Genomic DNA, 144,179 nt, shown 5'->3' with positions numbered 1-144,179 from the left:
GGTCGGTGACAAACTCCAGATGCGTATCTCCGGCCACGTTCAGCTGCACGTGGCTGGAGGCTGCGTCGCTGTTGAGCGACGCCGACGCCTGGATGACGGCCGCACCGCTGTAGTGGAACCGGCGCAACAAATGTTTAAACAACACAGGCAGTGTAGGCATTGAACTACGGGTAATGGCAATCGAACGCAGGCAACCGGCAGGCGTAAATCAAGGGGAGATTATCGTGCATTCTTGATCTTGTTCACCTATTAACTGGAGCTCACAACCAATGTGAAGGATTGACGGAGAATGGAGTGGTTTTATGAATCTACAGAAAACTTGGGAACGGCAAATTTTATAAAATAGGAAATTTACAAAATTCCAGCAGAAGTTTTGGTGCACGATAAAACGTATTCAAGATGCATTCCTTTATTTTAAATATCAGAATTAAATAGATCCGAATTTTTATGTACACTTCTGTATACCAAGGGGAATAAAAATTGCTTAACTATAGTGAACCGATTGGTTTTATTACAACATTTCAGCACAGCCAAGCCTAGATATTGCAGAACTCAATGAAGGCTCCAAAAAATAAAACGGCAGGCACAGTTGACCCTTGCGACGCGCTGTTTTAACACAAAAAACACACGAAAACCACAGATAGAAATACAAGCTTTCGCCCTAGTGTTGTATTCTACCTGGGAATTTTGCGACTCTTTCATTGTGCTAAAATAGCGCGCCGCAAGTTTCAATTACGTATAACCAGCTAGCCCATACTATGGCCCTTCTGGCAGGCACAGATGCGATAAATGTTTTGGTGGGGCTGTCAATGTGTTATACTGTTGTCAAATAAGTCCATATCTGCTCTTCTTCCGCGAAGAGAGAGTGCTGACAAAGTAAAGCGCACAAGAATCCTCGAGCATTCGCCTATGGCTGACCAAAGGCGAAAAAAGCCACCGCCATCATCGCCATCATCAACACCATACAAGGCTTTGCACCACACTAGAACGCAGTTTTCTCACGGTTCTTATTTCTGTGTAATTTTCTGTGTCGCGGAAAAACTACCCTCCACCACACAGAGAACTAAGCAGACTTGAGGCTCTCACACTCAGGCTTCTTCAGGTCAGAGCGTACCCTAATCCCGCCCCATCACACAAGATATATTCCGAAATATAGCCATATAATACATGCTTCTTCGGCGCTGATATGGCTAACACTTTAAACACATGCTCTGGCCATGCCCTATGCTGTGGTGAAGTCAGCACGCCGTCCAAATGGGGGGGGGGGGGGGGTGCTCTTACTAGCTTTGTACTCGCACAACAGTTTATTCATTTATTTATTTTCCCCTCAGGGTACACAGTACATTTCAGAGGGGAAGGGCATGCACAACGTGAAAAAACAAGGAATACAAAGCAAATGGTATAAAAATATTGTCACTAATTAGGGTACAAAGATGAATTCTCCTAACAACTCACATCATAATAAAACAACAGTTGTGGGCAGTTCAACTGGCCCACGACACTGAACAGAGATCTGGTCTTTTTGTTTCGACGTGGGAACGGCCCGCAACGTGCTAAAGCGTGTTCCGAAGGACCCAATAAAGTTCATCAATCCATCCACGCATCCTTTTTACGAACAATTTATACCCGGCATTTTTGTTCTAACAAATTGTGTAAGGCAAAGTACGAGCCAAAGACTCAGTCAAGCTAATCTTGCATATTAATGACCGCGGTTAAGCTCTCACACCGTGCGCGACGTCCCTCACACCATAGAATGTAAAAACAAGGCTGACATTCTTTCTTCTTGTAATGCATGCATAATCTATTAAAATAAATTTTACAAAATATGCGTGCAATCTTTCTGCTAGACGCATCAAAGTGATTGGCCGCACCTCGTCTTGACCACGGAGTGCGAGTTCCTGTTCCACAGGGATATTTGTATGGAACCAGTCATGTCCAACGAAATCACCCCCTGGAGTTTCAGCTCCAAGACAAGGCCATTGAGCAGGGCCACGAACTGGTGATGGTCCATCATCATGAGGTTGCCCTGCAAGATGGTTGACATTTCCTGTGAGTATAAATCATTGCCCTCTCTCGTGTGTTAGAAACTGGGGCGAAAAGGTTTTTGGAAACATTACAAACATGCATACGAACAAAATAATGCGGCCGGTAGAAAAAAAAAATATGCGTTTCGGAACAATCGCGATGCTTTTTGTTCTCAATCAACATAACGACAACCGCAGTTATTTTTACCCTGTTCATTATAAAATAGTCATTGGGCTTCAAAATGTCAATAAGCCCTTTTTATTGATATGATATATAAGGAGATGTTAGCGCACGAGCACGGCGCCGGCTACTTCGCCATTGAGTGAAAGTTGAACACATATCTTAAAGAAAAACATAAATATTAACGCATGGAAAATAGAACACCCCAGAACACATATATATGCAAAAACACACTCATGTGCACATATCAAACAACATCAACACAACGATAACGAAACGTTTGAAAGTAAACGAATGTATAGTCTCCGATAACGTCCAATAAACCATTTTTTTTTTCTTGAAGCCAGTGAGGCACGCATTGATTACTTGTATCTGACGCAACTAGAAGATGGTTAGTGAAACCCACGATTAAATGTGCACATTCGTAGTTCTGCTGATGTCTTGTTGGTTATACTGCTTTTTTCAAGGCTGGCCAACGGTAAAACGACCGGATAATGTCCAATTGGCACCTGCCCTGAAACCAACTTGAGCACGCGTGAGGCTAGTTTCTCACTCTGGAAAACAAAATTCCAGCCACGAGCTGCGAGTCAGGCATACTTTACGCAGGAGGAAATTGTTGGTCGCGTTCTGTGCACGAACGCCAACGAAGCTAATGTGTCGCCGGCAAGCGTTCAACCATATAACGCCGCCACATTCCTCGAAGCTTTTTCATCGCGGTTCGCCTTTCGCCAGCGCAGCGGCAGCTGACGCGACTACCGCAAAGACGTGGCCGCAAAAAAAAAGAAGAAAAAAAAAGTAATGTTGGTCAGCACAGCACGCTAGTTTCGGCTTTCAGCGATGCGAGCGCATAACTCACGTGGGTCGCATTCGTGGAACGTTTCGTTGATCTATTACTTTGCTCCATAAAACGGCGAGAGGCAAAAAACACATATCAATTACGTTTAAGACGAAGGTATGCTGAGGCCCGAGAACGGCATATAGGGACTAAAATAGGCGAGATAATTTGACCGATTTTAATTAGAAGCGCCAATTACAGTAGCGTGAGATGAAAAATTCGCCCACACACATTTTACGAAGATCGTTCGTTTAGGACGTCCCACGCGTGGCTGAAAAACATTGATTCTTTTGGTTGTGATCCTAGCTGTCAACGAACGTGGCATGAAATCAGCCGTGTCGATTATCCAAGGATGCGTACCTGCAGCGCCGGCGTGGGCTCACTGCCAGTGCCGGACCAAACGTGACTCATGAGCTCAGAGGTGCCCACGAAGAAGACGTACGGCCGCAACTCATAACCGAGCAGGCTGAGTCGCATGCCAGCCATGGCCTCTTCCTCGTCCGAGCCGCCGGACTCGTCGCCTCCGCCAGCAACACTGTCCAGGCCGCCCGCGAACAGGCCAACCTGCAAGAACATCCGTGTGCAATCCATTCAACGGTCTATACCTTTAACATTTAAGATACCTTTAGGAGACCTACGACAAAAAATTTCCCGTGAGTGAAAGCGCACCAGAGGAGTGCATAAGAAACCACGAGTCAGTTCCAGCTGCAAAACATAGTTTTTTTTTTTTTTTGCTACGTTTGTTACGGCGACCTCGGTGCATGATATTCTTGCACTTCACGTGAGGGACATTTGTCAATAGCTCACTTTTTCTTTAGTAACCTATTTGGCACAGTGCATGTAGATATTTAAAAAAAATGTACATGCAGTATGTGAAACGCGGGTTAAAGCACGGAATGTTTCTTGTGAAATAAGAGCGTCACTTATATATGCCCAGTGAACGACATTGATATGTTCCACGCCGGAATGCGCCGGGAAACGAGCCATGCTCGCAGTTGTTGCGTGTCAGTTCAGTTACTCTTTTACGTACCCAAGTATTTGCGCAGTGCATCCCTTGTTTCGTAGGATGTCTTCTGACAAAAAAAAAATTTCTTTCATTATCCTCAGCAGCTGGCTTGACAAATATATGCAAAAAAATTTTTACGTGTGTGAAACGTAAAAGCGTTCAAAACTAGATCTCCGGAATTGATACGGAGTTATAGTGCTGTTTAGCATAGCCCACGAGTTGTTTTGGGACGTTACATGCCGCAATTTAAACACAGAAAAGAAGAATAATGAATTTCTATTACGTTTGCGAAAAGACTCGCTCTCGATGGCCGAGGCGCTGACGAGTGCAGAATATCAGACCCGTTCTGCCTGAATACGAGTTTCGTATTTTCACAGAGTAACGACAGAGCTTGTAAATAGTCTCGCTTCACGCATGCTTACAGAGATTAAGTTGAGTGTTTTGTCTTCAGTTTCAAGGTTGAAGTCTAAAGAGCTCTCCTTGAGCAGTCCACCAGGTATGAGCTCCATGTTGACTGCATAGGTGGAGTTCAGGTCTTCGCCTTCTACAAGAGACAGAGGGAAAACGTGAACACTGTTTAGAAATAACGATCAGACAACAAGGCAGGCTGCAAGTGCATGAAGATCCGAAACTTACTGGTCAGATATTTGGTAAATGTGGCAGACGAACCAGAATGCGCCAGATTGTAATAATTTCCGAAGGTACTATTGCTGAGCACCTTGCCGGCAAATGACCTGCGGGAGTAAGAAAAAAATATTGGGAAGCTGCTTTCAGACCATAACTTCGAGTTTACAGCGCAAGGACTCGGACGCTGTGGGCAATTTTGCAAATAAAGATAGGCACGAGGAAATTGAGGGCTGGCTTAGCAGACGAAGATGACGACCAATGGCTAAATGATGACTGCGGTAGTGCGACAAAAATTAAATTGTAAGAAAAATCTTGGGGCACTAGAAATATTTCAAGTACATTACAAATTAAGCTGCATAGCTGGGACTGCAAAATGACTTTAAAAATTATGCAGTGTAAAATAGCGATGACGAGAGCGCGAAGAGAAACGTGCAACTTCAGGCGCTCCTGACGCCACATCTCCAATTATAATTCGTGGGGTTCTCCATGCCGAAATTATGATTAGATTACGATACAACGTAGTGAAGGGACCCGGATGATTTCAATTACCTGGGGTTCTTTTACAGTGCACCTAAATCTAAGTACATGGGCCTCAATCTCCGAATCGAAATGCCACCGCCACGGACGAGATCGAACTCACGACTTCCGGGTCTGCAGTTGAGTACCGTAACCACAGAGCCACCACGGCGATGGTGAAGCCACGTCAAATCTATTAATTACTTCAAGCAAGCAAAGCTTTCATCTTTCATTTCTTTTATTTAGAGATATACTCGCAAATTATAATGGGCCTGCATACAAGGCAAAGAAAAGTTTTTTTCCAATTTCGTCGGAAATGATTTAACGACTGTACATATCTGTGGCACGTGAGTTATGAAAAGTGCGGTAGTGGACGTAAGATCGATTTTGACCTCCTTAGGTTATTATAGTGTTCCCAAAAATCCTATAGGACTTTAAGTGAACGACTTTCAAGTCGGTAAATAACGTCAATAAATTGGAAAAATCCTAAGCGGCCTAGCAGACGAATATAAATAGAAGCATAATGTCTATTTTGGATAGCTTAAAAAGTAAGGAAATCTGAACAATCTAACTATTTGTGAACGGACAGCGAGCGACGAAAACCAACCCCTTCGCGGGTAACGCACACGAGCGCTGGCTTGTTACAGTTGCGTGTTTACGAAAAAAAAAATAATACATGCTTCAATGGAGATTAGCAGATATCGCAGTATGTTCGGGGAGCTATCAATAATTTGGATGCCCCTCAGGCATGATTACACATGCTTTTTTATTGAAAAAAAACAGCGAATGTACCATCTCCCCGAAGGGAACCCTGATGGGATGCGATGCGAAGCAGCAGTGTTGCACACGGGTGGCGTCACGGGTTGAACGGCGTTCACGCGGGTGCTTCGGTGAGCGCTGGAAAATTCGCATGAAGCGATACCTGGCGTAGGTCTTGTAGTTGACATGTACAGACATGTTTCAACGCGTACGTTAAGCACGCGTCAGGTTTATAGCGCGTGAACCGATAAGTCGGCGCTGTAGCGCTCGGTGGTCGCTGAAAGTGTTAGGACCATTCCATGCGCTAGCCCCACAGCCGCAACGGCGTGCCGGCACACCTGCCGCACCCAAGCGGAGAAGGAAAGAACGTCCCCAATTGGCTTATTTGTACCCCGCTTGCGTGCGGCAGGGGTACTGGCACATGCGCTGCAGCTGTGCGGGTAGCACGTGGAACAGCCCTTAGGGCCGTTCCATGTAACAGTCGCACAGCCGTGCTGGCACGTGCTGCGCACATCTGCCGCTTCTTAATGGAGGGCGAAAGAGCATCGCCAATTGGCTTATTTGTCCCCTGCTTGCGTGTGGCAGGGGTACCGGCGCGTGCGCTACGGCTGTGCGGGTAGCAAGTGTAAAGGCTCTTACGGGCGAATGGACGAGGCGGCAGCTGTGGGCGCCGCGGCGAGCGCGTGGCAGGCGAAGGAGAGAGTGTCGTCTGTGCGCAGTGCAAGGGGAGCGTGACGTCAACGCGCAGCAGCGGTGTGACCTACTAGGCAGCGCACCAACACCTCCAGTGGGCGGCGAGTTTTACAGGGGGACAGCGTTACACAGACTAGTTAAAGAGCTGCTTCGCATCTAATAAAGCGGAACTTCACGGGCATCGTGTCTAATTTCTGGAGGGCCGCTGGGTTAAGCCAATGAAATATTTTGCCACTCTTTGCCACATTGGCCCGCACAGCACTTTGTGGCACTTTCTGCTTCTCTTTTTACACTCACATGCCAATTGAATCAAACGCTGGCTCCGCAAAATGTATGCTAAATTTTTGCATGTTTTATATGATTACCATGGCGACTGGTTCAATCATATAAATGCACGCCGTGGTCGGTTTTGTCCCGCATTATACAGTAGTTCTCATTGGCACAGCACATTGCGTAACTGTTATTTACTCGTGCCTTAGAGGACAAAGACTGTCAAAGCGAGACAAAAAGTCTTTATCGAGGAAATTTGTCCGTATATATATATATATATATATATATATATATATATATATATATATATATATATATATATATATATATAACTAATGCAAGTGAACTCACGAAACAGCAATTTTTTTAAAGGGACACTAAAGGCAAATAATAACTCAATGATAATTGCTGAAATAGCGGTCGAGAAACCTGGTAGTGCTACTTTTGTGCCAAGGAAGTGCCTATTTTGGAATACAATCACTTTTTAGTGGTCTGCATCGTGTTAGCGCCCTTAAAATCCCCCGCCTGAAAGCGGCTGTATCATGCGACTGTTGCCGTGCACAACGTTGCCGGCTTTACTGCGTGGCCGCTAACACTAGTAGCAGCAGGGTGAAATTAGCGGGAGCCACAGTAGCAACGTCAGCCATTGAATAATTTTTAGCTATGGCCTCCGAGATTAGTAAAACTTGTAGCTGGGCGAGTTGGTTGATTATAAACGGTAGACTGGTGTGCACAAATATAGACAACGATACAGAAAATATGCGACTGAGGCAAGCGCAAACTTTTAACTGAATCTTATTATTCCTCACGCTTCGAATATATAGTCACGAAAGAATATAATCAACTGGTCACATGGTGAAAACCAAACAGCTTACAGCAAGCCGCGCAAAAAACCACGCTCACTATGAAATAAGGATATTGACGTATTGCTAACACAAGTATTGCCTCTTAAAGAAATATAGCAGGTTTCCATCAGTTCGCGAGCTGTGGTATCAGCGCTCCAAGCTAAAATCTTAATCTCTCTGAAAATCAGTGAGCACATGCAAGCTTGACAACGCGCGGGCAAATGCGGGCTCCCGTTATTTCCAAGTGAAAACTCATGTGCCCTTGCACGGTCGTTCAGGCAACTCCCCGTATGACTCACGTAAAGCTTCTCACAGGACAGCGATATTTCGTAGACGATGCCAGTCACACATTTTACATACGCCATTGTGTGCTTTATTCCGCAACCACTGGATTTCTGCTCGCTGCAGAGGGGACTCTGGCACAGAGCCCGGTCAGCTTACGCGGAACAGAGAACGCCATCGGCACACCGTGCCTACTAGCTATGTTTTTCAAGTTGTGGGAAATGCGATGCATATAAGGCATCACCTCTTGACGTCACCAGCAATACAGGCTTGGGTCCACGCTGGAAAGCGCTGCTTTGGCATCACGCGAAGAGGCTGTGCGATCGCCGTCACTACCGTGGAAGGATATCCGGCAGGGAATAAACACCGCACCCCATCATTATAATAGCATCTTGCATTGCATGTGGGCATGATTTCCTGAGAGCGGAACGTAGACATAGTACATAGTTTGGGTGTCCCCCTCTTCACAAGCTTAGACTGCGCAGAATCATAGGGCAAAAGGGCCTTCTGCACCCGGAGACTACAACGACAGACACACACACAGACAAAAAAAGAAACAAACAAAGAAACAAACAAAGAAACAAACAAACAAAGAAACAAACAAACAAAGAAACAAACAAAGAAACAAACAAAGAAACGAACAAAGAAACAAACAAAGAAACAAACAAAGAAACAAAGAAAGAAACGAACAAAGAAACAAAGAAACAAAGAAAGAAACAAAGAAACAAAGAAAGAAACAAAGAAACAAACAAAGAAAGAAACAAAGAAACAAACAAAGAAACAAACAAAGAAACAAACAAAGAAACAAACAAAGAAACAAACAAAGAAACAAACAAAGAAACAAACAAAGAAACAAACAAACAAACAAACAAACAAAGAAAGAGATAAATAGATAAATAAATAAACAGACAGACAGACAGACAGACAGACAGACAGACAGACAGACAGACAGACAGATAGATAGTGGGCGTGCTTGATTCAACGCTTGATGGCCCGACCTCTTCAGTTTAACCTAGTTAAACCTGAAGTCCCTTGATTCCGCACGCGCACAACAACCTCTCTTCCTCCTTGCCTCTACTGCGTACTCCCCGTTCTCCGCCTTCTGCGCGATGATTCGTCTCCCTCGCGGTTGCCAAGTGGAGATGCGTGACTCCGGTGCTGTGCTGATATATTTGTTTTTTTTTTTTCGCTCGCGCCTTTTTTTCGCCGGGGTTGCGCGTAGCTCGTGCAGCGAACATTGCGCGCGCTTTATTTTCTGCACTGTTTGCTGGCGCTATGCCATGTGTTAGCTCCCGTAACTGTTGCCACTAGAATATAAATGACTACGCCTTTTTTACATAATTTAAGGTAAGCGCAATAGCTTTCGTAAGGAGCAGTAGCGTCACTGCATCGACCGAAAGAGCGTAGTTCCGTCAGATAACATGTTCTTTGCGAGGTACGGCGCTCTTTTTATTGGTCGTACGAAAGCATCACCGAATACTTTGTGTATTTTGACTAGTCTTCCTTTCTGTGAAACATAGTATTTTCTGCGGCTAACTAAGCAATGCATAAAAATAGCATTCTCCTGAATATGCTGAATATTCTGCGGAGACTCCAACAAATCGCATGCCAGCAATTGTTATTCATACTGAAATGAACTACAGAAACTTTTTTACCGCCGAGAACAGTCATCTGCTATGACACAGCTTCTCGATTGCGCTTAACGTAATTATCAAATTCTGCTGCAAATGAATGCAGTAAATATAAGTGAATAAACGAATAGATAGATGTGGCACTGGCGACGGTCACCAAATGAGGTTTTTTTTTTTAGGAGTATTCGCGCATAAAATAATGACAAGTATTCCTGGTGCTAGAAGAAAAGAAAAATGAGCATTTCCAGAAAGAAAAAACTGCCGAGAAAAACATTAACCTCCTGACAACGAAACTGAGTCGTTAGGTCACGTAGCATAAATTACGTCACGTGACTGCACTGGGATAATATTATGACACCACAAATTTTGTGATATTTGATTTCGTCACGACGTCATATGATGACATGAACTCGTGATGATTTGTTTGCATCACCTGTTACCGACGACGCGAGACGCCTTCCACGCGGGATGCCGACACTTATATTTTGTGTTTGGGGGAAGATCAAAGGATTTCGTCTGAATGCTAAGCACACCAGTTATATTACAGATGAATAGTGTCAGATGGCTAAAATAGCGGGGTTTTTTTTTCTATCATCAATTCACTTTTTTCAATTTGAAAATTTGGATGTCCCGCGTGCATGACTGGGGGCTGATTATTGTTTGGTTTTCCTCGCGCATACGAGTGACGTTCAAGCGGTGTTCACGTGATATTACTCACTTGCTGGTGTTATCCACTTCGAAGCAGAGGTCTAAAATCCTCACATCGCGCAGTGAGTGCTTTCAAGTCACATTTCTGTGGTTTTTGGTCACCATTTTTATTGATGCAAAACGAGTCCAAATTATAGCATCAGTGAGTTTTGAGGAGTCACTTACGATTATTATTGTTACGTCATAATTCAGGTAAGAGTGATGTTCCGTACCAATAATATATTTTTTGATTGCAGCGTGTTAGTCACTTGTCATTTTATAAACGAAATTCTGCATCGTGTCTAAGTGATCGGCTGCTTTCTAAGCGTTGTTGCTATATTCCATTGAATAAAAATCTGGGCCGCATATTTTGAAACGATTTGGAGAAAAAAAACCTCCAATCCGAGGCAGTTAAAACCTTTTTCCCTCACCCTGCCGTAAAGCACAGGACATGGTTCTAGAGCGAAAGCAGTGAGCTGTTTTTGTTACCTGCTTCATTTTGCGTCTGTAGCAGTTGCCACAAACAAAACTACATATGATGCGAACGTAAAGCATGTTATCATCTGAAGAAAAAAAAACACCTGCATCATAGAACTTTTCATAAAGCTGTTTTTTTAAGTGTCACGCCACATTTACACGGCTTTTGGAAGAAAGTAATCTTCTATTAAAACTTCATTTCGGTATTCTCCATCTTGTGATCGCCATTTCCTCATAATTGGCTACACTAAATAACGCGGCTCCACAGAGTTCAGAAGGGCGTTAGAAACGGGAGATGAGAATCAATGCGCGCGTGGAGGAGAGTGTCGTTACTTTCCTAGATCAAGAGGCTTTACCCTAACCAGGCGAAAATTAAACTTTAGAGCCACACGTGCCATTCCCCATAGCAACGCCCAGCGGTCCTTTTTTTCCGTGAATCAACAGAAATGAACAAGCAGCATTTAATTGCGTCTCTTAATGTACGGAAGGTTCTTAATTTAGTGCAGCTAGCTCGATTACTAGTGAATAGTTGTAGGCGGTAAATCTGACGTCATCGGGATCATTTCGCGAATGTCCTACTCGTGGCGCATATCTTCTCGTGCATTTTCCTTAATTCCTCGCTAAGTACGACAATGCTGTCGATAATATTGTTTTAGGCGTTGTTATACATTGAGGTTTCGCTCTGACATAAATTGTTATTTGAATTGGGTGTCCCTTCAAGAACTACAATTGTGAAGGTGATGCACTTACGTGCATGAAATGGGTCGAACACGCGCTATTAGCGTCATACTTGGCGCCCGCGCTGACTGCGTAAACAGTGCGCACTTTAACGTGTCAGCAACCTGCACAGCCATTCTAGTAGAGTCTTTTTACATGTGACAACAAAAATTTCGTTGCCCCGAAAAAAACAAAAACACTATCTTGACTCCACGGTCTGTGCTCACATGAACATGCTGTGACACACTAAAACTGAAACCAATACCTGACTCGGTCCGTGCGATCGACCAGTTCGAACAGCTTGCTGGCAATGAAAGTGGCCAGTTCTGGAGCCTCGACCCTTGGAAGGAGCTCCAGCGTGCGCTCGATGTGCCGCAGGCTGGAGCTGGAGAAGATGAGCTCGGCAGCTAGAGCACGTGCCGTAGTGTCGTGACGCCGGTCCACCTGACCGTACACTTTTTCCAATGCGTCGAGCACCTGCGACAAAAGACGCACGCATATATTTGGAAGTTCAATTGCAGAAGGGCGAATCAGGTCATACTTCGCTCTCCGTGGCACCTGCCGGCCGTTTTCATTGCGATGTGTTTCACTTGTTATTGTCGTTTGTTCTTGTTTAGTGGAAAGGAAGAGCATGGCGGATGCTTGAGATTCGCATTGATTGCTTCGCCTTTGTGGCAAAGCTGTGACTTTTATTATTAGATGCGAAGCAGCTCTTTGACTCACGTGTAGAACACCGTACATGCATGCGTCCATACGAACGCGTCGCAACACGCTCCCCTCGCCGCAGGTATTAGAGTGGTGCCAAGTAGGTCACACCGCAGCTGCGTGTTGACGTCACGCACCCCTCGCAAGCTTCCCTCACAGGTGCGCCATGACATCACTTTCTCCCTCACTCGCAGCACGCTCACCACAGCGCCCACAGCTGCCGGCTCCTCAGCCCACTCGCAATACACTTTTCTCTCACTTCACCCTCTCCACGCACCGCAACGCTCTACCGCACGTCGAGTAGAAACTCTTTCGGCTCGTTTATCACATGCCGTGGTGTGGAGATGCTCCTAAACTTACACATAACCTACAGCTGTCCAAAGCGGCCTGTCACAGTCAGCATAGGACATATTCACTCCATAAAAACATGGTCGTGGAAGGCACGACTCGCTGAACGGACCCTGGGAAGCCAACTGGCGACCCTGGTTCAGGCCCGACAAGCCGCTATAGCCAGTGGAGCCTTGGAAGAAGGACCCCACCCGCGATGAATCACTTCATTCAATAAATGTTGTTTCTCTTTCTCTCTCTCTCTCTCTCTCTCTCTCTCTCTCTCTGCGATGAAACATACACGAAACCCAACCCGCATCTTGTGTCTTTGCGTTTCTAACAGATGTTTACTCGAGTAACCGCTACACCGAGTTTCGCTTCAAACCATTCTTCCAGCACCCTCGTTGATGCCCGTTTCAAAGGGGTCGCCATGCGCACTGTTGCTGCTTCGCATTCCATCAGGGTTCCCTAAGGAGAAACGGTCCATAAGTTTTATTTTCTTTAATCTCATATTTTCGCTCAGAACCGCTGACACCAGAATTTCGTCAGAACGAACACTATCGCATTAAAATAGATGCTCACTGAAATATTCTATGAGAATTGGGAAGGTAAAGTAAACCGACAAAAGGTACGCAGAGATTTCAAGCTATAGTTCCAAATTTAGGAAAGAACCTCCGGACCATATATAGATGTGTCCATGTGCGTCCATGTAAATGTGCATGATATCCCTCGCAATTGCTCATGTAACTCGCATTCTTTAGGTGATCGTGCATATACGTGTAGGGGAAATTCAGAAACGGGTAACTGACACTTGAGACACATCAGCATGACGACAGCGCCGTCGCTACACACTCAAACTCGACATGTTCTTGTTGGTTATTTCCTAACAGCAATAGAGCCATATGTCGACATTTATTTTCTATTTTTAATCGTTGTAGTACACTTTCGAGTTTTTGTAGTACACTACACTTCTGAAGTTAAACATTCTCTTTATACCAGTGTTTCTTTCGTAAGAAATGCATACTACTTCTGTTCAGGATGCCTGAATGTTGTTAATCAGCAACACGTGCGTACCAGAACAGCATACGATTTGAAGAAAACGGGGGAAAATTTTAAATTCACTCAAATTTCATCCATGTTTGTGCCAACGATATAATATCATTATTAAACGCAGATATACGTGCACCACTCTCATCTTACGCGGTGCGCGAGTGCCGACAATGTGCCCAGCGTTGAGCGCCTCCTATGTGCATGACTATCCATTTCAGTTTCGATAGCTTGTCCCTTCGCGTCACCAGACCGGCTACCAGTAATGACCGATACATACAACTCCCATTAGCGGTATAACTAAAACAGTGTAAGGAAGTAGTTATCCGAGTGCACAGTTTTTGTTTTGTTTTTTTGTGAACACACGGGGGTCGCGAGATGAGTTATAGTGAAACAACCGCACCTGGTCGTTGAAGTGCTCGCTGCCGATCTTCTTGAGTGCGCGCAGGGCGGTAAGGACGGACTTCTTGCCTCCATTGCGGATGGCATAAAGGAGAGTGGATACGGTGGACGGCTGCGCCGCGTTCTGCAAGCCACGCAGGTACATCTGCCAGCATGGCTCGTCCTTGCACTGGCGCAGCTGGCCCTCGAGGAACTTCAGTGCTGCGCCCACAGACTGCGAAGGTGTCACGTGCGGGTGTGAGCTTTATTTAAATTCAAATCAACTGTCACGAGATAGTTGACATTGGGCAGTCGTGAATAGTGTTTTGGTTCAAATAATTTAAAAATCAAATAACTTAAATTCAAATTGTATATACCACATAAAATTTAGAAAATGAGCATATTTTTCATGGCCCAACAAACCTGCACAATATTCACGTATCACTTAATTCAAACAAGGCACGAGGAAATGTCATTCTTTTTGCTTCGAAGGAAGTGAAAACTACATTGAATGGTAGCAGGATATGAATTTCGGTAGATAACCTGTCAAATATGTTACTTTTTAAAATTTAATGTACTCAGAGCATATAAGCCAGCATAAAAAGCTTTTAAAAGTAAAAAAAAAAAAGAATCGGTGGGACTGTACTATGTTCATTAAACCTTGAAGTGGGGCTTCGCGGAAGTACGCATCTTTTCTAGAAAGATGTACTAATGGTACAACAGTTCTTTACTGCAGTGAAACAAGCTTTACAAAAAGGGTACATGACGATTATAAAACACTTACAGTCGAAGCCCTTTATAGGGGGTACTGATGTAAAAGACATCGGTATGCCAACATTGCAATAGCTGTTGATAAGAAAATGCATATGAGGTACTTTGCTCATAAGAGACACATATAAAAGACAAGAATCGCCACCCTGTGCATGCCTTCTAAAAAGAGGTTCAACTGTATTCGTTTATTTCGACTATTTCAATATTACCAATAACATGAATTCAAATCGAAGTGGATTCGCATATGCGAATGCTCGAATATTCGCACAAGCCTAGTAGGAGCACATAATGACAACACAAGAGACTTCCTAAAGGCGCACCTCTTCAACTCTTTACTATTTACGACTCTGCTGAACAGAGATGTACTGATCAATGAAAATATTTGCGTAAAACATTTCTGAAGGATTTAGAAGGAGACATTTCGAGAAGCTCGTTCTGGGTGCGGAGTACTACAAGTACTATAATGAGGTTGATCCCTGTATAATAAAGAACGGAGACAGTCAAAACTGTTATCCGAGACCAGGTAGGAGCGTAGGCCTAGCTAGCGAAATCAGCGACAGTCCGGGCCGAGCGTCTAGTGCTTAGCACTGACAATGTTTTTGCCGAGATTTGCATGACCCACTACATTCATCATTACATATTTCCCCCTCGCTGAAGATGGTGCCAAGTAAGTGTTCTAAGGTGTCGTGAGGACAAGTGGTTCGTGATATGGTTCGAGGCGATCCACATGTACGATTTCGCGGCCTCGGCGACGCAGATCCACAGTGGCCGTGAGGGGTTCGATGAGGTAGTTAACAGCGGAAGTTTGTTCTATGACGCGATAAGGTCCATGGTACCTGCTGACACCTGCTATAGGTCGTTAACATAGCTTGAAACTCGTCTGCGCTATTTCGACACTCGGTGGCAACAAAGTGCAAAAGGTGACGCACCTCGCTCTTGGCACAGTCTTGGGGGCCTTTGCAGTGCACGTTGATCAGGGCTCCGAGGGTGGCCACGGCAGCCGCCTTGTTTTTCACGTTACGCATGTCCTTCTGAGCGACGCCCTGCGAGTGTTGGGTGCATAAAGCGACAGTGCACATGGCTGTAGTAGGCCGCACGCATAGTCTTCAATCAGTTAATATTTTCCGGTCTTTCAACTGCCAGAGGAATAAAGGAAACGGCTGAGCAATACTCATTCTATTAGTACATGCCCAAATAACAGGCATTCGACATAAGTAATTTCTCAATGATTACAGAGTATGAGTTGAATGAAAGCACCACAAACTGATTAGGCAAGTACCTCACTTGCTGAATAAGTACCATTAGGTCACAAGCGGCTCGTGCTGACACCTTGGTTCTCATATAAAAGGCGTAGCGAGGATTTCATTTCGAAGGTGTCGGATTCGAACTTTGTATGATGTGCAGGTGTGAGTGTATTTAATATATACGCAAACGAAAAAAAAGGTATTGAGTCAATTAGAAATCCATCTCTCTCATCTCTGCATGGCTATGCTTATATGCCTCATAGTGTACTTATTAGCACGAGTCTACTCACCAGTATTTCAGTAACAATGCCGGAAGTTGGATGAGATGTGGCCAGAAGGCCAACGAGGAAGCGCTCAGCCAGGTCACTCTCGGAGTTGAAGTTGAGAAATTTAAGCGCCGCCTTGACGGAGGCCATTGTCTGCGCTGCTGCGGCCAGGTCCAGAAGCTGAGGCCTGTAACGCAAAAAATGGTGTTGAGCTAGGGACACATATGTCAAAGCAGCTACAACAACGTCTCGATTTACGTACTGCTACATTTATGAAGAGTACGAGTTTTTAGGCTATAGTTCATTACAATCAGAGATCAGGACTGTAGTGCCGAAGTAACATGCACAAGGAAGACGCCAAGGACAGTCACAAGTCCTATCCTTGTCCAAGTCACTTCCTCACTATGGTCCCCATAATTTCTATTGAAATGTACATACGTGCTCAAGCTATCCTTTTTCCCTGAGAGAAAAGGACGAGGCTTAATACTCTCCCCCAACGTACATCTACTGTACAGCGATGTACTTCGCTGCGGCTGCTGCTTGCAGAGGCAGCTTATAGAGTAAATACTTAGAGGTGCCCGAAAGTACCACCCCATATTTGCCAAAACGCATTTTTGACGTAACGTATCTATCGAATGCGTGTGCGTCTTTCGCGCCCCTCCCAATATGTAGACATCCAGGGTGCACACGTACGTGATGTTCTTGTTTTTGCTGCTCTTGAGGACGGCATGCACTTCCTTCTCGGAAGCCTCCCGGAAGCTGTCCAGCAGCCTGAGGAATGACACGGCGGACTTGAGGGTGGCTAGGCTTTTCGCGCGGAGATTCGACTCGAACAATTTGACGTTGTCGGCCAGCTGGCAGAAGCAGAGAAAAGCGTGGTGTTCACTGAAAGTGCGAGCGTCCTTCTGGCAGAGAGACACTTCGGGCAAGACGAATTCATTGATGGGCTAATTAGTACAGGTATTGGTATAATATACTAAGTATTCGCAGCGCTAAGAAAGCAGGACAATGGAAGACACACAGCGCAAGTATGTGTCGTTTGAGTCGTGCATTGTCCTCGTTTCTTTGCGCTACAAATAATTAGTATACATATCAAAACTTCGGGCAACGTTATACATGCAACGTCACCTCTTCTAGTTCGCAGAGTGACCGCTAGTCGCGGTAGTTTGTGAAAAACCCATAAAATTCATTATTTTTGCTTTATTTTCTGCCTGCAATGTATCAATTTGATAACTGCAATCTTTTAATTTGGTTCAAAATCTTGGCAGGAAATTTTTTTTGTTTAGTGTCTCTTTAAGAGAGCAGTCTTCGTCCCTCATTCAGGATGCATATCAATGGCTTGCTTTCAATATCCGAATATACCTCGAAAGTCTGCATGTTACTGGGTTACAGGTATGTTACGCGTAAATTGAAGAAAAATTTTCACATACAGACTTGCAGTTTTTGGTGCACTTCTTCAGCTCTGGTCTTGCGACTATGGTATCCTCAGTCACTTTTTGACCTGCAACAACAAAAAATTCAAACCACACAAAAATATTTATTAATATAATGTAATAATGGCATCCATATGCAAAAAGATATCTTTGTCGCTGAAAACTTCTTGATAATGAAAGGAAAACTATCGTTTTCACTGAAGTCCAATCTCGGGAGCAATTACAAGCTCAAAAATAATACACAGCCTTTCTAGTCTTTAGATGCCGTTTAAAATATGGATTCTGAATGTTGTGATGGTGTCTACACGACATGCATACTCAGCCCGCAAAGATGAACCACAGTGGAGTACTATATCTGTAAACCAACACTTGCAGATAGATTACACCCAAGATCTGGCACGCGGGCCTTGATGCGCACAACTTCGCCAAGGATGAGCGCATCCACCACGCCCGGCTGAGGCCTATTCCGTATACTATACGAAATACCATTCCGTTTGCTCCGTGTCGTCAAGCTTCACACCGCACATGCGGGAGCCCCGATATTCCGAAACGGCCAAAGCAAAACGCTTTCAAATATTGTCACGGATTCCGCTGCACGGAAAAAAGACGGGTAACCGCCCACCCGCCTCGTCTATGTATACCTTTATTGGTGGCGCTAAAATACATCCTTGTCCGCTAACCGTCGCAAGCTTTTCCTCGTACCTCCCTGATAACGTTCGTGAAGCGCGATATACTAAACTCGGATCCCGTACAAATCCTGGCGAGGTGACAGTGGAAATTCGCTTGGAACGTATTTAAAAAATTACAACAGAGGTGTCCAGCCGTTTATTTTAGGCTCCACTACGTGTACTCACGAAAAGTATGTTTTTTTGCGTCCAAATAAAAGACTAACTTGATCGCCTGCCGAAATAAAAACCATACGTATATCTCGAACGGTGAGCGTCATGCGCGGCCGCTTTCCCGCATGTCTCCGCTTTTCCTGCGCCATCCTTTTCAGGTCAGCGAGAGGCGAGGTTTCCACGATGCATGGTGGAACGCATGAAAACACAGTGGAATCATTTACCAGCGGTCAGCTTCTGGATGACTTCCGCTTCTGTAGCTGCAGTGAACGCTTGACCGGACGGTAAAGTGGTTTCTAGCTTGTACGTATGCCTGCAGAATAAACGTTCAACCAACGTTATCTACAACAGCATATAAAAAGTACACGACCGTTCACTTTCAACTTCGTTTCATAATATGACAACCCGAATTTCCTTCACTGCTTTCACGAACTCAAAAAGAGCCACCTTTTTTTCAATAAAAATAAAAATGACCTTGAAGGAATCGAGTAAAATGCTCTAAATGGTAAGAAAGTCACTGCTCCACATGCATAATGGTATCTGAACGTTCAGTAAAAAATGAAACAATATACAAAATAGCACAGACAATACAGATCAAATCTATGAGAAGATGAAAGCAATGTTTCCCAGTTAGCGAACTGGGGTTTAACCTAAAGGAAGGGCTCTGGTTATTGCGGGAGATAACGGCAGATAATAGAGATTAAAGCTGGATCCACGATCGACGATGCATAGTTATAGGTATAATTCAAACAATTTGAGCACGTTTATTGCATATACCCCAGTTCCTATATTTGTAGCCGTTCATAGATCTGTGTTATTGTAGTATAGTGAAAAATATACGGCCCCAGTACACTGCAACTCCTTCGTATTGATTAGTAAATGATCACTCACGTCATAGCAGAACACTAACGCTTGACAATGTCGAAAAACTTTTCTATATCTTCTTTGATATGTTACAGCATGCATGCTATAACATTTGTAGACTTGCAGTTGCAGACAAACTATTTTGAAACATTCATGTTCAACATCTGTGACAATCATTCAACAATAAGCTTTGACTGAGTATTTCCCAGATGCATGCTTACGATAGCATACGGAGTTTTAGTGACAGACAATAATGAAGTGGTATGCCGGTGCTCTATACGAGAATATTGGGTTTGAACACTGCTTATTTTTTTATTCGCAGGATTTATGAAAAATTTAGTTTCCAATACTCGTACAGTCAGCATAAACATTCTGCAGCTTATAGGTTTCATGAGGCATCAGTATAGCTCTGAATAAGCTGATATCAGCATATATAACTGTCACAGAACGAGCGCTCAAAAAGAGCGCGCCGCCAACTCCTCGCGATGAAACGCCGGAGTGACGCCGCGAGGTCAACGAAAAAAAAAGGGGGGGGGGAAACAACATCCAGACTCCCCGGGCGCGACTCCCTCCCTCGGAAGCGTAGATTCGCCGACAAACCTCACCCCACAACGGCGGCCGAGCAAGCACTCGAACTTTCTAGATGCCGACGAACCTCCTCACCCCACAACGACGGCCGAGCAAGCACTCGAACTTTCTAGATGGAAAGGGGCGTGGTTGAAGCCGGGTTGAGTCATCTGTCGCGGCCAGCATTCGAACCGTCTCGCCCTCTACCCAACCTTCGCTGCGTATCGCGCCGACGAAATGACGAGAACCTTCTGGAATCTCGCGCGGAGGGTATTTAATCGAGCAGCCGAGGTGAGAGATCAGGAGAAGACGGAAGTTAGCGCCAGAGCGCGTAGGGATTCCGCCGGGTATTCGGCGAAGGTTTTGTCCGTTGAGACAAAGCAGGAGAAGAAGATGTTTTCCACCTGAGGGGTGACGACTTGAGCTACAGGCAAGAGTGTGTTTACCGCTATTGAGCGAAGACGCGTGGCAACAGCTGCGTGTGGGAAGCCGACGTGTTTCCGGCGAAGAAGTTTGAAGCTTGGAGAGTGGCCTATTGAAGACGGGAGGTTTCCTGGAAGAGAAACTTCGGCGAGGTTTCCTGGAAGAGAAACTTCGGCGAGGTTTCTTGGAAGAGAAACTTCGAGGGCAGCGGAACGACAACAACGCTGGACTTTGAGTGAGTGATTCTCGGAAGAGTATCATCCAGACTTTTGTTCCAAGAACTTTGGACTGAATAGGTTTCCTATCTCTTAAGTCTTTAAGTGTCTTGGTTGTTCAATGCATGCGACTGCATTGTGGTGCGTATTGTTGTCTGTGTCCGTTGTTTCGAGTGTGGCTGATTGTACTGTGTAGTACGTTGTTTGTTTGGTGACATATTGTACTCAACTATTGTGGAGAGTGCATACTTGTGTGTTGTTTTGATCTGCAATTATTGAGAATATAATTTCGTTTGTTTATCAACTCTCGGCTCTGACTTGATATTTGGGCCACAGCCGGCGTCCGCTGGCGCGCCAAATAGGACCACTTCTAAATTGTCCACGCTTTCGTGGTGCGGTTCGGGGGCCGATACCTCGGCCCTTGGAATTAGCCCGGCGATCGCCTCCCTAATTAACGGGACCTGTGTGACAATTATTCTGGCGTCCGCGACAGGACCTTTTGGTGCACAGTGGGTCCAAAGTAGTGAGAAAGAGCCTCGACTTGTTGATAGTGCTATCGGAACGATTTTGTGTGTTGCTCTGTGTTCTCGTCAACGAGTGCAGTGGAGTGTTCCGATAGACTGATTTAGGCAGATACTTTTTGCACGCAGCAAGGTTTCAGTTGCGAGACACAATGGATCTCGAAAAGTTGGTCGCTCTTGGTGAGAAGATGGGTCTTTCTGGCGCCGAACTACGGAAGTGGGTCACCCAGAAGGAAAAAGAAGAAAAAGAGAGAGCCAAGGAAGAAAAAGCAGCTGAGTTAGAACGAGAGAGGTTGGCCGCTGAAAGGGCCAGGGAAGAAAAAGCAGCTGAGTTGGAACGAGAGCGGTTGGCAGCTGAGAAGGCCGAGGAAGAAAAAGCAGCTGAGTTGGAGAGAGAAAGGCTGGCCGCTGAAAGGGCGAAGGAAGAAAGAGAGCAAAAATTGAAGTTGGAGTTGGAGAGAGAGAAGTTGGCAGCTGAAAGGGCGAGAGAAGAAAGAGAAGCGGAGATGGCTGAAAGGGAACGGCAGCGGCAGCACGAGATGGAACTCGAGCGGCTCCGTTTGCAACAGCGAAGTGAAGCTCCGGTCCAAGCTAGAGTTGAAAGCAGCGAACGGGAGAACCACGGCTTCCGCTTGAACCCAAGCAAGCTGCTCGTAGCGTTTGATGAAAGGAAGGATGACCTTGACGCGCACGTTGCGATTTGAGACCATTGCGAGAAGCCAGAATTGGCCGGAACATCAATGGGCAACTGCTTTGAGTACTTGCTTGAGTTGTGAAGCGCTCAGTGTGTACGGTAGGCTGACGCCGACCGATGCAGCCAACTATGCAAAGGTGAAAACTGCATTGCTGAAGCGATTTAGATTTACTGTGGAAGGATTTCGGGACAGATTTCGGACAGGAAAGCCAGCTGATGGTGAGACGGCTACGCAGTATGTCGCCCGACTTTGCCATTATTTCGACAGATGGATTGAACTTTCAGGGACAGCGCAGGAGTACGATGAGCTTAGAGAGCTCCTTATTAGAGAACAATTTCTTACTAGTTGCCACCTAAGCCTGTCGCTGTACTTGAAAGAGAGGAAAGCTAAGTCACTTGAGGACATGCTTGAATTAGCTGATCAATTCTTGGAAGCGCAAGGTGGAACTAATTTGGCCAAGGTCAAGAAGGAGTGCCCCGAAGATTCGAAAAATTCGGCACCCGAACAAAAGAAGCGTGCACCGGAGAGCATTCCGCGATGTTTTCTGTGTAACCGAGTGGGTCATCGCGCGAAAAACTGTCTAACGATCTTTACGAGCCCTGCGGTTGTGAAATGTTTCAAGTGTGGTCAGACTGGGCACAAAGCAGACGCATGTCGAAACGGAGCGAGTCAAACTCACCAGGTGTCCTGTGTGCTAGCAGCACCGAAATCCGATGATAATGCCGTCACCGACGGATTTGTAGAGTTGAAAATGGGGAGAAAATCTTTATTGTGGGTGCTGTAATGCCAAACAGCCAACCGGTGTTTCGAAGGGAATGCCAACGCTGCCTGGAAAAGTTGCGGGCAAGAAGGTTACGGTGTTAAGATATACCGGTAGTTCCACTGTTATCGTGCGAAGAAATTTGGTACGGGAAAGTGAGTAAACAGGAAAAACGAAACCAGTTTGCCTAATTGACCGTACGGTTCGGATGCTTCCCGAAGCACAAATTGAGGTTGAAACCCCGTACTTCAGCGGGAAGGTTACTGCTTTATGCATGACGACCCCCCTGTATGCCTTGTCATCGGAAACATCGACGGGGCGCGAGGACCGAATGATCCGGAATGTTTGGGAGAAGACCCTAAGATAGAGCCCTCGCCTACCCAGCGACCGCGAGATACAGTGGAAGAGCAGCTCGTGACGGATCTCACTAGAGCCCAAGGTGAAACCGCGGCGCAAGAGACAGCGAATGAGAAGATGATCGTGTTGAATGAGTTCACGGGCCGAGCAGCTGGACGTACGTCGGCACGACCTCAACCGATCAGCCGTGTAAAGGTGACGGAGTCGGCCAGCCGGGCAAAATGTAGAGACATGATCAAGCTGGTAAATAAACAGACAGGACCCGTCGAATGTTATGACCCGTTAACGGTATCGGAAGTGACAACGATGGCTGAGACGCCGCCTCAGATACCGTCATTGGAAAGGGCTCGCCGAAAAAGAACGAGGAAAAACAAGAAGAGGTCGAGCGAGCACCGCAAAAAAGGGCGCAAGCGCAGCTCGAAGTACTCAGGATAGGTGCCGAGGACAAATTGGAATGCGTTTGTCTGTGTTGAGCCTCAATGTGTTGTGTTTTGTTATCCTGTATCACAACTGTATGTCGAGCGAGTCAAAATGTTTGTTACGGTGACGTGATGTATAGAATTGTCTGATTGTTGTAATGAGAGAACTTTGTACATTTGTATTGTTTGGAATATGTGATGGAGTGTCGCATTCATGTACCTGTGGCTATATTTCATGTGTTGTGGAATTGAATTACAATGTACAGTAGTATTGAGTGATCTATTGTGAATGTGAAGTGTCGTGAGCGACGGATTGTACTACAGTCTGTGAGAGTGTGTGGTGTCTGTTCGCGCTCGTTTGTGTGGTTTTGAATATTATGAGATAATATTCTTAAAGTGGGGGGCAGTGTCACAGAACGAGCGCTCAAAAAGAGCGCGCCGCCAACTCCTCGCGATGAAACGCCGGAGTGACGCCGCGAGGTCAACGAAAAAAAGGGGGGGAAACAACATCCAGACTCCCCGGGCGCGACTCCCTCCCTCGGAAGCGTAGATTCGCTGACGAACCTCCTCACCCCACAACGGTGGCCGAGCAAGCACTCAAACTTTCTAGATGCCGACAAACCTCCTCACCTCACAACGGCGGCCGAGCAAGCACTCGAACTTTCTAGATGGAAAGGGGCGTGGTTGAAGCCGGGTTGAGTCATCTGTCGCGGCCAGCATTCGAACCGTCTCGCCTTCTCCCCAACCTTCGCTGCGTATCGCGCCGACGAAATGACGAGAACCTTCTGGAATCTCGCGCGGAGAGTATTTAATCGAGCAGCCGAGGTGAGAGATCAGGAGAAGACGGAAATTAGCGCCAGAGCGCGTAGGGATTCCGCTGGGTAGTCGGTGAAGGTTTTGTCCGTTGAGACAAAGCAGGAGAAGAAGAGGATTTCCACCTGAGGGGTGACGACTCGAGCTACAGGCAAGAGTGTGTGTTTACCGCTATCGAGCGAAGACGCGTGGCAACAGCTGCGTGTGTGAAGCCGACGTGTTTCCGGCGAAGAAGTTTGAAGCTTGGAGAGTGGCCTATTGAAGACGGGAGGTTTCCTGGAAGAGAAACTTCGAGGGCAGCGGAACGACAACAACGCTGGACTTTGAGTGAGTGATTCTCGGAAGAGTATCATCCAGACTTTTGTTCCAAGAACTTTGGACTGAATAGGTTTCCTATCTCTTAAGTCTTTAAGTGTCTTGGTTGTTCAATGCATGCGACTGCATTGTAGTGCGTATTGTTGTCTGTGTCCGTTGTTTCGAGTGTGGCTGATTGTACTGTGTAGTACGTTGTTTGTTTGGTGATATATTGTACTCAACTATTGTGGAGAGTACATACTTGTGTGTTGTTCTGATCTGCAATTATTGAGAATATAATTTCGTTTGTTTATCAACTCTCGGCTCTGACTTGATCTTTGGGCCACAGCCGGCGTCCGCTGGCGCGCCAAATAGGACCACTTCTAAATTGTCCCCGCTTTCGTGGTGCGGTTCGGGGGCCGATACCTCGGCCCTTGGAATTAGCCCGGCGATCGCCTCCCTAATTAACGAGACCTGTGTGACAATAACCAGGTTGAATTTGTAATTCTGACAATAACTCGTTAACATCCTGGCTGGTAGGCATCTTCATTTTTTTTAGTTATGTATGTTCTTGCTTGAACAGAAGAAAGAAGAGATCCACAATTGTTTTTGCTGTAAACATTTTTTTTCGAGGCACAGTAAATCAACAATGGCAAAGAGGTGGAGTTTCATGCTTACCTGCTCTGCTGCTTTTTTTCAAATTTAGTTGTAAGAGCTGTGAATTGATTGTGAAAGCTGATGTGGAGGAGAATAAGGGGGTAAAGTACAAATATTATCAAAAATGATTTTTTAATCGTCGTGCTCTTTTCTTGAAGTTTGCGCGATTATATATTTTTTTATCTAAAATGAGTACTAATATAGGCTTTGGTAGTTTTATGAATAAGCATGCTGAAAAAATGACAAAATTTCACTGCTCTGTCATCAGCACTTTTTTGAAATAAAGGCCTAAAAAGTAGGCAGAGAAACGTTTTTTGGGCCAAATTTGAGAATTTCAATAAAAATGTCTACATTACACAGAGAATAAAAATATAATTGAATGTAAGCGCAAAGACGTCTGTATTTTGGTAAACAAATTTGAAGTACATAGCTTTATTATATTGTGTAATTCATCACCAAATTTAAAAAAAACAGGAGCAGGTAAGCGTGGCACTCCAATTTTTTGTCATTATTGTTTTACTGTGCTTTAAAAAAAACACGGCAAAACTAATTGCCGATCTCTTCTTTCCACTCATGGGGCAACGATATATAATTTTTGAAAGAAATTTAAGAAGTCAACCAGCCATGTTTTCCTCAATCTTACCGACGTGCTATTCCTACAAAGTCAAGGACCCAGCTGCGATAAACAGCTAAGGCACTCATAAGCCACGCCAAGTAGAGGCTTTAATGTATTTCGTTATCACAAAATGATATATGTCGTTATACGCAGCCCTAGGATGGGTACACTTCATTAGGATGTACACTTCATAGGAGGTACACTTCATAGGATGGGTACACTTCATTTAAACAAAACATGACTCCTGCATTTTAAGAACTTTTCATATTGCCCTATATTATGGTCATTATTGATCAAGATTCATTGGTTTAAAATACATGTGCAAAGTTACAGCAACATTTTCTGGGCTAAGCAAAATTTTACAATATTGCACATGATGACTACAACGTCACTGCAAGCCAAGCCAGTTGGTGTACAAGTTGCATTAAAAGACCCTCCTGCAACATGTGCTCAGCCACCAAACAGTCAGTAGTAGGGAGAAGGCGCGTGGTTTGATACGCATGGATTCTTCCTGTGGAAGCCACGCTGCCACAATAGTAGTGAATCAAAATCAGCGAAACCGATCTTCAACATTAGCGTCTAGAAAATCGCTAATAGAGGAACGATTCCACTTAACGCAATCGTGAGATTTATATTTGGTCATAATGATCACAGCGGCAAGAACGCGTTGTTTCTGAGCTATACCTGATGTTGGCTTTACATGTAAATTCCCTCTTGCTTGCCCCCCCCCATTTCAATGTTAGCGTACATTACATACGTCGAAATTTTCAGAGCCCTTCACTATGACATCTCCCGTAATCATATTGCGATTTATTATTATTATTATTATTATTATTATTATTATTATTATTATTATTATTATTATTATTATTATCTGGCTTTTCCCAGGCATTGTTCATTATTTAGTGACTATTCCGCAGCTTGAAATGCAGCTACACTGGAGATTACGACCTTTACGTATGCACCACATTCATCACACAAACGTCATCTGAAGAGAGGAACAAGCCGTTTTTGGCTTCCATAGTTCTATTCAGACGACGTTGGTCAAATATGTGTACTGCTAGAGAAATGTGCATGTACTCACTCTGCTTCGACTAAGATGCTCGCTTCCTTCAAGATGTTCACATACATTTGGGTTCGTTCACTGATTTTCACGCTCTTTGGAGCTGTCATGTCGGGCAGCAGCTCATACAATGACGTTGACTCAGTTAGTACCGTAGGCGACTGAATCTGGAAAGTAAACGTCATCACAGATCGTTGTTAATTAACTGTAACTGAACGCAAAACTGAACATCATACGAGCTTTAGGTGCTGTAACTATAAGCCTGTTCAAAGGTGATCTGCAGATAAATCGCATTTGTGCGTAGTGATAAGCAATGTAGAATGTGTTGTGAATACGTACGGGGTTAGGGTTGAAGAATTGCGTTTTGTCAGGATGTGTGCATGAAGATTTGTGCTTCGTAATGATGTTACGTTCTGTCTTGAACGACACCGAGCACCGGCCGGAGACATCAACCTGGAACGACACACATACTTTCAGACGTAAAAATTATATAGAAACCACACACACACACACACACACACACACACACACACACACACACACACACACACACACACACACACACACACAATCCCGAGAAATATACACGTGAGAGACACGAGATCGAAGCACGCACACGTAACAATGTCGTTGCATTCTTTTGTGTTGTACTTTAAGGGGGTCCTGTTACAGATTTCCAGCATGGCCAGACAACACTGTCGATCGATAGTCAAGACTTACGAGAACACTATAGCGCAGCCGGTGCCCTGGAATCTAAAATAAGATATCAAAGTAATCTAAAAAATCGCTTGCTGTTCTCTCGACCAATCATGTCATAAACCCGAGAGGCCGCACCACAAAATCAATGTCCACGACCGTTGGGTCATTTGAGCATCATGAGCTGCATAGTTACCATGGACGCCGCAAGATAGCGCGACGTTCCCGCGTGCTCGCTCACTATCCCACTGTAAATAAACCCCACGTTCCAAAAAAAGGTGGATAACAGCATAGAGTTTCCTAAGTATGCACTATAGGGAACTCAGGCGGTAGTGTCTATGGGAGCTGCAATGCATGGCGCTTAAGCGAGCAGGGAAATTAGAGGTAGTACATGAATTTACCTAGTCTTCATGCTTTACGTTCCTTCTGGCTTCGTGTGGCTTGAAGCTGCTTTGTCACAAAACAGCAATCAGCAAATGTTCGGCAATTACGCTTCAACAGCAGTCTTTTTAGGCTCACCACTTAAAATCGGGTCACAAATTAAAAAAGAAATTGTTTATTTTTCTTCAAAACAAAACCGCAACACAGCCATAAACGAAGGCACAAGTGCGATTCGCCACTCGCAATCATATAGGCAAATATATGTCGACGCTGAGTGATCGCAGCGCCAGAGTCCCCTCCATGTAATTTTAGGAAACTCTAAAGGACCATTCCACCGATCCTTGCTAAACTTTACATACGCACGAGTGCAAGTTGTTTGTGTGATGGACTTCTCGTGTTCTTATGTACGTTTGTTATGCTAAAGGGTAGTCTTTCAAATTAAAAAAAGAAAAGAATAGAAAATAAAGTGCTCAAGGTCACGTTGCGTGCGAGACGTAACTTTTGTACCACGCGTCATTCTTTCTGGCTTATTTTCCAGCGTGTTCGTCGGGACGAGAGGTGACGGGGACAGAGCGCTTATGGAGTGCTACCAATCCCTGCAACTCTGCTCGTATACTTGACATGTTAATTAAGTTTTTGCGGCAGTCGCTTAGTGAGGCAATAAGCTTCTTTAATGGGGCTGTTATAAGGTTGCTTTAAAAAAAGTCACAGCTTTGCCGCAAAGGCGACGCAATGAACGCGATAGGAACAACTTGGAAGGTCACCCGACGAATGGCAAGCAGATCGAAACGTGCCCCACGTTTCTCACAAAAAAATGACGCACGAAACCTACTCACAGGTACATATGAACGCAAATAAGCGTATCAGTTGTTACTTCCCTGTGTCTGGAAAGCACGCCTTTTTGTCGCGAACGGAAACTGTGCAACAATTGCAGTGACCTTAGTGCACGCGGTAACTACAACAGAATAGTTCCAGCGAAAGCCGAAGGTCAGCCAGGTCTTACAATCCTCCCCACCGCGAGATAAGGGCACGTGAGTGAGCGCCCACCCCCTCCTATCCGTGAGGCAAAGTACACGGGGGAGATGAGAGCGCGCGCTGCCGCGTCGTGATGATGTGGCGACGCGCGCTCATTGCGCCATCTTGCTTGTAATGCTGAAAACATGATAGTTCCCCCCAGAATCCCGTCAACAGTGGTAAGTGGTAGACATCAATAGCTTGCCATTTGAACGTTGCAGGAGGTGCTTCTCCGTGGCTAACGCCTCGCATTCACGACTCAGCGGTCCCACGTTTGATTCCGAGTGCCGGAGTCTTTTTCGCGTTATTTTTTTTTGCGTCGACATATATATAGATACGTATGCATACACGGTGAGGGACGGCGACGCCGATGCCAGGAGTGAAATCCAGTGGAGAGTGTCTATATAATTGTTATTGCAATTAAAAGTGTTACACCCTTCAATGCGTGTTTTAGCGGAACAGCGCTGTAGCCAGATACAGTAAAACCGGACTATGTCGAACTAAATCAAATTATCCTTCACATCAAACTATTTTCGAACACGGCGCTACTTTGACATCGGTGCATGAAAATTTTACGGCTATATCGAACAGAAACCGCCATAACACTGCACATATCGAACATCGGGTGATAGCGAGCGCCTCAAGAAGTTGACTTTGAAAGGGACTTTTAGTTGCTCAGTGACTACAACTACCATTTACAATCGCATGCTTCCCCCATGATTCGTCGTTGTCGCGCACATCAACGCATGTGGCGGACTCAACGTTCGCTTATCCGCTGCCTGTGTTAACGCAATGGCTGCCGCAAAAGGAAAAAACATGGCCATTTTTCGCAAGGCTAGCCACAATCGGCCCAATCGAACGTAGAGAAAATAAGTTCGACATCGCCACTGCGTACTATCGGCGTCAAATGAAACCCGAACAGCGAAGCGCGTGTTTCAAGCATTAGAAACAGTATAGTTTTGGCCGTCCAGTCATCACCATTGACAGGCGTGCACATCCGGTTTGGCAGCACTGTGCGATCCCCCTAGAGTGCGTTATTTTCTCTTGTGCCCTAGTTTTCGTATGATGATTATGGTGACCATCGTGGGCGTGCCAAGCGCTTTTGATTGTATTACTCACAATTCCATGCTTTTAGTTCAGCGTCGTAGTGCAATCAGTGTCTTAGCAAGATAAAACAAAATGAGAAATATAATTGGTTTGCGGTTGATGTTAAAACGATCGTCGCATCTTGTTCGCCAGCACTGCTTCACCTGCACCCTTCTTTCAGAGACCGACCAGAAAAGGCTCCACTTCAACTGGAAATGCGTTTCTTCGGAAGAGAGAGAGCAAACTGTTTCGCTTTACCGGCACAAAGTGAAACAGCGTGAAATTGCCAGCATTGTGAACCGAGTTTTGTCTACTATAAATAAAATTTGCCAGGCATACCGTGATTATGTACTCCGTGTTGACAAACCGTGCTGCGATACTCGCCTTCGGCTGCAGTTGTTTAACCTCTGTATTTTTTATTTTGTTTCTTTCAATTACCATACCTGAAACACAAACAGAAATATTGCACTATAGAGGAATCATGCAGTGCTGCCACACCGGATGTGCGAGCCTGTCTGTGTCAATGACTAGTGGACGGCGCGCACTATGCCATTGATGAGGCTTGTGCCATGCGCCCCGCTGTTCACGTTTCATTTGATGCCGATAGTACATTATACAAAGAAGCTTGCCGAGTAAGATATTAAAAAACAATACCAATGCGAGTCAAGGCAGAATAGTAGCTTGTGGCGCACGAGTACGCGATGCGCATGAATATGTATGAGGTGCTGTTTACATCAATACCATGTTTCCTCGCACATAACCTACCCCTGCTTATAAACCACTTCCTAAACCAGTGGCGTGAATCTTTAAAGAAGGTGGCAGGAATTTCCCAAGGGGGGAGAGGGATCTTGACGTCTTTTCTCTTAAGGCAGGGGAGGAGAGGGAAGCTCTTAGAAGTGTTCCCTCTTGAGATTTTCTTTCAAATATCTTATCCTAAGCGCTTCACAGTTAAGCATAATGCACTCTCTCCTTAATGTGAAATCTACAATGGGAAGTCTTTCTAATGAGTAGAAACGAAGTGAAAGGGTGAAAGATGTTCGTGGTTTTAAAAGGCTCCTGCATAATAAAAAAATGGCGCACGATGGCGCACCTTCACGCAACATGCAAGATTATTCAAGGTTTATTTTATTTTATTTTTTGCAAAAAGACGCAGATGAGCGGGTTGCGCACCAGGACTTGAAAAGTGATAACTTGTGATGTTTTAACTTGAAGAACAAATCCACAATTAAAGTACGACACTAAAGACTATGTGTCCATGCAAAAGCAATTTTATGCGCAGCTGCTTCCAAGTTTTTCGCTCTATCAAAAAGAAAGCGCTCATCCGTCTCATCGATTTGTCTTCGCTCACTTGTATTGCTTCGAAACCCATGCATGTGCGTATAACATAGGCGGAAAGAGGACCTGGTATTTGTCCTCGGGCGTGAGCTGGTACTGTAGCATGCTGGCCACGGCCTTCTTGATGTTGACGCTGGTGAGCGACTCGGCGTGCGACCAGACCTTGACGATTTCGCTGCTCTGTTGGAGCACGTAGAGAGGCAGCGGCGACGCCGCGTCCCACTGAGACGCGTGCTGACTGCGGCTGCCCTCCGGTGTGTCCGCTGGCACAACGGTCAGGTGCACCTGCGACAGCTGCACGAGCAGACCACAATAGACGGCAGCGGTCAGAGCTTTAGCAAGATACGGAAACACGCTACGGATATGCGACACGGTTCCTTTCTGTATGCGCGTACAATGGTCGCGCATGCGCACTCGTCAGCCGGTTCCGTGCTGCCGCCATTCCGTGTCGTGTTTACTTAGCTTGCTAAAACTCTCTAATGTGAGGCAGCCAGCGCATTTTTGTTGGAAGTATTTGCGCTTGATTGCACACGTCCAGCCTGGAAACAATGATTGATTGATTGATATGTAGAGTTTAACGTCCCCCAACCACCATATAATTATGAGAGACACCATAGGGGAAGGCTCCGGAAATTTTGACCACCTGGTGTTCTTTAACGTGCACCCAAATGAGCCTGGAAGCGAGCTGAACAAGTTTTGTAGGTATTTCCTGCAATCCTCGACACAAAGCACATCGTTCACCTAGGTGTTTCCTCGCACAAAACGCAACACTGCATTTCCCTCGGCTGGTATTCCGAGAATTCGCCATTTCTGCTTGAGAGGCGATTGAGCTTGGGTTATGAAAAAGTGTTTGAGGAGGTGCCTAACTTAATATTATACAGTGAGGGTGATTGCAAGGATAATGGGCGATGATACTACCAACAAAAGAAAACAATGAAACTGCGTAATAAAAAAGACAAACTACACCGAGCTGACCTGGAACTATAGGGCTAATCCACTTCAGCATAGATTTTCGTAATACGGTAAAATAAAATGCACGGTCGACCATCCCTAGCATGTGGCAGATTGTCGAAAGCTTTTTATAGCTCTTTATTTTGACATTCAATGTTGCTTTTGTTTATTAAAGCATACATAAATTGATCAGTAAATTAATTACGTATACAAGAAATCTATTTGATGTTTTCAGTTGCCGTATACTTCGCGAACATTGATTATTACGTGGGGTTCAACGTTCCAAAACCACCATACGATTATGAGAGACACCGTAGTGGAGGACTCCAGTAATTTCGACCACCTGGGGTTCTTTAACGTGCACCCAAATCTGAGCCCACTGGCCTACATTATTTTCGCCTCCATCGAAAATGCAGCCGCCGCAGCCTGGATACTTCTTGAGCAGTTATAAGTGATAAAGGTTTCACTAAGCTAGGAACCAATTTATGTTGCTCAGGAATATGTAAGAAACAACATTACACAATTCCGGTACATGCAGATAAGCATGTAGCGTAAGGCGTGACACACACTTACCTCCACACGAAATAGCCTGTTAAGAGGATCATGGGGGCTCTTCCAAATGCAGGTCACCGCAGCGGTCGCCCTGAGACCGTAGCCAACGCTCTTGCTGGTCTTGCCCGAAGGTCGGGGCGCCGCTTCGTTCAGGAAGACATCGCTTTGCAAGCTGTACTTGTACGTGGTTCCCAGCTCGAACTGTCGGCTCGGAGCTGTTTCACAGACACGGCGCCAGCTTGTTTAGTATACACGCCTATCACCAGTCAGATAAATACAGAAGCTAGATGAATGGAAAGGGGAACGTGATCAAGATAGAGAGAGTGGTTAGAAAGAGAGTGCGATGTATTCAGCCGCAGTACAACATATACATTCGATGTGTCTTTTCATTGATGCCTTCGTGTCTCATTCTGACGTTACACTCGGAAAAGCCGGTTCTTATCAAAACAAACTTTCCACGTGCTACATCGATTTTATAGTTTATTTTGCGGTACGCTACCGAGCAAAGTTTAATAGTTGAAACCGTTCGAAGTTTTCACGCATGCAGTGAAAGCACGTGCGCGTTGTGTGTGCGTATACAATGCTAAGATTATTTTATATGTATGTATAGATGTGCTCCGCACTGCTGCATTAGAGTGTCGAGATTGTGTGTATTTGTCACAGCCTCGAGTGCGCTTGTTTTATTCACCAGCTGTAGTTCCTATCAACACGAAAATGTGAACAATCCACTTCACTGCATAAGTGGATCGTTCCAAGTGTTTCATCTTGTGAAACAATGAAAGGCAAGGAACGATAAGGCAACTGTCGATAGAGAGCCAAGTATTTTGTTCTTTCGATAATAGGTTACATCACCACATTGTGATACATTGACATCATAAATGAGGGCTTGACATAAGCTTTTGGCAATCACAGTATATACAAATGTAATTATCGTCTGTTTAGAATCATATACATATGCCCTTTCACATTTGCAGCGTTATTCCAAGGTACCGATTTTTTTGTTCAAAACTTTACTGTAGGCACCGCTTCTTTACATGTGGTGTAGCTTATTATGACGACTAAATTAAACATTTGGCTACCGAGACTGAGGTGCTGTCTGGAAAGATTCAGAGCATTGATATGTATGGGGGCAGGTTAGCGCAGCAGTGACAAAGAAAGGCAGTTAAAGGCTTGAGTAATCTATTTTACGTTCGGGTATTCCTAAATTAAACACAAAAAACACATTGACAAAAAACGTGCGCTGACAACGAGTTCTTGACTTATGGATCGAAATGTGTTGTGCGAAGCACACGACTTCGGAAAGACTCGTTTTTTTTTCTTTTTTTCCGCTCGTTTTCCCCTTGTAAACAGAAATTTCTCCGTAACATTCACGTATGAGTACTTACTCAAGCAAAATTTTACGCGATAAAATCTATTCTAAATAATGTATCGATAAACTCACCGTCTTCAGACGCACAAACTCCTTAGAAGTTTAAAATTTTTTACATTCAGTTTTACATTTCACAACTACACCACTTTCACTGAGAACTTCATCTCAAACAACTTCTTTGGCTCATCTCATAATTTTATTTTAGATGAATAGTTATTCAGAAGATAAACGTCAGAGTTCACCTAATATTAATGTTATTCCATATTTAGAATTTATACGACTTAAGCTAATAAATTTAGTATGGTATCCTTCTACTACGCTGAAAATTCTAAGACCCAAAATTTGTCAGACCTAATTGTCTCTTAACTAAATACAACTGAGCTACTTCTGTCATAATTATCAGCGACATTTATCAGCTTGAAAATTTTTATCTTGCTTATTAACGATAAATTGGCTAAATAACACACGCAAAAAATTCCCATTGCCTACACTTCCTAACACTGTATTTTAGAAAGAGCTATATTTGTACATTTTTCTTCCGATGCTCTGTATCCCATTAGTATAAATTAGAAAAATCCTAATGAACCTTATGTCGCAAGGCACAAATACTGATAATTTTTTGTTTATTGCTAATTTTACGCAATTATATATGCTTGCCCTATGATTTTTTTTGTCGTTGTCCGTCCTGTTGAAAATTTTTCAGCAGCAGTGTAAGACACATAATTTTTTAATTAAAAAGAAAGCCGAGATCAAGGTACTTCAATGAGCGAGCCTTTCTTTTGCCATACTTCAATCATCAGAGAACCGATATGGTCAAAGTAATAGTTCCTGCTTTAGGGCATCTGGATATGGTGCTGTGCATATATAAACAAAATGTCACAAAATGCCGCAATGTGCCGTATATGGTGCAGGAAATGGAAGTTCACCTAACCTGCAAATGAATGAAAGCACGCAAGGCAAAAAAATATTTACAGTTAAACTGTACATGAACGTGATCTGCCGCTAAATGTTCATCGCAGAGCGTTAGAAGACACAGTTTTACTCAGACATACTGGCAGGCCTCCACCCTATGTGCTACTGCAAATGAGTGGCGCTGAGAACAGGTTGACACGTGCAATGAAAAAGAGCGGTCAGTTTGGTATATATAGTGTGCACAATCATGTGAGATAAACAAGTCACAACATTGGGAGAATGACTCGGACAGCGATAGATTAGTGAGGACCAGAGACAGACAGTTCCCAGCGCCAGATACATACCATGCATTCTAAACACAGCTCAACGCACCAAAAACATTTCTTCTGTTAGAGTCAGTACGCATTCAGAGCAGGCGTCTGTTGCTATGGTACGTACCTGGGGCTGGGGGCGAGATTACTGAATCTGAAAGGTCCAGAAAAGCACAGAATTGGCCGCTGTGCGCACACACCTAGGCGCAGTTGGCCACACAAATTATGGCTGGCCTCGAGCGCCACATTTTGATAACGATCAGAAAACACCGGACACTCACAAGCGTGCCGCATATTTTTTAAACGCCCTTGCTGCGAAACTAATCTCGCCCATTCTACACGTTGCATCCGTTAAGACACAGCGATTGACCTCAAAGTGCCATTTACAGATCATGAACCTATAGATGACAGTTGTCAGCGGGATAATACATAACACCATATGTTGTTTCTTCTTGTTGTTGGAATCTTCGCGAGGAGACATGAAAATCTCATAACAAAAGTGGAAATCGCCTTCTCTTTACGGAGGCAGATTTGAACAAGCGTGCATGCACATCGTCATTGTCACGTGAAACGCAATTCCTCGGATTACGCCACGGAGAGTCGGCACCATAAAGCAGTCACCATGAGAAGTTCTTGCGGGAAGTCCCATTGACTAGCCGAAAGGTAAATATAAGTCATTTCATAAAGCCCACACAAGTTAACCTCGTGCCCTGCGCTGAAAAATGTTTGAGAAGAAAAATAAAGGAAAAAAATATTGGACCGTTTTCCTCGTGTCCACTATCAGATGCACCCAGCCATTGCGCAAATATTCAATGCATACAATCGCGCTTCTGGGAAAATGAAAACGTCCACGCGCAGCAACAATTAAGAACGCCCGTTTTGAGTGCGAAGCGTTTCTCAGCCCTCAGCTGTTTACTTCACAGAATGAATTATAAAACAAAAAGTCCAAACGTCCTCTAAGGAAGCGGCTACAGGGCGACATGACAATGTACGTCAGTTGGTTAGAGAATCCTGTGGAGAACTGCAATATTGTAGACGTGACAAAAATTAGGTACGATGCACCCACATGTTAAAAAACGAAAAAAAAAAACGTGCTGGAGTTTCCGAACGTAACTTTTTGCCAGAATCCCGCAGAAGTATGGCAATGACACCTGTCGGTATCAGCAAACGATTGCAATTTTACTCGAGTTTATGAACGCAATAAGAAAATATATGTCGCATTTGCCATGAGCGAGTGATTAAACCTCATTCCTACTAATTTTAGGTGCACAAAGGATTGGGATAAATAAGGAACCAGTTATAACCAGACGAAAAACTGGCAATGGCCCCAACAACCACCGCATGAACAAGTGGGTTTCAACGAATAACTATCCAACACAAAAGCAAATGTGGGCAGCATGACAGCAAGAACAAGGAGGGCAGTGTTACATTAGCACGTGAGACCCATTAGCGAACCATGAGAGCCGAGATTCGTAAGATTTTTGTATGCATACGGTTCCTTGAAACTATTCGGAGGTGAAAACCATGTTCTTCCTTTTTTGTTCCCAGTTAATAGCATTGATTCATCCTCAGAAGCTGGTTGATCCTCAGCTAGTCCTGCTGCTGCAACACGGGAATCACAGCGACGGCAGCGATTTCATTCAGCGTGTTTGTTCTAAGAAGCGGCAGTCAATAGGCGGCGACGGGCGGATCCGGAATACGCGCCAAGTTAGCCACTCTGATGTGTTGGACTCGCTGACCCGGAGCCTCTGCGTGAGAAACTGTGTCGCTTGCTTTGGCGATGACTCGGTGGCGGCTTGACTAATTTAAGCACAGGTGACGCGCAGCTCTGGCAGTTGCTATGGCAAAAGCTCGAAGTTTTTCTTTTTTCAACAGACGTCTTACGACCAGTTTTAACAGCTTCGCTGTTGAAATTTCTACAGCGATTCCTATAACTATAAACTAACTTACTCTGACAGCAGCATTTACAGTCAACGTTATTCGCGTTATAGTTTGTTTAGTTCTCCCGCTACAGATGGCTCGTGCCTAATATGTAGGATTGTACAAGTTCAAAATGAATTTCTTTTACAAGTGCATTGAAAAGATATAGTATAGTCTCCAGGAACCTCTCCGCACCCCCCCTATAGTTTTACACTGCCTCCGGGAGTGTTTGAGCAAGCAATGATGCTATATGAAGTCGCAAGCTTTGGCGATCTGTGACGTCATGACAACTTTACATACTGACGTCATCACGAGATAACCTTTTGCATTGCTCGTGTTTACACCGCGCCGACGCGGGACGCCGGGTAATTTTCACGTTTGTTGAGACATGTAGGACTTTCACCTTAATTTCCACATAATGCACATAACTTTATCCTACGTCAATGTTATCCTATACGCCGACGCTACCAGTGGGTCACGGTGAAGCTGTCATCGTGCGAGCTTGAGGCGCGTGGGATCCGGATAATGACCGCGTCCTGCTCAGCATCTCCTGTGGCTCTTCAAAAAGCTTTGCGTCAGCAAGATGGTGGCCGCATCTCGGCTCATCTACCACGCCTATGTACGCAGTGGCCGCCCGTAGTGCTATGCGTGAGCATTTCATCGTGTTGCACGACTTGCCTCTGCCTCGTCACTTTATGCACTGCCCCCAACCGTACCCGTGTGCCCTTAGACTCTTTCTTGCCTTCTCTGCGCGGTTTTCACAGGGAATTTTCCCGCCTAGTCCAGGCTCACTATTACGTTTGTGGAAAGCTTTCTGGCCTCTTTTTCTTTGTACTAAACATCAACAAACCACTCCGTTCTGGCCACCGAAGCCAACTCACAGATGCCACTATACTCCATGTGCTGTACACATTGCAGGTATCAGGCAGAGTTGCTAAGCTATTATAGCTTGGCGATTGTCACACTCGACTTCCAGATGCACACTTAAAATTTCTAATGGCACAGGCTCAAACCCAGTGGAGCCATCAATTGACCTCACTCAGACTAATTCAAGATATATATTTCGCTCTAAGGGCTCTCTCGGACTCAGACTCAATAGGCTTTATTCTCGACCTGACTCACTCGGACTTGAGCTCGCCAACATATTACTCAGCCTGACTCACTCTCCGACACACGGCCTGACCAGAGTATAAGTGTGTCTGAGTTATAATAGTCGACTCATGAGTGAGTATGCTGACCCACGATTGTACGGGCGCTTCTGTAAAAAGCTAGACTCGCGTGTCAGAAGTGAAACAATATATGCAGGTACTTTTTGTCTTTACGTGCATGCATATGCACTCATAACAGTGTAGCACAATAGGCATGATTGAATGTTTTCCAGTTGGTAAATAAATACGAGGAAGATATCGATATTATAGGAGGTCTCACTCACAGTCTCGTGACTTTGAGACCTTCTTCTGTATTTGTACAGAACACATACACTTGTATCACTTGTATTTCAATTCTGAATAAATTGAATTGAATTGAAGTACCACTGACTTTACAGCAGCCGATGCGAAGGTCTCTTGCTAGGTGCTGTGTACAGCTAGGATCAATACAAGCTACAGTGTTCAGAAAAAAATGAGCCCTCGTCTTATCTGTAAAAGGGAGGCAAGTGGAGCTCTGAATCTGCGTGCCTGGCGTAATTATTTTACCCACCCACCCGTCCGTCCGTCCGTTCGTCCGTCCGTCCGTCCGTCCGTCTGCTCCTTTCTTTCTCATTATTCAATAATTGCTTCCTTTCTCTATTCCTGGCATTGGACTTTCACCCACGTGCTTATTGCAGCCTTTCACTTGCTACAGGCAACAAACACGGGCATGTGTTCATATCCAGGCAGTCATGAAATGTGGCCACGGGAAACGACAAGTAACATCGATAAAAGATCAGATCGCCATATCAGAAACGGATAATTACCTATAAGCCCACCATCGAGTAAAGATCAGTTATTTGTATATTGAAAAACATACAAACACGCATTTCTCCACTCTCCGACTGGCACAGAGTTTTTCAACAATAATAAAAACGTGTCAGATTTTACGCCCCGAAACCACGGTATTATTATGTAGGGCGTCGTACTGGAGGGCTCCAGAAATTCCGCCCATCTCATGCTTTTTCTAATGCACTGACCCTGCATAGTAGACGAGCCTTCAGCATTTCACTTTCATCGAATTGCGACCGTCACGGCCGGGATCGAACCCGCAACCTTCGGGTCAGAAGCCTACTACCCCCACCCCTACACCACCGCACGGAGTTTTTTGTTTTTGTTTTTCGTACGATGTCAAAATCTGTTAGTTATAAAAGCTTTGCTTTAAAAGTGTTGTCATATCTATTGCTTTAAATTTTGATCTCTGATGCATTTAGCGGCTACATAGCACGCTGCCACAGAGATTAACCAGTTGCTTGAAACACCCAAAGACTTTGTTGGTTTTTGTAACGAATGCGAAACAGATTAAAAAAATAGAAGACCTCGCCATCAGAACAGCAACCCTGCTTACCACGCGGCAATTGGTTGGTTGTAGGAATGACACACCAGCGAGCACAAATAACCAGTCTCGTATTTGTGGTCACTCCCACGCACAAAATTTGCCCGTATGCTGGCCTTCTTCCTTAACCTTTACCCCGATACTTACACTACCATCTCATGCCCCCGTTGTGGACACGTAGCTAACTTGGAGCATATGCTCCGGCGATGCCCCTCGTTACTGGGCAGCGATGAAGCCAACCAGGCCAAGTGGTGCTCCGCCATCAGATGCCCCATCAAGAGGGATCAGCTTTGAGCCGTCCAGAGAGCCCATGATGTAGCGGTCAGTTTTAGCGTGCCCATCCTGCACGTGGGAGAAGCCCACTGTGCGCCAGTCGCGTTTCTCAGGACATCAAATAAAGTTCTTTCCTTCATCCACGCTGGCTGATACAAAAAAAAAAAATCAATGCAAGTCTTGCCTGGCAAATGGTGAATTAAAAAAAGCAAATGAAAAAAAGAGGGCAAGGTTAACTATGTTGCACCTGGTTTGCTACCTTACACCTGAAGAGAAGGGGGAAATAAAACAAGGAAAGACAGAACAAGTGATGCGTAAGCACGCATAACACCGCCGACTGCACAATAAGAGGGTGTCAGCGCTTGGTTGTCTTTAGATTGCGTAGCAGTGCTCCTGTGGCTTGCAGCTCCTAACTGTAACTATATGTAGCCATGGTCCTAAACATAAACCTAAACATCGTAACTATCTTCACTGGTTCTCCCCTGAACTTATAAGTGCCCTGAAGCATGAATATCTCGCACACAATCCCCGCCGCGGTGGTCTAGTGGCTAAGGTACTCGGTTGCTGACCCGCAGGTCGCGGGATCGAATCCCGGCTGCAGCGGCTGCATTTCCGATGGAGGCGGAAATGCTGTATGCCCGTGTGCTCAGATTCGGGTGCACGTTAAAGGACCCTAGGCGGTCGAAATTTCCGGAGCCCTCCACTATGGCGTCTCTCATAATCATATGGTGGTTTCGGGATGTTAAACCCCACATATCAATCGATCAATCGCGCACACAAGAAGGCTAAATGTTCTCCATTCAGCAAGTATAAGGAATAGTTTCCGAACTCTCTCTAAACGCCTATACAAACGGGACCACAGTTCATATATTGCATTATTAGGGAGGAAATGCTTCTGACGGGCCAGCTGAGTTTTGGAAGTATGTACGCAAGCGGTCAAGCAAAAGTGAGCAGTCCTTCCGGCTACTGGACTCAGACGGTGTCGAAGTGAATGCCGTTGCTGACTTTTTTGCCACCCAATTTTTCATCAGTTTATAACGCCTCAAATTCTAGGACTCGGATAGGACAACAACACAGTGCAATTGGTACATTCAGTGGTCTGTCGCTGGACAAAAAACTCATCTGTTCATGCATTAGGCGCTTAAAACCATCCTTATTGTGTGAACTAGACGGCATCTCTTCCGCCATGCGGGTTTGTGGTAGTATATTTGCCCCATACTATATTTAACAACTGTCTGAACGCTTCCACATTTCCCAGCATGTGGAAAGCTGCGCGCGCTTTTCCAGTGTTTAAGTCGGACAAAACTGATGTTTCTAATTATCCCCCGATTTCTCTACTGTGGGCCACATCGAATATCTTTAAGCTGGCTCTGCACAACACATTGTATGTTAGCGTGAAAAAAAATGTTGATTGAACACAGGTTTCCCTCTGGCCACTCAGCTACCACAAATCTTGCATGACGTCAATCGCCCCACCTTCTATCAGGGAGGATAAGGTGACAGCCTACTGTGACCTGAGCAAGGCTTTTGACGTAGTCAGCCACTTACTGTTTTCGGTTAAACTTGCAAAATTTGATGTTGACTCGTCTGTAGTGAATCTCTTGCACAGCTATCTGCCTAATAGATCACGTTATGTTGCCGGTAATGGCCAAACGTCTTTCTTGTACAAAGTTACTAGAGGGGTCCCTCCAGGGTTGACATTAGGCCCACTATAATTTTTAATTTATGTTGATGTTTCTTTCGCAATTCGTTATTCTTTTCTCTTGTATACCGATGGCATCAAAATATTTAAGAAAGTTCATTCAGTTAACGGCTATTGCTTCCTGCAGTCAGATTTGTGTTCTCTCTTTGAATGGGGTGACAATAAGAACCTTTCACTGAATACCAAGTTCATGAGTATATCTCGCAAAACATCCATCTTGTCATTTCCGTATACTGTCAATATCATGTCCTTATGTAAGGCATATGAATTAGTGAGCTTTGTGTTCTTTTTGATAGCATGCTCAATTTTTTTACGCTCACACTAACCGCTCTACCACGCGAGGCCTTCATTCTCTCGGTTGTGTTTGCAGAATCTCTCAAGAATTCAGTTCTCCTACAGCTTTCCAGAAATTGTACACTCCAATATGTCTTCCTCAACTTGAATATGATTCCGTGATCCAGAATGGCATTGCTAAATCTGGCAGTGACGCCATTGAGGGACTCCAGAAAAAAATCGTAAGCATTTACAACCAACGTTTTGCTAGAAATTACTCTGTATCTCGTTCTGAATAATCATTGCAATCACTTCACTGCAAACGAAACCTCTAACTTTATCACAACCTAGTTCTCAGTATGATATCCTGCCATTTGCTTCCGAGATGTGTAAATTTTCGGATTCCGCGTAAGTCAACCAGAGAGGATCGACCATTTCATGCACATGCCCACTTCTTTCAACGCCACTACTGTTCAGAGAATACTAAGTCTATATAATGTTAAATTTTATGATCTTGATGTTTTTCACAGTCCACTGCTATTGTTTTTATCTAAGCTTTGCACTGTGTTAAGATAGTTTCTTGCAATGTACAGATTCTTCTCTTTTACATTTTTAGGAAGCCTTCCACAGTTGTGCATATTCCTCATCATCTTTCACTGCCATTTCATGATTCGCATCTTGTCCTTTCTTCTTCCCATATTGAGCTGATTTCTTTTTGTCAGTGCGTCTTCGTTCTTTTTATTTGATTATTTTTATCAGTACAACGTACATCACCCAAGTGGGCATTATTGTAGGGAGGGGGGTGAAAGAAAAAAAAAGCAGTATTACAGTCGAACAAAGCGCACATTCGCGCCGTCGAAAATTGCATACATTTGTGCAGCCGCTCCTGCGCATTCACAAAAAGCACGCATATTGTAGTAACGAACAAAAAGCATAGGATGGAAGATCAACAACACATACATCCAAATTATCCCATTCGCGAATGGTAAAATAAAAAATGCAAAGGCACCAGTACGACAGCTGACCTCGCGGATTTTTTTTTTCAAGTGATATTTTCTGTGTGACACGTAGTGTGGGCTCATCATGTATAAACTCTTTTGTTAATGCGGATTTCATTACAGAATACAGAATAGAAAAATTTTAATCGCAAGAATTTCCAGCGCTGCTTAAAAGGCTTCCACCCTAAGTTGTTCTTAATGCATGTATCATTGGAGTTAACATTTTAATTATTACTGACAAACCGTGCTGCACGGTTTCGTAAGCGTTCAAGTTCATAGAACAAGGGTTTGACCATGAGGATCCCACACAGTGCAGGTATATTCAAGGATAGGTCGGACATTTTTAACATACAAAGCCTCTTTCACACTTTTGGGGGCAGACTTGAAATTGCGTTTAATAAAGTTTAACACACCATTGGCCTTGCCAGTTACGTAACCTATATGCTTATTCCGAGACAAATCGACATACATGTATACACCGAGGTGTTTAAAATGCTCAGCATGGTCACGTCGTGCTCCTGACAAGCTGTATAGGATGATTGAAAAGGTTTGCTTTTTCTGGTAAAACTAAGAAAGCAACATTATTTTTTACATTCAAACACATCTTCCATTTCTCACACCACCTTATCACTGTGTCATGATCACGTTGTAAAGCACAAATATCGTTCATACTGTGTATTGAACTATAAATAACACAATCATCCGCGTACAGCCTCTCGTTTGATGTTGTCGTCTCTGACAAGCCATTAATATAGACCAAAAAGAGTAAAGGGTCCAATACCGAACCCTCTGGCACTCCTGAAGTTACGCTGACGTATGAAGAAGATGAACCATTTACTCGGATGGAGTGTTTTCTAGAAGTTAAATAATCCTTTAACTAACCAAGAACAGATGCAGGCAGACCTAAAAAAAGGTCATTTATGTAATAAAAAACCATGTGCAACGGTGTCAAACGCTTTCTGAAATTCTAGAAATATCGAATCGACTTGATAACCCTTATCATATGAACTTAAAACATCATGAGGAAATACGCACAGTTGTGTAACACATGACAGACCAGACCTAAAAGCATGCCGAAATTTACCCCACTCGCTATCGGGATTTCGTGCCGACTGGTTGCACATTATATTTTCCTTCAATTCCATGAATCTCATCTTGTCTTTTCATTCTTTCCATTTTGCGCTTTTTTGTGGGTTTTCGGTCTTCTTATTTGATTTCTTTTTTTGAAGACCGTGTCGCGAGAGCAAGGTTTCCAGCTCCAGTATCTTCTCAGGAAATTTGTGCAAAACCAACTCCTCTGCTTCTTTTTTAAGTCTTTCTTTGTACTCTTCTACCTTTGGGTTTGTTTCTCTGGCCATTACAGAGCTTCGGCTTTTGACTTTATTGGAATGTGGGATAAATCGTGTTTTCCAGCCTGGGACAGGCGCCTACACGCTGCATTTACGGCTTACAAACGGAGCAGTCAAGGTCGCCCCCGTTCGGGATTAGAAGGGGAAAGCTTACTCGGAAAAGCGTCCAGCAAGAGGCAGGTCCGGCGCCACCGTCTGAGTCTAAGCCATTGTTAACAGGCACGCGTGTCATTGAGAATGACATGGGGACGCGACCACTTAGCCTGACCGAGACTTAGTGGCGGCAGGTAAACGACCATATTCTCTCGCGCTGTTGTTAGGATGTCGGGGCGCCTCGCTGTCGCATGTACACCTGGTAAGCAATGGTGTACCCATCGTTCTTAAGGACGCTTCTAGGAAGCAACAGGTAATGAAAGAACTTACGGGGCCCGAGCGTGGGAACGGCCGCCGACGATAGTCGGCCGAAGGAGGCAGCACGGCCTGGTATGGGAGAAAGTGTCCCGTGCGGAGAACTTATCCCTTTGCGTGTTTCATTTGGTAAGGAGGTTTTTACAACTGTAGTGCCTTTTATGAACGTGTTTCTGTGATTGGTTGAGATGCTGCGAGTCCGAACATGTGATTGGTTTTTGTGAAGACTCTTTGTTCGACCAAGGGTTAAAAAGAGGATGTTTGAACTTGAAAAGTGAGCGGAGCGAAGTCGGGGTAAACAGCGGATCTCACCACGGGAGACCAGGCCATGCAGGCCGAGGGGTATGTCACCATTTTCTATGTTTTGTCTTTGCGACCCAGTGCATTTTGTAAATTGAAGTTGTGTTAGCTAAATAAACCTCCAATGAGTGCTCCCCGAATTGATCGTGTTGACTTCTCATCGATGGCCTCCGCGGAGTTTCACCCGCACTTATTCGTCTCCCTGGTCGTCCGATGCGCCTAACTTGAACAACCCCGACGTTTCGCTACAAAGTGGTGGAGGTTGCTCGGTAACGATAGTCCCGCTCTGAAATTATGCCCTGAGTCAACAACAAATATAAGGAACCTACCTCTGACAGCTCCACTATGACGGAACCCCATACCTTCTTCTCTGCTATGTCTACCCCCCAAGCTAAACCATTCATCGGACCACCAGTCTTTAGAGGTGCGCCGGAGGAATCTATTTCCGAGTGGCTACTTTGCTACGAACATGTAGCGTCGCTTAATAATTGGGACCAAGCCACGAAGGTGAAATTTCTATATCTGGCTTTAGACGGAGATGCGGAAAAGTGGCACACCACTCAAATTCTAACCGGTGCTCCTAATACATGGGAAGAATGGGCGACGCTACTTAAAACGTCCTTTACGAGTCGCCACTCAGTCAAGATCGCCTATTTGCGGCTACAAAACCGCACTCAATTGCCGTCCGAAACCCCCGAGCAGTACTACTATGACGTCGTACAGCTGTGTGCAAGAGTGAACCCGTCTATGACGGAAGATGATCGGTTGCGGCACCTTATACGCGGGTTACGTCCAGATGTTCTGGAGAAAATGATAATCGCAAACCCGGAAAGCTGCACTGCATTCCTCCAAATTTTGCAACGCATAAATCTGGCAGCTTTGATGAGCCGTGTGTCGGGGCTACAACCGATTGGCATCCAGTATTCCACCGGATCGCAGTCGTGGATGCAAAACATCGCGCATCCCGTAGGGTTCGCACCCGCCGCAGCGACAGGGCACCCTCCTCCTACGTGTGTCGCCACTTGCGCCGCGGCCGAATTGCGTTGCCCGCGGGAGGCTGCCGACCGCGAGAGAGACCTGAAAATGATGCGGACTCGGTTGCCTTGCTGTCTGACCGGCTAAAAAGCATCGAAGACGAGGTGCGTCGCCCCCAAATGTCTTGGCCTCAGAGAACTTCCCGTGCCAACGACGGGCGTCCCCGATGCCAGATTTGCCGCCGCATAGGTCACATAGCACAACAGTGCTGGCAGCGATTCCGAGATGGCAGGAACGATCAGGCGGAGCTCCAAGGCAATCGGAATGTGCAGCCTAATCCTTCGGGAAACGAGAACGGCCGGGCCTAGGGGGCCAGCCCGGCCGCCCCATCGGCACATTGTCGGAAGGTCAGCTTCTCATAGTCCCCACACGAGCCAACGGTACAGAAACGTTGCGACACCGCCCTGGCCTCAAGAATGGAAAGGCCGACACGCTTTCCCGCCTTCCTCATGATCCCGCGCCTGTGAGCGAAGAAAACCCCTTACCGTTGCTGGTTCTGGATCAGGTGGATGTTGGAAAAAAGCAGAGGGCAGACCCATGGATGAAAGAAATTATGCAGCACCTCGAGCACCCGGATGCGCCCGTTGTCAGGAAAACTAAAAGAACGGCACGGAGCTTTCGGTTGATCGACGGTGTACTGTATCGAAGGGCGAAAGGGTTTCAGGAGGATCGTGCTGCGCTCGTTGTCCCCAAGTGCTTGAGATCTGAGATTTTAAGGTACTGCCATGACGCCACCACGGCAGGCCACTTAGGTGTCAAGCGCACATGGGAGAAAGTTCGTTGCCGATATTTCCGGCCGAAGATGTTCTCGTACGTAAGCAAGTACGTTCTCTCCTGCCCCGACTGCCAGAAAACCAGCGGGGAGGCCGGTCGGTTTCCTCCAACCGATTCCACCTGCAGGTCGACCTTTTCAGCAGGTGGGCATGGACTTCATTGGGCCTTTCACTAAATCCAAAGCAGGGAACCGCTACATCGTCGTGATTACCGACTACCATACGAAATGGGTCGAGGCTGTCACGTGTCCAGCGGCCACTGCCGCAGAAGCAGCCAGAGCTTTCATCGAACAAATCGTTCTACGTCATGGTGCCCCGGAGAAAGCAATAAGCGATCGTGGGCAGCACTTTGTCGCCAACTTGACCGAAGAAATATTCCGGCTCGTGGGTAGCGAGCATGCCACCACAACAGCATACCACCCACAGGCCAACGGCTTGTGCGAGCGTTTTAACCGCACGTTGGCTGACATGCTCAGCATGTACGTTTCCTCACACCACCGCGACTGGGATGAATTCCTACCGTACGTTCTATTTGCATACAATTCTTCCACCCACGAGACGACTGGATTCACTCCCTTCTTTCTCCTTCACGGACATGAACCGACACTACCGGTGGATGTAGGGTCGGGCGCGCAACGCGGATTCGACTACACCCTGGATGCAATGAAAGTGGCCCGCAGGCTGCGGCAGGCTCGAAAAATAGTAAATCAACGGGAGAAGCGTCAGCAGGAGAAGAACAAGCGCAGCTATGATGCTAGGCGACGAAGTGTTGTTTATCATCAGGGCGACTTGGTGTACTTGTGGACTCCCTCCCGGGCGAAAGGGAAGACGACAAAGCTTCTTCACAAATATCACGGACCTTTCCGTCTTGTGCGCCAGGTAGCCGAGAACAACTTAGAGGTGGTAGACCAAACTGGGAAAAAACGTGACGTTGTGAATGTGGCGCGTTTAAAGCCCTGCCACGTTCGATTGGGCTCCGATGCCGACGACGCGGACGATGAGTCTGATGATAATCATGAGGAGCGCGATCTCGGTGGTGATGTGCGCGAGGGAAGTGCCAGGAGAGATGACCACGGATTGCATCGAAGTGTTGTGCGCGAGTGCAGTGCAGGGAGAGATGACCACGGATTGCATCAAAGTGTTGTGCGCGAGTGCGGCTCCAATGGTGATGTGCGCGAGTGCGGTTCGCGAGTGGGTCAGGAATTCCGTTTGCAACATTGTGTGCGCGGGACACAGACCAGTGTTCCAGTACAGCAGTGCGAAAACTACGACACGGACACTGAACTTTACTCGGACTGGAAGACATTTTCAAGTAATAACAACGCACAACAGAATGTCAGTGCTTACGAAACGGACACTGAATTGTATTGCAGTACCGATGAGTGAACCCATGTATTTCTGTGTCCAATGATTTTGTTTTGTTTTTCATCTGTTGTTTTTATGTAATTTTTTAAAGCCTCTCACCTGTTATACACATGCATAAGTGTCTTTAAATAAGCATCTCACACACTTGTTGAATGCAAAACCTTTTTGTATAATTAGTCTATTTATTGTCGTGTTTTGCAGATAAAACGAGTGGGACACTCTTTTTCGTAGGGGGGAGGTGTCGCGAGAGCAAGGTTTCCAGCTCCAGTATCTTCTCAGGAAATTTGTGCAAAACCAACTCCTCTGCTTCTTTTTTAAGTCTTTCTTTGTACTCTTTTACCTTTGGGTTTGTTTCTCTGGCCATTACAGAGCTTCGGCTTTTGACTTTAATGGAATGTGGGATAAATCGTGTTTTCCAGCCTGGGACAGGCGCCTACACGCTGCATTTACGGCTTACAAACGGAGCAGTCAAGGTCGCCCCCGTTCGGGATTAGAAGGGGAAAGCTTACTCAGAAAAGCGTCTAGCAAGAGGCAGGTCCGGCGCCACCCTCTGAGTCTAAGCCATTGTTAACAGGCACGCGTGTCATTGAGAATGACATGGGGACGCGACCACTTAGCCTGACCGAGACATAGTGGCGGCAGGTAAACGACCATATTCTCTCGCGCTGTTGTTAGGATGTCGGGGCGCCTCGCTGTCGCATGTACACCTGGTAAGCAATGGTGTACCCATCGTTCTTAAGGACGCTTCTAGGAAGCAACAGGTAATGAAAGAACTTACGGGGCCCGAGCGTGGGAACGGCCGCCGACGATAGTCGGCCGAAGGAGGCAGCACGGCCTGGTATGGGAGAGAGTGTCCCGTGCGGAGAACTTATCCCTTTGCGTGTTTCATTTGGTAAGGAGGTTTTTACAACTGTAGTGCCTTTTATGAAAGTGTTTCTGTGATTGGTTGAGATGCTGCGAGTCCGAACATGTGATTGGTTTTTGTGAAGACTCTTTGTTCGACCAAGGGTTAAAAAGAGGATGTTTGAACTTGAAAAGTGAGCGGAGCGAAGTCGGGGTAAACAGCGGATGTCACCACGGGAGACCAGGCCATGCAGGCCGAGGGGTATGTCACCATTTTCTGTGTTTTGTCTTTGTGACCCAGTGCATTTTGTAAATTGAAGTTGTGTTAGCTAAATAAACCCCCAATGAGTGCTCCCCGAATTCATCGTGTTGACTTCTCATCGATGGCCTCCGCGGAGTTTCACCCACACTTATACGTCTCCCTGGTCGTCCGATGCGCCTAACTTGAACAACCCCGACGTTTCGCTACAACCTTCTGTATTATTGTTAATTTTTATTATTTTATTTTTGCGTGAGCCTGCACTAAGACTTTATTATTGTTCCGGGGGCATTAAATGATTGGTTATTTTGTGTTTGTGGTCCAGTTTGTTTTAAGCGGCATCTAACATGTCGTCTTTAATCGCAAACTGCACGAAGCACTGCCCGTCATGCCAATACGGAAACAGCAGGCATTTGTAAAAGGGTCGCCCAACCACAAGAGCCGCGGTAACGTTGCGTCGCATCTAAATACACCAGGTGGTAGTCGAAGCCGCAATGAAGTATCCAGGCGCTGCAGCCGATGGTTTGCACATTTCGATGAATTCCACTATGAAAATCTGTTGCGATGGTAAAACATGCGAAGTTCCCACGATGTCTCAGGCCACGGCATAGGTACACATTGCATGGGCACGTCATGTGTTTCTTTGTGGGAAGAACGCGTTCTAGTTCGCTTCCTCATCAGCTCATTTGATCCGAAGGGCCGCGAAGTATACGCTTTGTAGCAGTGTTTGGAGGGCTGCCTGAGAATCGCGTCTATATTTTTTAGCCTAAAACCATAAGCATGTTCAGGGTTCCCCTACAGGGAGGGAAAGAGGGGAGGAATGTTCGTCACAGCGCCTCCCCCCCTATTTAATCAATGTATGGGGCATAATTCACCCACTCCCTCCATTGTGCGCACTCCTGTGGCTATAGCCACATTTTATTTTTGTACTGGAAATCGCGCAAATGTGGCAAACTTAATAAATATCGTGCTATTAGAAATATATCTTAGCTTTAGCGTCCAAAAACCACTGTATGATTATGAGAGACGCCGTAGTGGAGGGCTCCGGAAATTTCGACCACCTGGGGTTCTTTAAGGTGCACTGAGATTGCACAGTGCACGGGGCTCAAGCATTTCGCCTACATCGAAATTCGACCACCGCAGCCGGGATGGAACTCGCGACCTGAAATATGGTGTTATGATTTGCTTTTGACATGCCTCAGCTTAAAGTTCTTTTTTTTTCCGCGGTCTCTTCCATGCTAGGACATACGGTTAGTGTATCATGCATACAGCCCTAGGTTCTTCCTGATTTTATAACATTTGGAAACTGATAACAACGCGAGGCCTAATCCAAGCATAGCTTGCCAGGAATGCCTCCGACACATATGCTCTATATTCTTGGGCGTACTTTGCCACAGGGACAGGTAGGTAGCAATATCATATTAAAAGTACAGAATTGATTAGCGGTATTTACAAGCACTTCATTAGCGCATTTATTTAAGCCCATGCTACCGCGTGTACGTTTTACACTTCGTCACGGTCGCCCCTTGCACTAAGTTATCACTTACGTAATGGATCTCGCGAAGACACGCTTGTTGCATCGTAAACGACGCCCACATTGTGCTCCTTAAGATCGCGAGATAAGATATGTGGTTCACCCGATTGCACGTGTGCATGTTGTGCGCACAGGATAATACCCTCGAACTTCGTCTTATAGAGTACAATATACTGCCCAACTAAAATGTACGTCGACGAATGTGTAGTGCTCACAGATGAGAACGCGACATCAAAGTTTTCAGCGAAGCGACCGGTTTTCGCAGTCGCTCCATATAATCGCGTCAAGTCGCTACGAATGTGGCCGCTCAAGGTAATGTGGACTCGAGCAAAAATGTTCGAGTCAAAGTACGCCCATACGACACGAGTGTAATATGGTGGAAACGAAATTACCACCCTAAATTTGAGCATTTCAATCGGTGAGTGCACTGTAAATGTTAACAACCGGCAAGGTTCAGCTGCACCATTTGATTATGCACGCAACAGTATCCTCAACTATATAATACGACTCAGCAAGGGTGACTGCGCCCGAGAAAATACCTTTAAAGCGTGCATAATAGGCTCGTGCACGTTCATAATAGGCTCGAGTTGGTATGGTGACTCACCTCCTTGCCATTCCCTTTGAGTCTCTCAGGCGAGAGAGTACCAAAAGAAGACCAGCAGTGCTTCATCGAGCACATTATCACTCGTCAAAATCTACGTGTCGCAAGCGGCTATACATGAAAATGACCCAACGCATCCTCCATACAAAAAAAAAACAAGAGAGAAAGGCACGGGAACTCTTGTTAAGGCCTGGCCACACGTACCTGTCACAGCACGTGGCTTAATGGCGGGGCGCCACGGCCTCTCCGTATAGAAAGAGAGGGCATGCAGATTCGTGCAATCACGCGCCCTCTCTCTCCTTGGAGAGAGGGCGTTCCGCGGCGTCAAGAAAGTCCCGCACTGACGCGCTGCGACGAATGCGTGTGGTCAGACCTTTACACGTTGAAGCTGTTCGTGGCACGCGTTATCACGCAGCGGCGAAACGCCGTGACCGACGCGCAGTCACGTTCTTTGTTTTCCTTTCCGCCGTTTAATGAAGACGAGCGCGAAACTAGTTTCTCCGATGACCCGCCCGCGCTGCCGAAAGCGAGTGCGTGGCCAAGACGTAACGAGCGGCGCCGGTCGGCAGGCACCGGCGGTGTGCATGCTCGTGGTCCCCGTCAAGAGCGCGGCGAAAGTGGCCCGGGCGCGTGGCCTCCCGCGACGGCGCTGCCGCCACGTCGACGCAGCTAATCAGGACCACTTACCGACAAGTGTTTTCGGAGCCCGCCGGGGCCCGTGGTCGCGCTGACATCGCCCCAACAAACTGCATCCTCGGTTCGCGCGACGAGACGCGAGCATGGGAGTCGACTCCGTGTCACTGCTAGCAGCTCTTTCAACCTTCACTAATGTTCTGCGTTAGCAGAGCTTATTCTCACAGCTCGGTTAAAGCTTTTATGAGAATAATGAGAAGCTCATGAATAACGCCGAGAGAAGCGCTAAATAACTCTGCTTTCAAGAGTATGTTTAGCCTTTCAATTGCTTTTTTTAGTGGAGACAAGGGATGAAAAACAGAAGGAAATTAAATCCTGAATGAACAAAAGAAGAAAACCATGCCACTGTGCTAACAAACCTGAGTTTGATATCGATTCTATACATCAATTCCAAACGATAAGTTACACTGCAATTACGTAGCATACTATCACAGTTATTTAATCGATAAAATCTATTGAGTTGTATGCATATTACAGATAATTGACTATACCTTTCATTTTCTCACAAAGCCCTTCAGCGTGTACTATCACGCCTTATATATTTCCTCCCTCTATCCTTTTTTGCACACACACAAACACTATATATATATTATACTCTTTCGTTCTGTCTCGCATTTCCTTTTTCTAATAGAGAAAACCGTAGTACAAAAGGTCACTATACACCCTATGCAGTTTTTTATGTCCTGCAGAAAGGCAGGGCTCCGGCGGCTTAATAACCAGTTGTTGACACAATAAAACATTTAAACTATCGCTTTCCCCAGAGTTATTGGCCGTAGATTTTTCATTTTTTGTAAAGGCACAAATTATTAGCGATACAACTAAACAGCCGAAATAAACCTTTACAATCGAAAAACACAAGCAGTGAGTGGAAGTCGAAAGAGCTGGGGCACGGGAGGCTCTCGGGCAGTTGACTTTCACGCGAAACGTTGCAACATTCGTCGCACGGAACTGAGGTGACTTATTACGCTCTTACTGGTCTTACGCAGTTCTAGCACGTTTAACTCGAGAATTTAGCGCCTGTGTTTCGTATATGAGCGGTGTTTGGACAAATCATACAATGACTACAGGCACGGAGGCCGCTCATGGTAGGCAATCTTTCTGAACAGCTGTCGACAAGTTGTAGTATAACCTATACAAACAGCGATAGATTAGCACTTAAACAACACGACACTTTCTGCTGAGCATACATAGCGTTCTTTTGGTCTTTTTAAACGCTGTATATCCCACTGGCTGTGATGCCTTCCAGACAGAGGTCGACGCCCCAGAAGGACCAGATAGACGTAAGCCAATACACAACGCACATTATCTGACATTATAGATAGTTTTCTTTGTGGTGCTTGCTATAACGTCTTCTGCGTGATTCGAAGGTGCTCAAATGCGGAGACACTTTTAGGACTGTCTTCACAACTGGTTAGGAGTGCGTTAACCCTGACGGCACCTCCTTACACTGCCGCCTTTGACTTAGTGCAGCACAATAATTTGCAAATCAAAGTTTTCTTGCGTGAGTGCGCAAGAATAAGTAACATTACAATCAAACGTGTTTTTGTTTTCCCGCTGTTCCAGAGAAAAATAGCTGGCCCCATCTTGAGGACAGCGAGGAAAGCAGAGCCTGTAACGAGTGATGTAAGCGTAGATATATGGACAGAGCACGATGCGAAAAGCCACTGCAGGCGTGAGAGCTTCAGCAAGGTAGCTATAGTCTTCGCAGCAGCACTCAACAATTTGTCTTGAATATGATGTAAGCAATGATTGACTAATATGAGGAGTTTAACGTCCCAGAACCACCATATGATTATGAGAGACGCCGTAGCGGAGGACTGCGAAACTTTCGACCCCCTGGGGTTTTTTTAACGTGCACCCAAATCTGAGCACACGGGCCTACAACATTTCCACGTCCATCGGAAATGCAGCCGCCGCAGCCGAAATTCGATCCCGCGACCTGCGGGTCCGCAGCCGAGTACCTTAGCCACTAAACCACCGCGGCGGGGCATAGGAGGTAAGCAAGGACAAAATGGACAGACAACATTCCGGCTCGCTATAGGCTGTCAAAACATACGGACGATCGCGAACTGTTGTTCCGCGTAATGTGCAAAGTGTGAAGACATACACCAGTTGATTGTATTGCACGTCTGCTACGAATCACAGAATGTGTACGTGTTGTTGATAGAGATTTGTACTAGTATATCTTAGGCGTGTAGATACACAATCTTCGCGCGTCTTCTGGGAAGATTGATTCTGTGTTTAGCTTTGTCACCTCATAGTGCAACCTTCCAATCTATAGAGTTGGCGTATATGTATTGCGCGCTTCGCTCTACTTTCGTCAGTCGCTGCACGCCCAACTTTTTTTTCTTAACATGCTACCTAATATGTACTGATGGCCTAGTTGGTGAACCATTATATTTGTTTGATGATGGTGTCAGGCTACGACACGTCACGCAGACATAAAATGACGCAAACACGAGCGCTGAACAACATGTAGTATTAGTACAGTGCTTGTGTTTGCGTCATGTTATGTGTGCGTATGATTGTGTCCTTTTGTGCGCTGCTTCATCAGATGAATGACTTCTTTGCCGATGAACGCCGATGCTTCCGCTGATGAAGACGAAAAGCCGAAATGCTTGTTTTGTTACCCTGCAATAACGCAGGGATCAATCGAGTATGTTTTAACTAACAAAAATTAAAGTTTAAGGCATACCTACCATTTAATAACACACTTCGAATCTGTATGCACCGCCACCGGAAGGCATTCGGTATATACGCTCGGAAAAAAATGCGCCTTACAACATCTAACCCGACGTGGCGATCTTAAAAAAAAAAAAGCAGCTCGTGGGGTTGCCTCAGCCGGCCTGCGGAGGAGCTGACAGGCTTTGCCTGGCGGTTAACTGCACGCTAACATGCGTCTTGCCGAACACCAATAAAGTTTTCCACCCAATCCACCAAATCCCCCAGTGGCATATCGGTGTGGCCACCGAACCCTCACGCCTGTTTCGAAAGGAGCCTGCCACTGGATCAGCGTGACCGTCCCTTCAATGAAGCAGGCATGTTTGAAGACCGCAATCTCGGCTTATAAGGATTCTCGATACGCGATATCGGCGCTTTATCTGGAACGTGCCCTGAGAGACCCCACACAAGGCTCTGTTGAAGGAGTGTCGCGGTACTCAAGTCGATCGGCCAAGACATGTAGACGACTGCAAGTAGCTGATAAGATTGCAAAGGGGCATGACTCCTCCATAGGTTACTCGGGAACAGGCAATAAAGTACCCGACACACACGCACGTGGCACCTGGTACCGGCAAACATATGCAAGCCGCACCTCTGCAACCTGCAAGCCGCAACTCAAGTTATGCTTGGCGTATGTACAGTCAACCACCAAAGTTTACGGACCACGCTAACGCGTGCCAAGCTTGAGTTACTGTATATGCTACCTTTAGCTAAAGGTAGCATATACAGTAACTATGCCAAACTGTCTGTCCGTGCCACCTAGCAGTGCGCCATCTACCGTTGACCACCGCGCTGGTCTGGAAACCGGTCTTCTTTTTGTTCAGTGGTATATTGATTTTCGGAGCCAAACCATGGGAGTAAAATAAAGAATAATGATGGGGTGGATCACATTTGGCAAGCATTTTCAAACCATGAATGGCAGTCTAACGTTATCCCTCAAAAAGAAGGTATATACTTGTTGCTGGGCTAGTTGGTTTGTCATATTAAGGGGAACTTCTAGACGCCTAAACCGCCGCAGAAGGAAAGACACGCAGTGAAAGAGCGTCACGTTCTTTCTCTGTGTGTATTTCTTCCTGTGGTGGTTTAGGCATCTAGAAGTTTTCCTCAGTAAGGTATATAACGGCTGCCAATACTTACCTACGGAGTAGACACCTGCAGGCTTACGAAGCGGGCTCAACTTTAATTGATGGCGACGCAGCGAGCGATCAAAAGTAAAATGATAGGTGTAACCTTAAGATACAGGAAGAGAGCAGGGTGCGTAGGGGAACATGAGTGGGTTAATGATATCGTAGTTGAAATCAAGAACAAAAAATGTACATGTGCCGGGCATGTAGTCAGGATAACCACGGGTCATTAGCGGCAACTGCTTTCAAGAGAAAGCAAACGTGTGAGAGGGAGACTAAAAATTAGGTGGGCAGATGCGAGTAAGTTTGCTGGTATAACGGGGCAGCTGAAAGCACAGGACCGCGAGTTGATTGGCGGAACATGAGGGAGGCCTTTGCCCTGTAGTGGGCGTATTCAGGCTGATTATGATGACGAAATCAACTTTCTACTGCCGCGCAACGCGTTGTTTTCACGCAGTGCACTTACATGCGGTACGATATTCACATTTCTGCTGCGATAGCAGATTCAAAGCTACAACGACGTGTTTCGAACGGTGTACCGTCGGGAAAAACATCACTTTGTGAGAAATATTGCGACGAATACAAGTTATGCTCACACACTGCTCTAAGAGAGAAGCACGTGCAAGGTGGGAAAAAGGTTCGCACCCGATGGGAAGATAACCAGGTCATCGAATAAGGGAGGAATGCGTCTTGGGCGTATAGCGCTGCTGTCAATCACCGCCCACATAGCGGAAATGTCGCGAGGAAGCTCTTCTCACGTGGTCCGTAAACTTTTGCGGACGACTGTACACCTAGTTGCATTGCCGACTGTGGCCGTCGAAAGTAAATCTTTTCATTTACTTTTATTTTCATGTACACCAACTAGAGATGAGGATACAATATATATATATATATATATATATATATATATATATATATATATATATATATATATATATATATATATATATATATATATATATATATATAGAGAGAGAGAGAGAGAGAGAGAGAGAGAGAGAGAGAAAATGAAGAAAAGGCACGACAGGTCCGGGTATTTTCTATATTAAATGAACTTGCAGATAGTTGAAAAGGAAATTGTCTTTACTAACGTTTCGGCCGTGGCACGGCCTTCGACTGCAGCAGTGTGTGTGTATATATATATATATATATATATATATATATATATATATATATATATATATATATATATATATCATACTAACCGCCGAGGTATTATACGAAATTGGGAGTGAATATTCGCAATTAATGCGCCCGGTGACTTCTATTTCCATCGCAACTCTCTCTATCACCCCCTTTCACTCTTAAACTGTCAATTCAGAAACACATGCCACGTTTAGTACGTGCTATCGGCGTCCAAGGACACGTGAACTGCGGCAGTGGTGTAGCTCGCGCCGCCCAGCCATCACCAGGCCGTCGGCGGCGTCTAAATCCGGTTGTTTTTCAGTCGGCGAAATCGGAGTAGCATCACTGCTCCTCCCGATGTGGCCAGGCGGATAGTGACACGTATACCACGCTATCGTATAGCCACTGTGCTCGCAGACGTGAATATACACATTTACTACATTATCTCTAGCGCAGAGATAAACTTCTGCAGCATGTCAGAATGTGTGTGTGTGTGTTTTTTTTTAATATGTTCAGACTGTTTAGTCTGTTGCACGCACACACGTTAAGTGGGCAACACGTCGCACACGTTAAAAAAAGAGCATTTTTTCTGCAGCATGGTTCGTGGCTCGCTGCAGCAGAAAAGCGAACAGATAGCGGTGGGCGAGAAACGATAATGGTTCGAAGACCGCTGGTTTCCGCTGCTGGCGCAGGAAATTCGCAAACGGCGCTTCCCCTCTCGCCCTGTTTTCTGCGGCTGCAGTCGACGTCGAGACACGAAGCAGAGGGTGCCGAGATGCTGTCTAGACGAATTTCGTGACGCTTGACACGCTACAGCGCTCCGCATTTCACGTCCACGATCCACGTACAGGCATTCCTGAATAAATTACACGCGACATCGACAGAGCTTAGAAGGTGTCTGTGCGGCCTTGGCACGAGGTTGAGAACAATTACAGGGGCAACACTTCAAAGCAGTTTGGTGACGGAGGAGACGTAACTGAGATCAGGCCATTATTCGATCACCTTTATAATCTACAGTTTAGGCAGCTTTGCATCGGCGCGCAACATGTAAGCGACTGACATAATGTGGAACGCAACTCCCCATGTACAACACGCATATTATACTTCTCTTTGTGTTCTTAAATTTGAAGGACGGGAAAAGAATATATATATATATATATATATATATATATATATATATATATATATATATATATATATATATATATAGTGTGTGTGTGCGTAGAACATTATCTACGTCGTAGCTGTCTCAAGTTATAACCGCAGTTAAAATTGTATGGCGTCGCGAAAATCTGTGACGAAGAATTCGCTAAACGTTGAATGACGCACCAACCCTCGCTTGAGTCAGTATTATGGGGCTGACCCCGCGTTCTTCAGAGACCACCTTTGGGACCAACTTCAACGGCAAAATACACTTTCGCAGCGCGCAGTAGAGCTACATTTTCCGGGGAACGAAGCATCACGCCTAGAGTCCCTCTTAGAGCGTGTATAACGAGAAAAAAAGAGTACTGGCTTGGCGAGTATACCACTCGGTCAAGTCTGTCGACACGAGTCTACCTTCAGTGCACATTTTGGTTAAGCTTCAATCAGGAAGAAAAAAACGTCAACTCAGCAACGTGCAAAGTGAATGTAGGACATGCAGAACTGGTGTTTTTCCTTCTCAAACCGTCGGTGCGCGCTCTCTGGTGCAAAACAGAACACGTGCAAAGAGAGCACTTTTTGAAAGCAATAATTCCATACCACCAACCACCACATACGCACACTTACGGTACTACGGTAGTTAACGAACGCAGCATGGTTTGAATTACTGCATAAACGTAACGGTGCTGACATGCAGCTAACCATCTCTTCGGTGTGTGTCGTGAGGCGCTGCATGTGTGTGAGTGCACACGTGAGCGTCACAGCACATCGCGCACTTGTGGCTGCTTCTGTCCATCGTTGATCAATGATTTATTGATTGATATGTGGGGTTTAACGTCCCAAAACCACCATATGATTATGAGAGACGCCGTAGTGAAGGGCTCCGGAAATTTTGACCACCTGGGGTTCTTTAACGTGCGCCCAAATCTGAGCACGCGGGCCTACAACACTTCCACCTCCATCGGAAATGGCAGCCGCCGCAGCCGGGATTCGATCCCGCGACCTGCGGGTCAGCAGCCAAATATACCTTAGCCAATAGACCACCGTGGCGGGGCATCGTTGTTCAATGTCATATATCAAAACACTGCAAAACGACGATTTATTGCGTTAGCTGTGCGAGCTATACGCACTGAATTTACACAGGCCGTGCATCAGACGAAACCAGGATCATTCTCAGCATGAAGCGCAAGATTTCGTGATTGCGAGCGTACCTGTCCGAGCTCTTGCGGGAGAGCCCAGAGCACATGGAAGATGACCGACTTCACAGCTACGGTATTCATACCTTCCGCAAAAAGGTGGCATATATGCAAGCGTGCGTTCGTGAAGCCACGTGCAGAATTATTTTCAAACACCAAGTGCAGCAGGCAAAGCCAGAGCTGGTCGCTGTGGCCTCGCCGGGAGTGCGTAGTACGTAAGAGCGGTACTCACCGGCGAGACAGGCGAGCGCCGCCAGTAACCAGGGCAGCAACAGCCGGGTTCGGGCCATGGTGGCAGCGGCGTGTGAAGCCGCAAAGAACCTATTGCCGCTGGGCGCTCGACTTGCGCCGCGCGGCGGAGGCCGCCGGTTGGTTGACCTTCAGATAAGGGCGGCCCGGATCGCGATGATATTTCACCGAGGCTCGATGGCGCGGCTGATAGGCGCTGAGTGCGGGCTCCTGCGCCTGCTGGACCATCGCATCCGAGCCGCGGCCGGTCGTGCTGACGGCGGGCGGCCGAACAGCGGGCTTGCCCCGATCTGGCCTTGGCCTTGAGGGCGACGACGATCCGGAGGGAGGGGGCCAGTGGCCGAAAAGGCAAAAGTGGTCCTGCCAGTTCGCCCGGGCTTCTTCCGGGTGAGGGCCGCTCGGTCGGCACCGTTGCGTGCTCCTCGCCCGGCCGGAATGCCGATGCTAATCGAGAGGGGGCTGCGACGCTCCGACGACGCGCCGCTACCATGACTGCGCAGCCCAGATCATTGGGCCGCGCGGTCGCGCACTGCCTCAAGGGCGGCCCCATCGCGACTTCCTCGCACACGTTCCGCTTTATCCTTCAGCGAATGTAACAGCGCTTCGTCATGACGTCCGCTATCACTACATGCGCCACCGATAAATATTCCGCACTCAATAAAGCGGGAAAAAAACCGAAATGGTGACGTTTAACGTATCAATGATACAACATAACACGCCATGGTGAAGGGATACGGGTTAATTTTGGTCACGGGATCGGATTCCGGCCGTGGCGGAGGCATTTCGATGGAGACGAAGTGCTAGAGGCTCGTGTACTTATATTTCGGTGAACACTAAACAACGCCAGATGGTCAAACTTCTATAACGGCGTCCCTCATAATCGCGTCATGATTTTGGGACGTACCAGAGATAATTATTGTTATTCGGTTTAATTTTGACCTCGTTCATGAAGTCCAAAAATACGGCAGTGGAGCGCACGTCCTCACATCTCAGTGCGGCCATCAGAGCACTCTTCAGCGCTGCGCCAAAGTCATGACGCATTGTGTGGAGAGAAAAAAAAGTTGATATCAGTTATCAAAATTATTGTGGTGACGAAAGTAAATTTATTTGTTTACTTGTTAATTATGCAGAAACTACCCATCAGGCGCTTTTTCCTAGTTCCGAAACTGGCTTGTGCGTGCACGTTTTTTTTTTGTCGTATTTTATTACTAAAGCTGTCCATCGCAGAAGACAAGGTACAGCAGCAACTCCTCTAGTGCCACTTGCCAGTGCAAAAAATCTAACACCGACTCACTTCGTCAAGGCTGTGAAGACGTGCCGAGAATCTAAACGCTCCTGCTTGCATGTGCATACTCTTAAAGGCGTTGTATTTCGCTAAATCACGCGTGCTCCTGTGAAGTGGTGATTAGAGCATGAGACTTCGGTACTATCGAGCTCCAAACTCACACCATCAGCACTGACGTCACTTGGCGTGCGCGACGTCACAACAAAAGGTCGATCGCCCACCCACACAGAATGGCTAAACCATAAAAAAATCTGTTCGCATATTACGCGATATTGTAGTCGGCGTGATACGGCCAGCGTTATCAGGAGCGCGAACAAATTTACATTTCCTCTAGCAAGCCCAGGTGAAAACATCTCACGAGACTTTTAATTACTGACTTTTGCTACTGTTCATGCGCACGCACCACCGGTGCTGAATTTTTTTTGTATTTCTTTTATTCACGAGCCTCATCAGGGTTTCACTTTGATACGAGGGTTGTTTTGATCGAGTGTGTTGCACTACCTCTGGAATCAGCCCACCATAACTTTTGGCATCAATCTTTTCACGACCCCAACGCTGGATTTTCAAAATCATCAGGCCTGGGAGGCCCTTCCGCGAGAGATCGAACATGCATGTCCGGTCGATACTTTGATTTCCTATAGCTTTTTTTATATATTACGCGGGCGTATTTAGAGTGCATGGAACCAAAACTTTTATTCCCAAAACAAAAAAAAACAGAAAATGACGCTACCAGTGCACCAACAAATACATTTGAAAGCAACGGCGCGGGCGTCCCGCTATCGCTTACCACAGTATTCTCCGATTTCATGGCCAAATTCGACGCGAGCTATAAAAGTTGATGGTGGTGGTAACAACTTTACTAATAACTCAAGCAAATTCATGGCCTGGGCATAGGCCGCCTTCGTGGAGGACCGAAGATCCCGTCTCTAAGTGGTGCTAAGTGAGAAGGGAAAAGTGAGCCCCGTAACTGTCTGCTTCAGTGAGCGACACCTCAACAGTAGCTGACAAGGGATGAGGGTGAGGAGGGATGAAAGGGGTAGGAGTAAAGGTGTAGAAAAGAGGAAGAGACGTGAGGTGGTAAGCCAGAAGGAGCGACAACAAACTGAGGGGATAGGAGAGATAGGAAAGATGGGAGCACGGTCACAGGAGTCCGAGGACGGGGCACCACATGCGAGAGCTCTTGTCGGCGTCAGTAGATGGCGTAGAGCAAGTCCAGTCGGTCAGAGCTACACTGTTGTCGAAGGTCGTCGGCGTCAGGAGATGACGTAGGGCGAGCCCAGTCGGCCAGAGCTACGCTGACGTAAAAGATCGCGAGGGCACAACCGGTCGGCACGGAATCCAGCAAGCGAGTCCCACCGCCTCGTGGGCTTGCTATGGCGTTGACCCTGAAGGTTGTGCCGAAGATTTTTTTCACTGGCGTGATTGTGCACTGAATTCATGATTTTCTTATGCTGTGCACAATACAGGAAAAAAAATAAGAAAAACATGGCCCAAATAAAAAAATGCTAACTTTGACGTGCCTTGGTGTGTTTCGAATTTCACGCAGAACCTTCAACTATACAACAAAGTCTTTGCAACGTATTTACGAAAGATTGTTTTCCTACATGTGGTGAAAGAAAAAAGAAAATGAATGAAGCTTTTTTTAAAGAAAGGTCATTCTGGAAAATAAAATTAAATTGAAATTCAACAAAAATGTGTTATCTACAAACTGCTTACATCATGAAGACAAAACACGCTTTCAGTAATTCATGTGTGCCCATTTGCAATGTTCAGAAAATATGACGGTTCAAAATTGCCTATGGTGAATATGCCGGTGTTAGAGCCTTTGCACCCAAGCTCAAGCTTGCGGAGCGACGACAACGCCACGGTGAGGCCCTGGCATCAATATCTCGGGAAACTGGGAAGAAGCGCAGCAGATAGCGTAGCATAAATAGGTGTTCTCTGGCGTAGCCGACTCGACTGGCGGACGTACATTCTTTTACGTTAAGATTAAGGTTAAGGATGTTGTAGGTAGCCAGCGGATATAGCCTTGCATAGTTTGCGGGCGATTGCCCCGCCCGGTTTCTTCTTTGCTGATTGTAGCTAATGTCCTTTGTTTGTTTTTTAACTAAGCACGAGCAGGCTTTTAAAATAAAAATCGTGCATAGCGCGACGTAAGCCTGCATAAGACGGCGACCTTTGTGCTATTCCACGTGCAATATTGTGCCGGTACTCTATCTCGCTGCACATACCCCAAACATAATGGTCACTTATTACCAGTCACATGCGAGGTCTGTAGCAATCAAAAAGTTCAAGAGAAGTCACGACACCTGTTTCTTAAAGATCGAGGAACCACGCGGAAACACAATACCAGTCCCGCTGTCACATGGCGAGCCTAACTGTTGCAGTTCCTCAAATAAACCTTGCCGTTCCTTCTTAAGCTCACGACATTTAAGCAAATAATGTTCTATATCACCGTTTTACTTGCACTTCGGGCACAAGGGCGTCACGGAGAGTCTGATCTTGTGGAGCCATGCTGCATGGTGTACGCGCTGATCCCGTTCGGATGCCATGAAGCAAGCAGGCATCTTCCCTTGATATCCCTTGTGTCACACATGGCTGGTGAGGCGTCCGCCATAACGAGTGAAAATGCTTATTGACAGCTTCTCGTAAGATACGCTGATTGTCTTTGGGAGCCTTCTTCGTTGGTGTAAGCTCCAGAGCACTCCGGGCAAGTCTGTCAGCGGCCTAATTACCCGCTATACCCACATGTGATGAAATCCATTAAAACTTAATGTTTATACCAATGCCATGCAGGTCTTTAAGGATTCGCAGTGATCTTTCAGTGCATCGATTCAAAAGCAATCTATGTTTTAGCCGCTGCAAAGGGGGCTTACTTTCTTAAAACAGTACGACTTGTTGCTCCCTACAAAACTTCAGTTTCTTCAGGGCTGCCTGAATTTTCACGCTTTCACATGCTGTTGATGAAACAACGCACTCTAGTCGCACTGCCGGCGACGCCTTTAGAGACGGGATCACAATCGCTGCAGCGCTTGCTCCGCGCACTATGTCGACTGATCCATCGGTATAAACTTTCAAATGATCGACGTGTTTTTCTTCAATATATTCAAGTACCAAAGAACGTACTTAAGCTGTGGGTGTAGAACGCTTGCTGTGCATCTGTGGAATCGTCACCTGACAGTCAACATCCTCATGTGACCAAGGTTGGTCTTGTAAAAGTTGTCTTTGTTTAGGAAAATCGATGATAAGATGGCGAAGGGTGTTGAGGGCCATGAAAGCTCGCGATTCCGTGCGTCGCCCAAGGCGACTGAGTAGTTCTCGTCCTGGGCTCGATTCGCCAAGTCGGCAAAGCTGTGTCAGCAGTCGTTGAGAGGCGAGAAGACGTAATGGCGGAACACTAGCTTCATGAAGCACCTTTATGCTCGCTGCAAACTTGGCACTCCCAAAGCAACTCTCAGGCCTTTACGATGAAGCTTTTCCAGCCGTTCGTACTGTGACTCACTCGGAGAGATCAGAGGCAATTGGAAAAGCACACGATTGGCAATTACTGTCTCGTGCAATTCTATCATTGATGTTGGGTGACTCGCCCAGCCTGTTCCTGCCATCTATCGAAAAATTGTTTACACGGGGTGACAGCGCTATCATTGTCTTGTCTACTGCCCGTCGCCAATTCATCGTGGTGGCTAGTGTGACTCCAAGGAATCTCATGTACTTAACTTGTTTAATTGATGCATCAGGAAGTAATATTTTCATCCTTGTTTCTCGTCTTCGCATACCTTGAAATAGCATGAATTGAGACTTTTCAGCTGATATGGTTAGTCCAATAGATTCAAGCTAGGTTTGTGTGGAGAGTAGAACTCTTTGGCCAATCATTTCCAATCGCTTATGTTGATATTCATACAGCCAGATGCATATGTCGTCGGCATAAATTGATATTTTACTGCCTTGTTCACAGTCTTGAGAGCATTAGGTAAACCAGCCATGGCCAGATTGAACAACAGTGGAGACAGGAGTGCCCTGTGGCACTCCTTTGGTGATTTTCCTTGAGCTACTGAGCACTGTTCCTAACTTCACCTGAATCTAGCGATCACTAAGAAACGCCTGAACGAAGCGTAAAAGGTGCACCGTTATTCCCATAGATGCAAGACCACAAACTATCGCACCTTGGAACACGTAGTCGTATGCTTTTGAAACATCCAGGAATATTGCCAGAGTTGAAAAGCCGTATGCTTGTTGGTGTTCTATGTGACTCACCAAGTCCAAGATGTTGTCCTGTGCACTCAACCGTTGCCGAAACCCAGTCATACATGCTGGAAGGGCCTTGTGATTTTTCATCCACCATGTCAGCCAAACACAGGCCAGCTTCTCCATCAGCTTCGCTACGCACGAAGTTAGTGATACTGGTCTGTATGATGCCAGTTCTGTTCTGTCTTTACCTGGCTTCAGCACTGGCATGACCCAGCTCATTTTCCAGGCTTGAGGAATGTTTCGCGACTCCCAAGTATAGTTGAAATGCATCAGAAGCCTGCTATTCAATTCTTCAGATAGATTTGACATCCTTTGGTTTGTAATTCCGTCAGGTCCAGGAGCACAGCGTGGACGGAGATAACTTACGACTGACGTAAGTTCTCGCAGCGTGAAAGGTGCGTCGACAGCAGATGTGGAATGAGGCGGAAGTGGGTAAGGTGTTTCACTTTCTCTTCCGATTACATACACGTCAGCAAACTCTTAGGCTAGAGACGGCCCTGATGTATCCTTGAATAACGCGAAGGCAATAAATGGTCTCAAAGGCTCGGGCGTGCTTCCGATCCTATTTACTACTCGCCATATCCTTGACAGTGGAGTAAATACACTTAAACTCTCACGAAACGTTGCCCATTGTTTCCTCCAAAGTTTGTTGCTGTATCGCCGTATTGCTGCATTAAGTCTGTTGAACTGAGTTTTGCTAGCAAGTTCACCACCTCTTCGCATAAGCCTTTTCTCTGCCCTTCTTCTGGCTGCACACAAATCACGTAGCTTTAAGTCCAGGACTAGAAAATGTGCCGGTAGCTTAAGTGTAGTGGCTGCAGTCGCTTTGCTCGCCAGCATATCCTGAAACATATTCCCTGATCGGTAATCTAGATGCTCTCGGTAGCGATCCCAATCAGTTAGTTTGCAGGATTTAGTTACCGTCAAATGGTAGCCAACAACATCGATCAATATAGGGAAATGATCACTGCCATTCAATCCGGAGCTGTGCAACACGTGAGTTGAACGTCACTTGAATGCAACGTCAAGTCAGTAATACTTGTGCAAGCTGGGGGCCTAAAGAATGTTACATTGCCATCATTTGCAATGCATAAGTCTAGCTTATCAATAGCCTTTCCTAGACAACGTCCACGTGCATCCGAAATCTTGTCTTCCCATGACGTGTGATGCGCGTTGAAATCACCACAAATGATGCGCGGAGCTGGGCAACGATGACACAGGTCTTCCAAAAACTTTTCGATGGAACTTTTTTTGGGAGGAGACGCATACACCGATGCAATGCTGACTTTGCGGTTTCTTATCGGTGCCCTGATCGCACAAACTTCTATAACATCTGTGCACAAGTCCGCCACATTGAGTGCTACGTGTGGTGTCTCTCTTCGTATATACACAGCGGCGCTTCCATTTGGGAAAGTCGTTATTGTAGGGTTCTTGTGAGTGATTGATCTTTGTCTCGGTAATCCGGCCTCCGACAGAGCCGAGATCGGAATTTGATATTTTCTCAAAAACAGGTGTAGTTCATTGATGCTAGAAACAATGCCGGCACAATTCCACTGCATTATGATAGGCCCTTTTCGGCGATTTAACATGCACTCAGGCTTGACCTTCGGCATCCTACTGCTGGTTGTGCCCGAAACAACCAAGCCGCACTGATTCTAGAGTCACCACGGCTTGCAGCATGGTCTTCGCAGTACCAGGTGGCATTGTCGCTAGGTGAGAACGTAGAGCGGCAAACAGAACACGGACAATCTTCGCAGTGTCGTCAGTATTTTCCTCATGTCCGTTTGTCTTCTGCTCAAATTCTTGTCTCAGTACTCTGGCATAGGTAGCTTGTGTAGAAATGTTTTGAGTAGATTCATTTGGCATGGCTCCTTGTTTTGCTTGACTCGCATTGCCCGGTGTTTTCAGGAAGCATTCTTCCGATTGCACCTCACGTTCATTCTTTGGACTAGTTGATATTCTTTCTTCCATCAATGCAGGAAAATACTCAGGTGATTGAGCAACTGACTAGGCAGTAGTTTCTTTAGTTGGTTTAGGCCCCGTAAAAAAGGCTTTTCGTCTATGCAGCGCACTCACTCTGAATGGGCATCCACTATAACTGGCGGGATGGTCACTATTGCAGTTTGCGCATTGAAAGTCCGCCTTGCAAATTTGGAAGTCATGTGGACCTCCACAGCGTTTGCACCGCAGCTCTCCTTTGCAGAATTTCGCCACGTGACCAAGAAGTTGGCATTTAAAGTACCTCGGTGGTGGCTCCGTGTATTCAGCGGTTTCATGTCGAGTGAAGCCAAGGTTAACAGTCGGAGGTCGCTCGGTGTTTGGAGTAAACGCAAGTACCACCACGTCCGTGGGTCTAACTTTCCACTCATTCGTAGAAGAAACTTCTCTTCTAACAATCCTCCTGACGTGAATCACGCCTTGGGAATTCATGTATCCGAGAAGATCCGCCTCTGTGTACCACTTCGGAACACGTCTGATCAAGCAGGTGTTTCGCAGGTAGGCATTAGGAAGACGAGCACTACTTTCTACACCACACAGCTTGCCACACCTTAACAGCGCATTTACTTGATCTTCAGTGGCCATGTCAAGCAGTAGTGAACCTTGAGCAGTGAAATAACTCCGAACTGGCTCAGCGTCAATGACTGATGTCACCGCGGAATGTAAAGCAATAGGGTTCACCTGTCTTAACTCTTTTTCGCTCTCTACAGGTGATATAATACTGAAATACCCACACTTCTGCTTTTGCGGTGGCTTACCATATTGAAGGAGTCGTCCTTCATGTCCGATCAATCGTGTACTTTCTCGTAGAGTCCCACTATTGTGGATGTGTCGTCATCGGTTGTAGGTTCATTGGTGTCGCCACAGTTACGTTCGCCCGCTCGTTGGTGTGGTCGTTTCGATGGCGAGTGGAAGGATCAGGCGTCTGTCCTGGTCGCTTGCATGGCTGGGCCATGGCCGAAGTCCCGGAAACGAATCCTTCTTCCGGTCGCATCTTCTCGGAACGGGCCCGCTAAGGGCAAAATCTTGTTTTACGTCACATGGGAATGGAGTAAACATCTCGGTAATTTGATTGATTTGTGGGGTTTAACGTCCCAAAACCACCATATGATTATGAGAGACGCCATAGTGGAGGTCTTCGGAAATTTCGACCACCTGGGGTTCTTTAACGTGCACCCAAATCCAAGCACACGGGCCTACAACATTTCCGCCTCCATCGGAAATGCAGCCGCCGCAGCCGGGATTCGATCCCGCGATCTGCGGGTCAGCAGCCGAGTACCTTAGCCACTAGACCACCACGGCGGGGCAGGAGTAAGCAACTCCAACAGAGCACTCGGCGAAAGGGTTGAATGTCTGGTGCTGCATCGTCATTTGCTTTCAACGCATGCAGATTCGGGCGCGAAGTTCTGTTTCCATGTCCTGTGGAAAAATGTACATCGACCAGTTTGAAAGATGTGTCAATGACCGACTTAGGGAGCATGCACTAACAGCAAAAAAGAAAGAAGATAATAATGCGCATCTTGTCACGCACATTTGTGCATTTGGGTACGAACCAATTTTCTGAAGCACGAGGATGCTGGGGAAAATACATTTCCTTTCAGCGCTATTTAGAAGCATTTTTTTTTCATCAAGAAGGACTTTGGTACTTGTATCAGTGAGGCCTCGGTATCGTTGCATCCTACTGAATTTTAATGGATTCGAAGCTACCTGACACGAAGATCCTTTTTTGTATATACTGACGATGGCCCGACCTCATACCACTACACGTGCCGTGGCGTCCCGCAAGGTGGGGTTTTAAGCCTAGTCCTTTTCAATCTTGCCTTGCTTGGCTTGGCAAATGCTCTCCCAGAAACAGTCAGTGTTTCGATATACGATGATGACATCTGTGTCTGGGCATCAGCATTGTCACGCCTATAAATTAAAGCAAGGATACCGAAGGCAGCGTCGCAAGCATCTGACTATCTTCTCACCCAAGGTCTAACAATCTCAACAGAAAAATGTGCACTGCTGGCCTTCACGCGCAAGGTGATGACAAGTTACTCGATAAACATTAATGACCAGCCCATCTCTTACAAACGTAGCCGTCATTTTCTAGGTGTCATTCTTGACCGCGACCTCTCCTGGAACCCTCACGTGACTAGCTTGAAAGCGAAACATGTATTTATAGCCCACGTCCTGAACTGTCATTGCTGAAAAAAAATGAGGTAGGTCATTGAGTTCTATGAAACAGCTATACTAAGCACTTTTTATTGGTGTACTGCACTACAGTTCTCCTCTGCTTACTAAAACTTGCAACTCAAACATTGGATCACTTCAGACCGTGGAAGCACAGGCACTACGTGTTTCTCTCGGCCTACCACGGACTACCTCAACCGCTGGAACAGTTATATTGGCCCGGAATCATCCGGTTACGACCTACGTCACAACCGACGTGCTGAGAGCACATATTTGGCACATCTCACGGATGGTATCGAGCCATTTGGCATATCTGCCAGAACAACAACTGCAGGCATCGTCGTTCTCTAAGGTCGTCAGCTCCCACAGCGCTTTGCTACCATCCGGTTTTCTACCCTTGGCGCGTTCACCGTCCGCCTTGTGGAGTCTACGACAACGCGACGTGTGCCTTTCCGTTCCAGGAATAAGAAATAGAAAAGTCCTTTCTGCCTTGGCCTTGAAGCAAGTAACTCTGGACTGTTTGCACACCTTCTACGCTGACAGAATCTACGTATACACGGATGACTCTACCACCCAGACTAGCTCCACCGGCGCCATCATCACCCCATCGCGACACATCAACATCACTTACAAACTTTGTCACGTAAGCACGTCGACTGATTCGGAAATTGTGGCCCTGCGAGGTGCCATCAATTATATCAAGCAACGACCGGCTAATAGATGGGCAGTATTTTGCGACTCCAAGGTGGCGCTACAATGTCTTTCGTCGGCACTTCGTCGCGGGTCGTACGAACAACTTGTGTGGGTGATCAGAGAAATGCTGCGACCGAACAAAGACACAACGTTGTGTTCCAGAGGATATCAAGTCATTGCGGTATCTCCGGCAACGACCTCACCGATGAGTCAGCCAGAAATGCACACGTACAAAGATACCCTGTTTCCGTACCTTAATCTAGGATTGACGCGGTTAGATACCTAAGTAAGCTGGCGCAGAACATGACACTCCAGAAGTGGCAGTCATCGCAGTTTGCACACCATCGACTGCATTCTCTCGACCCATCTCTACGACTGCGGCTACCCTCTGGTCTTTCCTGGGAGGAAGGTACAGTGCTGTGCCGTCTTCGTCTGGGTGTAGCCTTCAGCAATGCCTACTCGTTTAGGACTGGGACGGCCGACAGCGCGGAGTGCAATGACTGCACCGTCGATGAGACTATTGAACACCTCTTATGTTACTGCCTGGCATACACAAACGAGATGCTTCACCTGCGCAGTGTCCTAAATCAACTGGACAGAAGTGATTTCACGGTAGAAAAAGTATTGGGACAATGGCACTGCCCATCCCACTTCCGAAAGGCAACAAGAACGCTGTTGCGTTTTCTCAAAGGCACCGGCTTGTTTCATTGTTTGTGATGTGAAAACTGTCAGGCGTCGGCCCAGTCAGTGACTTTTTTCTTCTCCTCTATAACTTTCCTTCCCCTCTCCCCTTCCCCAGTGCAGGATAGCCTACTGGGGCTCAGCCCTGGTTAACCTCCCCACCTTCCTCCGTATTTTCTCTCTCTTTCTCTCTCTGTGGGGCTTCTATGGTATATGCGCAGTTATGACCCTCACCTTGTTTCTCAGCAGTTGCTATCGCACATTCGTTTTATGTATTATGATTTGTGTTGCTTTTCGCTTTGTTTTATTTGCGATGTCACGCATGCGCAACACCAGGTATATATCTATTTGAACTCGGTGGCTGTGACGTCAACAAAAAGTAGCGCCTGTCCTGTGTTTGCCCTTCCTTTTGTGCTCGTTAGTTTTAGCACTTCCTATCCTAGTGTACAACTCACCATGTACTGCTGTAGAAATTTCCGAAGCCCTTCACTACAACTCGCCTAGCAATGGTCTTTTGGTTTTGATGCGTAAAATCCCCGGAAGTTTTATTATTACTCGTCCTCGACCCATACTCTGTTAGTTTTCCTTCGCGAGTGCATTCGATGCCAAGTTTCTGCACGCGAGTGCATTCGATGCGAAGTTTCTGCAGTAGTATTGCCATGGTGCAACATGCATCATCGATTCCCACTACTTTTCGCGTTGCGATACAGAAACGTCTGAATTGGATTTAACATAGCGGTAATCAAAACCATCAGACACAGTATGATAATACCTGAGTCAATTCCCTTGTTGTACGTTAAAAATTAACTTTTAGCAGCCCAATATCAATGGCCGACTTCGAGATTGACAGATTAAAACTAGACACGATCGCTGGTTCTCTTTAAGTGCACAAATATAATAATAGTTGGGGTTTGACATTATAAATTCACGATATGAATGTGGGCCCGATGTGAGTACGGTATGAATATGGGCTCCAGATATTTAGAGTGCCTGGGGTTACTTAACGGGAACTGAAACCTAAGCACACGGGCCTCTAGCATTTTGGTTATCTAAATACGGCCGCTCCTGTCGGGATTCCATCCCATGACCTCCTGGTTAAACACTTGATAAGAGAAGCTAAGTCAGGTTACATTAGACGGACGGACGGACGGACGGACGGACGGACGGACAGACAGACAGACAGACAGACAGACAGACAGACAGACAGACAGACAGACAGACAGACAGACAGACAGACAGACAGACAGAGGACTTTATATGATCCTGAGGAGCTTTCACGGGAACCCTTATCATGGACCCGCGGAAACCGCTGGCTGCGTTCCCGTCGGAGTTGGGAAGCCGTGATGTTCGACCTTTTATTGGGCCTTCTGGATTGCCTGGAGTTGTGTATGGAGCAATGACGTCCGGAGGGCCTCTTCCCAGTCGGCTTCACTCGATAGAGGGCCGTAAGGTAACGCGTGGCATTGCCAAAAACCATGTGCGCTAAGGAACAATGAGTCATTGCAGCCCGGAAAATTTGAATCAATCTCTGTACAGGTATAACTGAGAAAGCCCCGCGAAGGAAAATGAGCCCATCTGGATCGTTCTGAGTGTAACTGGCTGAGACCTATATGACTTGAGGTGAGGAAGATGATAGGCCCTTCTACTAAGCTGATAGTAAGAGGTGATTTCATTAAAAGTAAGGAGCGGATCAATAAACTGGATTTCATCCTTTCCCATGAGACCTAGAGCTCCATGCCGCCACGGCTCGTGAGATCTCGAGCACGGTCATGGGCAAGCTCGTTGAAGTTAGGTATGGTCTATTGAACGTCTGCTTCTATATGGGCTGGAAACCAGGACATGAAGTGAGAGCCAGGGTTTCTTCTTTTTTTCAGATCGAAGGCAGACTCTAGCGCTGGGTTACCTGATTCAAAAGCTTTGATGGCTGCTCGTGAGTCTGTGAAGAAGTTTTTTATACTGGAAACGCATGCTAATCCGTACCCTACTTGTCACCAACAACATTGGAACCTTCCATTCTGTAAAACAAATTTTGGGCGACAAATGTTGTTTTAGTGTTCCTTTGTTATTAAATAAATTACTGGAGGCAAATATAATCCTTGAGAAATGCAGTGCACGTGACATTAGGGAAGTGCTTTTATCGTGAAAATCGAGAAAAATGGTGTTCCAGGCATTCATGGAACTGTATATATATATATATATGTGTGTGTGTGTGTGTGTGTGTGTGTGTGTGTGTGTGTGTGTGTGTGTGTGTGTGTGTGTGTGTGTGTGTGTGTGTGTGTGTGTGTGTGTGTGTGTGTGTGTGTGTGTGTGTGTGTGTGTATGCATCTGCATATAAGTGTGTATATTTATGTGTATGTGTGTACACGCAATTTCTATGCATAGCATTGTTGTCATATATATAGTATTTTGTATTCTGTCATATTTTGCATTGTACTTCGGAATTTGTTCCGAAAGAAACTACTTACGCATATTAGTCTCTGTACATAGCATTACTGTACGTGCATTTTCCGACTTGTACAGCGCCAAACATCTCATGGACTATGTTCATTGCCTATATGTTCATGGCCTATGTTTCTTTACCCATGTCCACGTTGCTTGCCATGTATTAGAGAGGCTCGGGTTCTCCTCAAGTGACAAAACGTCACTTTTCTCCCGAGCCTGCCCTCATCCTTGGGATGAAATAAAATTGAATTGAATGGAAAATTGAATTGAATTGAATTGAATTAAAAAGTTGTTGTGCAAAGGGTCGACCATATATGGTCGACCCTTCGCACACCAACTATATATAGCCACAGCCCTGGCTATATATAGCCAGGGCTGTGGCGACCTGTTCCGCGACAGCAGTACATAACCTAACCGAGATAGAGGAGCGTAATTTTGAAATGGAATTTGAAAATATAATTTTCGCCTTCATTGAAAATGCAGCCACCGCAGCCGGGGTTCCATCACGTGACCTGCGGGTCAGCAGCCGAGTACCTTAGCCACTGGACCGACGCGGCGGGACTGTGTTCGGCGCATTGACGGGTCAATGAGGCATCGCTCACTTTTGCACGGTCGTTTCGCGCGTACCATCTATTATTTTCTTATGTCCTGTTCACTTGCGTGACCTTTCAGAACTGAACTAGCTCACCGAATGTGTAGATATAGCCACTCTTGTGAGGCTGTGACTCCGTCACTGGTGCACGGCCGGTGTGCCCTCACTTTTCGGGACGGTGAATGCGACCCGCTGATTAAACGACGAAACGCTCTGAAATGATATTCTCAAGACTGCTATTTCACTGCAGTGGTTTCCACGACTGGGCATCGTGAGTTTTCGAACTATTGTGCCATTATGTTTAGAATATCTATAGCTGTATCTTCAAAGCTTTTGGTGTATGTTGCAAGTACACTACTTGGCTAAAGCAACCTTGCTTCCTCAATCTTTCTTGTTGATCTTCCTTTTTTTTTTTTCGCGCACGCAAATCGTCATCCATAAAGCCGCAATCGCGTATTTATCAAAACGCACGTAAACGCTTATCAATTGAGAAAAAAAATTAAATCCACGTCATGTAGAGCAAATACACGACGTCGTTACCGCTTCCGGCTGTGACGTCATATTTATTTTTATTATTTGTTTAGTCTTAGCCGCCTTTTTTATACGTAGATGTAGACTGTATACATGGGCTTCTATGGAAGTCACGCTACCAGTTTACATATACCTTGCCTTTCCTTTGAATACGAAAGACCTCAGTTACTTATCTTGCTAACTGATTTGTATTATGTGAGAGTGTCATGGTGCTTTAAAAAAGGTGCACAGCCGCAATCCTGACAGTGGGCGGCGAGAGAGAGTGGCTTTCTGTTTGGCAGAGAACGTTCATGTTCACTAAAATTAACATCAACGCACCTTCCACTCTGAGCAATTTAAGTCTTTCCGCATGATAGTGCATGGTATATAATCGACAACTGCCTCTTTTCAATCTGTGTAGTGTAAAGTGTCGTTAATTCCGCAACTGTTACCAGGAGCTCTTTTATTGCGTTTTCCCTGCTTTGCAATGCTTTTCTGCACTTTTTTTCAGGTTTGGCATCATTATTGCAAAGCCGCGTTAACTATTTTTTTTTGTCCATATTATTTTCAGCGCTGTTAGATTTTCAAACTGGCGGTGTTTACATTGTCTTGACCGCTCTGTTGTGCCCGTGTTTGCACGCCTTGTATTTTTGAGAGCCCCAAAACAGCTTCTGAAGATACAAAATTCAGCGCGTTATTCTCTCTGGGCATTTCTAGTTTTCTTTTTTTAACACGAAAGCGTTTTATGCCGGGGTCCACCGTGCACGGCTCCGCCAACGAATTTCCGTCATAGATATGACGTTGTAAACTATATAGTAACAGGTTGCAAAAAAAACAAGAAAAATTTATCGCACGGCATCGAACCAGCAACCTCACAATACGCAGCACGCGGTGCTAACTATACTATGCCACAAAGCGTACGTTGCCAAGGAAGCTAACGGCAAGCCATGACAATTCTCAAGGCCACAAAACTTTAGCGCGTTCTGGTTATCAGTAGTGAGATGGCGCAATAGGATCGCGTTGGGCGCGCTCTAAACGTCGTCGCATTCACGGTGAGTGCTCTCTCTCACGGTGTTGCGGAGTTACCACTCCGGAAGTGGAATGATTCCGGAATCGTTCCACATACTCGCGACCCTGGAATCGAATGGAGACAACACTTGGAGGAATGGAATGGGAATAGAATTACTTCTTTTTCCGACAATAGAGCACGTTGTCGTCTACGTGCTCCATTGCGAAAGCTGTTATGAGATCTCTTTTCGGGTCACGCGCAGTTGTTGTCCGCCGCCACCACCGGTGTCCGTAACCGCATCGCACGAAATTAGAAAAAACAAAACCTTGCACCAATGACACAGTGGAGCATGAACCAGGGTCCGCTGGGTGCCAGCCCTTTACTCTACCACTGAGTTACGCCGGTGCTTATAACTTGTTGTTAAACTTGCTTTAGGCATGACCTAGCACCAATGGCACAGTGCGGCTCGAACCTGGGTCCGCTGGGTGCCAGCCCTGTATTCTACCCCTGAGCTACACCGGTGCTTGTGATCTGTTGGTAAACTAGGCTTAGGCAGGCTTCATGTCGGGAAAGCAATCGCATTAATACGACTGATAAAGCGTTTTAAAACAGCGAAAGAACAAGCAGTCGTCGCACAATGCGAATAGCGTATCGAGTGCGCCGTCCAATGCCCCAAACCTTCACAAAAGCTTGTTCTTGTTCACCTATTAACTGTGGCGCATACCGACTTCAGCCATAATTCCTTATCGTCGTCAGCCACTGTATGGGCTATTGATACAAAATTCCTTGCAAGTAATTAGCGGATACCACGCTTCTCAGAAGAATGACAAAAAATAGCGTAGCGAATGCCGGCCTATTACCCAAAAGTTTATTATTAATGCCCCAGTGGGTACCAAGCAAGTGTGCCTGCAGTACTTACCCAATGATTGTTTTGAACAGGCTCTGAAAGGCCGCTCTTTTAGCTTTCGCTGTGACTGTGCCGCACCTAACGCGCAGGCCTGGCATTTTTTTTTCAAACTTCAGATATTATTAAGTCAGAGCCTTAAACTGAACAATAAAGCAGCATTTTAAAAATGGCTTCGCTCTCCGTACATTTATAAGCATCATTCCTGCTACAACTATCCATATATCGACTGCGTTCCTCTAAAGTTGGTCTCTATTTTTTGCGTAACCGCGGTCGAGCAGAACTACGGCAGCAGCATCACCCCCTCCCCCCTTTTTTTACACCTTCTGATTTCTTTTTTCTCTTAGAATAATAAAAACACAGAACATGTTAATAGGTATACACGCCCCATTTCAAGGTTGCACTTCTGTGAAAAAGTTAACAAATTTTCTACGCTGTGTTTAAGAAGAAATACTTCATAAAAATATCAAGATATTACACAGTTCAATCGCAGAAAATGTGTGTGCAATGAATGTGTTTTTTTTTTCCTCCTATAGCCCTATGAAAGTGATTATTGCCTGCAAAAATGTAACTCTATTACATATTTGAAAACGAACGATTTGTGCATAATTGAAAATATATTTGGTCGTTTTTCTAGTGTTATTAAGAACGTTTTTATGAAAGCTTTACATGGATCCCATCCGAAACATTTGGCCTACCCCTTCTCATATTAAAATATTTGAATTTTAAACCATCTTTGTTGTGATCAGTAGGCATATACAATATGCATAACAGCACTGTATCGAAATGCTGCCTTAGAAGAGTTCAAGTATGTGTTGTTGTATGAAATCAAAACTAGCTAGACGATTGGTAGCGTATTTACTGTAAGTAAGTGCGGAAAGTTTCTGAAAAAGGCCCACCTGTCAACTTTGGCAGCGCTAGCATGCATACACCAAAGCGTGCGCTACCGAATCAGTGAAGCTGAAGCAGATAGAAGAAGCTATTTTTTAACAAAAGCACTCCCTTATTGTCAAGGGAAGATGTCCTTTCTTGGAGTAAGGGTTGAAAAGCATAGACTGCCTGGACGGGTAAAACGTATATAATCTACTCGAGTGTGGCAGCCGGACTGCCGTGGGAAAAAAGTCGAGACTTGCTTGTAACGCGCGGGGGAGATGGGGAGCAGTAAAGAACTCAATTTATATGTAACCAATGTATTTATTTTTGTGTGTTTCTGCCTGTGCTCACATTGAAGTTTAGCACGAACAGCGGAGGGACAGGGGCATTTGTCAGGCTAATTGCGTTTAGCTCTTGTGCCTGCAGTGAGCTCTGTAATGTGCTTACTGTAAATAAAGTATTCTTACTCTCTTACTTTTATTATTAAAAAAAACTTGTAACACCGCTTCGCACGTTGACACAGGCAAACATTCTCCTTTCTTTTCCTTATCACTGTTCTTTCACTTTTTCACCTTTCGATAGGTGGCGCCACCGTGAAAACTAAAGCTTGTCATTGTTGTTCCGGTAAAGTACAAGGCGCTCTCCGCAACGAACGTTTGCAACATGGTAACACTATTCCCTTAACTCTTGCTATCATGTAAACGGTTAACTATAACTGTATATAAGTCTTTTTGGAGGTAGACATAGGTTGTTGGAATCCCGGTGCCAAATAACTTTCGGAAATGAGACATATGTGAGATGAGTAATTCAAATCACAATGTTAGAAATTTGAGACGTAGTCTCTTTTGTGTTTGCTTTGTACCCTTTCCGGAGTCTATATTGACCAGATGACGCTGATACCATCTCATGTAGCGAACCACCATAACCCGTTTACATGACAAATAAAGCACAAAACCTTGAGCTGTATTAGCAGAAAATAGAATGTCTTTGTAGGTTGCCGCTTCATTGAAGCCGACAGTGAAGTCGATGTTCGTGATCACCTTGTCCCTAGAGATAGTGGGTAAAACAAGAGCGCATAGACCTTCTCTGGTGTAACTCTCCTGCTTCGGCATCCGATACACCCAGTCATTTAGGGATCTTAAAGGTACGCTAACGAAAAAAATGCCCCCACCTACCCTAAGGAAATCTTGAGGAAATGCGAATGCATTTCTTGTGCCGAGAGAGTACCGTTGCCCTCAGACATTCGCCTTCACCGACTTCTGCTATTGCCTTGAGAGGGGCTCAGCCAGCAACCAGTCGAAAGTGAGGAGCGAGCGGACGGGAGAGTGGGGTACCAGCGTTTTACAGCGGGGTCTCGAGCACACATTTCCAGATGTTCTTGAGAGGCGCCTAGCCAGCGAGCGGTCGAGAGTGAGGCGCGAATGGACGGGAGAATGGGGCGCAGAGACGAGAGAGAGCGAACGTCGAGAGAAGGAGCGGCGAAGCAGTATACACACCGTCTTCTACACTCTATCGCACCACATGCTTTGCTTGCTATGGGCGAGGATAAGGGCGCAGCTGTTGCTATGTAAGAGGGAGTGAGAGCGGAGAGATAACACCTGCCGGCGCCCGGCCGCCGCAGCGGCTGCCGCCGCTCGATGCCTGACATAGCCCGACTAAGAAATGCATTCGCATTTAAAATATCTCACCATGAAATCAGCAAGGGCATTGAAGAATGCGTGCAGTTTGGTTGCATGTGAAAAGATGAGTTAACAAAGGAGATAAACCGGAGGCAGAATATTTTTTACTAAATGTATCTCGCTTCAAACTCCATGCTGAATGAATGTCGTCACGAATGAATGTCATGAATGAATGTCGTCACGAACATTACGTCAAAGGGGAGCATGGTGGTGTTAGCAGCTGTGGCAGTCAATCCGCCCTGTTGCGTACTAGCTGAAGTTGTCGAGGTCGGCATGTCGAAATTGCAGTCAGCTGCAAGATTTCTGAGAGCTGCTACGTAGTCGCTCGCTTTTTCGCCTTCCAGTTGGTCTCACCATTGGAAATGAACTCGGCTGTAGACCTCCGATGGCCTAAGGTCATAATAATTTAGTAGAAGCGCTACAATGTTGTCGCATAGTGTACGGTTACTGGAGTGCGTGGCTGAATCAAGGCACAGACTGTGTCGTATTTCTGCTCCCCGCACAGCGTTAGTATAGGCCCGTGTGCTCAGATTTGGGCGCACGTTAAAGAACCCCGGGTGGTCGAAATTTCCGGAGCCCTCCACTACGGCGTCTCTCATAATCATATGGTGGTTTTGGGACGTTAAACCCCACAAATCAATCAATCACAGCGTTAGTAGGTTGGCTCCCTTCCTTGCTGCAGTAGGGATGATGTTAGCCTAGAAGTAAAACTGCAGGCACCCAAGCCATGATGACCATGATGAACTGTTGAATTCAGGTAGCCGATTTTGGAGCCTGTACGTAGCCATGACTTGCAGCTTGTCAAAAGCGTTGCGTAGCGCTGGTCCAAATCTACTTCCTTGTCACCACTGTTATGTCAGGAGTTGTCGTTGGCCCAAGGACGTACGCGCGGGGCGCGGTGGTCCAGAAAGTATAGACTGTCCGGACGGGTAAAAACGTGATTATTCTACTCAGGGGTGGAAGCCGAACTACCGTGGGAAATGAGTCGAGACTTCCTTGTGACGAGCGGGGGAGAGGGGGAGCAGTCGAGAAACGGACGCCTGCAGGTACGATGAACCACTTCGGAACAAAGGTGCATGTAGAAGTCGGGACACAACACACCGCAACCAAACTGCTGCACGTAAGTTATGCTCTGGTAGTTTGGGGACAATACATGAAGATGTTCTTAAATGACCTGGACTTTATTTAACTTAATAAAGAAACCAGCCAAAGGTACCAGGAATGCCATGATTATGCCGAGAGGCCGTCCATGGGGAACGATCCTGACCAGAACTTCCGGACATAGATGCGCCCTCAAATAAAGCCAATCAATGAAAAGATCCTGATTCAGCTTCAAATGAAATAATGCGCTATAGATAATAGAAAAGCAATAAAAATTACATGGTATTCAATGTACCAAACCAGCACCATGCGTTATTCCTAAGAACAATTTGTGCCTGTAACGCAACATGTAGCGAAAAGGTCATACCTTATTTCACTATTGCTTACTTCAACCACTTAGTGCACATCTTTTATTGTATGATGCTACTCGAGAAGTTTAAATTGTTTAATACTGCAATGTGATCGAAGAAGTTGAAAGTGGCTTGGGTTGGTGAAACTTTCCCATATAGCTGCATTCTGTATAGTGGGTAGCACATATTCTCTAAACCACGAGCAATTAATTACACGCGTGAAATCTTTTCCAACTTGTTATTCAGTAATGGGTAAGACACAGTAATTGGTGGCTGGCTTTAAACCACGAAATCATTATGATAATCACATGTTCTCACGTCCTACGGCAATGTACGCTTGTACCACGCAATATTACTACGATATTACACGTTGTATTGTTGTAATTTATTTTATTACCATCTTTATTTTTCAGTTACACACAAGATGATTTTTCTTTCGCAACGAATGACGCCGACGCCCGAATTTCTGCAAAACAAGCCCTTCAACACTATCGCGTTAAAAAACCTCAACAGCGGCGCTTACAATTTGCATTTGGCAGGATCATAACTGGATGACCAGTGTTTGGTTACAAAAATGAACAAAACAAAATGCTTTAAAATAAAATGTTCAATTGAAGCCTCCTCTCCGCATTTTTATCATTGAATTTTCCAACTCTTCAGGCAACAACTGAACAACACGTGGGATTTCAAGAGAATTTGATTTTAGAATATATTATTCAGCCTAAGATGAACTAACTTGACGATACTAGGGGGAAACAATTTTTGCTCGCTGTGGTTTCGCCACAAATCGGGCTGCTGTAACTATGAGCTTCGCTTCTCGTCACGGCTTCATCTACTTTCTCTTCAGGCGCTTCAAGCCCTTGCCGTGCCTTGCGCGACTTCAATGTCTTGTTGAACCACTGCTGGATGCCTTCCTCGCCTTGACACTCCTTCCTCTGCAGCCCAACGACGCGTAACTGTGGACACGGTGACGCTTCCTGCCTCACTTCAAGCGCATGCTTGTTGTGGCCGAGGATGAAGAGCTATACATGGCACGGCGGCGACCCTTGCCGCGCCTCTTCTTTCTCCCACGGCTTTCTTCCGACCGCGCGACCAAGCTTGCAGGGCTTCAGGCTTAGCACGCACGTCCGCCACACAACTGCGTGATGAGCTCCGTGATCGGCTGCGGCTAAGCTTTTCCTGGCACTTCAACCCTTTGGAGCCGCATTACTGGCACTTATTTGGGGGGGGGGGGGGGGGGGAGCTTCTCGGGCGCTGTTTGCGCCTCGCTCTCGGGGCATTGGTCGAGACATCCTTGCTGGTTGACGGGTTTCCACCCGCATCCACTTTGTGCTTTGTTGGAACAAAGCAAGTCTAGGCGACTTGCTTTGTTCGTCTAGGTGCCCCGGACAATGAGCCAAACATCCGAGATCCGTGTTATTGTGCATTTCCCACGTTCTCCGTGGTGCTTTCATGCCGCCGTTTCCACAAACCGTGGTCTGCGCGGCACCACACACTCATCCCTGCAACGGATTACTGAGTTCATTTGCACATAGGACTCATCGTTTTCGCGCTGTGCTGTCATGAACGTCGTGCTGGTTGACAAGTTTCTGCCCGCATCCACTTTCTTCTGCAATTTCCAAACCGCCGGGGTCGCAAACGGGCTACGGCGCTAGCGGCTTCACAGCCACGGCCTTGGGTGGCCGACCGCGTGGCCGCCTGGCAGCAGGAGCCTCGTAGGAAGCGCCAGCACCATTGTCGGCAGCAGCAGCCTAGCGCTTTGTTTGCCGGCGGCCGGACTTCGGAGGATTCCCGTGGCTTCCACCTGCTTTTTCAGCATGGCTTCGTCGCTCTCGGTCTCGTCCCACCGTCAGCCGTCGACCCTGTGCAGCCCGTCTTCAGCGTTGCCGCTCGCCGGCAAGGAGGCCCCCAGGCGACGGCTTCGGTGAAGGCATGCGAGATCACGGGCAGTGCAACCAGCCGGGCTCAGCAATTGCCACTGATGATGATGATGACTTCATATGAATGGCGCTCACAAACAAAGGAGGATGGGCAAAGAACCGGGCGGCAGGATTCTTAAGTAATAAACTAAAACCAATCTTAAAAATTAGTTTAGAAATAAAACCAAGAATAAGTGAAAATGATTACCGAGAAACCCTCACACCATTTTCAGTTTGTTGATTGAAATAACTACGAATTACTGAATAAGAATCTGAATAGGTAAGAATAGACCAATACGGTAATCTTTTTGTTGTTTTGATGTAGTTAAAGACACTGTAGCATACCTGCCAGTTCGAGGATTCTGAGTTCGGGACATTAGAGCAATGGGGGGGGGGGGGGGGGGGTCACTTCGAATTATTTGCCTCCTTTTTTGTTTCTGCACCAAACCAAAACAAACAAACAAAAAACCGCGAAAAACAAAGAGGAGAGGTGGCCCAACAGTCTCGCAAGTGTAAACATCAGAGTTTCGGTCTTCGAGTGGCCAGTTTCTCGACTAAAATCCAAAACTTCGCGCCATCAAAACAACTAGCAAACTCTATTTGTCAAAAGAACTCGCGTGCGTCTTTCTGGAACACAAGTGAACGAACGAGACTGCGCCACTGGCCGCCGCGAAAAAGCTTTCAAGTCGTTTTTGCTATCTATGATCGCATCTGCCGCGGATTTCCGCAGCGTTTCCGGAAAGCTGCATCGCTTTGACTGGTAGAGCGTAGCACGAGCGCACACTTTCAAAATTCCATCAGTGTCAAAGAGCGGCCGCAGTTTCGTCTACAGCGGTTGTTGCAAACGACAACCAATGAGACAGTGCGTGCGCTGGCCGCATGCGTAGTTCTGAAGCTTCGCGCACGCTGCTCTCGGCCTTCGTTGGACGGTTTCAGTACTGAAGTTCATATCACCCGCCATGATGAGGAGAAGTGTTCGGAACATCCAAATTTCGGCCGAAAAGACGGTGAAATTAGGCTGGGCAATTTCACGAATTCGTGTCTGCCAGTTTAGAATCACTCAGATTCTACTGTACGTTTACATGAATGCCTCCCAAGTTCATTTACAATAACTATGCGTTCGCAAAAAGCCTGTATCGGATTGGCCTGCATTTGTGTCAGTACAGCCAAATCACGCTCAGAAATTTTGATTTTCTGAAGATTTCAGGACAACTGTACAAACACAATAAATGGTCAAAATCAGGGAGTCTCCGGAAAATCTGGGAGACTTGGCAGAAATGCAGTAGATCATACTGTTATGATTGGCCTGTCTGGGGCGCCACTTGGACAAATGAGACGTTGCGGCTGAGGTTACCCTGATATCTTCCGGGTCAGCGCTCCCAGAGATGCCCCAAGAGTGGCTGGCAACGACACTAATGTCGTTTTTCGAATTATCCAGGGCCGCGACACCCCTCGTAAAACCCTTTGGACACACCTGACCAACTAACGGATTAGGAAGGGCTGTTGGCCGTCTAGGCGACTTGCTTTGTTCGTCTAGGTGCCCCGGACAATGAGCCAAACATCCGAGATCCGTGTTATTGTGCATTTCCCACGTTCTCCGTGGTGCTTTCATGCCGCCGTTTCCACAAACCGTGGTCTGCGCGGCACCACACACTCATCCCTGCAACGGATTACTGAGTTCATTTGCACATAGGACTCATCGTTTTCGCGCTGTGCTGTCATGAACGTTGTGCGGCGTTTTCTCGCTCACCATGCGACGAATTGGGCGAGCCCCTTCCCTTTTTCACGGGTTGAGAAGGAGGTGGTGTTTCACCTTCCCCTTTTGAGGGCGGAGGTTAAGGTGGCATTGTCCTTGGACTGTCCTGGCCTCCATTGTTTTCCCTGATGAGAATCCTGGGAAGGCCAGGGCATAAAATGCGAACGTCTACACACTCCCGACAAGCTTCCATCGAGCTTCAACCGAGAGCTTCCATGATGCTACCAAAAATTTTGTAGTATCACGCTAATATTAACCTGTATATATTGTAAACAAACGCTCCTGTTAACCGCACCGGCTCCTCTCCTCGACATCTCCTCGGAACTTTCGCTGGCTCCGGTCTCTTGGGCAGACTCCCGACATCATCAATACAACCCTGTGGCCGTAACCTAATGCAGTGCCACCAAGTAATAAAAGAACTGTAACATTTACTACTAGTCCTAACTTCTGCAATGAGCCTTCTAAAAATGTTTTTCTCTGATAAAAATAACGACGACAGAATAAAAAGAAATGTTCAATTGTTTCAATTTAGCTGCCAAAAATGCACAATGGGGACACCTTAAGTTCAGCTTTGTTTAAGTAATAATTTAGTGGTGGAACTGCACAGCGCAATATGGTATAAGTATCTTCTAACCAGCGAGATGCACACTACGGTTTATTCCAGCAATGCCTTAAATCCTCGAAATCTTTAAATTTATCCAATGATAATTGTCCCACTTTGCATTGCAAACAAGCATTTCTTAACCTTAACGCTGTCACGTAGGCCATATCTGGTAAAACTAGGATGATTGGTCCACTCAGGGATACTGCCGGTAACGAGTTTGCCATTTCGTTCAAATATAATTCCCGGTGGCCTGGTACCCATAGCAAATGCAGTTTTTGTACGTTTTTCGGCATGAAATGATGAAATGTATTCATCAATTCTACATTTGCTGCCGTAGAGAGTGCAGTACATACAGATAGTGAATCTGTAATAATCACTGCTGCAGATTTGTTTGAGGGCATTGTACGTAGGGCTAGAAGAATAGCCAGTAATCCTGCAGTGAATACAGAGGTATAAACTGGGAGTCAAATCGAAAATGACTAGTCAAGAGAAGATACCAACTCCAGCCTTTTCTTTTGACACAAAGGCATCAGTACCAATTCTATTTCTTACCTCCAGGTGAGCTAGATAATCTGCAAACTGTTCTTTTGAATACCTGTATGGCAATTTTTTTAGCATTTTGAGAAAATATATCATCAAATTGTATGCTAAGCATTGACTGTAGGTTACCTATTGGGCCAATATGTTTATTTTTACATTCATGATTGATGAGTGATATGTGGGGTTTAAAGTCCCAAAAGCACTTTATGAGTATGAGAGAAGCCGTAGTGAAGAACTCCGGAAATTTCGACCACCCGGGGTTCTTTAACGTGCACCCCAATCTCAGCACATGGGCCCTACAGCATTTTCGCCTCGATCGAAAATGCAGCCACCCCAGCCGAGATTCGATCCCGCGACCTTATTTTTACATTCAGCTGCTCTTGCATCGCTTGAGCAAATATAATTTGTAGGGTATATAATCGCGACCAATGTGTTTCGAAGAATGAGTTAAGTTCTTAATGAGTTAGGTAATAATGAAAATGTAAAATGAGCATCACTGGTGCGAACTGTACTATATGTTTAAGAATGCTTGCACAGTAAGAGTTTTAAACCTCTTTAGCAGAAGACACGTTCGGTTCTCGTGCCCCGCACGCACATTTCTTCATTGTCTTGTTGAGATCTTCAGAACAGTTTAATCGACGGCACAATGAGCAATATGAATAAAAGCATCATGAAATTAAGTTATAAAAATTTATTCTTTCAATAATCAACGGCATTTATTATATATGGTGCAAAAATTTCAATTAAAATGACAGAAGCGGAGCTAATTCTTCCCTAGCCTTAGAGAATCGCAGAGTGTAGCGATAGAATATAAACATTTTCTACACAGACAACTAAATGGCGAATTACCCGAAAATAACGAGAAAGCGGAATATAGAGGACAGAACAGCTAACCTGAGAAAAAAATACAGCATCCCTTTTTATTTGTCGCTAATATTCTAATCAAGCCAAAAGATACATTGTAGCACCATTTGATAACTTAGGATTATCAATAAATATTGTAGGAATTTTATTATTTGGCCGCACTTTATAGGGTTATAGTCACAGAAATAAATGCTCTCCTGTGTTTGATTAGGCAAGTGAAATGAAAAGATTACCAAGTTAGTCTATTTTTATCTCTGCATAATTCTTTCTTTGATATACATCGTTATATCCATCAGAAAGCCCAGATGATAGTCTGATCGCTTGCTTGTTTAGCATTTTCATTTATGTAATGTTTATTCTTTATAGTAAATTTGACAGCTTTGCTCAGCTTCATATGCATTTGCCTAAACATCCTGCCACCTGGTTCTGGGCCCATCCCCTTTTTGGGGTTAGTACCATCAGAGAGAGAACACCATCACCTTCATCATCATCACGCACATACAAGAGTTTGATGTGGAAAAATAAACGTTAATGTCAAAGTCAAGACACTACTTCAGAAAAGGAGCCCTACCATCTTAATCTGAGTCCAGGCATCGCTCGGAGCAATGCTTCGAAATAAATAAAAAATAGACGTTTAGTCCTTTCTCTCTCTCTGAAACAGGTTTTCTTACCTTTATTATTTTCTCTCTTTCTTCCCCCCTTTCCCCTTATTTGTCTCTATTTTCCGCTTTTGCTGTCATTCTCTCTTCTTCTGGGTACTCGTTCTATTGCCCATCAGAGTTATTGCAATCCCAGTCGGACAACTAGGTGCATATGCTCTGGGAGCGAGGCAGAGGATCAAGAACAGGAAGACAATGAAGTAGGATGCCCGAATGCTGCCACATCATTGCTTTTATTGGCAACCCACGTGTGCGTGTCTGACAAGGCTGCGAGGGCAGCGCAGACATAATGCAGGTTACGATGCCCTGGCAATGTAGGACAGGTACTCGGTTATGTGAAGCTATCACAGTCTCTGCAGCGTGCGATGATACAAAATACGGATGCAATGATTCTGCGATCACGTTGAATGAGCAAAATGCGAGCGGGTGATCAGTGCATTTGTCGCATGAAATGACCAATGCTACTACTGCAGCGTCTAGCAACTACCGGTACATAACAGTGCTACCGCATGCTGAGACCGTAGTTCTTTGCATGGACGTGGTGTGTAGCCATGGTGTAGCCATCCGTAGTAAAGCAACTTATTAAATGAAGACATTGTTTTTTGGGGGGTTCGGTGGCCCAATTAGTTGGTTAATTCAGTTTAATAACAATACTAAACCCTAAAGATGTATTCAACGGACAGAAATTTTTTCATTATATCGAAAACTTTGTAAAACGGAGTTTTGTTCAGATCACATTTTACCTGTATATGATTACCATGCAGTGCAAGGAGTGTCCTCAACGCATGTAATGTTTCGTGACACAAGCGTAGAATCGCACCAGGTGACACACCATCTGAATTGAATATCGAGTACAAAGCTTTCAATAATAATTGATATTCATCATCTCAAACAGCATCAACAATGCACTAAGAGAGAGAGAATAAAATGAAAAAAATGCAGAGAGGTCCACCAGAATTGTAGCACTCCATTGCTGCCCTACTCTTAAGGGGTGGAGGAAGGTTGCGCACGTTGCCTTACAGACACGCAATGCCTAGTTTATCAATAAACTTAAAATGAAGAATTAAGTTGTAGTGGGCAGAACTTGACACTGCCACATTAAATGCGCATACACGGTCCTTTCCCAATTGTGGCATCGCAGGGGTGTCCGACGAGAAGGGCGATTGAGAAGACGATGAGAACTGGCTCTGATTATGCTATCACATTGTACTCTTCGAGACGAAGCTCAAGCATACTCCAAGTTATAGAGCACAGCTCTCAGGCATCTGTTCCTGCTTTGAGTGGTGTCACGTTTCTTGGCGTAATCGTTAGAGCAAATGAGGTCGAAGCAAGCAAAAAAGACAGCCCCAAGGAGTTTCGCACCATTAGAGCATCAAACGTCTGCAATGCTTCGTGCCTGCTCATACTTCTTGTGACAGCGCAACGCTTGCCTGTCGCGCGCAAGCAGGAGATAATGGACTGACTGGTGAGGCCTGTGAGAAAAGTGGGCGACTATGGGGGCGAGCAGGATCCACACGTACATGTCACAGCATATCAGCACGTGACTTTCTGACAAAGCATTGCGCACTCTCACTACGGAGACAAAGCGCGCGCAGCTTCACGTAGCCACGTGCCTTCTCTCCCCATAAGGAGAGTTTGCGGCGCCGTGTGAAAAAGCCACGTGCTGACACGCTGCGATGCATTCATGTGGTCAGGCCTAGACACTCCGCCTTTTCTAGGTCACTCTACTCATGCCCAGCTCAGTGCTCTTTGAAACCATGACTGCGACGGAGCACTCTAAAAACATCTCTAAATAAACTGTCGGGCACTCAAGTAAGTGAGGTTTCCATTCATGATAAGGGGGTCATAAGCTCTCCATTGCATAAAAAAGAAGTAAGGTGTGAAATTTTTGGGTCAGTGCTCCTTTAAAACTAAGAAAAAGAAGACGTTAAATGACTACGTGATGCCAGCTGGCAAGAAAGAGTGTTTAACACTCGTCATGGCTGTATGGGACGCTGACTAACACACCCAAGTTTCAATACAAAGGAACACCAGATAATGTGAACGAGAGGTCACCCGCCACTGTAGCTAAATAAGAAAAGCATCGGACATGTTATTCGAAGGTCGTAGATTTGGTATCTACTAGGGGCAAATTGTCTTTTCATCTACTTTAATACATTCACATCTGCATCATAATTACCACATTGCAGATAAAGGCTACAAATAATTCCCTATACTTTCGTGGCTCCTTTGTCTGTTAGGCTCATAAGGTTGTATTTGGAAAAGAAATCAAATGATTGATTACCTTAGCTTATTAACTAATTATGACTTCTAGTCGCTTGGCCATGGAGGAAGAAAAGCTAAAGGGAGGCCCTTAAAATGCGAGCGAAAAGTGTGGCGGAAGCAAGGAGGTTCAGTACTATGTCTTCTGGAGTGGAGGTGCACCCCGATAAGTGACACCGGTCACCGCCATGTTGAAAAAGGAAAGACTCTGAAGCAGACGACAAAGTGCGCTTCGTAGCTCCGCCCTCGCAGTGGCCTTTGAAGACTGTAACATGCTTTAGTAAAGCAGTTAAAGATTTTACAAGGCCATGGTGACTTCGTACGTTGCTCATGGCTGCACAAATCGCATCAAGAAGACGCCTGCGATCACTTTTCACATGTAAATATTCTCGCTTCGTACACGGACGATCGCCTGTTTTTTTCGCGTATTTTGTTAAACAATATCAAAGGTGCGTATAACATATAGCTGTATGGAAGGTAACCTGAAGCTTTAAATGCTCACTGACACGACGTTGTCCCTGAGTTTTAAGTTTATGGACTTGCAGTCTGTGGCTGCACGTATCAAACATTGGAGCGAGTAGGACGTCTGAATGCCCTTTGAATTCCAAGTTTTCTGGTGTTGTCTTACAAGGCAAGACTGGCGGCGTGCATGCTTATTTTTTTGGCGAGTGAATATCGAATTTGGTGCAGGTTTATCGAGGAATTCCATGCTGTGATTATTCGTGTTACAGGTTTCCTAAGGACAGTGCGCTGTGTTCTGCCTGGGAACGTGCTGTTCGAAGAAATAGTTGAAGGGCTACAGACGGTGACCATCTCTGTTCTATTCACTTCGAAGAATGCTGCTTCGACAGAACGGGGCATACAACCAGACTGCAGCCTGGCAGTGCACCTTCGATTTTTCCTGCTTTCCGAGCGCATCTGCAAAAACCTGTTAGTTTCTACCTCCTTGACGTAGCTTCAATAGAATGTAGTCACAAAAATAAGCAATTGCGTCTAAAACAAGATGAGACATCTTTGAAATCCATTTTATCTTGCCGATGAAATCGAAACTAAAACACCGATAGACGAAGTTGCGAAAATGGGTGAGTGGCGTTATATCAAACATTGAGCTACCTCGTTTCTAGGCTCTGAAGGCTGCACTTGCCATGACAACACACGTCGCCAACAGAAGTTGATAAATATTATGCATAACTAACACCACTGCAATCGTTCTTATAAACGGTTCATTTAGGGTACGTCTCCTGGAGTTTGTCGGTTCCTAGCGACATCGGTTCTTCGGTTTTGGTTCCGCCTATAATCTGGTTGGAATTCGATAACTCTAGAAAAATTACTGGCGACATCCAGTTTACTTAATTTCCTTTCTTTTCTAACTTCAGCTTTAATTATTTCAACTTCCTTATATATATTCTTTGGTAATCTACCGACTCACACACAAGAACATATATGACAGAGGCGAGCAAATGTCGCGTTTCTCTTGATCTTGGGTATCTGCAGGCACATTTCTTTAAACACCCAATATATACTACAACCCTTTTGTACCGCAATAGTGCGCCAGAGAGCTCGATATGCGAAGCATCCCTCGACAACAGATTGATCTGAAAGTGTGCAGCTGACAATGGGTGCATGAAATAATTTGTTTCATAAACAAGAAGAGGCATTCATTCGTTGGTGTAACCTAAAAGTGGTTTCCATCTCATTTTTTTATCGTAGAACTGCGAACCGACATTGCGGCTTATGGTAGTTCTGCGCCGATTTTCCTCTAGCAATATGGCCACCGGCGGCTTCGCTTGCTCCCATTGGCGGCGACTGGGCCTGCCACTCCAGAGGTTTTACAGAGCCTCCTCGGGCGGAGGTCACGTGCTTTTCCAGGGGGATTGTGGGATTCGTTGGGCACACCGGCATATCTCGTGTCGTCTGCATCTATGACCGCATTGCTGATGGCCAGCTGGAGTTCTGAATGTGGATTTTCATGCAGGTGTTGCACTTCAAAGATGATGCAGTGCGTTAGAAGCCTACAGTGAGCGTTGGTCTTCAGGGTGACAAGTTTAGTTTATATCGCTTGAGTTTGAAAGCAGTCGAGTCGTTTTCGAAGCTCGTGACCACATCTTCGAAAACGAATGGCACCACAGCCTTTGTAGTTTTCCTTGAGAACGGTGCTGTTGCACACCTGAGAGAAGGAAGCATAGAATTCCTAGACAAGAACAGCAGCGTTTACGGCTGTTAATGAGAGAGAGGCAGTGGTGAGCCATTTTCGTGTACGACGGTCACAACTATCGGAAAGCAATATGGGTCCCACTGTCCTCACCGGAGCTTGCTAAGTCAAAAATGACACGTGCCTGCCGCAGTAAGGTGATTTATTGTTTGAATTATCGCTTCCTGTTTACGTTTTACGCACGGTGATCTCATCTTGGGCCACAAGTTTTTTTCGATATGGTCGCAGTCGGCCGACCCGTGCTGCTGCGAATGATACTCCTGCATGCGTATCATGACACACAAGGCAAAAAATAATTCGAAGATGCTTCATTTGGCTAAAGAGCAAAACAAATTTAATACCATTCACTGTTAAAGCACATATGTTCTGTACCCCGAACTTACCCGATGTGCAGAAGAAAACAGCCCGTCGTGGAGATTATACGGATGATTCGAGCCGTTTTTCTCTCACATTCAGCGGAGTAAACACGAAGTGCAAAGCCGCAAGTGTATTGTAGATTCACAGTATAAGCCGTAATAAGGCTGCCAATGGCACACAGGCATTATACAAGCGAGTATCGCAGCAGGTTTGCTCATGATCACCACAAAAGTTACCACTTTCTAGCTCGTCTTTTAGAAGGGGGCGGCAGTGCCGCCTGACGCGCCTGAAATTTGCTCACGCAGCTCCCTCTTGCTTGCGCCCGTTGCGCACGTGCAAGCGGCCGCAGTGTGCCCAACATTGCGAGGAGGAGTCCTCTACTCTTCCCTACGCCCCGCTTCACAAAATGTGACATAACAGTCTCTCCTCAGTATATTCCTTCCTCCGTGCACTTGGAGGAAGGAATATGCTCTAGCTTATTTTTTCAAAATCAGAAGTGGTCACCAGACAGCCACAGTTCATTACATATAGGTACCCAGCACAGTAATATTTGTCACCAGAGCCTTGATAATGACTTCTATATTAACATGCCATCAGGAGCTTAGAAAGTACACAATAGCTTTGAGCATAACATTTTTACCCAAAAAAGGCTCTGCCCTTCCTTTATTCAAAAATTGCACAATTTCACACTCACTTTTTTCCCCAACAACTTCAACAAGGTGTACACAAGATGGCACGCACACACACACACTCACACACAGCCACTGCAAACACAAGGTAGTCGCAGGATCTGCAAAAAACAAGGTAATGCAATTCTTTAAAATCCACACTTTTGGTAGACAAACAAGGCCCAACCTTTTTGAAAATGATAATGGCAGCCACTGGCGCAGTCGGGGTGTGGAAGGGGTCAACTTTTCTTTCTGCATATGTGTATACAGGCACACAATGACAAGCGCATGGTTAATCGCTCTCACCCCACCCATCCTCCACAAAAAAGAAAAAAAATGTCTGGTTACACTTCTAATGGCAGCCGTATTTCAAGTGCTCTGTGCCAACAAGTGAGATGGGCTAACATACTCTTCAAATGCCATTTGTTTTAATCAGACAAGGTGGGATAAAAAAGCAACTCACTGTTTTTATCAGAATATCCGCAACTTGTCATTTCCTTTTCGATGCTGCTGCTCGGCAGCAATAGACCGTTCTTTAGACTGCAACTGACGAATTAATTGCCTTTGCTCTTCTATCTTCTTTTCCATTTGTGCGTGCATAACTTTGTCTCTGTAAGACCAAAGAGCACAAAAGGAACCAATAAGTTAGCAAATTCATACTCCCTCTAGTGCACACAAGCGTGCCCCCAGAGATGCTATAAAACAAAAGACAAAGGAAAAAAAATGGCTTGTATAACATATGTGACTCAAAGCTAACTACACTGCAATCAATAATATTTTTATAGGTTTTCCATAACCTAGTAAGCACTAATGACTGCATCAAACCCAAAATACATACTTTTAAATGTAGACATTGCATGATCTAACAAGTTCTAATAAAAGCAAGGTTAGACTCTATTCAATGAAGTCACTACTGACTCAAAGATACCTCAATTTAGAAATTTCGTAAAAACAAAATCAGACCTCCATTCTATGAAGCCTCATCCAATATAAATATACCTCCATTACACCTGATATTTGTAATAAACATATTGTGAGTAACCGGTTTATTCAGTCAGGCTCAGGTGATGATGATAACATCATCACCTGTACAGGTGATGATGTTATCAAAGAGAATAAAGAGTCATTCGCTTATCGCGCTCACACTAATTCCCCCGCGCGGTGAAAGCGGCCGCCTGGTCGCTTGACAGTATTATGAAATGCGTCGCGCATAAGGCTTAAGGGGAGACGCTCCTCGAAAGCACTTTTTTTTTGTTATTCAACTTAGAGCTTCAGAAATTGGACCACTGATGCAGTTTTTCCTCCTGATTCCAAATCTGTAATCAGTTTTTACATAAGTGCAATAGTTTGGGAGTTGTGTTTCAAGTAATGGTGAAACTTGATAAGTTTTCCGGGAACTTTCGCGCATACTAAATGTTCATGCAGAGAGTTGTTCAATGGCTCCTTTTGCTCCCTATTAGCCATAGAGTGCCGATATCTAGCTAGAAATTGTGCTCCAACTTTGAAACTATGAAAAAAACATCTGTGTAGCAAACTACCCTTTTTTTTCCACTCGACCACCATTAAATTTATTAATAGATATTTACAGCTGATAGGTTGTGCTGATTCAAGTAGATATCGGCACCCTACGCACTCTCCTCAATGTGTGTGCCAAATTTCGTCGTCGTATGACCATTCTAAGTGCCCGAAACACTTCCCGCAAAAAATGCAAATTGGCCAAAATTGCGAAATGAGAAAAACGCGTTTGAAAGTTTGAAAGTCTGTATTTACAAAAATGAAAAACGCAGTAGCACGAAACTTGTGCTGAACACATACACACATGTCCAGAGGGAATATCAGTTGTCTAAAACTCTCCAGCACCGTAGGTTTTCCCTTCCCGGCTGGTGCGGCAGGACTCCTCCACCCGGGCCCTCTTGGCTGCACTGCGACGGTGTGCCCTCGCCTCAGCGGTTTGACGCACATTCATCTTGTGCATGCGCATGCTGTCTCGGCGGTCGCTGAGGGTAACCAGGGCCTCCGAAGGAAGCACCCCAAGCTCTTCCAGCACCTTTTCAAAGCTCGCGTGGCCCCGGTTGAACCACAGGACTGCAATGGCTGTGGCTGTTTCCACAGCAGTCCGGGAAGCAAACCGGGTCTTTGGACACAGCAGCCATATTTTGCTGTTCAGGGACTCGGCCGCGTTCTGTGTCTTGCCGTGGAGGCACCGGGCAAGCAGCTTCGCATCTGTGAGACGCTTGTAGATTGGGAGGACTGCCAAACCCTGGGCCTTGGTCAGGAGGGGGGTGTGGCACGGTGCAGGCTGGCCCTGCGCCTCAGCACGTCGGTGCTTGCACCACGAGTCTGGGCCTGCAGGACAGAACTTGTGACTTCCAGCACCGTCTGTTGAGCACGAGTGCAAACATGAGGCCCATATGGCAGTGTACATCTTGTGGACATTTCCCCGATTGTTCACAATGGCCACCTGAAAGTAAGTTTGAAGCTTCTGGATGGTGGTCTCCTTCAGCTTCTCCCCTCGTGGAAGTGGCGTTGGCAGCTTCCGCAGGCCGGTGCCCAGACGTTTCGCCACGTGGTTGGTGCACTCCTCTTTTTCAATTGGAGTGTCAGGGTACACGTTGGCATCACAGACCCCGTTGTAGGCCTTGCTGTCTCCATCGCTTAGGAAGATGGTGAACCGCAGGGGTGTCTCATAGTCCACAGTCCTCTGCCAAATGCGCACTGCAGCTTCGGCCTCCATGGCATGCGAAGAACAGTCGCAATTCTTCTCACAAACGGGATGATGAAACGCCTGCCATGTTTCTTCATCGCCTCCCATGTCGTTATGCAAACTGCACGCCAGGCAGAAGTTGGAAAGCACTTCATAGTCCAGGCACAAACCAGTGTCCAAGGACACTACAGTTCCCACACCATTGTGGCTTTTGTGGCCTCTTTTTTGCCATGTGCCGTCAAACATGACTGGCACGTCACTGTTACCAGCCACCTCTTTGGTGACGCTGCGTGCCCTTTGCATGTTTTCACAGACAGCCTTCACTGCCGCACTGTGAATCTTTTTGCCGATAGCATGGAAGGTCTTATGGTGCATAGGGTTTGGCAATCCAACTACTGCACAAAATCGTGAAAGTTGCTCATGCCCGATACCGACGGCACGCGCTGCAAGCACCACTTTCAGGTTCACGGCAAAGGCGTCACGCGAACTCCCGCTGTCGTAGCTTCTGCTTGCACCGCGGCCGCCATCTGACGCGACCCGCTTCGACGAGTACGCGGACGAAAGGATGCTCTCCGAGCACTCCGCATTCTCGCAGTGTAGCTCCAGAAACGCCGAAAGGCCTTTCCGCTTTTTATTCGGTGCCCGAACTGCGAGTTTACTCTCGTGACAAACGGGGCATGCCGCGCCTGCGACGACGGCCGTCAATGCACCCAACTCGCACAGCACTACGCTTTCGGCACGATCGGCATTCGGCCTGACGTCGTTTTCGAATAACGCGATCTTTTTCTGCGATGCACTCACAAAATTCACTGCAGCGTTGATCTCGTCGTCGCAGTTGCCATGGTCGACGTTGCCGTGGTCGATGTTAGGCCTACCGGCCTATGGCCCGTCGCGGACATTTTCGTTGGCGGTGGCTTTCTTGTACGTCCTCCGCCGCTTCCCTCTGAACTTGTTCTTACTTCTGTATTTCCGATGGTCGGCAACGGCCTTTTTCGGGCTTGCCATCGCACGAAAACAGCGAAAAATAACTCCGGAAAACAGTGAAGCGAACTACGGCAAGAAAACACGGGTGCTGTCAGCCAATGGCGGCCCTGCGTTAGTGGCGCGCGGTTTGAAACGGCGGGAAAAGACTGTTTTTGTTGCTTTTTTTTTAGATTTTTCGTGAACGTACGAGACTTCAAGAACCGGGATCGTGGAGAGTAAGGACAACTCTACACGAGCCAGCGGCCGCAATATGGCGGACAGCTCTCTTCGCGGCCCCGCGAGCACGCGAACAGCAGCCCGTTTTGTGTAAATTTCGTGATGCCGCGCGTCACTGCCGCTCACTCAGACGCATTTTTCACTGACTTCTGATGCTTATTTCGCTGTGATATTTTCAGATGTCAAAATATAATGTATAAAGATGATAAAGCAACAAAAAACAGAAAAGGTGAAATTTGGAAAAAAAACGCGACTTTTCGACCCGCGTCTCCCCTTAAAACAAGATACGTGGACAATCTCTGTTCCTCGGCAACGATGATCAGGATTAGCTCTAAGAGGAGAAACAGGGTAATTGACAGGAGATGTCTGTTCGACCACCGTGTACGGCCCAATGAATTGACTGATGAATTTGTCGCATAGGCCGGGGACGCGAAGTGGAGTCCATAGAAGAACTTCATCACCAGGTGAAAAACTCACAACACGACGAGACGAGTCGTAGCGAGATTTTGGAGTGTCTTGAGAGAGGCCGGTGTTAACACGGGCCTGGTGACGGCAGTGTGCGAGACCAGATAGAAATTCTTCAGAGAAAGGAGCCGACGAGGGTGCAGGGACCGAAAGGAAAGAGACATCCAGAGCGAAACTCGGCGAACGACCATGGACGAGGAAAAATGGAGAAAAGCCGGTAGTGCGTTGAGCAGCCGTATTATAGGCGAATGTCACGAAGAGTAGAATTGCACCCAGTTCGTGTGGTTGGGGTGAATGTACATGGCGATCATGTCCGATAGGGTCCGAAGAAACCGTTCAGTCAATCCGTTGGTCTGCGGGTGGTAGCTAAAAGTGGTCTTGTGAACAGTGTTCGAGGCACGCAAAACTTGCTCCACAATGGAAGAGAGAAAGACTTTGCCACGATCACTCAGGAGAATGCGTGGAGCTCTATGACGCAAAAAGATGTGGCGAAGAGAGAAATCGGCGATCTCAGTGGCAGTCCCAGATGGTATAGAAGCTGTTTCTGCGTAGCGGGTAAGGTGGTCGACGGCCGTGAAAATCCAGCGACCCATTGGATGATATAAAAAGAGGGCCATACAAGTCGATTCCAACAATGACATTCAAAAGGCGAGGCGGGACAAGGAAGAGGTTGCATTAAGCCAGCCGGAGCAGTTTTCGGTCATTTTCGCCGTTGGCAACGGACACGGGAGACGACGTACTTAGCGACGGCTGAAGAGAGGCCAGGCCAAAAACGACGACTTTGTATTTTGTCGTAAGTCTTGTGATAGCCTAGATGAGCGGCGGTTGGACCATCATGAAAGGCTTCCAGAATTTCACATTGCAGAGAACGTGGGATGACGGGTACCCACTTGTTGCCATCGATGTGGTAAATGTAGCGACATAAAGCCTCACCAACAAGCTTAAATTGTTTAAGTTATCGACGGAGTTTGGCGTTTGGAGGAGTAGTAGAGCCGGTCAAGCGGTCAACAATGGTGCGGCAGTATGGGTCGACACGTTGTTGTGAAACAAGGACGGATAGGGTGGCAGGTGATGAACTTAGCGCTGCGATTGGAGAGGTGCTGTCGTTTTGGAGTATCGATGGTGAGTAGCTTCCGCTGGGCAAAGGACAGCGCGACAGAGCATCAGCATCTTGATGCTTCTTCCCAGATCTATAGGCGACATCGAAATCATACTCCTGCAAGCGAAGCGCCCAGCGACCGAGGTGACCCGATAAGTTTTTCAGCGATGAAAGCCAGCATAGGGCGTTATGGTCGGTCACGACGATAAAATGACGGCCTTGAAGATATGGTCGGAATCCTTGCACTGCCCAAACAACAGCAAGGCACTCCTGCTTGGTGATAGTGTAGTTCTTTTCTGGAGCGGTATGAGCACGACTTGCGTAAGCAACGACGCGTTCGCGTGAGTTTTTGTCACGCTGCAAGAGTACCGCACCAAGACCATGACTACTTGCGTCGGTGTGAAGGATGGTGGGTGCGGCGAAATCGAAGTGGCACAGTATCGGATCCGACGTGAGGGCTTGCTTCAGTGCCGTAAAAGCGCTTTATCAGTCTTCGGACTAAATGAAGGGGACGTTCCTTGCGAGGAGTTGATGGAGCGGAGACGCATGTTCCGCGAAGCCACGTATGAAGCGCCGGAAGTAAGAAGATAACCCAAGAAAGCTGCGCAGGTCCTTTCGACATAGTGGACGAGGAAAATCGAGGATGGCGGCAAGCTTCTCGAAGTCGGGCCGAATTCCTTCTTTGTTGACAAGGTGGCTGAGAACCTTGATTGTCTTGCTAGCAAAGGTACATTTCTTGGTGTTAAGCTGTAGACCGGCTTTTGCAAGGCATGTGAGGACTTCGTCCAGACGTTGTAGATGCTGCGAGAACGTGGATGAAAACACTACTATGTCATAGCACAGACACGTTTTCCATTTCAAACCACGCAATACGTCGTCTACCATGTGTTCGAAGGTGGCGGGCGCATTACAGTCCAAAAGGCATCACATTAAACTCGTACAACTCATCTGGCGTTGAAAAGGCGGTCTTCTCTTTATCAGACTCCGACATTGGTATCTGCCAGTAGCCCGACCTAAGGTCAAGGCTAGAAAAATACTCTGCGCCCTGTAATGAATCCAGTGCATCGTCGATCCGAGGGAGAGATAAACATCCTTGCGCGTTATTTTGTTTAGCACACGGTAATCGACGCAGAAACGCACTGTCCCATCTATCTTTTGAACGAGAACAACTGGGAATGACCAGGGACTCGAGGAAGGACGTATGATGTTGCGTCGTAGCATGTCTGAAACGTTTTCCTCGATGATCTTGCGTTCTGCCTGAGACACGCGATATGGACGCCGATGCACAATACGAGAGCCGTCAGTCTGGATGCTGTGAGTAGCGGTGGTAGTCATACTGAGGGCGGGCGAGTTCACGTCAAATAGAGAACGGTGTCTATTTAACAGGGCGAGCAAATCTTCAGTTTGATCAGGTGTTAAGTCAGTGCTTATGGTTGCCGACACAGGTGTGGAAGAGGCATTGAATGGCAGTGATTGTAACTTTGGGACATCGTTGTGGTTGTTGTTCGGAAGAGTAACAATCGCAACAGGCTCACTGTCGACCGCGCAAGATACTGTTGAGCCACAGGGCAGCAGTACACACTCGGGCGTTTGATTTATGGCGGTTAGGTACGTAGACCTAGAGAAGAAGCGAATAAGCCCTGGTGTGATCACAATGCCCCTACGTAGGGTATGGCCGTAAAGCAGAATTAGTACGTCACCATCCACAATGTCGGTGCAATTAACACTTATAATTTCTTCGATGTATGGTCGAAGTACATAATCTGACATGGTGACAAGACGGATGCGTCCATCGTGTTCAAGCGAAGAAGAGTCAGTGGCATTTAGATGCAGGAGGCGCTGATGACAAGATATGAAAGTGGACACAGAAGACAAGAAATCCCACCCCAGAATGAGAGCGTGGGTGTACTCACGAAATACCGCGAAAACAATGTGATGACGAATGCCTTCTATGCAGACACGAACGGTACACTGTGCAAGTGGACGAATGAGAGCGTTGGTCGCCTCACGCAGAGGTGGGCCGCCATAAGGTGTGGTGACTTTTCGTAGGCGGGAACAAAAATCAGCACGAATAATCGAAACGGCAGCGCCAGTTTCTACAAGAGCCTCAACACGTACACCTTCTACAAACACTACTATCAAATTCGATGGCCGCTCTGGAAGAATTGTTAGCTGTCCAAGGGATGCAGTTTCCCCTCCTAAAACTGCATTGGGGAGTTTTCCACGTGGGCGTTCGTGGAATGGGAGGCGGGCCGTAGAGGTGACACTGAACAGCGACCTGGCGAAGGCGACCTGCGGCGAGACGTACGGGAATTCCCAGGCATGTCAGTATGGTAGGTAGGAGACGGCGAACGGTAATAGGACGATTGGGAGTGTGGTCGTAGGCAGTTCATGGTCGGACGGAAGCTTTGATGTTCTTCAGGAGCGTAGCCGCGTTGCTCGTCTTCTTGGCGCCTTCGACAAAACCGAGCGATATGTCCTCGATAGCCGCAGTAGTAACAGATTGGTCGAGGTGGGCGCTGAGGTGCGTAGTAAGGTGGTGCACGCACTGGCGGTGATAACGAAGCCACAGGCGCATGGTCTGCTATTGTAGGCACATAAACGGTGGGTGCGGCAGAGAGCGCGGCAACTTCGGCGTACGTGCGCGTCTGGCACATGCAGAGATCGTTGGAACACGTCGGACGCGATGCGGAGGCGATCTCTTGTTTAATCAGGTCTCGCAAGCTATCTTTTTCAGAAGGGAAAGTAACTTCCGCAGCACAGGAAGAGCAGCGCCCGTGAAGCTCTTCACGAACGATGTCGCGAATAAGCGCACGCAAGTCGAGGAGTGCAGGCAAACGAATGTCGGTGGCATCGTAGCAAAGGCGAAGAGACTGAAGCTCGTCAAGTCGCTGACAGATGGTTATCACGTCTTGAGTGGTGGCAGGATTTTTGCGTGGCGAGGGCATTTAGGGCGACGGTGTTAATGCCTTTAATAATGTGGCGTATTTGGTCGTTCTGAGACATGCCGCTGTTAACGCGCTTGCACAGTGCACAGGGACATCCTCAATATAAGAGGTGTAAGATTCACCCGGCAGCTGCGTGCATTCAGCGAGCTTCTTCTTTGCTGCCTCAGTGCGAACTGCAGGAGCACCAAATATCTGATGAATTTCCTGCTCGAAAGTGTCCCAGTCGGGAAGATCCGGGTGGTGGTTCCAGAACCAAGTTTTCGCAACATCGGACAAGTAAAATGGGACGCTGCGCAACTTCTGTGGATTGTCCCACCTGTTCAAATCACTGACGAAGTCGTAGTTCTTGATCCAGTCTTCGACATCATCGCCTCGGAGACCGGAAAACACAGGTGGATCACGCAGGCGAAAGTTGTTGGGCGGAGCGGGTGGCAGTGGCTGCAGTAGGACGGCGACGTTGGATGGGCCAGGGTTTTCTTGGGCCGCCATGGCAGGGGGTTGTATGCGACGACCCGAGCGGAGCTCCAGCAAGAATGGGCGACAGGACTTGAGGCAACGAAAAGCACAATCCACCACTTGTGAGGAACCGGTTTATTTAGCCAGGCTCGAGCTAAAACGCTGGTGATGATATTTACAGATGAAGATGTACAGGTGATGATGTTATCAAAGAGAATAAAGAGTCATTCGCTTGTTGCACTCACAATATGTCCTTTGCTGATATAAGCAAAAAACATATTTAGTAATCAGTTATTTTTATGTTCATTACAGCAACGTTTAACTGCACAGAAAAGCACTTTTTAAAAGTCGATCTTCTCAAAGAACAGAAGAGAGCCCATTTCTGTCTGAATGAATGACAAAAAGAAACTTAACCTAAAAGATGCACAACCAAACACAAACCGAAAATTACTATGAAATGATGGATAATAAAATTTGAACAAGGGTGCTGTGCAACGTTGGAGTCTCTATAAAATATGTGCTTAAGCCTTCTACTGTGTAACTACACCTCACAATCAGTGCAATATACATTTCATAAATTCTGTGAATCCTGTGTCTTTTTGAAGAGGCTGTTTTTGTGTAAAGCACCTGCACAGATTTCCATAGAGATGCCTATCTCACATAAAATCATTTCCTGTGAAAATTATACATTTTACATATCATGCATAATTTATGGCTAGCTTCTAATAATTTTCATGCCCTTGCAGCAAACAAGACACATGCTGTCTTTGAACAGATATACCTGCTAAAAGAAACGGTTACTATCTTGTCACCATGACAATGAAGTGTTTTTGAAAAGCTATTATGTATGATCAATATGTATGATCACACTGTGCACCACAGCTGTTGTATTTGTTCAGGGGTGGAACAGGGTACATGGGTTTGGGATCAGGCAAAAGTGCCTTTTGTAGCAGGCTTGGAGCATCCGGATAGACATTTTGGAGCAGGCTTGGAGCAGCCAGAAAGGCTTTTTTTTTTGAGCAAGTTTGGTGCAGTCAGAAAGAATGTTTAGAGCAGATGTAGCCCCGTTGCACAGCACTTGTAAAAAAAAACATTTGATTTGATTTGCTTGACATGTGGGGTTTAACCTCTCAAAACCACCATATGATTATGAGAGACGCCATAGTGGAGGGCTCCGGAAATTTTAACTACCTGGGGTTCTTTAACGTGCTCCCAAATCTTAGCACACGGGCCTACAGCATTTTTGCCTCCATCGAAAATGCAGCTGCCGCATCCGGAATTTGATCCCGCGACTGGCGAGTCAGCAGCCGAGTACCTTAGCCACTAAAGCATCGCAGCGGGGCAAAAAAAAAAAAAAAAGACATTTGTCCAACGCTGCATTTTCCAAACAATTGTGCAATAACCTTATTATTGTGATAGCAGTCACTCTTGAAAGGTCTCTGCTCTTGCTGTCATGTCCCGTATAAAGTCCATACTGATAATATACTCCCACGCATCGCATCGTATGTTCTACTCACGGGTGAACGTGCCCGACAGGGATCAACGTACGAGGCTGAAGCAGGGATCAAACAAGGCAGCCTTGTGCATGCGATAACTTCACCCCTCTTGGGAGGCTTGCCATTGAAGCAGCGAGGAACCGCACCACCCATTTGAAATAGATGAAAAGATGCGAGTTGGCGAAGGGGGTGGGCGAAAGTATGGAGGGAGGGGGCGTTGTTTGAGCAGCAACTGTGAACTTTGCCTCTAATGGTGTGGTTGCGATCGCTGACGTATGGGCACGGCCGCTGGACGACTACGCACCACACAGGGTGCGGCCTGCTACGTCGTTTGAACCCGGCGTGAGAAGGCTCATTCTCCGCGCCGCCGAAGCAGCGCTATTGATGCAAAACAAGCGCACGCGGATGAGAACGTTCCTTTGACTGTGTCCGCATGCTTCGCGCAATGCGTTGAGATTTAATAGTTGCGAGAGTTGTGCAATCTGTTTCCAAACTGTAAAGTAATATTTCACCGATGCCTGCTCCGCCACTACTGGACTCACATAAAGCAGAATGGCGTACCTTTGCAAGCGAACGTACCTTGAGCCACATGACCACCGTTCTAAAGAATTAGCGAGTTATTTATCGAGCTGCCGCCTTTATGAGTCTGCTTATTTACTGAGGAATAGAAAATCCGTAAAATAAAATTCTTACGAATGCTTGCAGAATGATATATTTGGATAAATAATTTCTGACAGGGTGCAGCTGGTGGTAGTGAAACTGCGTCCATGCCGCAAAACTGTTTCCCGAAACACTTATCGTAACCGTAGATATTATCGCAAATTATCTTGGTGGCAGGAATAGAAGGAAATATAATTTTTACTATTCATATAGCCCTCTACAGATGCACAAACTAGGAGTTCAACGTACTTTTGCCGCGCGCACACAATTTTAGTTGTCTTAGGATGGATAGCATCTCTCTCACAATGCAGTTTTACCAGTGCAGTGAATGAGAGAATTGAAAGCTCCACTGTTGCTATGGACTCTGTATCAGAGGAAACGGTGTGTCCTCAGCGTCGCTTTTAGAAAAGTTGTCATTGGCGTATGTTACCACCTACCGTCCGGTTGTTCAAGTTTTTGCGACGACTTGCATGATTGTCTGAGCCACTTGAAAGTTTTGTTTCCCGCACAGCTGTAATTCTACTTGGTGATTTCAATTTCACTAACATAGTGTGGTCTAATTCTTACTCATATTTGTTGTCTAACTCAGCTGAAGCAAAAAATTTCATTCGCATCTGTCCAGATTTTGATCTTACAAACTTATCAATTTTCCTTGAGGCGTTACAAATACCACATTATCCATTCTCAACCGTACTTTGACATCAGAACCAGATATAGTATCTTCTGTGACCAATATACCTGGTATCAGCGATCACAATATTATTCAAGCGCGTATCTTACTACCATTCTCACGCATGCATAAGTAGCTTAAAACAATACGCGATTACAAAAAGGCTGACTTTGACTCAATAAACAATGATTTGGGCACCTTCTTAGACGAAGTTCTTAACCAACCACACCAAAAGATCGGTGCAGAGCAACCGGGACTTAGTCAAAGCTAAAGTACATAAGGTAACTGTTAAATATATCCCCATAAAAAAAGTTCTTTGTAATACTGGTGCTCCATGGTACAACAGATACGTTAACCGTCTTTCTAACCGTAATAAAAGGCTTTATCGTGCTGCTGTCAAATCCCTGTCTGATAAACATTGGTAAATTTACAAATCTGCTGCTGCAACTTATTTATATCCACTGAAACACGCCAAGTTTTCCTTTTTCAGTGAAACTCTACCAACTATGTTGAAAAATAACCCTAGACAGTTTTGGACTTTCGTGCGTGGCAGCAAGAATCACGCTATAGCCTTGCTGACGGCTAATGGGCATCCCGTGCCCGACGTAGAATGCACATCTCTACTAAACGACACATTCATAAAAGCTTTCTCACACCAGGTGACTGTCAACAACCAAATCACCTTGCCGTCACCCCATTGCCTACTCATGGACGCTATTTTCGTTACCTCCGAAGACATTAGTGTGGTCATTAAAAAACAACACTCATCATCATGTGGAGTTGATGGAATCAATACTAAATTCCTGAAGAACACTGTTGAATACTAATTATCCTGTCATGCACTTTTTCACAATCCTTGTAGCACTCTAGCCTTACAGAAGACTGCTTGATTGGCAAGACAGCACCAGTTCACAAATCAGGGTAACACATAGTCCATTAAATTTCCGTCCTATATCGCTCACATCTGTCCCAGGCAAAATACTTGAGCATATCATTTTCACTCACCTTGTTAACTTTCTTGAGTCTAACCAGTTTTTCACACCCTCCCAGAATGGCTCCCTTAAAAACTTCTCCTGTGAAACACAGCTCTTAGTCTTGCATGTCCTGCATGTCCTACTCGATTCTGGATTCACCATTGGCTATACTTTTTAAGATTATTCGAAGGCATTTGAAAAGGTTAGTCATCGGCTACTACTTCTTGAGCTGAAACATTTAAATCTAGATCCTAACGTGCTTAACTGGATCCAAGCCTTTCTATCTAAATGAACACAATTTGTTTCTGCAAACAATGTTTGCTCCCCTGTCCAACCGGTGCTCTCGGGTGTTCCCAAGGCTCCGTGTTGGGACCCTTGTTGTTCTTAATTTTCATGAATGACTTGCCAACTAACGTCCCATCAAAGGTATGCCTATTTGCTGAAGACTGCATAATTTATTGAAAAATAAGTAATGAAGATTATGTTACCTCACTTCAGACGGATCTAAATAAGATATCTACTTGGTGCCAATTATGGAACATCGAACAGAACACTTCAAAATGCAAAGCAATGCCCGTGTGCCGAACTTCACTTGTTTGTCCACAGTATCATCTCAACAATACCTACCTCGATGCTGTTTTATCTTACAACTATCTAGGTGTTCATATTTCCAATAACTTGACATGGAACCATCATCTGAAGTACATCATCGCCAAAGCTAACCGTCAACTCCTCGGGTATTTTCACATGGCACCTTCATCCCTAATCTTTTTTACAGTACTACCTACATTCGTCCATCGCTTGAATAAGCATCATCCATCTGGGATCCTGGTGGATTACACTAACACATGAAGTGGAAGCAGTCCACAATCGTTCAGTTCGCTTTATCTTGTCCAATTATACACGCACGGCCAGTGTTACACTAACAAAATCTCAGCTCAACCTTTCTGAACTCGCCATTCGGCTCAATCTCTTTCATAAGTTTTATTATCATAACAATAGCCTTTGCGTTAACATTTTATTGAACCCCCCTCATTCATATCACCCAAAATCGACCATCTACAAAATGTTCATGTTCCTCAATGCAGAACCATAACCCATTCGCACGCTTTCATTCCAAGAACTACATCTCAATGGAATCGACTCCCACGATCAGCTACAGCAATCACCCACACATCACATTTTAAGGTTTTTTTACAAAACATGTTTGGCGCTCCTTGATTTCTGCTTCGTGTTATATATACATAATGTCACGCACGGCCAGTGTTACACTAACAAAATCTCAGCTCAACCTTTCTGAACTCGCCATTCGGCTTAATCTCTTTCATAAGCTTTATTATCATAACAATAGCCTTTGCGTTAACATTTTGTTAAACTACCTCATTCATATCACCCAAAATTGACCATCTACAAAATGTTCATGTTCCTCAATGCAGAACCATAACCCATTCGCAAGCTTTCATTCCAAGAACTACATCTCAATGGAATCGACTCCCACGATCAGCTACCGCAATCACCCACACATCACATTTTAAGGTTTTTTTACAAAACATGTTTGGCACTCCTTGATTTCTGCTTCGTGTTATATATATATATAATGTCTCGTTTTTTATTTTTATTTTAGGTTGTTTGGTGTTATTCGCTTGGTTCTTGAACATTATCACCTGCATCATCGCTACTGCTAAGCTGTTTTTGTTGACGTAGTTGATACACAATGTATTTCTGTATTATTCTGCCGATTATTGAAGTTTTCTTTATGTATATATTGTCGCAACATGCAAAGAACAGGACACAAGGCTTCCTTTTGACGTTAACAGGAAGGCTCTATTCACATACAAAAACAAAGCGCAAGAGCAGACGCGCAACGTCGTCTTCCTCGAAAAACCCAGAGACTGCCGCTCTTGATGCTGGCTTCTTCGTCCTTTTGTGTTCACGGCTAATAACCGTGACAATATTTATCAAGTCTTGTTTCCAATTTTTGACATGTAACATGCCCCTCCCCTCTGTAATGTGAAAACCCTGATGGTAAAATAAATAAATAAATAAATAAATAAACAGGCCGCACCTCTTTTTTTTTTTTCAACTTAGTTGTCTGTGTCAATTGCGAATTTGGGGAATGCACCTGCTTTATTGTGATCTTCAGAGTACACAAAAAAGGGCAGCGACAAAGTTCTCTGAAGTCCAGTATGTGAAGCTTAGGTCGCACGTAGAAGGGAAGTGGGCCAGCCGCTGTCACTTGGGGGGAGGGGGGGGGGGGTTCTTGTTGAATTTTCGATTTTGTTTTTCCACAGTCTCAATGCAAAAAATCGAAGTTTGCATCCAGCTATTGCTTGGCTTTTACTCATTGTTTTTGCTTTGTTATTATGTTAATGTAAGTACATCTACTTCTTTTTTCACAGCTTCTTAATATGTTCAAGAGTTATTTCTCATGTGTGCATGAATTTCAATTTATTTTCTGCTGATCCTCATTTTTTGCCCATAATTTGTTATTTAGTGTTTATTTCATTGAGGTGTACCCATCTTTCTTTTTTTTTTTTTTGTTCGCTCTTCACTCCCACTTTGCATCAAAAAACTTGTCGTTGCGCCTTTCTATCTGGTTGTATTTTACTTTTTTATGTAACAGCTATGAATGTATATGGCTATTGATGTTTTTACATTCAAATGAAACTGTGCAGAAAGAAATGTTAATAAACTTGGACTGAAGCCCTGAATCTCCTACATCTTCCTTCCGTGTGCGATATATATCCCGCTTGTATGTGCTGTTCAGATGAAAATAACCTAACAGCATACTCTGAAGATCGTTTTTTTTTTTCCCTTCATTTACAATTTATCGGCGCCCTGTGTTGTCTGTCAAGCACAGCAACTTTGTACTATTATCACAAAGCTTGTTCTATATAAAAAACAGCAGAGAGCATGGACTCGGACGCGTAAATGCCGCGCGCCAACGAGTGGTCGCGCCCTTTGGAGGCTTCATCGTAAAATTTTTCAGCTTTGCCGTGACTCCTCGTTCACGACACTAGGAAAACCTTCCTAGCCACTATAATCTCTCCAACCCGTACAAAGAAGTCGTCCTACTGATTTGTTCCAGCGTGCCGGGGAGAGAGCTGTCCCGTACTATCAGCGCCCCCACAGAAGAAAGCGGCAGCAACTGTCAACTTTCTTTTTGCAGGCCGCACCCCATGCGGTGCGTAGTCATTGAGCAGCTGTGGTATGGGCTAGCTCGGCAGCCATGAGAGGGCACCGCACATACACTTCTACGTGCTGTGCTCTCATAGCGAAGAGACTGTGCAAAAACTTGCTCAACCTGGTGTCACCGTGCTCTATTAAACCCGCGTTTGTACAGTTACTTCAGATCAGACCCTGAATTCGTTGCTATTGCACTCGTTGCTATTGCACTCGTTGCTTTGCTCTTGCGATTAAGCTGTGACTTTTTCAGCTATGTAGAGCTGCCCATTTGTTAAACCTGAACGCACGAGTATCAACCGCTGAGTCGATTAGTGTCACATAACGAAGCACAGCAGCGAAATGAACGAGAATAGGCGCGCATGCTGGATAAGCACTCTTGTTAGTACATCTTGTGCACCTGTCTTAGCTTGTTCCGGGAACTGGACACCACCCCTGCTTCTTTAGAGAATCCTTTTCTTTCTTTTCTGAATGATGCCATCGAATTCTAGAAGAATTCACAATTCCATCGCAACAGCGAAGCAATGAATGCGATAGCAATAAGTTGTAATGTTATACGAAGTAAGGCTTGCAGCTAACTTTTTTTTAATCTGCTACCCCATAACTCTACAATATGCTGATGTAAGAGAATACTGTCGTGACAGGGAGAGATGCTCTGTCGGCAGTCCCTTCGCATTAATAATGCAGTTCGTGGCAGGGTCCATTTGCGATGATGCCTGCCGAGTTAGTGCATGCGCCAGTGATAGCGACAATGCTCCCAGAATCAAAGTTCACAACTGCTGCTCGAGCAATCACAACATCGACGAAACCGAAACTATAACAGCTTCGAAGGAACAGTAAACACGATGTTTCAGCCACGCTTTCGGACACGTGGCTTGTTTCAGCCACGCTTTCGGACACGTGGCTTGATGGCTGTCGCACCTGGCGGTTAACTTTGGATCGTGCGGCCTAGTACAGCGCTGATAAACAAATTTTGTGCGACAAGGGCGGTTCAGCACAGGATGGGGAGCTAAATCAGTTTGGCACACAATGGCGCAAATGGCGCAGCTGTTCCACCACTGAACTGTTTCACTGTGTCACCATCAAGGAGGATGATCATAATAAAATATCAAGTTCAAAGAAGAGAAGAAACTACAACTGGTATTTGTTCTGGAGCCTTAATCAGCAAAAATTTGTGCTCCACTTAATTGCACCACAACAATACAATTATTGTTAATGCCACAATCTAAAGCAAGCAACAATGTGACAAAATACAAGTAAAAGATAGTGTAGACATAGGTAACGTTGAGGAAGAGCAGAGAAGCGGAACGCATCTCACGCAAACATTCCTGGCAAGTGAATAAATTCCTGACCCAGATCATTTCTATGTGAACATATATATATATATATATATATATATATATATATATATATATATATATATATATATATATATATATCCCCACCACAGTTGGTGCAGCGAAGAAATGCTGTTCACAGTGATGAGTAGCTGCTGATACCACATGAATATTCCAAATTGAAATAACAACCAACTCAACCGTAACTCATGTTGAAGTCTAATGGTATAGTCGGAGCAGTCGACAGACTTCGTGAGCAAGCACTCAACTCTGGTGCAGAGCAATGCCTCCAGAGCCGCGATTAGAACACATGTGCCACTGAAGCAAGGTGGAAGCGAAAGGTTTATCTTTGGAGTGAGTAGTTTTCCAGAGTACTTTGCATACAGTTATTCCATTTTGCAGTCATATTCTGTTGAGACCCCGCTCATGTGCCACAGCTTCAGCATCGCTGTCACAACCGGTGAATCGCTTGTGCGGAAACATTTCTGACCCAGAAATATTGTTATCAGGCAGCGAAAGCAATGCTGCACAATTTGCCAACTCTTCCAAGTCGTCTGCCGTTACTACCAAAACAAGTGACTACCGATGGTGCCCCCAAGCAGACAAATGTGTTACAGAAACTATGTCACGCGAAGTTCCTCGATTTTGGTGGCGCAGCTTTTCCTGCTCCACGGAGGGACTCCTGCACTGCATCCCTCACAGGATTGCTTGAATCCTACCCTCACTCTGCCATTAGAATACCCTTGCTCCAAAAGAAGTAGAAAAGCTTTCTATGACTGCACCATTGAAATTCAAGATTAATTTGTGCTAAATTCATGAATTGTACTATAATGAAAATTATCAAGCATTCATTACCAGCTGCATAAGCAACATAACAGCCTACAAGGTTCAAGCCTGTTGCAAAGCCTTTTAATGTGCCTTCTCATGCTCTGCCTTAGAAAGGAACAGTTCCAGTATTCCTTTCTGCAAAAGAAAAAGCTTTATGGGGCACAGCTGTAGTGTAGAGACTGAGCGAAGGCTTGTAAGCTAGAAGATCAGTCAACTAAATTTTCACGACGACTCAATCTTGCTTAATAGAAACATTTTTTCCTAGTGGAGCTGGCAACATTTCTGAATCATTTATGCAAAATAAAGATTTGTTTACTTATTATTTGGGGAGCCTACAGGTATGCTTTGTTTGACCAAATCAGTTGGTAGGCTATGACGGATGTCTTAGTGGAAAGATGTGGATTCATTTTGCAATTATAAGAGTACAACTACACACACATATTTACATTCACAACCCATATCCCATTCCACTAGAAATTAGAATGCCACAGCTGTAATCAAATCATTAACTTCTGCTCTCAGCAGCAGAAGGTCATAGCTACTAAGTTAGCATAATACCTTTTTAGCTCTAAACTGTTGCACAACAATATAAATACAAATGAGACTAGTTTTGAAATTCATGTCACATACTGACAAATGTTACAGCTTTAAATATACACCAAAAGCGCAGCTTCACTTTCAAAAGTGCTTGCTTACTGCAGCATCGTGCTCCCACGATTAAAGCATTTTTTTTTACGTTTGACACATTTGCCCACCTGTCTTTGTTCCGGGCAGAAGAATGTCCCAGCCTCGCAATTTCACGTTCTGCTCTTTTTATAGCTTCTGTCACTTGCAGTGCCTGAAAGCAATTGAAAAAATATTCACACAAAACACAAGTTCACACAATGGGAGAAAAATGAAGACTAAAAAAGAAAACGTCAAGCCCGATTAGGACAAACTGCATGAAGTTTCAGCACTGGTTAGTTATATAGAGAAGTAAATGCCAATTAGTACAGCCATGCTGTCTCTGATGATTGGTGACCAGCAGGAGCCACAGGGACACAAAAGCTGAACACATTCTTGCTGTAAGTAATGGGATTGTTTTTTTTTTTTTTTTTGAATGCAGCAAAACCATACTATCTGCGGCTTTAGCCACACACACTTAACTGGAATTCAAGGTGTGGAAAATAAAATATTGCTTTGCGTATTTGCCAAGCTGATACTTCAAAAGCTGTATGAGAGTGCTGAAATCAGACTTGAAACAGTCTGTGTTTAAAGCTGCTGCAGAGTCCAATGTAGAAAATTGAAAGATCCTGCTCAACACAGCACTACCCAATGTGTCCAAGCAGGGAAAAATACACTGATATAGACTTGGCCATCTACATGAAGTACCCTCTCTACTTTTTTGCTTGCCACTAGAAGTTACAAGCCAATCCAGCTTCTATGAGACCCACGTACTGTAAACAAAAGCCAAGGGAGCTTACCTCAATACCTAGGCCCCTCATTGAAACTGATTTCAGATCCAGACTGCTATGTTTTTCCTTCTGGGTGTTATGCCGCTCATGAGCATTGTTAGAATCTACATGTAGGAAAAGACATCAATGAATTGCAGAAGCAATTAGTAATGTATTTTGTAGAGTACAAGTAAACGACTATTTTTCCAAGGAATTGTCTGATCTTACAGTCATACCCAGTTATATAGAATTATTCCTGCATCAAACAGTTGCAACATCCACTTAAAAATTTCATGAAAAAGCATTGCACTGTATAATGAGTGTATTAAACACCCATATACTTTGCTATGCCACATGGCACCCCTGCCTCAGCACTTCTCCTAACCGATGTGTGATTGCTTCTTGTGCCCGAATAATTACTTCTGCTGACAATATGATAGCATTTTTTTTTAAGGGCAGTGCTTTAAGGAACAAATAAGCGAGATGCGTATTTTCAATTTCATTCATGCTCTAAAATGAGGTGCACCACAACACAGCCATGTAATTCAGCGACACACATTAGGTAATCGTGGAGAGGACTAGGAACTTTTTCACTATTACCTTGGAACAATACCCCCTGTGGTCATTATGGTGAGGGCTGCTGTGTAGCTTCAAGAACAAAAAAGGCCACACAGTCTGATACACATGCTCCTTCAAAGGACACTGCAACACTTTTTGACCATGGTCAGAAAAGGTGGCCGATTAGTAGTCGAGGCTCCCAAGAACACGTGAGCCAAATATTATAGCGCTGTAGACAGCCTAGAAATGAATTCTCAATGTGAGCTAAAAATGGCTTTCTTTTCTCTTGAAAAGTGATGCTACATACTAAAAAACCATTGCATCACAGGCCAAAGTGTCACGCCATTGGTTTATTTGAATGGCGCGCTTGGGAGGGCCACAGCGGGAGACTGCAAAACATCTGTGTTCATGTGTGCGATTCCTCTGAAAAGGTGCGCGTTCGAAGGAAAAAAAAAAGTGCTCAAGATCATGAGGCACGTGTGACGTACCTTCTTCTCCTGTGCCAACCCTCCCTACTTAGCTTCCAGCGCTTTCATCGGCATGAGAGAAGAAATAAAGCAATTACAGCGTGTGGCAAATCTTTGTAACTTTGCTCGTACAGGGCAGATTCTAAAATTTAGATTTGTGAGGCAAAAAAAATCGATTTGTAAGCCAAAAAGCTCCTTCAGTAAAACCTTTCCATGGCTACTTGAAAAAGCGTCCCAGGGCCCCTTCAACACCATGAGGTTGAATAAGTATCCTGCAAACTTTTGTGTTTCCCATGCAGCTTTGGATAAACAGATAGGAAAATTCTCAGCTTTCATGACCTCAAGAGACTGGCAAAGACACATGGCATTTCCTTACGATTGACATGGGGTTAGATAGGTGTATTTTACATTTCAAATTATCAGTATATCAAACTATTTCACAATCGCTTTCAAGGTTGATATATTCACGTTTGCCTGAACATTCATAAAGTTATAAGTATTAGCGCGACCAATATGAACATTATATTCAACATGAGTACAACAAACCATGCACGAGAGCATTTTCAAAGAAATCTTATCTTATCCTAACAAATCTTATCTTATCCTAACAGTGAAATGACCGCGGCAACAGGTCTCAGCCCATAAGACTTTTCATTTTTGCAGTCTGGTGCTGTAATAATAAGGTTGTGTATAAAGACAGCAGTGTGCAGCCACAGAATTTACCATGTGAAAAATAGGCAGGGTGGATAATTGGCCATTCAGTATAAATCCTTTGGTTGCGCAGCCTCGTCAATGCATGTACTATCTGCGTCAAATGAAACCCGAACAGCGGCAAGCTTTCGTAGTAGTATAGTGTGCACCGTCAATTAATCATCATTGACAAGCGCACACATCCTGTTCAGTAGCTCTGCGCATATATGCATACCTGCCAATGGCAATAAGTGGACAGCGCGCAATATACCATCGCAAAGGCTTGCCGCTGTTCGGGCTTCATTTGATGGCAATAGTAGAGTTATTAAGAGCATAATGACAGGCTTACATAAGAGATTGTTGAGGCTGAGGCTATTTCATCCCTAGGTTCTGTGTATCCCATCATGTACCCTAAGTGATTAAAAACTCTCCTTTCTTAGAAATTAATATATGTGCACCTGCTATGTCATGCGATACTTTCCCTCCAGTGACATAAGCAAGCAGTAGTGCAAACAAACATTTTTTTGGAAGTAATCATCAGTGTTGTCTGTCCTTTTCTCATGTCCCTTTTAATCCAGCCCTATTTTTTTATAAACAGTACAGTAAAGCTTGTTAATTCAACCCTTGTTAACTAAGAAAATCAAATAATTTAGAAGTGTCTTCTAATCCCAGCAGCACAAGCACCGCTTCTGTTAGTACGGACACATTGGGCCACAACCCAGTTAATTCGGACGATGTACAGAGCATGCTGAGTGCGAGGCACCTCCTATGTGCAAATCAAAAGAGCGAAAAAAGTGGCTGCATGCAATTTTGGGTTGCAAATTTATCTCCACAGTGAAGGTCTACCACAAATCAACATGAAAATGTCAACCTTGCAGGAGCTGTGCTACTACTACAAGAACTTCCCGTTTGATCAATATCTATGTAGCCTTGTTAACAAAAGCATATAAATAATGCCGAGACTCTGGCGATACACATATAAGAAGTAAGAAAAAAAACTCCAATAGGTACCCATATGCAGGCTCCAAAAAGCCTCCCCCCCTCCCCCCAAAAAAAGTTCTGCATACAGCCCAGCTATACCGGTGCACATTTTGTCTTTTACATTCACATTGCTGAGAGGAACATAACCAAATACTAAAGGAGCCTCATTTTAATTAATCTTGTTTGACCACTAAGAATGCTCTTTGCTAGACCACTTAGAAATAGCAATGCAAGAGGAACACAACTGGAGGTATAACTCAATCATCCACTTATTGTTCGAGATTTAGCACCGGGCTTCCTTTAAGAGTTTTGCAGCAAAGCCTACTGTACAGGACAAAAAAGAAGTTATCGCACCACAGCTATTATCATGAATGAAAAGTGAGTGAGCCTTTAGACTAGACATAAGGTAAAATACTTTGCGGTGAGCTTGCACAAATACTATAATAAAGCCTTTCAGGGGTCTCTATCAAAAATATGCTACCCATAATGAAACATTTGGTGGATTAGCCCAAGTAAAAGTACTTACGCTTTTTTGAAAATATCTGACGATTTAAAAAGTCAAATACTGATCCAGATTCTGCTGCCTTGTGGTACCGCCTTTCAATCTTCTCTTCCTCCCTCTTCATTTTAAGCAGCACCTTTCTTTGTGCTTTGGCAGGATCCTGTATCATGCCCAGTTCCTTTAGTTCCATGCATTTGTCAAGTGATTTCCCTGGAGCACAACATAACAATTACTTCAGAGCAGCTATGACATCTTTTTCCTTAATATGCAATTGACGACTGCAAAACTAATTCAGAATTCATCTCTTCCCACACATACTGTGCACTTAATGAAACATCAAAATAGTAATGTCCGCAGTTCTCAACTTAACAGTGTCAAAACTACAAGCCTTATAGCGTGCCCTAAAATGTTACAGCAGCTGTGCCAGCTATGTTTATGCATTATTTTACCAAATCAAAAAAAAAAGCTACGGGTATAGAGCGTACGTACGATAAATTATGATTAGTTAAACTTGTGATTCACAGCCTTAAACAACAACCCACACTACAGATATCAATTCTCAATCACTAGGATTTCAGAATAACCACCATGGTCACATGTCTCAAAGTATGGACAATAAACTGAGCACTTTGTACTACAGTCATGAAAATTTTCACAAGACAAAGAGGTGTGTCTCCTTAATAAAACCAGGTAACCCCATAAATCATGAATATCTTTTTTTTTCCTAGTGAAAAATTTGTATGAAGTTTTGTTGCCACCATAAATACCCAAATTTCAATTTAATAAAAAAAATACAGTCTTGCGATTTTATGAGTGGAAAGTCTTAACTTATTATATATGATACATCCGCACTTGCAGATATACTTCGTAGCCATCAGCCATACAGAACTACATAATGAATTGAATAAAAATAAGAAAAAATATGTCACAATAATTAAAACTTAAAACCTTGATGATTTAAAGCAGTGCATTTTTTACAGCTCAATATCTCACAGTGGTTTTTTGTAGGGTTGATAATGTCATGCCCAAATGAAAAAAAACATATCAAAAATCATTATGCGATATGAATGCCTGATTGCATTTGATTTTACAAAAATGTTCGTACTGTAAAGGCTTCAAGAAAAATACCTTTAACAAGCACAATGACTATCTTTTTTCAGGAGTGAGATGACATAGACCGAATTGGGAGTAGTTTTTGGAGCAGCAAAATTTCAATTTTGGAGCAGAAAAATCTTGCTTGGGAGCGGTTGGCAGCATTTAATATGTTATTCTGTGAGCTTGAAAATACAAACTTTTAGCAAAGTGGGGGTACCAGTGCATATTTTAATTGGTTTATAATGCACATAACACTGAAACAGATTTTGAAGGAAGCTTTTAAACAGATTATCGCCGGGTATGAACTGTACTATTTTTTTTACATACCACATGACCTACCTGACCGTCGTAACAAACATGTGAAATAATATTTAATTAAAAAAAGGGTTTGTTGAAAACTAGGTTCCCCGGGCACATTTAAAAAGAAAAACGCATCACACTCAAAAAAGGAATCCAGAAATTGTGATTGCACAAGAATCTTAGTTATCTAACAGTGGTCCTTCGCTTAAAGAAAAGCCTGACATTATAGCATCAAGAGCTTTTAACAGACAACAAAAGCGCGCTTCAGTGCCGTACACGGCCACCTCGTGCAGGACCACCTTCAAGATTGCAGTGCAGGAGCCAAGAAACCTCGCTGCACTGACTATATCGGAAAGCGCGTGCATATGGCACTAAGTGATAAGCAAATGATACTAATAACGGCTCTCCATGCGAGCAACCATGAGTTATTAATACGGCACGCGTTGACCAGTGCTATTTTGTTTTGTTTTTTTAAATCATAGGTCATCACAATCAATGTAGAAATCCTGATAATACACGAACTTGAGATCGCCACTCCGAGACTCGCGTAAAGCGCTTGCGCAGTGCAGGTAAGAAATTCGTGTGCACGCAAACGAATCGCCGATCGAACAGAGGCTGGTTTTATTGCATAAGAAGAAAAGAAAGAAAACGTCACACTGCCACCAACCAAAACACCAATCAAGCTAAGCCTAGAAGCAGCACACGTTGAGAGTTTGGATTACAAAACAGAGCAGTGGCAAATCATCATTCATGAAAACTGTGCCATGTGATCGCCGACGTGTCATGAGTCACAAATAACGCACCGAGGTGCCCGTTCATATAGTTTTTGACGGTTTAAACTGGTTTGAACACCCGTTCTGTCACCATAGCTTTGCAAATAACCAATTGTTTTTCTCTTCCTGCTGACACTGATGTGCAGATTTTGCAAGCGATGGCTTTTTAAATGCAAAATGCAATGAGAACTCACTCGTCTAAATAAGTTAGTAGCTAATGGGCGTGAACCAAAAATGGGCTGCACACGTTCTGTCACTCATGGAACCCATTTTGAGAGCCCATGTGCACGCGCCAAAGCATCAAGGGTACGCGTTGCATGCAAGAAAATGACTCCACGTTACTCGCTCATGGCAAATGCAAACACATAGGTGACCACACGCAGTAGCATCGACATGAAAAACCGTAGCGACCGGAGGAACATGCTACGCACAACAAAGAACCTGAGAGTCAATGCCGCTACATTCGTCACTCGAATATTTCACAAGTTGACAGTGGCACAAGAACACGCAGCCTAGCTAGAAGCAGCAGCACGCTCAATGCACGGCAGCACATTTTTGTGCGGTGGAGTATATTTACAACAGTTTAGAGGAGATTATGGCGGCACCACGGGCGCCTTCGTCACCAGAAATGTGCGAAGTTAAAAAACAAAAACGCGGTTGGGTACGTCTTATTAGTCAACTCGGCCTTTTTTTCTACTGAAACTAAGGTTAGCATCAACATTCTAGTTTTCAAAGCTGTTCTGGCGCAGTTCGGTGCAATTTTCGCATTTTTTATGCTTTTGGTACAAGAAAACGAAAATGTATATAAAATACGCAATATGTGCAGTTGTCTCACCCCTGTTCTTTCTTTTCCTCCAAGCATCATTTGTTTCTGCTTCTGTAGTAAGCCCTTGAAATATAGCTGGATTCGCACCACTGCATCCATACTAGTAGGGCCATAAAAATATCTTACGAACCCACTATGTCAACCATAAAAACCGCTGAAATTCAATTTCCTGGTTCATCCACCACACAAATGCTGAGTTAAGCCGTATAACGAAACAAAAAAATTTTATGGACCCAACGTTACTTCCAGAAAAAAAAAAACCAAAAAAAAAAAGAAGCAATCTACTTCTCGTTAAAGAACAATGCACAATTCCTAGCTGTATGATGTATGATATAGCAATTATTACTTATCTCACAAAAATACTGTAATGCCTTTCTTACATAACACATTACAGTAAAATGATTAAGGGTAAACAAAGCATCTCTTTTTTCTTTTTTCTGCACTGTGTTTGAGAATTTGTTGTATCAACATTCCTTATATTAGGGATTGGTAAATCAAACATATAGAGGAAATAAAAGCCTAGTGTCATTAGTGGTATAAGTCATATACAGCAAAATTTTCTGATGTTGGGAGAAACATGTGATACATTCAGCTGAACCCCTTCATAAATGACATGCACAGGGAGCAGTTCTTCTGTTCAACACCTATTTCAGGATAGGCACACTGGTCTCTCATACCCCAAGTGTCTCTCATAAAGTGGGTTCAACTGTATGATGTAATAAATGATACATGCATGACATTGGGATGGCTCTTTGATACTTTCTTGAAACTTAAGTCAGTTTGATATTCACTTTTTAGCTACCACCAATGAGTCACAAAAAATGCCGCTAATGACAAAAGCTGCGGTATTGGGGGTGAAGAGTTACCAAGTCACCCTCCATCAGGTTCGCCTCGCGTGCATGCAAGATAGAATAATGCCGGCACACTCCCCATAGGTTTGGCTGTTAACGCTCTACAAAAAACAGCCCACGGAAGCATTCCAGGACATTTCGGCAAATACTTTCGAAACAAGGGAGGTCTTTACGATCAAGATAACAATCTCAGACAAAAAGAAAGCATTACCATACTTACTCACGTAATGAACCCACTCACGTAATGAACCCACTCGCATAATGAATCTACCTCCTACTTTGGTTCATGAAAAAAAAAATTTTTTAACGAGTCTGTACACTTTATTTCAGTGTAATAACCACTGCCGTTGACAAACCAAACAACGGTAAGTCAGGCCATTATATTCCAAAGTAATGACGATATAAAGTTAATATGTATTCGAACAACCATGCTAAACAGTTGTAAGCAGCGCGAGAGCGGACGAGGCCAAACCAAATTTTAAAGTCGTGCCTTTTACAGCAAAGCGCCATCTTTCGAATCCAGACCTTTATCTTATTCATCCTGAGAGAGCAGAGTCACCACCTGGTGGCCACTGATTAAAGTGCACCTAGTATGGATTGTATGGTCGTCGTACCTTCCATTCACCAGAATCATTTCGGTGTAGTTGCCGCATTGCACCGTAAAAACTTGAATATGGGTCGATTAAAAAAAACGCGATGGAAAGGCAACCCTAATCTTATACCGTATTTTTGCGCGTATAACCCGCCCCTGCATATAATCCGCACCCCCACTTTCAGCTCACCGAGAAGAAAAAAAAAATCCTCGCGTATTGCCCGCACATTTGATATACAGGAAAGGCTGTACAAAAGCTACTGCTTAAGCAAAATAGCACATATGTAGACAGAAAAAGCTTCATTTAGCAAGCAGAATACGCTGTCTGCAAGGCCAGTCACAATTCACTCACTGTCACTGCTCTCGCTAGAGCTATCACTTGAGCCGCAGTCCTCACTATTATGCACAAGGTCATCTTCGGTTCATCCATGTTGTTTGTGATGCAGCATTTCTTGAAACTTTTTCGCACCATCTCACCTGGAATGGCCTTCCATGCCTCGACAATCCACTTGCAGAATAGGGCAATATCAGGCCTTTGGACTCGTCCTGTCGGCGTCAAGTCATAGCAGCCTTCGGCCATCCACTCGGCCATCCACATGCACTTTGAAGGGCTTGTTAAGTGACATATCTAGAGGCTGCAACATTGACGTCATTCCACCGGGTATAACAACTAAGTTGGTGCCGTTGCGTGAAAGTCGGTCCTTCACTTCCTCAGTTGTGTGGTCGCGGAACGAGTCAAGAACAAGCATAGACCTCTTTGCAAGCATCGCACCGGGCCTCTTCTCCCATACCGTCTTGATCCAATCTACGAACAAGTCACTGTTCATCTACGCGTTCTCGTGTGTGCGCACCACCACACCGGCAGGCAAATGAACCTTTGGTAGGGTTTTCCTTTTCAAGATGACGTACGGTCGCAGTTGCGTGCCGTCGGCGAGGGCACAAAGCAAGACTGTGATGCGCAGTTTCGTGTTCCCGCCGGTCAGCACGCTCAACCGAACTGCTGCCTGTCTTCTCAATTGTTGTGTCCAACGGCATTTCAAAATAAACAGGAGTTTCATCCGCATTGCCGATTTGCGAGAAAATGTAATTGTGCTGCTTTCGCAGGCCAATTACATATCTCTGGTACTTGAGCAGCTTCTCCTCATAAGAAGCCGGCAAGCGTTGACATATTGTAGTCCACCGTCTGATTGAGAGCCCTTGCCGCTTCATAAAGCGGTGCAGCCATCCGCGGCTCGCACGGAACTCGTGAGGTAGGCCTAGCTCCCTCAAAAGTCGCTGCGCTTCCACTTGGGCCACCTCGGTCGATACGGCATGACCCCTGCTTCACACATCTTCGATGAACTTTACTAGCTCCGCCTCCAGCTCAGGGTAGGCACCGGTCTTAGGGCCACGAAATGACCTACGGTCGCGGTGCGCGGCTCGTAGGCTCTTTTTCTTCTTTCTCCACAGTCGCACGCAGGACTTGTCCACATCGTGCCTTCTGCCTGCTTCGCGATTTCCGAATTCCTCGGCGACGGCGATGATCTTAAGCTTTTGCTGAGCCGTGAAGGCCTGCCGCCGTACGCTACTCATGGTGACAGAACAGATCGACTTAGCCTTGGCGAACGGGTCGAGATGTGGAGAACTAGTGGTATCAGCAAGGTAAAGAGCGCTCACACTCGGCGACAACTTGACAGCACTACCCCTTCTAGTACACTGTAACAGCACCCTGGAAACAACAGAACCGAAATACATGCCTTCTACCGCGTCAAAAAGTAGTACATTAATTTACTGATATCTCTATAGGCACTATAACATCTCATTTGCCTTGCTGAAATAAATACTGCTTTATTTATTATGGAACTTGCTTTATTTATTATGGAACTTTCTTAGACAGCACCACCTTTTCGGCAAGCCCTTTCCAAAAGTAAACATGGCGTCCGTGACGTAGGGACATGTGGAGGGTCACTGAGCGACCGCGAACGTCCAAAAAAATACTTGTGGTGTGACAGTGAGATTTTACACTGAACAATCGAATTGTCTCTCCCCAAATGTTTTTCTAAACGTTTCAACGATGCAAGCAAGCGAAACCAAAATCAGCCGCAAGCTGCCGTGCTACTTGCGGAGCAACACGAATTTGCGGAAACCGCCTCTGTAGCCTTCGCTACACTGTTAAGGGGCTTCACAGCACAACACGCATTGCTGTGAAGCATCACTATAGGAAAAACCCCGCGTATTATCCGCACCTCCACTTGGCAACTGAAATTTTTGGGTTCTTGATGCGGGTTATATGCGCGAAAATACGGTATACCAGTCCCTGGCAGAAAAAAAAAAAAGTCTTGCAACAACGGGCAGCTGAAGTGGAAAGCCTCAACTGCCATCTTGAGCATCAGCAACGGTGCCAATGGGCAATGATAGGCAAGGCCTACAGTATTCTAGCAATGTCATTTTGCTTCGGTTATCCTTGTCGGTCTGCTGTTTTCTTTTTTCCATTTCCTTCAGAAATGAGCGGTAGTCGACAGCAGTTTACGATAAGAGATTAAGAAAAAAGTTATCGAGTATGCCAAAATGCACAGCAACCTGATGGTACGAGCATTCGGTGCTTCGGAGAGAAGCGTTCAATACTGGAGGAGCCAAAAGCAGCGCTCCACATCTTGCAGCAACCAAAAAAAAAAAAAAGCTTCGTTTCGTGAACGGACTGCAGTGCACCCCAACCTGGAAACGCTACTCACCAAAGTCGTCCGGGAGCTGCGTGCAACGTCGCTACCCATGACAGTGGAGTGCATCCGTGTGAAAGCTATAGAGATAGTGCGCGACTCTGGCCTCATGAGGGCGCAATTTAAGGGCTTGCCATTTTATGGGTACACCAATTTAGGAAGCGAAAGGGCTTTGTACCAAGGCAGCGTACTACCATGTGCCAAAAACTGCCTGAAGATTTCAATAACAAGCTGGTCGAATATCAGCGCTTTGTCATTGGGCTTCATCGACAGCCTATGAAACTCCGATCTGGTTCGATATGCCTTCGCACCAGACTGTGACCACTAAAGGATCCAAGCAAGCGAAGCTCTTGACGACAGGCAGCGAGCATTCACGATTTACAGTTATGCTTGTGTGCACAGCCGATGAAAAGAAGCTGCCCCCTTTTGTCATTTTCAAGAAAAAAGGGGCTACCAAAAAAAGACTTTCCTCGGGATGTTATCATGAGAGCGAACGAAAAAGGGTTTGTGAATGAGTCCCTTTTGCTTGAGTGAATGCGGCTCGTGTGGAATCGGCGATCCGATGCGCTTTTTCAGCGACCGAGCATGTTGGTGCTAGACTAATTTCAACACGGCCGATGTAAAGAGAGCTCTGTCCAATGGCAAGACGGACCTTGGCGTGATCGCTGGAAGACTAATATCATTCCTCCAACTACTAGACATAGTGCTCAATAAACCCTTCAAAGATTGTGTGTGCAAGCTCTACATTGAGTGGATGCTGGGCGATCATACCGAGACCCCTGCTGACTGCCTACAACATCCACTGCTTGTGACCTTTTGTGGCGGGGTCAGCATGGAAATCTTTCTCGAAAGAGATAGTGTGCAAGCCTTTTCGCAAATGCTGCATCAGCAACGCATTAGATACGATGAAGGACAATGCACTCTGGGACGTAACTAGTGAGAAACAGAAGTCATCGGACTCAAGTTCGGGCAAGTCTAAGTTACAGCACTTTGTGGCCTTCTGGCATTTCACTACGTGTCGAAATAAAAAGAAACGTCACCACAGTGTAGCTGGTTGTGTCGCGTATTTATCAAGGTAAGAGTGCGTCGCCATACTTTGCAATTTTTAAGAATTTCTTTTTCAGAGATTCAATATTGGGGGGGGGGATCAACTTATATTCCGGTTTTTACTGTATATATTACGAGTAGGCTGCAGTCAAACCATATTATTCATCGACAATCAGCTCGCACCACTCACACAAAAACGCTGCTGCGTACATTTGTATGCGTGCCACCGGCCGCCTGTCAACACTAGCGCGGTGAAGGTGCTGCCACCTATAGCCCAATCTGCCTTACATTATAAAGTCCAGAGTTACTACCACAACTATGGGCTGTCCAGAGAGCCAACTATGCGGTGGTGAGGCTAGGCCTCCCCATTTCTATCTGGGAGCGGCCAGTGACATTACTCTACTGTCAAGCAACCCTGTGGCACGTCATGTGACACATGCGCTGAGCAGAGAGGCCCTCTACACATGCTTGGCGTATTTTGTCTCGTTTGCTTTGTGCAGTGCACATGATTTTCCCTGAGCTGCGATTTCCGTTCATCTGCGCAAATCGATCCGTACAGAGTTGTCACTGACTGTGAGGAGCGGCAACTTAGTGTGAGTGCAGAAAGCATGGCATCAAAGCAGTGCAAGCCCCTAACACTACAAAAAAGGTTGCCCTAATTAAGGAAGTCGAGAAAGGAGGCCGAACGAAATCGAGCATCGCGCAGGAATTCGGCATCCCTTTCTCTACGCTTTTGACGGTTTCAAAGGTGCTGGATGAATTTCAGCACAGCTTCTCCAGCCAGCGGAAGCGGGTCCGAGGGTCGAAGTTCATAGACAAAGTGACGTTGATGGTATGGGTTCCAAATAGGGCCCAGTGCAGCAGCAGGAAAGATACTCTAATGCGATGCCTGAAGAAGCTAGAGGACGCTCTCCTAGACCACAAAGTAGACGAGCATTAGGCAGTTTTTTCTGCTAAGTAAAGTGGCAGCGTGACAAAGCCCAGCCGGTTAAAATCTCTTGTATGTTATTTTTCTTGCTTTTAAACCTGCACGAGAAGAAAGATTATAAACTGCCGCTGAAGAGCCAGCAAGTAGTAGTGACTTTTCTGAAAAATAATAATTTTTCCTCGCGATTAGCACATCTTTGCTTATCTCAAAATTTTACTTGATTTTTACAACATCGAGTTAACAAGGTATTACTGTATATAATGAAACAGACATGACACCTTTCCAATAAGAATACATAGTGCCCACTAAGACTCAAGCCAGCTGATTCTGCCAGGACATGCAATACCTGAAACCCCAGCGCAGTGGAATTCTTACAAGGCAGTAATTTTATCTTGATACTTTAGCTAGTATTGATATGCTTTCCAAGTTTTTAAAAAAAGAAGAAAATGAGTTGTTCCTTACCAGCAGGTAGCACAACAGCCTCAACTGGCTCAGTTCTACCATTGCCCCTAATACCAAGTCCTTCCCTGATAAAGCAAGAAAAGGATGCAACTATTAAATAGGAAAAAAAAGAGCACAAAAACTTAGCATTACTTGCTAGATTTTTCCCAGTTCTAGCAAGATACAGATATTTAGGCATTTCGTAATAAAATATGCAATTTTTAATATATCCTTCCCAGGTTATTGCATTTTGAAACATGGCAAGCCGTTGTGAAGAATATAGCTTGCACTATTCGCCCAATAATCTCACATACTTATTTTTCTGTGTGTATTTATGAAGCCCTGAGAGAGGAATACAAATGAGGAAAGCAAAAGAAGCTTCACCAAAACTGAATCATTTTGTTTGCTGGGAAGAAAGGGGAAAAATGATTGAAATAATAGCAGAGACAAATGGATGTTGCAGGTTCTCATGTGGCCCCTCGAAAATAAGTAAACCTTCGTGTTACACTTTGAGTGCTACAAGAGAAAACATCCCATTAGAAGAAGACAGAGCATGCTCAGGGAGAAGTAGGGGCCTATATGCTTTGCCTTTCCTTGCACTACGAAAAATGTAGTCTTCCAAACCAGTTTGCCAGAACTCTGTTGGATGTCGTGATACACAGATGAACTGTTTGTTCTGTACATACAAGTCAATTTTCTAGAAACCAAAACAGATACACCAATTTTCTTTGAATTCTGAACAAAGACATGAACAATATTCCTATTTGAGGCGATGCTCCCAAGAAGACTAAGCAAATTTTTAAAGTACTGGGATTCATTAGATTTAGATTAAAACCGTGATATATAGTTGACAGCCATTTTTTTTTTCACCCTGCAGTATAGATAAAACTTTTGCACATTTCTCCTCCTATATATTATATAAGGACTGTTCAATGAAATTAGATACTAAGTAAGCAGAAAAAAACTAATTTCTGAATAAAAAATGAACAACTATGTCTGCTCAAAAAAAGAATGTAGAGAGAACCCAATTATGTGATCTGATGAAATTATAATAATTATATTAAATATAAGTAATTGTGCTGCTTTTTTTCAATAACGTTCTACCATGGGTTAGTTGGTTTAACACACCATATTCATTGTGCAAACTAATCAAAGGAATTCACTAGAATGACAATACATGCATGCGCACAATAAGCTGAGCACAAGCTATCAGCTGTTTGTATTTAGGAAAACATGAGAAATGCAAAGCCATTACAATGTGTAGAGCTTCCTTCCCCAGTCAGCAACACCACTGATTGCTTTTGATTAAGCTAATCTTTTTTTTTTTTTTAGGTAAAGACTGCGCACTGATATATATACCATGAGGGGCCACTTTAATGTTGCAAGCCTAGACCACTTCTTCATTCAATTGCTGGGCTTATATAAAATCACCACCTGCAAACTTTGACGAGAACCAGCACAAGATCTTGGTCATCATTCCCAATTTTGATTAAGTCTACTAACACAAAGGTCTTGGACCTATAACAGTAATTGTGAAGTTAGTTTTGTGAAAATTAATTTTGTTCATCTAAAAAAAGTACACCATTCAGCCAATTTCACCTTTTCTGTGTTTTTAATGCACCTAGTGTCCAAATCCAATTATATCAGAATTTGATTTCCCATTGCTGTGGAAGTAATTTGACAGAAATGCTTACGAACATGGGGAATGACCCAAAACATCTGTAATTCCGGAATTCATTGCTATGTAGAAGAAGTTAAACGATAAAATTCAGTAAATACTGACAAGCATTTGCACTTCCCTCTGCGATAATTTAGTGGCATTCTCACATATCGTTATGTTTCTAAATCGTGCTGAAATGCATGAGGTATATATACCAAAAGCGCTGAAGCTTCAAAATAATTCTTAAAAAATGCCATTTTTAATTTTTATGAAAATAGTTAAATTCAAAAATGTTGTCTACTGTTCCACATAAAAAAAATTTTTCAACATATTTAGTTAAACAAGTTACAATAAATCAAATGTGACCAACTCAGCCTTGTCTCTTCTTCTTCAAGGTCAGTGTGTCTTTATTTTTTGAATTTCCAGAAGCTACTGCTTTTGTACTGCAAATAGTATGCAGATTGGCAATTCTACTTCACAACAAGAAACCAAGAAGACTATGTCTTATGCCTTTTGGATTTTATTCTGTCTTTCTCCCTTGTTATGTCTGTACTGTTGTACCGATGAACTAACTTTCATTCCCAGAAAGTTTTGTCACATTTTATTCCACTACTAATATACAGAGAAAAAAAAATGTGCACTTCTTGGTTACATTTCAAAATAAAGAAAGCAAACAGCACAATACTGTCATTACAAACACTGTAATAATACTAAACAGCTGCAGGAGACAGAACGCAAAAAAAAAAAAGATTTATAGCAGCATGCTTTTAACACAATGCTCTCAATTTCCAGTATAACATGGGAGTATTATCATGATGCACAAGCAGCGGGCACAATGTTCATACACCACCACAACGGTTTACTTAAAGTGATGCACAGCAAACATGAGCTGTATAGCACACAATATTACACTAACTACTACTGTCGAACACTCTTTCCACAACCCCTTTTCAGACACCGTCTATCTTTCGTTAGAAACATAAAAACCTATCCGAACCCATTCTCCAAACAGTTCCATTCCCAGGAATGCTTTCACATGCGCCCAACCTACACTTTACGTGAGAAGAAGTACAACAGCCAAAGCAAACACTCACTTCAACTTACCCCCAGACATAGCCCATTTTCTGCATCAGTTTGGAACCGATACCCTGAGAAGAAAGCAAAACAAATTTAAGGATCCATCATAATCTAGTATGCTTTGTATATGATAAATGTGCAGGAATAATAGAAAGAAGCAGTGTGAAAGAGGGGGTTCCTTTATTCAATTTAAGTAGCTAAAAAACAGTTAATGACAAGGTAAGAATGAATGAAGTATTGTAATAATGCAAGAGTACTGATTATACTTTTGTTTTTCAGTCATGATAAAGCAAAGTGGAAAAAATCAAATGATAATGCCAGGAAGCTGCTTTTGAGATAAGTAACTGGTGGCCTTAGGCTTAGGTATTATGCATTTTGACTAAACAAAGTCAGCTAATCCAGAAAGCACCAGACATATCAAAATAAATACGTTTTCTTAAGTATTCCTCATTTTTGTAGTAGTGCTAAAGCTGAGTAGCACTGGATTTGGTATTTTCTTGGGAGAAAGCGAAATAAAAAAAAACAGTGATTGAACACTGATTAATGGCTTCTCTGGCTGGAATAAATGAATAAACACTTATGTAAGTGCCCTTCAGGCGAGCCGGGGGGAAATGGGGATTAACCCCTGTCCCTTCCCACCCTCCAGCTAAAAAATTGTTCAGACATCTGCATTCAGACAGACTGCCATAATTTTTCCAGCATGATATGGCCCCTTTTTGCTGCCTACCGTTAAAGAAACTTAAGTAGTGAAGTCATATTTGTGTACTGTTAGCAAATTCCACCCAAGTAAAACAACACATCAGTATTATCTGAATTGACAACCTTCTGAATATCTAACAGCCTGCTTTACAAATTGAGTTGTGTGGCCTCCTTTCCCTATCGCTTTGACGGACAGTAATGAAAAGTCAACTGTATATGAAAACAAAAAGTTTGAATCCGAAAATAGGTAAAAAGAAAAGAAAAATATTTTTCATGCAGATTAAAAAGTTACAGCTTTGCCGCAAAGATGAAGCAATGAACGTGATAGCAAGAAATTAGAAGGTCCCTCGCAGAATGGCAAGCAGATCGAAACGTGCCCCGCATTTCTCACACACATATAATGCACGACTTGTACTCACAGGTACAGATGAACGCGAATAAGCGTCTAAATTGTTACTTCGCTGGGTCTGAAAAGTGTGCTCTTTTTGCAAACGGAGCTTTTGCATGATTGCACCTGGTAACTACAACAGAATTGTTCCAGTGAAGGTTTAAGGACAGCCAAGACATAAGATGCTCCCTATCGCGAGATAAGGGCGCGCGAGTGTGCGTTCAGGGGCTTTACGACCATCCGCTTACCTCCACGAGGTAAAGTGCGCGTGGGAGACAAGGGCGCGCATTACCGCAAGCTCTCTGCGCCATCTTGCTGTTAATGCTGGAAAAATGATAGTTCCCCTCCGAGATGCCCATCACCAGCGGTAAGTGCTACGTAGATATATATAGCTTGACGTTCGAGCGCTGAAGGACGCGCTTCTCCGTAGCTCAGTGGTTAACGCCTCGCATTCACGACTCAGTAGTTCTTCGTTCGATTTCACGCGCCGGAGTCTTTTTCAGGATTTTTTTTATTTCTTGCATTTTCATATATATAGACACTTATACATATACGGTGCATGACATCAACGCAGATGCTGGTGCCAACAGGAAAATCCAGCTGAGAGTGTCCATATAATTGCTATCGCAATAAAAACATTCTCGAATTGGGAAGCTGAGTAAACCAAAACAGGCCACGCCAATATTTCTCATACTGTATGCACAAAATGATGATTTTGCTGTTATGAAATCAAATTATTATTTCAAGTTTTATATTTAGATTACCCTGATTTGTAGATATCACAAAGTCATCAGGTATGTCCCATTTCCTTTGTGAATTAAAAACATTCTGGCAGAAGCGAATGCTAATACCTTTGTGTGCTTCTCCCAAGCTCCAAGAGGCAAACCTGATGCAGTACTTGGAGACCAGGCAACAACAGGTGCCCCCTCCTGATCATCTTCACAACTTCCTGCAATTGGTACACCATCAGCGGCTCGCTGGGAGTCACTTTCAGAGTCTGAGCTTTCCACTGTTCCATCGTCTTCCAAATAAAAAACATCCTCAACTCCAGTCGACACTGTTTTCCCAGAGTGAGAAAGACGAACCACAACCTCATCTTGCCGTTCTCCAATGGACTCCAAGGCAGCCAGCTGCCATAGGCCATCTTTGTCACTCTTCACGAGACAAGGTAAGCCAGGTTTAAAGCCGCTAAAACTGGGCTCGGAATATTCACGCAGGTCGGACAGTGCAACAGCATGACCATGAGAGAAGCGACATTGTTCCTGGGTAAATTTACAGCGACCTTCAAGGAAGAACGGACATGGCTTCATGGCTGACACAGTCGGGTGCGTGAACATAACCTGCAATGGTAGAATAAAGACACTGCACCAAGGTGAAGAACAGAAGTTGGCATCAAACATGAACAAAATTAAAGTAATAGAAAATGCCAACATCGCATAAAACAGCCTAATGATTGAAACATAATGATGACATGTTATGATGTAAAAAATAATCTTGGACCTGCATATTACTAATTTCTCACAAACTTATGACTACGATGCTTGCCTAGGGCCATCATTACAGGAAATAACTAAACCTTCACAAAATGCGCTTCAACACAATGAAACTCTAAATATATTTACCAACTTACAATTTCATACATACAAATTATCACACACTTTTTAATCTCAATAAAACAAAAACTACTTATCCACAATTTCAATATATCAAAGTTTCACTGCTGCAGCCAATAATAATTCCTGGGGCCTTGCATGCCAAAACCATGATATGATTGCGAGGCACAGTGTAGTTTTGACCACCTTGGGTTTTCTAATGCAAACCTAAATCTATAAACATGGGTGTTCTCTGCAATTTTACCCCATCGAAATGTGGCCACCAAGACAAGAAATTGAAACTACACCCTTGAGCTTAACAACGCAAGCCCTTACATCCTAAGCTACCACTGCGGGTAGCTGCCATACAGGAGCACCGAGGCATCACACACACACAAAAAAAACGCCAGGCCTGCTCGGAAGGCGTAGCACAGTCACAGCGAAAGCTAGAAGAGTGGCCTTTCAGAGCCTTCTCTAGACACTCATTGGGTAACTCCTGCAAGCACACTTGCTTGATGGCCACTACGGCATTATTAATAAAATTTGGGGGTAGTAGGACGGTATTCGCTGCGCTATTTTTCTTCTTCTGAGAAGCGTGGTATCCGCTACACTATTGCGAGGAATTTTGTGCCAATTATTCATGCAGTGGATTAATAGCTGAATTTTGTGCCAATAGTTCAAGCACCACAGTTAATAGCTGAACGAAAACGAGCTTTTGTAATGGGTTGAAGCATTGGTCGACCCACTCGTTATGTTATTCGCATTTTGCGATGACTGCTTGTTCTATCGCCGTTTTAAAACGCTTTATAAGTCGTATTAACGTGATTGCTTTTCCGACATCAAGCCTGCCTAAGGCAAGTTTGCCAACAAGTCCCAAGCAGTGCCGTGGCTCAGTGGTAGAATACTGGGCTGGCACCCAGCAAACCCGGGTTCAAGCCCCACTGTGTCATTGGTACTAGACTTTTTTTTTTCTAATTTTGCGCGATGTGGTTACGGACACTGACGACGGTGGCGGACAACTACGGCGCTGCGCGAGACCCGAGTTGTGATCTCATAACAGCTTTCGCTGTAAAAATTTTCTCCAGTTGAAGGGAATCAAATTGTTACAGGTCACACACGGCTTTATTAAGCAACTTAATGAATTTCACGCCACACAACAGAGAACGGTAGAGAGAGAACAAGTCAATATCACAAGCTCAAAGGTCTTTCTTGCTTCTGTACCAATAAGCATGAAAGAAGATTCAAGCGGATGACAACGACATGAAAAGGTACGTCGACAAATGCCATGGCATAAAGTATTTCCTGTACTTTTTTTTTCCTTTGTTCAGATGAGCACAGTGGCAGCTGTAAGGGCAATAGTGCTAAATGCAACAACCTCTGTCTTAGCGTCCGAGTGACATAATTGTTTTAAAAATAGTTGTTACAGAAAAGGCTAGCACCTTGCAAGTGATCTCAACAAGCAAGAAAACGGATGCCACCTACTAGTTTTAGGGTGCCAGCTAGCTCGCTAACCATGCTATCAAAATCAGAAGCTGTCATAGACCATCTGAAAAAAGTGTCAGGTGCTTTTCCCCTAAATACATGTTTTGGCACTGAGTATCGACCCCTTTTCAGAGCTGCTCACAGTTACCCACCATGCTGCTATACTAACTTTAAAACTTGAAGGTTTCTGTAAAACCACTGATCAATATATGTGATGCCATAACAAATCATACTAAATTCTCAGACTTAATGTGCACATGCCACATTGTAAAAAAAAATGTGGCCCTTAAGAACACAGGTACTGTAATTCAGGCAATTGTCTCATCATCATGAAATTTTTAGGCAAAATATTTTTATTTTTGTGGCTTGTAAACACAACAGATTTTAAAGTTAAGCATTCACGGGACTGAGCAGACAGCAGCTGTTAAGAACGATGAACATAGTATTCAATAACAAAGATACCGTGCTCGTGCAACTCTGGAAAACACATAATTGATGGCAAGCTGAAGCTGGAGAATTGGAACAATTGCTCATTTACACCAAATATAACAGTGTGTTACAGTTACATTTCTGTTGGATTTTCACATGCCAAACAGCCTCAGAGAAGATTATTTGGCAACATGACATCAAACCGAATTAGTGGCTCTCATGTCTGACTAAAATTGAGTTTTTAAATGAAACTAAACACAGCTTTGTCATACTGCCCTATTACTCATGCATTTTTTGTGGTGAACCCCGAACCTCAAATCTAAAAAAAAAAAAAATGTCAAATGCGATTGAAAATATACTACCCTATGATTCATACATGTTTTGCGGCCGTTTTTGCAAAAATACCCATTGTTAAGCGACAAAATATTGCATAAAAGGTCAATTTTATAGCTAAATTTAAACGAGCACGGACACAGAAATTTTTCACCTCGTATTTTTTTTTTCTGCAATAAAGAGCTTATAACTCACTTATCATGCCTGGGTATCTTGTGCGAGTGTACTACTATTATTTATTTAAAGATGTTTACAGAACACACAGTGGAAGTTTCAATTTCGAAGAGCACCAAGCAAGGCAGTTGAAGTTGCAGTGGCTAGGCAAACACAGCTGGCCACATGACCACACGAAACTGCAACATAGGTGCCACGCACTAGCGGAACATTCTTCTACTATTAAATGCCTAAATGAGCATCTATGCAAAGTAGCAAAGACATTACAAGCACACCTTTTAGGTTGAAACTAAATGTGAGCATCATTCAAGTGGTCTTATCACTGCTCAATCATTTGAAAATCACTGTTCAAAACCAAAAAATTACCAACAGCATAAAAGTATCCAATTCTTTATCACAAAGGGCACTGAAAAGATACTCAGCAAATGCTAAAATTTTCACACCCACAATCTTCAACACATGGTTATGGTTAATGATTGACTGCTTGAAACTTTCAGCCGAAGTGGAGACTCAAAAATCTAAAAGACTAAAAATGCAGGCCCAATTTCATTTCCTGTTTTAAGCCAACTAGCCCAACAATTCAAACTTCAAAGGATACTTCATCATCACCATCGTCATCAGACTGACTTCGTCCACTGCAGGACAAAGGCCTCTCCCATGTTTCGCCAGTTAACCCGGTCCTGTGCTTGCTGCTGCCAATTTATACCCGCAAACTTCTTAATCTCATCTGCCCACCTAACCTTCTGTCTCCCCCTAACACGCTTGCCTTCTCTGGGAATCCAGTTAGCTACCTTTAACGACCAGCGGTTACCCTGTCTACCCGCTACATGCCCAGCCCATCTCCATTTCTTCTTCTTGATTTCAGCTATGATGTCCTTAACCCCCGTTTGTTCCCTAATCCACTCTGCTCTCTTCTTGTCTCTTAAGGTTACACCTACCATTTTTCTTTCCATTGCTCGCTGCGTCGTCCTCAATTTAAGCTGAACCCTCTTTGTAAGTCTCTAGGTTTCTGCTCCGTAGCTAAGTACCGGCAAGATACAGCTGCTATATACCTTCCTCTCGAGGGATAGTGGCAATCTACCTGTCATAATTTGAGAGTGCTTGCCAAATGTGCTCCATTCCATTCTTATTCTTCTAGTTACTTCAATCTCGTGGTTCAGCTCCACGGTTACTACTTGCCCTAAGCAGACATAGTCTTTTACAACTGGAAGTGCACTATTACCTATCTCGAAGCGCTGCTCTTTTCCGAGATTGTTGTACATTATTTTCGTTTTCTGCAGATTAATTTTAAGACCCACCTTTCTGCTCTCCTTGTCTAACTTCGTAATCATGAGCTGCAATCTGTCCCCTGAGTTACTCAGCAATGCAATGTCATCGGCAAAGCGCAGGTTACTAAGGTACTCTCCATTAACTCTTATTCCTAACTGTTCCCATTCCAGGCTTCTGAAAACCTCCTGTACGCACGCGGTAAATAGCAATGGGGAGATTGTGTCCCCCTGCCTTACGCCCTTCTTGATTGGTATTCTGTTGCTTTCATTATGAAGCACTATGGTAGCAGTTGATCCCCTGTAGATTTCTTCCAGGATGTTTATATATAATTCATCAACGCCCTGATTCCACAGTGTATGCATGACGGCAGATATTTCTACTGAATCAAACGCCTTCTCGTAATCTATGAAGGCTATGTATAGCGGTTGGTTATATTCTGAGCATTTCTCTACTACCTGATTGAGAATATGAATGTGGTCGATTGTTGAGTAGCTTGTTCGAAATCCTGCTTGTTCCTTTGGTTGATTGAATTCTAATGTTTTCTTTACTCTGTTAGCAATTACCTTTGTAAATAGCTTGTATACTACAGATACCAAGCTGATCGGCCTGTAATTCTTCAAGTCCTTGTCATCTCCTTTCTTATGTATTAAGACGATGTTAGCGTTCTTCCAAGACTCTGGTACTCTTCCTGTCAAGAGACACCTCGTAAACCGGGTGGCTAGTTTTTCTAACACAATCTGTCCTCCATCTTTCAGCAGATCTGATGTTACCTGATCCTCACCAGCAAAGCTTTTCTAACTTCTATCATTACTGGTGGGGTGTCATCTGGGTTACTACTAGTTCTCATAGTATTAATGTCGTGGTTGTGCTGGCTACTGTACAGATCTCTGTAAAACTCCTCCGCTATTTTAACTATCCTATCCATATTGGCAGTTATTTTGCCTTCTTTGTCCCTTCGTGCATACATCTGATTTTTGCCTATCCCAAGTTTCCTCTTCACTGCTTTGACGCTCTCTCCGTTTTCAGAGTGTGTTCAATTCTCTCCATGTTATACCTTCTTACATCGCATACCTTACACCTATTAATCAACTTTGAAAGCTCTGCCAGTTCTATTTTGCCTGTTGTGTTTGAGACTTTCATGATTTGACGCTTCTTAATGAGATTCTTCGTTTCCTGGGAAAGCTTGCTAGTGTCCTGTCTAACTACCCTGCCTCCAACTTCCACTGCACACTCCGTAATGATACTCTTCAGATTATCATTACGGAGTGTCATAATTACGGAGTGTCATTACAGGCGGCATACAGAACTACAGTTCTGTATGCCGCCTGTAAGAAAGTACTTAGCATTCATTGTATTTTGATACTCATGCCCTCCTGCTTTGGTCTCGTAAGAGACTGGCAGTATTGTAAATAAATAAATAAATAAATAAATCATTCATTTTATCTACGCTAAGGATGTTTTCCTCACTAAGAGCCAAGTACCTGTTCTGAAGGGAGACTGAATTCCTGTACTTTACCTCTCAGTGCTAGCTCATTGATTGGCTTCTTACGTATCAGTTTCTGTCGTTCCTTCTTCAAGTCTAGGCTAATTCGTGACCGTACCATTCTATGGTCACTGCATCGTACCTTGTCAACCACTTCCACATGCTGACTGATGCCTGGGCGTGCACTCGTTATAAAGTCTATTTTGTTCTTATTTTGCCATTATTGCTCCTCCATGTCCACTTGCGGTTTCATGGAGGAGCCCCAAAGGGTACTTAACGATTCATAAAATTACATAAAGTGAAGTGTGGTCACAGTTCAACATGGCATTCTATCGGTATTAACACGACAATGTTAAAGCTACACTGACAAGATAATTTTCAATTGTAGTTCTATTTCTGCGAAATGACAAACCAAGTTCTCAACAAGTTCTGAAGAGGTACTGACAAGTGCATTTCACTCAAAAACGTATTAAGCATGTTCTTAACGTTAATTTCAGTTCCTACTGTACCCTGACACTACAACGCATTACTAGTTCCTTGTTCCGTGCTCACACAACATATCACAATGCTTCCACTGCCGTAATGCTGTGTGGCTCCATTGGAGAAGTACAAGCAGCCAGTGTGAATGTTTTTGGTGGCATGCAAATTACTATACTGTATTTTTTAGTACAGTCGAATCCGATAATTCGAACTAGAAGGGGCCCAAAAATTTGTTCAAATTAAAAGAAATTCGAATTAATGAAAGCTAAGTAAACAGAGGGCTCCCCATGCAGTGGCGCATGTACATTGAGCTAACACACGAGGGGAAAGTTTCAGAAGACTTGCATTTATTCACAAATTGCAGGACATCCGTCATTATTTGAAGTAATCGGTGATGCGCGTCTGCACACATTTACCTTGCAGCGAGTCAATCAATTTCGCACGCAGCTTGCAAAGCACACAGCTTGCAAAGCACACAGCTTGCCCCGAGAATGCTAAAGACTTCAGCTTTAGCATTCTCCTGGCAAGGGAAGTTCTGCGCGGCACTGTCCAGCGCCAACACTCTCTAATGACGACAACAACGACTGCATCTTCGCTACTACCCTCTGTGCCAAAGCATTGTGAAGAGAAAGGAGGAGTGTCTCCACATGGAGAGAAGCAAATCGGCATTTTAGAATAAACCAACACTCCAAGGCAGCTTTTTTTTTTTTTTTTGCTCTCTTTGCGTTCGCGCACGTCGTTGAAAAGAGAAGGGTTACGTGGCAAGGACGGGAAAGGGGAAGCATGGCACCGGCGCGTGAGCCACTCTCCACGACAGCTTTCTATTTTTCTTTTCCTCTCTCTCTCTGCACGCGGCGTTGGAAGTAGAAGGGTCTTTACGTGACAGGGATGGAAAAAGGAGAAGCGCAGCACAGGCGTGTCGCAGATCGGCATTTGAGAGAAAGCAAACAGTTCACCACAGCCTTTTCTTTCTTTTTCCTTTCCTTCCCGCGCAGCGTTAAGGTGTCAAAGGTACCGCCGCGGAATTGGGTGGGGTGCTGAGAGCATTTTCGGGGCGTGGTATGTTGGAATTAACCGTCGAAAGTGCTTGCGCGTTCTAATTACCGGGCGTTTTCGCCCATTGAAATACACGTAGCTTTGACGGAACTTCATCGTGAGTTCGAATTAATGAGATTCAAGTGTACCAACATCAACATAACTAGCCATAGTGGTGCAGGAAGTCACCAGAATTGACACTGTAGCCTAACGTCATGCTGGGGCCGATGGCAGTGGATGCGCCAAGAGAAAACTCACTTTAATATCAAAATAAAATATCGTTAAACATTCACTGAGCCTCACACTTCCTCAGAGCAGTTTTTGTATACAGAAGGTTTATATGACAGTAAAAACAGTTTCGAAAGTTGCTGTCGGGACCCCTTTAAGCCAACCTGCAAAGTCTGTTCTTAAAGGACCCTAGCAACACTGTTTAACATAAGAAAATGTTGCCAATCGGCAGTCGAGCTCCAGAGAACACTTGAGCTAAACATTATAGCATAGAACGCAGCGTGAAATTTACAGTTACTTATCAGTCAGCTAGAAATCCCTTGCTCTTTTTCCTAAAACTGATTCCACAAGCCTAAATGACCAAACTTAATAACCATTGTCTGATTTGAGCATTGTGAGCTGCATAGTTACCTCAGCTGTCGCGGGATGACACGACATACCCAAACATTCGCCTGCAATCAGACTGAAAGTAAGCCACAGACAGAAAGTTCCCAAGATTATGATGTGTGCTCAAAGACAAACAGACCCTGAAAATTGATATACAGGTTGATTTTTTTTTTTAATGCAACGTATCAGCCCTTCTCTTATATACTGGTCATTTGCAAAAAAATGTGGAAGTCTCACAATAGTGGGCAGCTGAAGTCGAAAGCCTCCATTACCATTAAGAGCATCTACAGCAGCGCCATCAGGTGAGGCTAGGGAAGGCCTACAGTGTTCTAGCAACGCCATTTTGCTTTGGTTATCTGCTGTCAGTCTGCTATTTTCTTTTTATATTTCCTTCTGAAATGAGTGGTAGTCGACGGAAGTTTACAATAGGCTTTAAAAAAAAGTTATTCTGTATGCCAAAGCCCACGGCAACCTGGCAGCACAACGGGAATTCGGTGCATCGAAGAAAAGCGTCCCGATACTAGAGGAGCCAAAAGCAGCGCATCACATCTTGCAGCAACAACAACAAAAAAACATCATTTCGTGGACAGACTGCAGTGTACCTGGAACTGGAAACGCTACTCGCCGAATTCGTCTGGGAGCTGCATGCAATGTCGCTACCCGTAACAGCGGAGTTCATCCGTGTGAAAGCTTTTGAGATAGTACGCGACTCTGGGCTCACGAGGGTGAAATTCAAGAGATCACCATCGTGGGTGCGCCGATTTATGAAGCATAAGGACTTTGTGCTGAGGCGGCGTACTTGCGTATTTTCACAAATGCTGCATCAGTAACGCATTGGATCAAACGAAGGATGATGCACTCTGGGAGGTTACTAGTGAAAAACAGATATCGTTGAACTAGAGTTCACACGAGTCTGAGTGACAACACTTTGTGGCTTTCTGGCATTTAACTACTGTGCACAGATGATCTATCGCAAATAAAAAGAAATGTCACTACACTGCAGCTGGTTGTGTGGCATATTTACCAAGGTAAGGGTGCGCTGCAATACTTTGCTATTTTTTAAATTTCCTTTTTCAGAGATTTAAAGTTTGACGGTTCAACCTATATTCTGGTTTTCACTGCCCTCGTGTCGTCCACCCCCCTGCATAGCTTTCAGCATGCTCGCTGGTACGAAAGGAGCGAGAAAACAGCTGAAACGTGCATCAAACTCTTGCAATTCTGCTCCCAGTTGATGGATTCTAAAAACTTCAGCAGCAGTTGATTCGTTGGGCAATAAATTGCTTCAATGAAGCCATCTGATCATTACCTGGAAAAGTGTTGCAGGTCCTCTTTAAGATAAATGTAAACTACGCTACAATGATTCACTCACATTTACTTTGATGTCATCAATGTGAGTGATGTCAGAAGCATCTACGGAGAGAACAACAGCACTGTGGTATGGGAGCTGTCCCCAGTCTTTGGAAAATGGTGCCTTCACATGAGCGCCTTCTAGATGATCCACAAGTTCTGCAAGCTCTTTACAATGGTCCTCGGCAGCAGTGACAGCTTGATCTTGCACTTCTGCTAAAGCACCAAGACTCTTCATCTCTGCCTGTAGAAAATACAGAAGTGCATTCATTGATATCCCCTTGTCTAGCATCCCTTTCCTCTTCCTGTCATGTAGGACACGACATTGCCAAATACAGCAAACTATCATTTTTATTCAAAGTGAAGCTTCGACTTGACTATATTATGCCTCACATTATGCCACCGCAACTCTCTGAACAAAATCAATTTAATGTGTATTGCTGATATTGAACTTTACAACACTATAATGAACATGTACAAGGTTCACTGCCACAAGAAATCTATAAATAAAAAAATAGGAAGTGCCGCCATCAATTATTTAAATAGCACAGTCCACAAAACTAATGCTTAGCAAAAGAGAAGCTTCTTTTTTTTTAATCTCTGAGAACAACAAGCTGTGTTTTTAACTCTTTTGGCATCGCCCCCTAGGAGCAAATCATAAATGATCGACGACTTTCCACATGCAGCTTAATTAAAATTTTCATGTGTTTTTGCATGTATTGCTGTCTAACGTGTAGTTTAATCACTGGACTTCCAATTTTGGCAAAGCTTCCATTCTTCTGGAAAACCGTGGTACATGAGTGAGAGATTTGTAGGTAGCGGTAGCGGCAAATGCAGCAGACCGTGGCATGAGGCTCCCGTCAGGCTGTGCTAAGAAACAGCCATAAATTGCACCATTTTGCTGCTTCAACAGCTCATTTTTCTGATGAGTCAAGCATCAAAGTCTCTGAAGGTGACTTTGACAGCTCAGATTTAATTTATTAGAGTGATTCAGTTGAGGGTCGACCTGGGACTTAAGCCAGTACTCGTAGGTAAGTGTAGTTTCGTATTCGCTTCTCTCACAAGTGACCAAAGTGGTTTGCTGTTTGTTCATTGTTTCATTTCCATTTCATAAGGTCTCAACAAGCTTTGAGAGAAGACCTCATCCATCAGCTTCTTAATCTTTACAACGCCAGGCAAGCTGCACAGCTCCACCTCCTCCACCCCCCTTCACAAGGCACAAGCTTCCCAAGCTGGAAAGGTAGAAAGGCATGAGAATCGCAAGCTGTGTTATGATCAGAAGGAAACCGAGCTGAACACAAGTGTTTTCACAGTACATGTTGTAGGTGGTCATTGTGAAGGCATTAGAGAATGCCTGAGGGAACACAAGCAAGATGAGGGTGTGCGGTATATCAAACATGACTGCAACTATAACCTAGCCCAACTGAGTATTATTACAAATTGGCGCAGCCACATATTGTTTCTGTAAGGACATTCAAGTTGAGATGTGTGTGGACTTCACAGTTGAAGCAAGTCAACGCGATGGCATCCGAATCTTGGCTGCAATGCCTCAATATGAAAAATAAAAAGGTCTTCTGGAAGCAATGAGTCTGACCCATTTGTCTCCTATATAACCACTAAAGCAAAGCTCACTCCAGATGATTTATTGGCAAAAGGAAAAGTGGGGATCAACTTAACCTTCAATAGTAGGAGAATTTTGTTCTGACTCCAAGTGGAAGCTACGCGAAACCTAACACCATTTCTTCGCCTGACAGTTCCATCAACTTGGCCAAGAAGTTTCTCGAAATGCAGCAGGAACAGAACAGGCAGCAAAATGATTTGGTGCAGTTGCTTGTAAACGAGACTGAAAGAATAAGCAAGTGTAGTATCAAGCATGTGAAGTCAGACATGTTGGATGCAGAATGTAGGAGTCCCGAGTACTGGTAGATAAATATGCATGCAATGAAAATTACTAGCACAGTGACGAGAATAGAGTGAAAAACATACAATTACTGTATTCCTATCCGGAATAGTGAAAAATTAGAACAAGTTGCATGTCAACACTCACAGCAAAAAGCCAAGGACAGAGCGGAAAGTTTTCCCAGCTCTTCAGCAAGAACAAGGTCTTGCTATGGGAGAAAGCAATTGTATTCAAGTACACGTCTGAATCTCCATTGAGCTATTTTTACAAGAAAATATGGAAGCTCCACCTGGCTTACATGCTTGCCTGAGAGGTCTGTGGTTCTGCTTATCATCCATTGCTTGAGTCTGAACCTCAAGAAGCGAATACAAGTGAGATGACCCAACATGGTTGAAGTACTCCCGAATGGAATGCAAAACATCTACCTCCAGCCCCTAAGAACCCAGCGTCAACCCATGACAGCTGTTGCAAGGTGTACAGATACTACGCAAGCTGATGAAAGACGCCCACTTGCAAGCTGGAAGCATACCGCAACGTGTGTGTCTTTTTCGACGACCGGGGAGACTCGGGCCATAACGAAAAACTAGATGACGTAACAAAAAATAGGTAAGAAGGGTCCCGGCTTCCGTCTGATGACATTAAGAAAAGCTGTTTATTTGTCTCACACAAGCCTATTGCACATATCTGTTTTTGTTAATAGAAAGCAAAGGAGAGTGCTCTATTGTACAGCGGAGCCAGCGTCAAAGTCATAAATGCTAGTATTGTTGACAGTGAGAGAGTACAACAGGGACGGCCCGTGGAGGAAAAACAGATACAATAGAACACAGGATATTCACGATAAATGGACTTGTGTTACCATATTCTGTGTTGGCAACACTGTCACTGTGCAAGCACTGGTACTCGACCAGGGGGCCCTATGAATTACTCCTTTCACGCCAGCCCATCAGCACCCTTAACTTCAACATATACTGCACTGGGGAAGTTACCACAGAATAAAAGTGCAACAGCCTAAACGCTTCGACTTGACCTGAAAAGACTCTACGAAACCCATCATCAGGAGAAGATATTGACACTTTACCTGGAATTGCTATGCGTTTCCAGAGGAAACAAATGAAAGATGACGTTCAACAGTATGTTCATTCCTGTCATCAATGTCAAATTGACAATGAATGAGACAGTCTTGCTTCAACACTCTGGCATACTGTTTGAAGTCGTTCATGTGTATTTCACATAACTCAAGAAAAAGGCTCCTGGGGTAGGAAAATATTTTTTCCTAGTTGCAATAGACCAGTGCACAAGAGCAGTGGCTGGACAGCCAGGAAGAGAATACTCAAATAGTGTTATTTCTCTTTTGTTTCAAACGTTTAAAAACACTACAGGACCAGCGTTTTTAAGCCAGCATTTTCAAGAGTGTGTTATTTCTCTTTTGTTTCAAACGTTTAAAAACACTACAGGACCAGCGTTTTTAAGCCAGCATTTTCAAGAGTGGGCAAAGGAATGATAGCGTATACAGCTTTATTTTGGTTTCGTTTAGGCTCACGAGATGGTCCCATGGCAACTTCTTTCTTTTTTTGCCAACACCCTTTCGGAGCAGATTTGGGGCAGTTACAAGCAAATATTGCACTTTGGAGCAGCATGGAGTAACATTTCTCTTTGGGAGCAGTTTGGAGCAATTGGAGCAGCACTTCCTTCACTGTACTAAGCAAAACTCAAAACGCGCAGTTTTGCGGCTTCTTGAAGCAACGCAACCACGTTCCGTTTAACACGCCGCGCCAAAGCAGCGGTCAAGATTATAATCACTCGCGTCGTTCAGGATTAAATGGAAGCGCTCACCTGAAACCTCGCAAACTCTTCGTCGCCGTCATCGTTAACCTGTATCTGGTTTGTCGTCGAGTCTTTGTCCACCGCACCACGCAGCGTTGCTAGAGGACGCGGACGAAAAATTCACGATCCGCATCTCTTGACAATTAGCAGTCTGTCTCACTTACCTTGGGTAAGGCGAATGACTTCTTCCAAGTTATGTTTTAATTCCAACAATTCAGCAGCCTGGGAGTCACTAGCGCTAGACGCTAAAGAAAGTTTGACCGCTTCAAGCTGCAATGAACGGCGACGCTTTAAAAAATTTCAGGAGAAACAAATAAATAAAATTAGACACATACTTGCAGCTCGTATTGCTTTAGTGATTCATGGAGGGCCTTGTTCTCCTCTGTGTCCATGTCTCAGGTGGCAACGAATGCTTCATATACTAGCAATATTCTATTCTGTTCAGGGAACACACGGAGAGCTAGAGTGATGGAGAAATGGAGGAACACACATATGGCTAGAGTGATGGAGGAATAGCGCTGGCTCTCGTGTGGGCGTTTTGCGATGAACTTCCGCGCCGCGCCGCTGCTGTGCCAGAAAAGAGAGATTCAAGCAAGATTAGAAATTAAGCAACGTGGAATAGGTAGGCTTGCTTTAGGAGCTCACGGGAATATACCAAATCAGGGAGTACAAGGTGATATGGGATGGACATCATTTGAGGGCAGGGAAGCTAGCAGCAAGATAAAATTTGAGAAGCGATTGAGAGAAATGGGGAGTAGCGTTGGGCTAGGAAGGTTTTCAGCTACTTGTACATGAGGAATGTCGATGCAAAATGGAGGAAGCGAACCAGAAAATTGGCGGGTAAATACTTAGAAAAGAGCAGGGGGCCAAACCAAAAAGAACTATCGGTTAAAAAGAAGGTGAAGGAAACCGAGACCGACATGTGGAGATTGGCATGATTAAAAAGTCCGCACTAGACCGGTCTGAGAACTGTCTAACCTCCCTGCCTTTCCTCATTTATTCCTCCTCCTTCTCCGCACTAGAGGTTTACCGAACTTTTAAGCAGGAAATCGCCAAGGAAAGGATCTATCATAATGCTCGGGGTAGTTCTCTATTGTTTGAGGCCAGGACGGGAATATTGCGAGCCAAGACTTATCGGGCCAAATACGAAGGAGTAGACACGATATGCAGTGCGAGTGGAGAGGAGGAGGAAGCTGCCGAACACCTGATAATGTTCTGTAAAGGGCTTCACCCTACGCAACTTTTCACGGGAGGGAAAAAAAATACCGCCATGATGGGCTGTGCGCGGGAGTACAAAGGCTAAGGGCGCAGCGTTGTCAGTGCATTTTCTCAAGGGGACGTGCCAATTTGCACAGCCCAAGGAGGGCTATGGCGGCGCCCAGGGAGGCGTTTATGAAAAGGTAAATAGCTGCAGGATGATGGCGCAGAGTTTTTCAAAGCACTGGGGTTTAAGGAGCACGAGGTCAAAGGTAGAAATGAGTAGAAGGGGGTTATCTGATTGGTGGCTGAAATCAAGGCACGAGTGAAAATTAAATCTTTCACCACAAAGTACCAGTCCTCAACTTCACTATTTAAAGGGGGCGAGGGGAGATAAATGTAATTGTTGGTTCACTAAGTATTGTGACTAGGTGGCGTTAGCCGCCGCCCAATCTAAAAGGTACAGCCATATTAGTCTATCCATCTATCGTAGTATGTAGATGTTCTTTGTTTTTGCGCTCGGAAGCGTGCGGAAAGCGTACGTGGGGCCTCTGCTACACGCTGTAGTTTTAGGGGTGAAGCTCCTTATGCCGTTGGGCGTGCGTCCGTGATGTATGTAGCAGGACCTCCTCTATAGAAATAGAAGAGGTCGTCAGAAATAGAGGAGGTTGTGGTATGTGGCATAGAGTTTCCTAAAATAACTAGAGGAAACTCTGGCGCTGCGATCGTCAGGTTCAGTGATCGATTTCTCGCCCACCATCGAACCGCATTGTCTG

General features: G+C 44.9%; 2 protein-coding genes across 3 annotated transcripts in view; both read right to left on the bottom strand.

Annotated features, from left to right (window-relative positions):
• Window positions 1-60,237, bottom strand: part of Mtp (microsomal triacylglycerol transfer protein) — a 62,741-nt gene extending 2,504 nt beyond the window's left edge. Inside the window, exons 1-18 of one of the 2 annotated variants that reach the window (XM_037435662.2) lie at window positions 59,822-60,093; window positions 35,562-35,588; window positions 32,864-33,057; window positions 31,406-31,633; window positions 27,167-27,280; window positions 26,849-26,994; window positions 18,788-18,876; window positions 17,722-17,792; window positions 16,985-17,145; window positions 16,316-16,478; window positions 15,711-15,824; window positions 14,033-14,245; window positions 11,816-12,027; window positions 4,683-4,780; window positions 4,469-4,590; window positions 3,401-3,604; window positions 1,872-2,026; window positions 1-107 (exon numbers count right to left, since the gene is read on the bottom strand). The exon at window positions 1-107 is cut by the window's left edge and continues 64 nt beyond it. In XM_037435662.2, the coding sequence (XP_037291559.2) occupies window positions 1-107; window positions 1,872-2,026; window positions 3,401-3,604; window positions 4,469-4,590; window positions 4,683-4,780; window positions 11,816-12,027; window positions 14,033-14,245; window positions 15,711-15,824; window positions 16,316-16,478; window positions 16,985-17,145; window positions 17,722-17,792; window positions 18,788-18,876; window positions 26,849-26,994; window positions 27,167-27,280; window positions 31,406-31,633; window positions 32,864-33,057; window positions 35,562-35,588; window positions 59,822-59,879 (2,476 nt within the window). In that variant the 5' untranslated portion in view covers window positions 59,880-60,093. Of the gene's footprint in view, window positions 108-1,871; window positions 2,027-3,400; window positions 3,605-4,468; window positions 4,591-4,682; window positions 4,781-11,815; window positions 12,028-14,032; window positions 14,246-15,710; window positions 15,825-16,315; window positions 16,479-16,984; window positions 17,146-17,721; window positions 17,793-18,787; window positions 18,877-26,848; window positions 26,995-27,166; window positions 27,281-31,405; window positions 31,634-32,863; window positions 33,058-35,561; window positions 35,589-59,821 lie in introns of both variants that reach the window. The other variant, XM_037435663.2, reaches the window with a different exon arrangement.
• Window positions 60,238-92,682: 32,445 nt separating this feature from the next.
• On the bottom strand, window positions 92,683-142,699 carry LOC119187499 (zinc finger CCCH-type with G patch domain-containing protein). The gene is made up of 11 exons (XM_037435628.2): window positions 142,542-142,699; window positions 142,371-142,476; window positions 142,216-142,304; window positions 138,505-138,726; window positions 129,095-129,583; window positions 127,184-127,227; window positions 124,441-124,505; window positions 114,895-115,080; window positions 111,703-111,797; window positions 110,995-111,077; window positions 92,683-92,829 (listed from the first exon to the last, which is right to left on the bottom strand). Exons 1-11 carry the CDS (start codon window positions 142,596-142,598, stop codon window positions 92,691-92,693), a joined length of 1,575 nt encoding a protein of 524 aa, XP_037291525.1. The 5' UTR covers window positions 142,599-142,699; the 3' UTR covers window positions 92,683-92,690.
• Window positions 142,700-144,179: the final 1,480 nt, after the last annotated feature.

This window comes from Rhipicephalus microplus, chromosome X (genome assembly GCF_043290135.1).
Source record: "Rhipicephalus microplus isolate Deutch F79 chromosome X, USDA_Rmic, whole genome shotgun sequence".
NCBI lineage: Eukaryota > Metazoa > Arthropoda > Arachnida > Ixodida > Ixodidae > Rhipicephalus > Rhipicephalus microplus.
This window is presented reverse-complemented; position numbering and strand designations above follow the sequence as displayed.

Bases quoted from the DNA above. Each gene is read 5' to 3' on its own strand.
- LOC119187499 (XM_037435628.2), bottom strand. From the start codon at position 142,598: ATGGACACAGAGGAGAACAAGGCCCTCCATGAATCACTAAAGCAATAC. The intron at 142,477-142,541 runs GTATGTGTCTAA...CGTTCATTGCAG, and splicing joins TAAAGCAATACGAGCTGCAA to CTTGAAGCGGTCAAACTTTC. The intron at 129,584-138,504 runs GTGAGTGAATCA...CTACCATTGCAG, and splicing joins TTGATGACATCAAAGTAAAT to GTTATGTTCACGCACCCGAC.